The sequence below is a fragment of the Bufo bufo genome, chromosome 2, assembly GCF_905171765.1.
Source record: "Bufo bufo chromosome 2, aBufBuf1.1, whole genome shotgun sequence".
In the NCBI taxonomy this organism is placed as follows: Eukaryota; Metazoa; Chordata; class Amphibia; order Anura; family Bufonidae; genus Bufo; species Bufo bufo.
In genome coordinates this window covers 689,783,070-689,927,248 of record NC_053390.1, presented here as the reverse complement: position 1 = coordinate 689,927,248, position 144,179 = coordinate 689,783,070, and the positions used below count along the sequence as shown (strand labels likewise).

The following is a 144,179-nucleotide window of genomic DNA, read 5'->3' as shown; positions in this document are numbered from 1 at the left end:
GCCTGGATCTTCCGGGGATCCATACTTAAGCCCTCCGGGGAAATAATATAGCCGAGGAATTGGGTGGAAGTCTGTTCAAATTCGCACTTCTCCAGTTTAATATAGAGAGACTGTTCACAGAGTTTCTGTAGTACCCTGCGGACATGCCCACGATGTTGTTCAGGGTCTTCTGAGAAAATCAAAATATCGTCCAGATATGCTACCACAAATTGGTCAAGCATGTCCCTGAGGACGTCGTTGATAAAATGTTGGAAGGTAGCAGGGGCATTGCAGAGGCCGAAAGGCATGACCAGATACTCAAAGTGACCGTAGCGGGTTCGGAAGGCGGTTTTCCACTCGTCCCCCGGGCGAATTCGGACCAGGTTGTAGGCTCCTCGGAGATCGAGCTTAGTGAAGACTTTTGCCGCCTGAAGTCTCTCAAGGAGTTCAGAAATCAGGGGGAGAGGGTACCGGTTCTTCACAGTAACGTTGTTGAGCTTTCGATAATCTATGCAAGGGCGTAGAGAAGAGTCTTTTTTCTCCACGAAGAAGAAAGGGGCCCCTGCAGGAGATGTGGAAGGTCGGATAAAACCTTTTTTTAGATTTTCGTCTAAGTACTCCTTCAGGGCCTTTAGTTCCGGCTCGGAGAGGGAGTATATACTGCCGAAGGGTATTTAGGCTCCAGGTAGCAGCTCAATCGGGCAGTCATAAGGCCGATGCGGGGGCAGTTTGTCTGCATTTCTTTTGTCACAGACATCCTGGAACTCCCGATATTGAGGGGGTAAAAGCTCCTTGGTGGATAGTCCGAATATGGTAGGTTCTTCGGGTGGAGGAGGGACGGATTCACGTAAACAGTTCTGAGAACAAAAGTCTGAGCGGAACCGTATGCAGCGGGCGTCCCAGTCCACCGAGGGGTTGTGGATTTCCAACCAAGGGATGCCTAGGATCACCGGAAACTTAGGGGAGGTGATCAGGGAGAAGTGAATGGTTTCCTGATGATCGGGTTTGACGAAGAGTTGAAGATCAGCGGTCAGGTGCAGAACCGGCCCAGAAGAGAGCGGGGTCCCATTGACGGTTTCCAGATCGATGGGGGCTGCCCTGGTTACCAGTGGTATGTTGTTCTCATGGGCGAAGGTCAAGTCCATGAAATTTCCGCCGGCCCCCGAGTCAAGCATTGCGGAGCAGGGAAGCTGTCGTTCCCCAATGGTGATAAGGAAGGGAACAATGAAGTGGGACCCGGTACCTGTAGTGTCCATGGTTGAAAGGCCAAGGGTGAAATTGTGGCTTGTTGTAATTCCCGTAATTCAGTGACAGCAATGGTTCGGCGAGTCTTATTGGGGCACCTAATAGCGAAGTGCCCTGGCTCGCCACAGTAAAGGCAGAAGCCTGCAGCCAGTCGTCTCTCCTTTTCAGCAGCCGATTGAGTCTTGCGCAGTGTGTCGACCTGCATCGGTTCGGTGGAGGGTTGGTGAGCCGGCTGAGTCATTGGAGTGAAAGGGTAGGCGGGCCTGTTATCTAAGGACCAAAGTCTTTCTCTCCTTCTTTCCGCGAGTCTCCGATCAATTCGGATGCACAGTTGGACGAAGTCATCCAGATCGTCTGGGGCGTCTACCCTGGCGAGCTCATCCTTTATAAGTTCGGAGAGTCCGCGGCGAAATAGACTTTTCTGAGCAGCGGGGTTCCAGGTGGTGTCCGTGACCCAGCGGCGGAACTCGGAGGTATACTTGGCTACAGAGCGTCTTCCCTGCCGTAGACTGTGCAGCCTAGCCTCGGCAGTCGCGCAGCGGTTAGGGTCATCGAAGACTTGGCTCATGGCTGCGGTGAAGTTGTCTAGGTTATTTAATAAGGGACTGTGGGATTCCACATATGGGGATGCCCATGCCAGGGCCTCATCAGTTAGAAGGTTAATGATGAACAGGATCTTTTTTCTGTCCGAGGAAAAGGAGCCCGGTTGCATCTGAAAGTAGATACGGCACTGGTTGAGGAACCCCCAAAACTGCCTCCGATCGCCGTTAAACTTTGACGGGAGAGGCATGCGGGTGTCTGTGACCGCGCCGCGTACGTCCAGTAGTTGACGCTGCAAGTCGATAATTTCCCCTCTGTTGGCCCTGGATTGCGCCTTGAAGTTGAGCCATTTCCTTTTGGGCAGAGGCGCCAAACTCCTGCAGTTCGGAGACTTGTTTGCGCAGGGTGGCCATCGCGGACTCCATTTTTTGGCTGGTTATTCTGTTGCAATCCTACAGGCTCACCTGAGTCAGAGGACAGCTGGCTGGAGGTGGGAGCCCAGTGGCAAGGACCGCAGGCAGGTTGTGGTTGCAGGAAGTCAGGCAGAGGCGTAATCGGTTGGCAGGCGGTGGGTCAGGGCAGGCGGCAGTGAGCGTGGTCAGACAATCCGGATCGGGAACGGTGGTAGCAGTTCAGTTGGTAGGGACAAGCAGAAGAGTAGTCGGGGACAATTCCGAGGTCGGCAGCAGTCAAGTTGGTAGCAGTAGCAACAGAGGAACAGCGGTAGATGCAGCAGGATCAAGTCCAGAAGAACAATAACCAGCAGGGATCTGGTGCAAGAGGCTGGGCTTATAAAGAGGAAGTAGCAGGTGCAAGGAATCACAGAGATTAACAAGGCAAGGCTGGAACAAGGTAGATCAAAGAGTAGAAGTAAATGTCCAGAAGGGTTGGTAGTCTAGTGGCTAGAGCTACTGCCTGGGACATGGCTGGTCACTGGTTCGAATCCTGACACCTAGTTAATGTCCCCCTGTGACTTTGTGAAAAATTTCCACACTCCTAAATATGGCATTTTCCCCCCACCACTGTGTGATGCCTGCCTGCTAGGGTTGATCGATCATGCTCGGTCGAACAGCAGTTCGGCTTGAGCATCGCAATGCTCGGCAAATCGCAGTGTTCGGGCGAATACTGTGTATGCTCAAGCACAGTTGAACACAATGAAAACCAATGGGAGACCCGAGCATTAAACCAAGCAGGCAGTAGTGTTGATCGAGAACCAAAGTGCTCGGGCCGAACACATCGGGATGCTCAGGTGTTCTACCGAGCACAATGGAAGTCAATGGGAGAACCCAAGCATTAAACCAGGTACCCCCTGCTTTGAAGAGAAGAGGGTGTCTGGTTTACAGAAAAAGGTTAGAAATTGATGAAAACACCACCAAAATGGTTTGAAAACAGCATGGGATGGATGCATCTCGGACTCCCATTACCTATGACATACAATAGACAACCACACAAAGGCTATATGCCAAAAGCCAGGTATGTGCAAGCCAACAATCTATCAATGAGACAGATACATTCAGCATATCTTACAACGGCAGCCTTGAGCACTATGAGACATTCAAAACCAGCTGTCATCTGACTGAGAGCCAGTAAGTCTCAAAGTTGGTTGAAAACTGTTGGATCATTATCATTAGGGTGACAAAAAATTTTCTGATTGTCCTAACATAATATTCAATAACCTTTCTAAATAGTTTTGTCATGTAAACTTTTCATAATCGTGGGCATATGCAAATTAGCTGAATCTGCTTGTTTTTCAGCTGAAACACCATTTGCATGGAAAATTTGCAAAAAAAATTTGTGATTAGAATATTCGCGATCAACACCATTTATTGGATTTGTGGTCTTATGAAAAGACCATGAATCCAATAGATGGCGCTGTTCATGACTCATGAACAGCGCCATCTATTGCTTTCATAGTCTTATGACAAGATTATTAATCTCAGCGCCATCTATTGGATTCAGAGTCTTTTTTTTTCAATACATTTTTTTAGGTTTTGATATAATTTGCACATTTACATTCAAAGGTACATATTGGATCAAATTACAGGTCATATTCCTTTTTTACAGATATCTACAGTGAGAACAAAGATAGAACACATACAATAATCCTTTTCCTAAACATTTCCCCCCACCCCAAACCCTCCCCCCTTCTATACAGGTGATATGGTTTAAAGTTTTCTTTTTATTATAGGTATTCCTGGAGGTGTACAGTTTCTCATTTCGGAGTTCTTGTGGTTTTATTGTCATGTAGTCTCATGGTAGTGCGTCTTTATGTAAGGATTTATGATGCTTTAAATGTTATTGGTTTCATAATCTTATGACAAGACTATGAATCCAATAGATGGCGCTGTTCATGACTCATGAACAGCGCCATCTATTGGTTTCATAGTCTTATGACAAGACTATGAATCCAATAGATGGCACTTATCATGAGTAGTGTTGATCGTGAATATTGTAATCGTATATTTTTATTGCAAATTTTCCATGCAAATGGTTTTTCAGCTGAAAACAAGGCAGAGTCTGCTCATTTGCATATCTTTCCCATATGCCCATGTTTATACTAATTAGTTTACATGACAAAACTGTACAGAAAGGTTATTGAATACTATGTTAGGACAATCTGAAAACTTTTTGTCACCCTAATGAAAATAATCTAGGTGCACAGGTCCACCCAAGCCATCCAACAGATATGAAGCAACTTTGAGGCTTACTGGCTCTCAGTCAGATTAGAGCTGGTTTTGAATCTCTCATAGTGCATAAGGCTGCCATTGCAAGGTGTGCTGACTGTATATGTCTCATGGATAGATTGTTGGCTTGCACATATCTAGCTTTAGGCATATAGCCTTTGCTGTTGTCTATTGTATGTCATAGGTAATAGGAGTCCAAGATGCATCCAGATGTCCTCCCCATGCTGATTCCAAACCATTTTGGCGGTGTTTCCATTAATTTCTAACCTTTTTCTGTAAACCAGACACCCTCTTCTCTTCAAAGCAGGGGGTGCCTGGTTTAATGCTTGGGTACTCCCATTGACTTCCATTGTGCTCAGTAGAGCACCCGAGCATCCCGATGTGTTAGGTCCGAGCACTTTGGTTCTCGATCAACAGTACGGCCTGCCACTATTTTTTGAACCCATACACTGCTAGTGTGTTCCTCACAGATAGTCTCATTAGTAGCAGACAGTGTACCCCCACCGTGTTAGGCTAAAGATCTCCCACTGCTTCCACCCTACTGTCTCACAGGCACCCTTTCCACCTTGCTGTCTCACGGGCACGCTGCCACCCTCGCGCCCTGATAATGATGATGCCCACTCTTCACTAGGCTCCCATGTGCAAATGGCTTGATTATCATCTACAAATGCTTGTTCGTCACTTGTGTCACTCTCACCTGTCTCTTGTGCACGTCCCTGACCTCTCACAACATGTGCTCCTATCCGACTGTAATCATCGCTAGTTGAACGCCTACAGCGGACCTCTCCTCCAAGTCTGGGGTGGCCTGTAACTGCTGACCGTACTCACAAAGCTCATCATCACTGAAAAGCAGAGCAGAACCGGCAGTTACCATTACTTGGCTAATAGACAGAGCAGCAAAAGCAAAAGGGCACGTTCAGGACAGGTGAAGGCATAGAGGCATTTCCTGGGCCATGCCAACTAAGCGTGGTGTCAGAGGAACCCACCAATTCCTGGCTGTGTGTATCTCTTTTCAATTTAGATGATGTTGAAGAGCAAGTCAACATTCCAGTACAGCTGGACTATTGGTCAAAACATGACCTGCTGAATGACAATGGCAGCTGTAGCCTGTTGCTGTGGCTTTTACCACCCCCTTCTTCTGCTGATATTTGTGCCGGCTAAAGCAACATTTTTGCCACTGTCAGTTCCTTTGGAAGGCCCAGGCAACTGTCTGTTGGCCATAGTGTATAATAACTGTATCGCTAACAGAAGGGATTAGCTATGATAAATTTAGTTCCTTTGCATAGTTATGTACAGGGCGGTAAATTACACCTGCCCGAAATACAGACTAAACATAATGCTATACCTAACAGAAGGGATTAGCTATGATAAATTTTGTTCCACTGCACAGGCGATAAATTACACCTGCCCATTATACAGATTTAAGGTAACGCTACAGCTAACAGAATAGATTATCTATGATAAATTTCGCTCCACTGCACAGTTTTGTGCAGGGAAAAAAATTACACCTACCTGTAATACAGATGCAACATAATGCTACAGCTAAGAGAATGGATTAGCTATGAAACTCGGTGCACTGCACAGTGATGCACACAGCTGAGGCACAGTAACTGTATCACTAAAATAACAGATTAGCTCTGCATGTCAGAGCACTAGAACGTGATGCAAAATGACAGATAACTAGGCCTCGCAGTTAAGGAAAGGAGAAAGGTCATCACCTAGGAAACCCTAAACCTAGACCCAACTTCCAAGAAGGTACCTTCAACTTAATGTTTCTTGTGGACAGCCACACAGAATCACCCACTCTCAGGTCTAGACCACTCATATGTCTCTTGTCAGCCATACATTTATACTTGCCCATTTTTTTTCAAATTATTTTTCATTTTCCGCCAAATAGATGACAAAGAAGAGGAAAATCTTCACTCTTCAGGTTCTTCAGGTATACCAGAAGTCTCAGTACCAGAAAATGTGGCAAACTGAGGATGGAACCCATATGCCCCCAAAAACGGCGACTTATCAGTGGACTCTTTCCTACGGTTATTTATGGCAAACTCGGCCAAAGACAAAAATGAAGACCCTTCCTCCTGATTCTCCGAGACAAAACATCTCAAATAGGTTTCAAGATTTTGGTTAGTGCGCTCAGTCTGTCCGTTCGACTGAGGATGAAACGCCAAAGAGAAGGACAACTGTATCCCCAGGCGATAACAGAACGCCTTCCAGAATTTGGAAACAAACTGAGTCCCCCTATCAGACACCACATCAGAGGAAATACCATGTAGCTTCACAATGTTATCGACAAACAGTTGTGCAAGAGTTTTAGTATTAGGTAGACCTAATAATGCTATAAAGTGCAACATCTTGCTGAGGCGATCAACAACCACCAGAATCACAGTTTTTCCTGAGGAATTCGGCAAATCTGTGATAAAGTCACAGCAACAGATTCCAAATGCAAATAGCACACTTGAAATGAACTCTGGACCTTTTATCTGCTCATTGTATTTGGGATAATGAGGGAATAACACACACCTGGCCATGGAACAGCTGAGAGGCCAATTGTCCCATTACTTTTGGTCCCTTGACAAGTGGGAGGCACATATGCAAACTGTTGTAATTCCTACACCGTTCACCTGATTTGGATGTAAATACCCTCAAATTAAAGCTGACAGTCTGCAGTTAAAGCACATCTTGTTCGTTTCATTTCAAATCCATTGTGGTGGTGTATAGAGCCAAAAATGTTAGAATTGTGTCGATGTCCCAATATTTATGGACCTGACTGTATATGCCCCCCTCAAATTCAACTTCGAGAATACCTTGGCACCGACAATCTGATTGAACAAATCCGGGATCAAAGGAAGGGGATAAGGATCACAGACAGTAATGCAATTAAGCTCACAGAAGTCTAAACAAGGCCTAAGAGTTCCGTAATTTTTCTTAACAAAGAAGAACCCTGCAGCCACTGGGGATTTGGATGGTCTATCATGACCGTTGGCCAAACTCTCGATGATATATTCTCGCATGGCGGCTCTTTCAGGTTCGGAAAGATTATACAACCGAGACTTGGGCAACCTAGCTCCGGGAACAAGGTTGATGGGGCAATCATATATCCCAATGTGGAGGCAACTCCTGGTCTCCACTTTTAGAGAATACATCAGAAAAATCTGAAAAAAAAAGAAGGTAAAACTTTAGTGGCTACCACAGAAAGCGATGTGCTAAGACAATATGCAATAATAACTCCAATCAAGAATCTGTTTTGTTTGCCAATCGATGGTAGGATTATGTTTCTTAACCATGGTAACCCTAGCACCAAGGGAGCAGGCAGACCCTCCAGCACAAAACACAAAATGTATTCTTGATGAAAATCAACCACCTTTAAACGGATGTCCTGCACCATTTGTGATAAACATTTCTGTGTGAGTGGAGAGGGAAAAAATTGCAAACACCAGCAAATGACAAAAGTAAATTCTCAGATTTCCCACCCACACCACCAAGAGTGAGATGAGGATTAAACACATTTTTTTTTCTTTTTCACCCTTCCGCTGAACATAAGGACATAAGTTAACAAAATTTTCCCTTTTTCCACAGAAAAAGCAGAGCCTCATTTTAAGCCTAAAGTTCTTATCACCAGGTCCAGGGGTCGCTCCCCCTAGCTGCATTATAAACTCAAGTGTTTCCCTACCCAAAGAGTCGGAGGAGGCCGCAATCTTATATGATAGTACGTCCTGAGAGTGAGGAACCTTAGATCTCTCCCTCAGGTGTCTATCAATACGTACCGCAAGGGACATGGCCACTTCCAATGACTCAGGATATTTGTGAAACGCCAACGCATCCTTCAAGCTCTCAGATAACCCTTGACAGAATTGACTACGAAGAGCTGGATCATTCCACTCCGTATCCGTAGCCCATCTCCTAAATTCAGAGCAATAGGTCTCCATAGAACACTCTCCCTGCCGTAAGCCACGCAACTTAGTCTCGGCCAGGGTCATCATAGATAAGACCTAGAGCTCTGAAAATCTAATCTACCAACCAGAGGGACTGTGATCTGGCCGACAACGAAAAAGCCCAAGACTGAGCATCACCTTTAAGTAACAAAATGATTATACCTACTCTTTGACTCTAGTCCCCAGAAGAGTTAGGACATAGTTTAAAATATAATTTGCACGACTCCCTGAACCCAATAAAATTGTCACTTCCCCCGGAAAATCTATCTGGGAGAGCGACCTTAGGTTCAGGACAGGCCTGGTTCCCGCTGCCGGAATCAGCCGCCTGTGGTCTCTGGATCTGTGAGACAGTCATGCGGAGGTCAGCTACCTACAAAGACAGCCCCTGCAGTTGTTCGACCACTGCATAAATAGTATCTATCGCTGCACTGACACAAACAGAATAGCGTTTATTTGGCGGTTGATGATGTTACAAAGTATGGGGAGGGCAGGATAACCAGAATAAGAACAGAAGGAAAATGACAGAAAATGGGCATCACGGCTAGTGAAAGGAAAAAGGTCACCACCTAGGAAACCCTAAACCTAGCCCTGACTCCTGTCAGTATGAATAGACCCTAAAGGTGGGAATATTCATACACCAGAAACCTAGGCACTAGAAACCCTAAATGCCCTAGGAGTAGTGACAGGGTCTGAGACCACTGGTTCCTTCCCAGATGAATGAACCAGCATCTCCCTAAGGCCTAGGAAACAAAAAGCAAAAGGGACAACAAAATACAAAGGAACCCAGATGAGGACAACACACCAGTTCTTCCAACTCCAGGCAGATAATATCAACCGCATGGTAAGAAGTGTGAGTCCAGACTAAATAGAGGAGCAGTAATGATCACAAGCTACACCTGAAACAAGAGGTGTGGTCAAACCAACAACAACACTGCAAAGTGAAAACCGAAAGGCTGTCAGATAACCTCACGTGATGCAAGTCTCTCAGATCTTCTAACCTGTGTCACGGGAGGGATTGTGACAGATACACTCTCCCTGCACTCTCCCTGTAGTCTCCCTGCACTCTCCTTCTCCAAAAATTTCTTTTCAAACAATTTTCAGCAACACTGTCCCTAGCACATGAGCGCTTGTCATGTCTTTTCCTATGCTCTGCTCATAGGACAGTGGCAGCGACCGCATTAGATGAGGCTTTTATAGGGCTGTGACATCACTGGGGATGACTAACTGCATATTGGCTGGCTACACGGCATTATGGGTGATCTTGCATTACTGAGCTACTTACTTTCACATTCGAACATATGCATCTCAGCTGCCATTTTAGGAAAAACTGATTAGTTACCATGAAATGCAAAGAAATTCGGCTTTATTGCGAATGGAAATTTTCCTAAACTTCGGACTGAATTCCACTTAAAATTCTTCACTTCGCTCAACACTAATTATAATGACTACGTCTGTCCAGCTATGCTTAGCTCCTCACTATCCATTCCCTCCTCAGCCCTCTCCATTTTTGGAAAGGAAACCCCCCAAAAAAGTAGCAAAACAATCTGCACATGCGCCAAACTTTTTGTCCAGTTTGGTGGTGATCTGTAAAATCCGGCATTGCTGTGTCAGGTGAACTCCAGCCAGAACAGCCTGCCCAAAACATTTACCGAAGATGTGAATGTGGCCTATATACTGTTAACAACAGTTCAGACAAGATGGCTGCCCCCATAATCATGTTCAGGAAATAGAATAAAACAGATTAGAAAATAAGAATATGTGTCACTATGTGGTTTTAACTGGCAGAACAGGAGAGATCAATGACCAAGTTATTTTCTTATTTTACCTTTATCTGATTGTATGCGGTGTGGTAATTATTTTCCATTTATAAAGTAATTGTGTAACAGCTAAATGAGGCAGAAGGTATTTCTTGAAATACGGGTAATACAAGATGTTATACAAGGTTGGTTTCATCTGAATGTGTGGATTTGGTAGTAATTAAAACTATTATAATTAGGGATAAGCAAAGTGAGCTTCGGATCCTAGATCTGAAGTCGCTTCACTCAAAACTTCGGTTTCATGCTATACGAAGATCCGTCTCTGTACAACATTAAAAGGTATGGCCTCCAACAAGGCGAAGCGAGTTATTCCCAAAGTCTCATGAGACTTCGGTGAATAACTTTGGTATTTGATTTTTAAACTGGAAAAACATTTTTTTTTTTAACTTGGATCCTAAATTGGCTCCAACAGGTGCCTTGGAACCGAAGCTCAAGAAGCTGACTTCAGATCCAAGTTTTAAAATGGTTTTCCAGTTTAAAAATGAAATACTGAAGTTATTCAGCTAAGTCTCACAAGACTTTGGGAATAACTGACTCCGCCTCGTCGGAGGCCATACATTTTAATGCTCTACAGAGATGGATCTCCATACAGCATTAAACCGAAGTTTTGAACAAAGCAACTTCACATCTAGGATCCAGAGCTCACTTTGCTCATCCCTAATTATAATCAATAAGTTAGAAATAACAGGCATTTTAATTTAAAAAAAGTATTCCCCCCAAGAATTAGAAAAAGTCATAATATATTACATTATATTATATATATATATATATATATATATATATCTTACATACATAAAAATTAATTTCTGTCTGTTGTCTATCTGTTCTTTATGCACGGCCAAACGACTAGACCAATCTGCACCAAATTTTCAGGTGTCCGGGAAGGTTTTAGACCGGGCTCAGGTCTCTAGGATGTACCGTTCCTGAGATATTCCCCAAAAATGCAAATATGGCACCATCACATGACCTGCATTAGCCAATAGAAGCCCACAGGTCTTTTACTCATATCCCAACTGCCATATACACGGTCACATGGCCCTTATCAGCCAATAGAAGCTCGCAGGTCCTTCAGTCTCGACATACACACAGTTTTACACCATGTTTCCATAACAACCCAGCCGTTTTTCTTCACTGCTGTAGGTCACCTTTAACCTCTTAAGGACACAGGGCGTACAGGTATGCCCTGATGTCCGAGTCGGGGGGTGATCGGAACACAGTGCCTGCTGAAATTATTCAGCAGGCACTCTGTGACAATGCCGAGGGGGGGTCCTGTGACCCCCCGTATCGGCGATCGCAGCAAACCGCAGGTCAATTCAGACCTGCGGTTTGCTGCGTTTCCGGGTCATTCGGAAATCACCACTAATCACCATCCTTAGATCCTGAGAGGTGGCGGTGACATCACCTCTCAGGATCGCATCCTATTGGCTGGACGGGCGGGGGTTAACTTTCCCCAGCTCTGCTCTCCTCCTCCACACTGCTTCCATGGAGCCAGGAGAGAGGAGCCCGTCCGTCCACCTCTGAGCCCAGCACCCCCAGCATCCCCACGCGAGCCACCATAGTGCCATCTGGCACTCAAAAGTTCGCAGGGACAGGTTTAGGGAAAGGTTAGATTAGGCAGGGAGACTGAGGGATAGGTTTAAGGGGGGAAAAAAGTTTTTTTTTGGGCTTCACCCTGATCGGGTGTCTGGGGTCCACAGTACACTCAGTTGTGTGACCCTAGACCCCCCAGGGGTGCTGCAGCTTGCCCCCCTGCCCCCCCCCCCCACACACACTTGGGGCGCAAGTGCTTTTTATTTTTGTTTTTGTGCGTGCGCTGACTGTGGCCGGTACTCTTAGCGTCCGGCCACTGTTAGTGCATCGCCCACCCTACCGACTGCTGGTCAGCTTTGGACCGCTGATCAGCGAGTTTGAATAAAAATTTTTTTGTGGCTTTCATTATTTTTTTTTTTTGTTAGGTTTATAAGTGAACATGAGCACCCGTCCACCCACACACACGCACACTAAATAAAGTTTTACACACACACACACACAAACTCCCCTATGGCCCGCCAGACGTTCTCGGCCAAGGAGGCATACGCCCTGCTTGTCTCCGACTCCTAGAGCCCCAGTGAGGACGAGGATGACCCCACTTTCCTCTTGTCATCTGAGTCCTCCTCATAATCTAGTGATGATGAGCCCCCAAGGCGGAGGAGATGCCACCAGGCGGAGCCAGGGGGCCCCCATGCCAGGGACCCTGTGGCCCACACTAGTATGAGCCGCCTTGGGGCTCGTACTAGTTTTATGGCCCACTAGATAAGTCCACCTGCGCCCCCTACCGGTGAACTTGTCTGGTGTACCCCAGAGGATTTTAAGCCCGTGATTCCTGACTTTGTTGGCCAACCAGGAATCCAGATTCACACAGTGGGCTTCACTGAATATGACTTTTTTAGTTTTTTCTTTCATTGACCACTTTGCGAATCTGATGGTGGAGCAAACAAACTTGTTCGCTCAACACCCGGGCTCTTTTTTGGCTAGGTCCGGTGGCTGGACTCCGGTCAGTGCAGCCGAGATGAGGACGTTTTGGGGCCTCGTGCTGCACATGGGCCTAGTCAAAAAAAACTGTGTCAGGCAGTACTGGAGTGAGGACATCCTCTACCAGACCTCACTCTACTGTATGGCCATGACACGTTCCCGTTTTGAGGCCATTCGGAAATGCCTGCATTATGCAGACAATACAGCATGTCCCCCCCCCCCCGAGGTGATCCTGCCTATGACCGCCTGTACAAAACCAGACCGGTCATCGATCACTTCAGGGCCAAATTTTTGGAGGCCTATGTACCTAGAAGGGAGGTCGCGGTTGATGAGTCTCTCATTGCTTTCAAGGGGAGACTCATTTTCCCCCAGTATGTTCCCTCTAAGAGGGCGAGGTATAGTGTGAAGCTGTACAAACTTTGTGAGAGTACCTCAGGGTACACTTAGAAGTTTCGTGTGTACGAGGGGCGAGATTCCTGTATTGAACCCCCAGAATGTCCCCCCACTCTGGGTGTTAGTGGAAAACTTTTATACTAGTATCCCCTTGTTCCAGATCCGAGTCCGCTTGTGGGACCGTACGAAAAAATCAACGAGGCCTCCCTACCCACCCACTCCAGGTACCTATCCCCAGGGGTGAGACCCGTGCCCTTACCAGTGGAAACCTGTTGCTGGTTAGATATAAGGACAAGAGGGATGTCCTTGTACTGTCCACAATTCACGGTAATGGCATCACCCCTGCCCCTGTGCGAGGTACCACGGCAATGGTCCTCAAGCCTGATTGTATCGTGACTAAAATCAGCATATGGGAGGAGTTGATCTCTCTGATCAAGTCCTCAGCCATATAATGTCATGCGCAAAACCTGGGCATGGTACAAAAAAGTTGCAGTCTACGTGGTACAGATTGCCTTGTACAACTCTTTTGTGCTGTCCCGGAGCGCTGGCAACACAGGGAAATTCCTGCAGTTCTATGAGGCAGTCCTCAAGGTCCTGATCTTTTCTGACCGGGAAAAAACAGGCCGGAGTACCTCAGGAACTGGAGGCGCCCGGATCGTCCCTGGCCAACACTTTCCAGGTGTGGTCCCCCATACTGAAAAGAAGGGACTCTGCATTGACTGTTGCTTCAGGGAGTACCACACTTCCATGGAGTACTAAATTTATAATCTCCTTCCCCAATTTAAATTCTATTTGGCCACAGACAATCGCCCAGAAAAAGAACCAAAAAACTATGGCTCTCAGCCTTTGGAGACACTAAAACAAAAACAAAAAATTTCCTCCAAAAATGATATTATTTTGTAGAACTAAAATAAATAAAAAAGCATACATATTAGGTATCGCCGCATCCGTAAAAACCTGAACTCTAAAAATACCACATGACCTAACCCCTCAGATGAACACAGTCAAAAAAAAAAAAACGGTGTAAAAATTGGCTTTTTTATACCGTTTTTATTTAAAAAAAATTTGACTGTGTTCATCTGAGGGGTTAGCTCATGTGTTATTTTTATAGTGCAGATTCTTATGGACGCGGCAATACTTAATATGTCTACTTTTTTACATTTATTTAGGTTTTAAACTATGATATCCTTTTTTAAACAAAAAAAAAACATTTTATTTTCAATGGCTTTTTTTGTCACCTTACATCACAAAAAGTGTACTAGCAAGCGATCAAAAAGTCATATGCACCCCAAAATAGTGCCAATAAAACCGTCCTCTCATCCCGCAAAAAAGTATCCCCTACCTAAGACAATCGCCTAAAAAAAAAAAAATGACTCTCAGACTATGGAGATACTAAAATGTTTTTTTTTTTGTTTAAAAAAGTATATTATAGTGTAAAAGCTAAATACATTTAAAAAAGTTTACATATTAGGTATTGCCGCGTCTGTAAGAATCTGCTCTATAAAAATAACACATGATCTAACCCCTTTAAATAAACACAGTCAAAAAAATAAAATAAAAACAATGCCAAATATTTTTTTGACAAATTCTCAATTTTAATCCATTTTTCCCATTAACAAACCAAGGGTTAACAGTCAAACAAAACTCTATATTTTCTGCCCTGATTCTGTAGTTTACAGAAACACCCCATATGTGGTTGTAAAATGCTGTATGGCCAAACAGCAGGGCGCACAAGGAAAGGAGCACCATATGGTTTTTGGAAGGCAGATTTTGCTGGACTGGTTTTTTGACACGATGACCCATTTGAAACCCCCCTGATGCACCCCTAGAGTAGAAACTCCAAAAAAGTGACCCCCATCTAAGAAACTACACCCCATAAGGTATTCAAAGCTGATTTTACAAACTTTGTTAACCTTTAGGTGTTCCACAAGAGTTATTGGCAAATGGAGATGAAATTTCAGAATTTCAATTTTTTGTAACCTTGCCTCACAAAAATGTAATATAGAGCAACCAAAAATCATATGTACCCTAAAAATAGTCCCAACAAAACAGCCACCTTATCCCGTAGTTTCCAAAATGGGGTCACTTTTTTGGAGTTTCTACTCTAGGGGTGCATCAGGGGGGCTTCAAATGGGACATGGTGTAAATAAACCAGTCCAGCAAAATCTGCCTTCCAGAAACCATATGGTGTTCCTTTCCTTCTGTGCCCTGCCGTGTGCCCGTACAGTAGTTTACGACCACATATGGGGTGTTTCTATAAACTACAGAATCAGGGCAATAAATATTGAGTTTTGTTTGGCTGTTAACCCTTGCTTTGTTACTGGAAAAAATTGATTAAAATGGAAAATTTTCCAGAAAAATTGAAATTCTGAAATGTCATCTCCATTTGCCAATAACTCTTGTGTCACACCTAAAGGGATAACAAAGTTTGTAAAATCAGTTTTGAATACCTTGAGAGGAGTAGTTTCTAAAATGGGGTCATTTTTGGGTGGTTTCTATTATGTAATCCTCACAAAGGACTTCAGACCTGTACTGGTCCATAAAAAGTGGGTTTTGGAAAATTTCTGAAAAATTTAAAGATTTGCTTCTAAACTTCTAAGCCTTGTAATGTCCCAAAAAAATAAAATGGCATTTCCAAAATGATCGAAACATGAAGTAGACATATGGGGAATGTAAATTATTAACCATTTTTTGAGGTATTATTATGTATTATAGAAGTAGAGAAATTGAAACTTTTTGGTAAATAAAAATGATTTTTTTGACTCAATTTTACCAGTGTCATGAAGTACAATATGTGACGAAAAAACAATCTCAGAAAGGCCTGGATAACAAAAAGCGTTTTAAAGTTATTCACACATAAAGTGACACTGGTCAGATTTGCAAAAAATGGCCTGGTCCTTAAGGTGAAAATGAGCCCGGTCCTTCAGGGGTTAAAGGGGCAGGGCGCTGTGGATAACACTGTTAAGGGATCGAAGTGCTGTGGAGGTCACAGTTAAGGGGACGGTCCGCCATTGAGGTCAGTGTTAAGGGGTTGGGTGCTGTAGAAGCCACTGTTAAGGGGTAAGGGTGATGCATTTTTAAGGGAATGGAGTGCTATGGAGGTCACTGTAAAGGGGGCGGGTTATTGTGGAGATCACTATTAAGGAGACAGGGAACTATGGAGGTCACTAATAAAGTGGCGGCTGCTGTGGAGGTCACTGTTAAAGGGGCGAGCACTGTGAAGCTTACTGTTAAGGGGGCAGGGGACTGTGGAGGTCGCTATTAAAGGGGAAGCTGCTGTGGAGGTCACTGTTAAGGCAGCGGGGTACTGTGGAAGTCACTGTTAAAGGGGTGGGCACTGTGAAGGTCTCTGTTAAGGGGCAGGAGATGGTGGAGGTGTCACGACCGCTACCCCAGCAGCAGTCGTGTCGCACCAGACGGAGGGGAAGGGGGACCCTTATCTACGGATGGGAATAGTATGGCCACCCCTGACTAACCCTAAGCTGGCACCTGTCTGCCCTGATACCCTAGACAGGGTGTGAACCCGTGCGGCGAGCAGGATGCCTAAAACCCTCAGTCACCCTAACAAGCCTAGAGTGGGGAAAGGCCGATGGGAGCACTAGTCACCATCACTCATGTCTAGGAGAACAGCAGGGGAAGACAGCAACAAACAAACTATAGCAGAGATAGACTTATCCAGTCACGAGCAGAGAAGGCGATCCCAATCACGACAGTCCACGCCGGACAAGAGCTCCACAGCAACACCATCAAACGATCTCCTTCAAAGGTCAGAATAGAACTGGAAGTAAGGACTATATCTGGCAATGACTGCAAGTGAAACTGAAACTAATATAGTAGCTGGGAGTGGCAGACAGGACTCACCTGAGAAGGATGCCTACAAACTCCCAGTCAGGACAAAAAGGTTCACAAGGCAAAACCCGGATGACATACCCTGAACCATGGAGCAAACTCACAAGCTATCGCGAGTAGCAAGTCGCTGCGACCTTCTCCTCCCAGACCTGTCTGGATCAGTCACAGTCGTGACAGGAGGTCACTGTTAAGGTGATGGGGTACTGTGAAGGTAACTGTTAAAGGGGTGGTGCTGTGGAGGTCACTGGTAAGGGAGCAGAGCACTGTGGAGGTTACTGTTAAGGGGCAGAGTGCTGTGGAGGTCACCATTAAAGGGGTGGGGTGGTGTGAGGGGGTCTCTGCTAAGGGGATGGGCTGCTGTGGAGGTCACAGTTAAGAGGGTAGGGTGCTGTGGAGATCAGGGGCGTTGCTAGGGTCTCAAAAAATCCAGGGCCCAAGCCCCAATGCATATGGCCCCAGTCAACGCCACCTGCCCGCACTAGCACTAAAGACATTTTACTTGTTTTACTTGCTGCATAGACACCATCAAACATACAGGAGTATACAGCAGCACATATCTCTCACATCCAGAGCCTCCCAAGTGGCGTCTCTAATGATCTTCTCTGTCATCTTCTACATTAGGTCAGGACAACTCCTCTCAGCCAGCCTTCGTCTCTGCAGAGTGTGACACACAGACATCTTAGCTTCCTCACATTTCTATCATCACCCCCAACAACCTGGAGTCCCAACAGTGTTATTCTGCTGCTCGCTGTGCCCCCCAATACCCCCAAATACTACCCTGAAGAAAAATTACTGTCATACAAATAGTCCCCCCATAGTAATAGTGCTCCTCCAAGTCCCACCAATAGTAATTCCCTTCTAGAATTCCCTCATTAGTAATAATGCCCCCTACAGTGCCCCCAATTGTGATAATGCTCCCCAAGAGTGCCTCCATTAGTAGAAGAGCCCTCCAATAATAATAATGCCCTCACATAGCCCCCAGTAGAAATAAGGCCCCCCTATTGTTCCCCCAGTGGAAATAAAGCTCTCTACAGCCCAGATGTATAAACACTCCTATAGAGCCCCCTGTAGTAATCAGGACCCTAATAATGTCCTCTGTATTTATAATCCTCCTGCAGTGCCCCCTATAGTTATAATCCTCCCTGTAGTGCCCTCAGAAATTATAATGCCCCAGCGATTCCAACATACAGACCCAATAACATGATTTCCCTCCCTCCACCATACAGTCCCATGTAAATAACATCACACCATGTCTCCTGCCTTCTCCAACATCCAGTCCCATTTAAATAACATCAGCCTCATCCAACACACAGTCCCATGTAAGAAACATCACTCCTTCCCAAACCGCCTCCATCATACAGTTCCATGAAAGGCTACTAGTGTTGGGCACGTATATTCGAATCGCGAATATCGCAACTTTGAGAATTTGCGAAGATTTTGAATATAGTGATATAAATTCGTATTTACAAATATTCAAGATTTTTTTTTCATCTGAACCCATGATCCCTCCCTTCTTCTTGCTTGTGGGCCAATAAGAAGGCTGCAATGTCTTTGTCTGAGCTTAGCAACATCCCTAGTAACCAATAGGAAAGCTGCCTACCCCTTACTATATAAGAACCTCCCCAGCAGCCATTTTCTAAAGTTTATTGCAGTAATAAAAGAGACAGCAGTGTCATTGCTGTGCTCTGTGCTTTGTTGTATTACATTAGACAGTTAACTTATATAATTCAGATAGTTAGGGGGAGATAGTCAGTGTAGGTTAGATTGATCTATAGTGTAGCTGATAGGTTTTGCTGTCCATACATACATGCTACAGACATAGTGCTGTGATGTCACAAGTTGCACGTATTGCGAAAAAATATGTGCATCATTTATTGCCGGAAATTCGCAAGCGCAAATATATTGGAGCACTCCATCTGCATATAAAGCTATTCTAATGTTCTGCCGTGCCAACCATTTTCTCCAGTCGTTGGAAACTTATACCAGCTTGAAAAATGTAGCCTAAGGAACCGACGCCTGTATTTCACGTGCATAACGTGAATATTACATTGCCGATTTTTGCAATCAAGAATATAATCGCAAATTCTCGAATTCGCAAATATATGATGAATATTCTACAAAATATTCGTGAAATATTGCAAATTTGAATATTGCCCCTGCCGCTCATCACAAAAGACTACATGCACACAAATATAAAAATAAATAAATAAAATAGGCGTTTAGAAGCAGATGCACTGTCATAACCATTTTCTAACCCTTTGTGCATCTATTTTCTCGCCATCTGGCTGTTTAAAAATGGATTAATTTCATTGGCTTAACTCAACCCACCACAATGGCCCAAATTGTAAATAAAGCCCAAATATTGGCCCCCAGCATTAATAATGTCCCTCATAGTGGCCGCCAGCATTAATAATATGGCCCACAGCATTTTTTTTTACTGCAAAAAAAAAAAACCATACCTCATCCACTTTCATGCACGGGGACACTCGCTCCTCACTGGATGCAGCAGGACCTGATGTGATCAAGTGATGTCATCACGCTGGGAGCACAGATCCTTCTGCATCCAATGAGGAGTCTGTGTCCCTGTGCTTTGTATGAGGTGAGTATTTTAAAAATTATTTTAACTCGTGACATATCATTTATCCCCACTGTACCTGTTTTTTCAGCTGTTAAACGGGCACGCTCCTGTCTAGGCGGCTGTTAAAAATCGCCCCATTGATTTCACGGCCAAAAATAGGACATGTCCTATTTTTTGTTGGCCGCTATTTACTAGACCTTTAAAAAAAAATAAAAAAATGCCGTGTGAACAGCCACATAGACTGCAATTGGTTATAATTGGTTATATATGGACGCTACTTAAACTGCTGTCACATGACCTAAATAACATCACTCTCCTCCAAGATACAGTCCCATGTAAATAACATCACTCCCTGCCCTTCAGTCCCTCCAACATACAGTCCCATGTAAATAATATCACTCCCTTCCCTTCAGCCCCTCCAACATACAGTCCCTTGTAAATAACATCACTCTCTCAACCAAGCAGGGAGGTGGTGTGAGCGAGCAGAGCTACAACTCCCAGCATTCCTCTGGCTCTCACACTGTATCCATCCCTTCACTTACCTCTCCTCAATCACAGAAGCCATCACAGTCAGAGTCTTCTCCACTAGTTCTCCTCTTCACAGCTTAGTTCCGCCCCCTCCCACACTTATCACATGACGGTGACATCATCGAAGGTCCTTCTCCACCTCTGAGCTCTGCCTCTAGCACAGATCACCTGACTGTGATGTCATCACAGGTCCTTGCTTTTTTTTCATTAGTAGGCAGTACATTCGGGGCCTGGGACAAAACATCTGGGGCCCAGGCCCCGAATGTTTTAACCTAGGGCCCTGTTGAGGTCACTATTAACGAGTGAATGGCTGTGGGGGGGGGGGGGGGGGGGACAGTTAAGGGGGTGGCCCTCTGTTGAGGTTTTTGTTAAACGGGCAGGTGGGGTGCTGTGGAGGTCACTGTTGGGGGGATACTGTGGATATCTTTTAATAAGACACACAAACATTAAATGAAATCAGGGAAATATACCCACGTGAAGCCAGGTCATCCTGCTAGTTTATTATACAGGTGGAGCCAATGGTTCCACTCATAAAATGATCACAATGGTTTAGAAAGATCTATTTATATCACTGTTATCAAGTGAGAGCATTAGCTAATGTTTACAGGGTCAGGTCTGAAAACGCCTGTTTCATTACACAGAAAGGGAGGCAACCTCTAATTACTCACACACCACAATTATATGGAATGTACGGTCGTTCTTATATGTCACAAATGGAAGAATCAGCAATGATCTACACAAAGCATTTTACTGACTGTAAGGGAATGTGTCACCAAAAATATTTTCTGACAGGTGAAACCAGAAGACAACACGTAGCCTCTTTTACCAACTTGTTCTTATTTTATGATTGTAGATTTTTTTAATTCTATTTCCTGAACATGATTATGGGGGCAGCCATCTCGCTTAAGCTGTCCTTAACAGTATTTAGAGACAGGAGGGGACTTCATTGACTTCTATAGGAGAGTTTTCTGGGCATGCTCTGTGACCTGTGCAGAGGTCAGGGGGAAGTAGATAAGCTATGACATCACCTATTGTCAATGGTGGATCCTGTGTTAGCCATATAGGGGTAATATCTGTCATTCTAATCCTGCAAATAACTGAGGTAAAGTGACCTGTACAGACCAAGAAGTGGGGCCTTTTATTAGGCTTAGTGGCCAGTGTGAAAACTGCAAGATTTTATGTTTTTGTTTGTTTTTTAAATATATATATTTCAAAATTAAAAATAAGCACTAAAAATAATTTCAAAATATGGTTAACATAAATACATGATTTAAACAATAGGCCATTTACTGATGGCACATTCCTTTGAAACATGCTGAAAATTAGGGAATGTATCAACTTCATTTTTCACTAAGAAAACAAATGGTCACAGATATATTGTTTTCCTAATCTGCTTTTTATTTTCTTTTGTATTGCTGGATCAGTACCCCTAGAATACCATTCAAAATACCTCTACTGTTCAAAAAGGCAGAATATTACACAGCTATGCAACTCATCTTTTTGCAGTCTTCCAAAAGAGCCTTTAATGATACTCACTATATTTTAAAATTCCTTTAGCATATCAACAGTCTAAAAACCACATGGAGTCCATAAAACTGCCCAACCCAAGTTTTATCTGGTTTTCTGTTTCTTCGGGGCCTGGACTCCCACTCCACAGGAAGGCCTTCTATGTCATAATTAAAAATGACATCTGACAACAATTGTAAACAATCCATCATGGCAAGCTGTTGTGTTGCCCATAATGTTCAGGTTTTGGTCAGGTTTTTTAGATGTCGTTTTTGAAGCCAAAACCAGGTGTGGAGCACAAAAGGATCAATAACCTAAAGTATTCAAATTCTCTTTTGTCAATCCACACCTGGTTTTAGCTGCTTCAAAGCTGCATCATAAAACCTGGACAAAACCTGATCAATATCTGAATGTGAAATGTGGCAGAGTGCTCCCCGACGTACAGCTCGGTCTGCTATACCACCTAGCATGTAAAATCGAAATTATAAACTCAATGACAGGCCCTTTATAAAATCTTACAAAATATATTTTTATTTTGTGTACCTATGGATGTAGCACATATATTTTTTATTCTCTATTTCAGTGCATTGACAGCGAATATCACAAAATAAGAGAATTAGGTCATCGTACGAAGGGTGAATTAATTGGAGGGTGAATGAATAGAAACCTCCCACAATTTAATATATAAAATTCAGGCTCCAAGTGTAGCAATACCACACAATGACATCAGCGTTTGATGCATTGGAAATATATCATATAGCTGATTAATATATATCTGGTTGTGAAAATTATAATGTTTACAGTAGCATTTTATATGTTTGCATTAACTTAGGATATTAAACGCTATTATAATCAGAGTTCACAATGTCTGATAGTGATATAAAAATGGCAACACCAGAATATGGTATAGAAAGTAGCGAATGTGGGAATTCAAACTACGTATCACTTAGGCTACTTTCACACTTGCGGCAGGACGGATCCGACATGCTGTTCACCATGTCTGATCCGTCCTGCGGCTATTTAGCCGTGCCGCCGGACCGCCGCTCCGTCCCCATTGACTATAATGGGGACGGGGGCGGAGCTCCGGCGCAGCACGGCGGTGCACGGCGAAAGCCGCCGGACTAAAAAGCCTGACATGAAAGCCTGACAGTAATTTTAGTCCGGCGGCCTTTCGCTGTGCACTGCCATCCTGCGCCGGAGCTCCGCCCCCGTCCCCATTATAGTCAATGGGGACGGAGCGGCGGCACGGCGAAATAGCCGCAGGACGGATCCGACATGGTGAACAGCATGTCGGATCCGTCCTGCCGCAAGTGTGAAAGTACCCTAACCATGAATTGTGCAGTCTTAATTAAATACATAGATAAGCCAGTTGGCCCGATGTTTGAATCCCAAATACAGGGATTGATGCAATATCCAACATGATTATACACAATGTGCCGAGGGCTTTATGCACGATATATTGGCAGCACATTGTATAGTATGCTTTAACAATATGAGTTGAATTAAATTGCATGTACTAAAAAACGCAATGTCTGAACAGCAAGTACATAGTAATCACATGATCCGGTCCCATGTTTTGATAATAACACCGGTGAAGTGAAATCCGGTGCAGTTTTTGAGATCACCCCAATATAAGGAGCTATCCCATCCCTCTTTCTTAATACATTTTGCACCACTGAGGAAGAAACCGTCTTGGTTTTGAAACGCGTCTGATAATTGCTAAACCATAGCGATATTTCCATATTTGCGCTGAAGAAACCTAGGATAAAACCATCGTACTATTCCAACACTGCCGTCTGCGGCTACAGATTATATCCAGCATCTCCTTGTTCACAATCCGCATGCGCTAAAACTACGAAAGTGCCGGCACTAGCACGGGTCTGATCACAGACACCTGCGGACTAGAGACACTGTGTGTGTGAATATTGGAATCCAAAAGTTCCATATGCACGTATGTGTGTTGAAAACAGCTGACACATCGAGTTTGCGGTAAGACACTGATATCTTTTTCACACTCAAGCTGGATAGATCATATTTGTACTGTGATATAAATCTGAAAAGCTGTGTACAAAAATTGCGGACACTCACCGGTTAATTGGAGCCCGGCCTGCTGGTCACCCACCAGTCTAAAAAAATATACCCAAAGAATGGCTGGCTCTAAATATTTTGCAAGTATTTTAACTTAAAACATTTAATCACATTGAATCAAACAATGTATTATAAATCCCCCAGATTATATTCACAATACATTCATAAATCTATAGAACTGGTCCTTCTACAATGCGGAGCTCACGGCTAAAATATTAAAAATAAAAATAATGCGGTTGTACACTAGTATTTGGGCGTGTGTTTTGTGTTTCACCAATATTTCCTTTTATCAGATATCTTTATATTAGGTAGTTTATTCATCTAATATGGGCAGATAATATAATGTCCATGCCTCTTTATTGCAGTTTTATTAACATTCGTGCTGTTTGTAACTTTAGGCACTTATATACGTGTCAGAATTTGGCTCCTGAGCACAGTCACCCTGTTGGGTAATTAAAGCAATTCAGACTTGTAGGTTGTGGTTAAGGCCGTTTGTATACAATAATATCGAGTGTTACTCACGGCCACCTGCGATTCTTCTGCCGGCTTATGTTCCGTTCTCCTGGTGCCTCAGCGTAACTGTCCGCTGTGTTTGTCGCAGCCTGCTGCGAGTTATTCACTGCTGTCTTTCTGATTACACAGTGCTGGTCTCCGCTCTCCCTTCTGCCGACTGTATCTTTTTCCAGCGCATGCGTACTGAGCTTACCGGGACGCCGACTTTGATTGTTAATAATGTCCGATTACCGGGACGCCGACTTTGATTGTAAATAATGTCCGTGCTTGCTTTGTTTGTGGTGTGATCCCGTACGCACTGTCCATTCATAACCGCCACCAGACGCATTTCGGTACACGTATGTACCTTCCTCAGTGGTGCACAATTCCAAATGAAGATCAAAAAAAGCATGACTACTTGTCACAACCAGACAGCTGAGAAGCTCTGACAGAAACCTTTCAGAACTTCCTCCTTGAGTTTCTTTGTTTTGTTTTTCAGTTCATCATCTCGTTGGCCTCTCTCAGCTGTCATGTGTTTGGACTGATTGCATCCCTTTAAATTCCTCCCCATAATGCATTAGGTTGCGGCTTATACAACTTCCTGGAGTGTGTGTGCTTGCTGTTCCTAGTTCCCAGTCGTCTGCAAGATAAGTGCTGTATATGTATTTGTGATTTTCTGTCTGCTGGATCCAGGTGACCCTGACTCCCTCCGTGTCTGTGTAGGGAGCCGGTGGTCGTGTCCCCTCACTATTGTAGGGTCTTCAGGTGTTAGATAGTCGAGGTACGTGGATATGCGACCATTCACCTTTGGGGTGTTCGCATAGGCTGAGCAGTCAGGGAGAGTCTGCCAGGTCCATGCAGGGCTCTCCCTTTTGTTCCTTAGTTGTGGATCCAGTGAGTCATTGATTATATTGCATTGTCTTGTTTCCTGTACACCATCCGTGACATTATAAGCCGCCAAAACCGTCTCAAGCATGGATCCGGTTTCACTTTTGGCTGAACGCTTCCAGGGTCTTTCATTGGAGGTAGCTGATCTCCGTGAGACTTTTTCTCGGTTTCAAGTGACCGGTTCAGCTTGCGTTCATGGAGTTTGTTCTGAGCCTAAGATCTCGCTCCCGGATACGTTCTCCGGGGGTAGTGAGAATTTTGTGCGTTTTAGAGAGGCTTGCAAACTCCATTTTCGCCTTCTTCCCCATTCCTCTGGTGATGAGGAACGTAGGGTGGGGATCATTATATCGCTGCTCAGGGGTAACGCTCAGTCCTGGGCCTTTTCGCTGCCGGAGGGGGCATGGCCCCTCTGTTCAGTGGATGAATTCTTTTTAGCCCTGGGTCAGATATATGATGATCCGGATCGTATTGCTCTGGCTGAGTCTAGACTACGTCTGTTATGCCAGGGTAAACAATCCGCAGAGATATACTGCTCAGAATTTCGGAGATGGGCAGCTGATACTGGTTGGAATGATGCTGCACTCTGAAGTCAAATTTGCCATGGTCTTTCAGAGGGATTGAAAGATGCATTTTCCTTTCATGAGAGGCCTATCTCCTTGGACTCTGCTATGTCTCAGGCCGTTCGTATTGACAGGCGTCTTAGAGAGAGAGGAGAGATCTCTCCTTCCTGTCATACTCAGTCCCGGGACAGTGCAGCGGTCTCATTCTGTGCGCAGGGGTCTCAGTCGCTGTCAGCCCCTTCTGAGCAGGAGCCCATGCAGCTGGGGTTGATTGCCTCTGACAATAGAAGATTCAGCTCGCATGGGAGGGTTTGTTTTTGTTGTGGAGGTATAAATCATTTGGCAAATGTTTGTCCCTCTAGGAGATTCAGGCAGTTTTCTGGGAATAATAAAGAAACAAAAAGGAAAAAATCTTTTAAAAATGTTACTATTGGCAGGGTTGAGGCAGAAATTGAAGGTTTTCCGTTTGCTTGTAGTTCCCATTTTGTCCTGCCTGCTAGGGTGGCGCTAGAGAGCAAGAGCATTTTTTGTGAGATTTTTGTAGATAGTGGAGCAGCTGTCAATCTCATTGATAATCAATTTGCAATAACTCATGGTTTCCAGGTATGCACTTTGGGAAAGGATATTCCTGTTTTTGCTATTGATTCAGCTCCACTTTCTCAGAAATCATTAAAGGGCATAGTTCACAATATCCGTTTAATTGTGAGTGATGCTCATGTTGAGGATGTGTCATGTTTCGTCCTTAGCGGTTTGCCTACTCCTCTAGTGTTGGGGCTACCCTGGCTCACTAAACATAACCCCACCATTGATTGGCAAGCGAGGCAAATAAATGGTTGGAGTGACTTTTGCAGAGAGAATTGCCTCACGACATCTGTTTCTGAGGTTTCTACTAAGACTGTACCACCTTTTCTCTCTGAATTTTCGGATGTCTTCTCTGAGAGTGGAGTCCAGGATTTGCCCCAGCACAGGGAGTACGATTGCCCTATTAATCTCATCCCAGGTGCCAAGCTGCCTAAATCTCGTTTATACAATCTTTCCCAACCTGAGAGGGTCGCTATGCGTGCTTATATCTCTGAGAGCCTGAGAAAGGGACACATCCGACCCTCGAAGTCACCTGCTGCCGCTGTTTTTTTCTTTGTTAAGAAAAAAGATGGTTCTTTAAGACCTTGTCTGGATTTCAGGGAGCTGAACAGTATCACTATTAGTGACCCTTATCCGCTTCCTCTGATCCCGGACCTGTTTAACCAGGTTGTTGGGGCTAAAGTCTTTTCCAAATTAGATCTAAGAGGGGCATACAACCTGGTCAGGGTCAGAGAAGGAGACGAATGGAAGACGGCCTTTAATACCCCTGAGGGCCATTTTGAGAATTTGGTTATGCCTTTTGGTTTGATGAACGCCCCAGCCGTTTTTCAGCATTTCGTGAACAGCATTTTTTATCATTTAATGGGAAAATTTGTATTAGTGTATTTGGATGACATTTAGATTTTTTCTCCTGATTTCAAAACTCATAAGGAACACTTACGTCAGGTCTTGCTCATCCTGCGGGAGAATAAATTATACGCGAAACTGGAAAAATGAGTGTTTGCGGTTCCAGAAATTCAATTTCTGGGGTTTCTTCTCTCCGCTTCTGGTTTTCGCATGGACCCCGAGAAGGTCCGCGCTGTGCTTGAGTGGGAGCTTCCTGAGAATCAGAAGGCGCTGATGCGTTTTTTGGGCTTTGCCAATTATTACAGGAAGTTTATTTTGAATTATTCCTCTATTGTTAAACCACTCACTGATATGACCAGAAAGGGGGTAGATTTTTCTTCCTGGTCGGTAGAGGCGCGTAAGGCCTTTTCTAATATCAAGGAGAGCTTTGCTTCCGCTCCCATCCTGGTACAACCTGATGTTTCTTTACCCTTCATAGTTGAGGTTGATGCTTCTGAGGTGGGTGTGGGTGCGGTCTTGTCTCAGGGTTCCTCTCCTGCCAAATGGCGACCGTGTGCCTTTTTCTCGAAGAAACTCTCCTCCGCAGAGAGAAATTACGATGTGGGAGATAGGGAATTGTTGGCCATCAAGTTGGCTTTTGAGGAATGGCGCCATTGGCTAGAGGGAGCCAGACACCCTATTACCGTGTTTTCTGACCATAAAAATCTGGCCTACTTGGAGTCAGCCAAGCGTCTGAACCCGAGACAGGCCAGATGGTCTTTGTTCTTTTCAAGGTTTCATTTTGTTGTCACGTTCCGCCCTGGGATTAAGAATGTGAAGGCAAATGCCCTGTCACGTTGTTTTCCGGGAGGTGGGAATTTTGAAGACCCGGGTCCCATTTTGGCTGAAGGTGTGGTGGTCTCTGCTCTTTTTCCTGAATTGGAGGCGGAGGTGCAGGCAGCCCAGTCAGAGGCTCCTGATCTTTGTCCTCCTGGGAGGTTGTTTGTGCCTCTCACTTTAAGACACAAGATTTTTAAGTAACACCACGATACGGTCCTTGCTGGGCACCCGGGGGCAAGAGCCACACTGGATCTCATCGCTCGGAGATTCTGGTGGCCTGCGCTTCGTAAGTCGGTTGAGGGTTTTGTGGCAGCCTGCGAAACTTGCGCTCGTGCCAAAGTCCCTCATTCACGGCCATCAGGTCCTCTCCTTCCCTTACCCATTCCTTCCCGTCCTTGGACACATCTGTCCATGGACTTTATAACGGACCTGCCTCATTCCTCGGGGAAGACTGTGATTCTGGTGGTGGTGGACCGTTTTAGCAAAATGGTGCATTTCATCCCTTTTCCTGGTTTGCCCAATGCTAAGACGCTGGCGCAGGTATTTATTGATCACATTGTCAAATTGCATGGTATCCCTTCAGACATAGTCTCTGATAGGGGCACGCAGTTTGTTTCCAGATTCTGGAAGGCTTTCTGTTCTCGCTTGGGGGTTCGCTTGTCATTCTCTTCTGCTTTCCACCCACAGTCGAATGGCCAGACGGAGCGCGTCAATCAGAATCTGGAGACATATCTGCACTGTTTTGTGGCGGAGAATCAGGAGGATTGGTGTTCGTTTTTGTCCCTTGCTGAGTTTGCTTTAAATAACCGTCGTCAGGAGTCCTCTGATAAGTCACCATTTTTTGGTGCATATGGGTTTCATCCGCAGTTTGGGACTTTCTCGGGAGAGGGGTCTTCTGGTTTACCTGATGAGGACAGATTCTCCTCCTCTTTGTCATCTATTTGGCAAAAGATTCAGGATAATCTAAAGAGCATGAGTGGGAGATATAAGCGTGTGGCAGATAAAAGACGTGTGCCTGGTCCGGACCTGAATGTTGGTGATCTGGTGTGGTTGTCTACCAAGAATATCAAATTGAAGGTTCCCTCCTGGAAGTTGGGTCCCAGGTTTATTGGGCCTTACAAGATCCTGTCTGTCATCAATCCTGTTGCCTACCGTCTTGATCTTCCTCAGACTTGGAAGATCCATAATGTTTTTCATAAGTCCTTATTGAAACCTTATGTTCAACCCATTTTACCCTCGCCTTTGCCTCCTCCTCCGATTATGGTTGATGGGAATCTTGAATTTCAGGTCTCTAGGATTGTGGATTCTCGTCTTGTCCGCGGTTCTCTCCAGTACCTCGTTCATTGGGAGGGTTATGGTCCTGAGGAGAGGATGTGGGTCCCAGTGACGGACATTAAGGCCACTCGTCTCATCAGGGCTTTCCATAGGTCCCATCCTGAGAAGGTGGGCTCTGAGTGTCCGGAGTCCACTCGTAGAGGGAGGGGTACTGTCACAACCAGACAGCTGAGAAGCTCTGACAGAAACCTTTCAGAACTTCCTCCTTGAGTTTCTTTGTTTTGGTTTTCAGTTCATCATCTCGTTGGCCTCTCTCAGCTGTCATGTGTTTGGACTGATTGCATCCCTTTAAATTCCTCCCCATAATGCATTAGGTTGCGGCTTATACAACTTCCTGGAGTGTGTGTGCTTGCTGTTCCTAGTTCCCAGTCTTCTGCAAGATAAGTGCTGTATATGTATTTGTGATTTTCTGTCTGCTGGATCCAGGTGACCCTGACTCCCTCCGTGTCTGTGTAGGGAGCCGGTGGTCTTGTCCCCTCACTATTGTAGGGTCTTCAGGTGTTAGATAGTCGAGGTACGTGGATATGCGACCATTCACCTTTGGGGTGTTCGCATAGGCTGAGCAGTCAGGGAGAGTCTGCCAGGTCCATGCAGGGCTCTCCCTTTTGTTCCTTAGTTGTGGATCCAGTGAGTCATTGATTATATTGCATTGTCTTGTTTCCTGTACAGCATCCGTGACACTACTAAAGAGGGATGCACTGCAGGAGCTGAAGGACCAGTGATGACATCACAGTCAGGTGATCTGTGCTAGAGGCAGTACTCAGTGGTGAAGGACCTTTCAATGATGTCACTGTCATGTGATAAGTGTGGGAGGGGGCAGAGCTAAGCTGTAAAGAGGAGAACTAGTGGAGAAGACCCTGACTGTGATGGCTTCTGTGACTGAGGAGAGGTAAGTGAAGGGATGGATACAGTGTGAGAGCCAGAGGTATGCTGGGAGTTGTAGTTCTGCTCGCTCACACCACCTCCCTGCTTGGTTGAGAGAGTGATTGCACACCAATGCAGCAGGATAGCTTTGTATTCAACCTTTATTTACCAGTGGTATAATCTCAGTACAATCTCAAAACATTTATTGCTTTTTGCAACGTTTCGGGCCCATTCGGTGCCCTTTGTCAAGCTGGATGGCCGGTCTCAGTGTTTCCACGGCGTGTGGAAACACTGAGACCGGCCATCCAGCTTGACAAAGGGCACCGAATGGGCCCGAAACGTTGCAAAAAGCAATAAATGTTTTGAGATTGTACTGAGATTATACCACTGGTAAATAAAGGTTGAATACAAAGCTATCCTGCTGCATTGGTGTGCTGTCTCTGAAAACACGTATCTAAAAGCTACTATTTCACTCCGCGGGTGGAAGGAGGCTATCAGGAGACGTGCACCCACAAAAGCCATCCAACTAGACGTGTGCTGAGGTCTCACTACGGTTAAGATGGTTGAGAGAGTGATGTTATGTCATGCCTCCCCGGAAGGAGAGAAGGAGAGCGTGCACCCACTAGTCTGCCACCCACGCCCCTGTCCCTGCCTACTTGCACTTACCCATCCTAGGCGACGGAGCGCAACTGGGCGGGAGGGACAGAGAAAAGCAGAGACAGGCAACAGGCGGCGTGCGGCGACAGGAGAGGTCACGTCAAACTACGAGGGAGATGCAAAGACAATACCATTAACAAGCCGGAAGTCAAACCTGGAGGTCGCGTCAGAGTACAAGGGAGAAGCAGTAGCGTGGTCAAATAACTAGCCGTCGGTCAAATTCAAGAGCAATGGAACAGAGTATCATGAGCCTATATAAACAATATCACAGGCAACCTGTGGCCAGCAGGTTGCCTGCTATATACTGAAGGGCTAAGGTCATGTGACATGTCCCAGGACTGATAGCTGAGTGCCGAGTGTCCAGCTCGGCGCTCAGCCCACACAGGTATCCTGGCAACAGAGGACGCCGGCCGCACATAGAAGGAGCGTGTGGCCGGGTGCCTCCTGCAGCTGCCGGAGAGGAACAGGACGTCGGCGGCGCAAGGAGAAGGACGTGCATCGCCGGTGTCCTGTGACAGTACCCCCCCTCCACAGGGGGCCTCAGGACCGCGGGAGCGGTTTCTCCGGATGTTCGCGTGGAACTTTCTAACCAAAGAGGAGGCATGCATCTGATGCGCCGGCACCCAGGACCTCTCCTCAGTTCCAAAACCCCTCCAGTGTACTAAGTACTGCAAGGAGTTTCAAACCTTCCTGACATCAAGGACCTTAGATATAACAAACTCGTCATGGCCTTCTACTTCCACGGGAGAGGGAGGACCTTGTGAAGGAACCACAGGTGAAATGTACCTCTTTAACAGTGACTTATGAAACACATTGTGAAAGACACAGGATTGAGAATCTTGGTAATCTCATAAGGTCCTACAAAACGCGGCACAAACTTCCTGACAACCCCTTTCAGAGACAAATTTTTGGTGGATAACCACACCTTATCACCGACCACAAAGTCAACCCCCTTGGAGCGCTTCCTATTGGCTTGAACTTTTTGAGCCTCCTAGGTCTTGAAGCTATCGGCCTCCGGGTTGAGAGAGGACACAGAAACATTAGAGCTAAAACGAGGATGATAACCCAGGTTACAGAAAAAAGGGGACACTCCCGTGGAGTTATTTACCCAATTATTGATGGCGAACTCCGCCAATGGAAGATATTCCACCCAGCGATGCTGATTATCGACACATAACATCTGAGAAACTGTTTGACTGCCTGGTTTAACCTTTCCGTCTGCCCATTGGTCTGGGGATGGAAGGCTGACGAAAAGGATAATGAAATCTTACACCTTTGACAGAAAGCTCTCCAAAACTTGGATACAAACTGAGCACCCCTGTCAGAAACAACATTCTCAGGAACGCCATGCAGCCGTACAATGTGGTCAACAAATAAGGACGCTAGCGTCTTGCCATTGGGTAGTCTAGCCAGCAGGACGAAATGCACCATTTTACTAAAACGGTTGGCCACTACCCACACCACTGACTTCCCCTCAGAGACGGGCAAATCGTGATAAAGTCCATGGAGATATGAGACCATAGCCTGCAGGGAATGGGTAGAGATGGAAGGCCTAATATGTCCTTTTTCTAAACTCTCCTTTAAATATTCCTTCATGGCGTTGCGTTCGGGGCCAGAAAGGTTGTAAATACGCCCCTTGGGGAACTTAGACCCAGCCTCTAATTCGATGGTGCAGTCATAGGGACTATGAGGAGGGAGAGTCTCCAATTCGGATGAGGAGAAGACATCTCGGAACTCTTCTAAATAAGGAGGAATTAACATAAGGTCAGAAGAAACCCCTGCCTGGACAAGGGTTAGACAGGAGCTACAATTGGGACCCCACCTTTCTAACTCTCCCGTGGTCCAGTTAATGACCGGGTTGTGGAGCTGCAACCAGGACATCTCTAACACCATCTCCACAGGCAAATTCTCGAGAACGAAGTACGAACATCTTTCTGAATGACAGACCCCGACAGACAAGGTTAATTCGGGAGTGCAAAATTTGACTGTTCCTCCCAACAAGGGAATGAAATCAATGGCCACAATACGGATGGGAGTGGGCAGATTCAAAACCGGACAGCAAGTGGGAAGGTCAGAGCGGATTCCTGGGCCTGTGATTTTGTCACGCCGCCCCGGAAGGAGAGAAGGAGAGCGTGCACCCACTAGTCTGCCACCCACGCCCCTGTCCCTGCCTACTTGCACTTACCCGTCCTAGGCGACGGAGCGCAACTGGGCGGCGATCCCTAACTTGAGTAAGTGTGGGAGGGACAGAGACAGTCAACGGGCGGCGTGCGGCGACAGGAGCGTACAGCAGTCGAGAATGGTAAACAAACTAGCAAAGGTCACAATGAGAGGTCACGTCAAACTACGAGGGAGATGCAAAGACAATACCAATAACAAGCCGGAGGTCAAACCTGGAGGTCGCGTCAGAGTACAAGGGAGAAGCAGGAGCGTGGTCAAATAACTAGCCGTTGGTCAAATTCAAGAGCAATGGAACAGAGTATCAAGAGCCTATATAAACAATATCACAGGCAACCTGTGGCCAGCAGGTTGCCTGCTATATACTGAAGGGCTAAGGTAATGTGACATGGCCAGCGCCACATGACCTGTCCCAGGACTGATAGCTGAGTGTCGAGTGTCCAGCTCGGCGCTCAGCCCACACAGGTATCCTGGCAACAGAGGACGCCGGCCGCACATAGAAGGAGCGTGGGGTGTTATTTACATGGGACTGTATGTTAGAGGGGATGAAGGGAAAGGGAGTGATATTATTTACACAGGACTGTATGTTGGAGGGGCTGAAGGGCAGGGAGTGATGTTATTTACATGGGACTGTATCTTGGAGGAGAGTGATGTTATTTAGGTCATGTAACAGCAGTTTAAGTAGCGTCCATATATAACCAATTATAACCAATTGCAGTCTATGTGGCTGTTCACACAGCAGTTTTTTTTGTTTTGTTTTGTTTTTTTAAAGGCCTAGTAAATAGCAGCCAACAAAAAATAGGACATGTCCTATTTTTGGCAGTGAAATTAATGGGGCCATTTTTAGCAGCCGTCTAGACAGGAGTATGCCCGTTTAACAGCTGATAAAAACAGGAACAGTGGGGATAAATGATATTTCAGGAGTTAAAATAATTTTAAAAATGCTCACCTCATCCAAAGCACAGGGACACAGACTCCTCATTGAATACAGAAGGACCTGCTCTCCCAGCGTGATGACATCACATGATCACATCAGGTCCTGCTGCATCCAGTGAGGAGCAAGTGGTATGTTTAGTTTTTTTTTGCAGTAAAACAAAATGCTGTGGGCCATATTATTAATGCTGGCAGCCACTATGAGGGCCATTATTAATGCTGGGGGGCAATATTTGGGCATTATTTACAATTTGGGCCATTATGGGGGGTTGGGATAAGCCAATTAAATTCATCAATTTTTAAACAGCCAGGTGGAGAGAAAATGGACACACACAGGGTTAGAAAATGGTTATGAGAGAGCGTCTACTTCTAAACACCTATTTTTTTATTTATTTTTTTACATTCGTGTGCATGAGGCCTTACATGGAGCTGTATGATGGAGGCGGTTTGGGAGGGAGTGATGTTTCTTAAATGGGACTGTGTGTTGGATGAGGCTGAAGGGAGGGAATGATGTTTTGTACATGGGACTGTATGTTGGGGGGGCTGAAGACAGGGGATTGATGTTATTTACATGGGACTGTATGTTGGAGGAGGCAGGAGAGATGGCGTGATGTTATTTACATAGGACTATATGGTGGAGGGAGGGAAATTATGTTATTGGGTCTGTATGTTGGAATGGCTGGGACATTATAATTTCTGAGGGCACTACAGGGAGGATTATAACTATAGGGGGCACTGCAGGGGGGCATTATACATACAGAAGTTGTGGGTGGTTTGTGTGCTGGCACACGGTAGGGTACTTCTTTGGCGCACAAAAGACTACCTCATTCGCGGAACGTTTAGTTTGATAGCTGTTTATTGTGCAGTAGACAACGCGTTTCGGAGTTTATAACTCCTTTCTCAAGTCTTAGGGCGCCCTGCACAGCAAGCACGCACCAGAAGAAGCTCCCAGCCTTCTGGCCACTCTTGCTGCCGACGCCCCTAAGACTTGAGAAAGGAGTTATAAACTCCGAAACGCGTTGTCTACTGCACAATAAACAGCTATCAAACTAAACGTTCCGCGAATGAGGTCGTCTTTTGTGCGCCAAAAAAGTACCCTACCGTGTGCCAGCACACAAACCACCCACAACTTCCTCCACAGTCCCTAGGAGTTTTTGGCAACTCCATCCAAAGGGACCGAACGGGTACTGGCGGCACCGACCCTCTCCCCTCCCTCTCTGTGGACCTGCCCCTACGGACGTTGTGCGCACCCACGCACAACACCAAAAGGTGAGCACACTCCATCCATTTCTACAAACCGTATTATCGATACCCACCACCCTATGAGCGCCTCTCCCCATTTTTTGTCTCTCGCCACAACTACATTATACATACAGAGGACATTATCGGGGTCCTGATTACAACAGGAGGCTCTATAGGAGTGTTTATACATCGGGGCTTTATTACCACTGGGGGAACAATAGGGGGGCCTTATTTCTACTGGGAGCTGTGTGAGGGCATTATTAATACTGGAGGGCTCTTCTACTAATGGAGGCACTCTTGGGGAGGATTATCACGATTGGGGGCACTGTAGGGGGCATTATTACTAATAAGGGCATTCTAGAAGGGAATTACTATTAGTGCGACTTGGAGGAGCACTATTACTATGGGGGGACTATTTGTATGGCAGTAATTTTTCTTCACGGTAGTATTTGGGGGTATTGGAGAGACAGCGAGCAGCTGGATAACACTGTTGGGACTCCAGGTTGTTGGGGTGATGATAGAAATGTGAGGAAGCTAAGATGTCTGTGTGTCCCACTCTGCAGAGACGAGGGCTGGGTGAGAGAAGTTGTCCTGACCTAATGTACAAGATGATGACAGAGATCAGTAGAGACGCCACTTGGGAGGCTCTGGATGTGAGAGGTATGTGCTGCTGTATACTCCTGTATGTTTGATAGTGTCTATGCAGCAAGAACAAAAATGTTTTTAGTGCTAGTGCGGACAGGGGGCATTGACTGGGGCCATATGCATCGGGGCCCCTGGTTGACTCACTTGGGTACGAACGAATACAGCTTTTTCTTCAACTGTACCCACAAGTACAGGGTTGAGGTCTGGGTACGGTGGGGGCCAATCCAGCACCTCTGCTTCATTGTCATTGAACCATTTCTTTGCCAACCTCGACAAATGCTAAAGGCCGCTGTCCTGCTTGAACACTATTTTGTCCTTTTCATATGCATAGTACACAAATTTAATAAGTAACTTCGTACATATAGCTCAACATTGAGACCACCACTGTTCTTAATCAACTATCCAATGCCTTTGGCTATGAAACAACCCTATATGATCAAGCTTCCTCCTCCGAACTTGGCAGTTCCTTTAATTTCTCGATCTGTTAGCCCTCTCGTCTCATTGCTCCAAATCACCCGTTTCCAATCGTGTACTGTCAAATGTTTGTACTTTAATGCAAACTCAAGCGGATGCTTCTTATGATGATATTGAAGTCAAGGCTTCTTCACCCTTTTTTGGGCCACCATTCCAGACTTGTGTAATGTGCGTCACATGGTGCTTGCATGGACATCTGTGATCTCACTATTACGAAGCATATGAGCCACCTCCACTGCCGTGTTTGTCACCTTGTGATCAGCTGACTATGTTGATATTTTGCCTGAACATCCACCTCTTGGCTTTGGAATGGATGGACTTAATTTCGTAATCTTCCAACTGTCATGGCACTCACATTATGCAGTTTTGCAATTTTCTTGGCCGAGATACCGCTATCTATGAGCTGGATGATACTGTTTCTCTTTTCTTAGGAAATCTTCGTCATGGCTGCTCCTGGATTCAAACCAGTAACCTTTTACTTGGGAATCAACCTAATAACACACTGAGCTATTGGGAAATGTGAGAACAGGTTATAATGTGTAGTATACAAGAAGAAAAAGATTGTTTTACCACCAGGAGCAAAACAGTAACAATGCAGTTACATGACAAGAATCTGCATAACTAATTATATGCTGAATAGTTGCAAGTCCAATTTATGTATGAAATAGCCAAGATGATTGTCTATATAATGATGGTAGTCTCACGTTCAAAGCTGTAGTGGATGGCGTGAGATATGGAGCCTGAAAATCAAAAGTTCAAAACATTGTTACCTTTTGTTCGTCAGTGTAAGTTATAGTAAATCCAGCAGGCCGTGCTAAGCCCTTCCCCCTTCTGCAAAGCCCTGGCCGCTTAAAATCGCAAATTATGGTGCACATATGCCGTGTGCCATAATGTGCAACTTTTTTACGTATTGTGAAGTAGAGTCATTAGTAAATGCCCCTCAGTGTCGCATCTTAAGTAATGTCCATTTCTGGCAGGCAAAATCCCCATTCCATTAAAGGGGTTCTGCAGTTTGTTTTAACTGATGATCTATCCTCTGGAAAAATAAACGCCTGATTCATCTACCTCAACACTATGTCGCTGGGCCACACTGTGGTCTTCTCATGCATGCTGTCACTAGGCCACTCCGTGGCCTCCCTATGCTGCTGCCACATCACCACTCTGTGGTCTCCTCATGCTGCTGCCACCTCACCACTATGTCACTGGGCCACTCCGTGGTCTCCTCATGCTGCTGCTACCTCAACACTATGTCACTGGGCCACTCTGTGGTTACCTCATGCTGCTGCCACCTCCCCACTATGTCACTAGTCTACTTTGTGGTCTCCTCATGCAGTTGCCAACTCCCCACTATGTCATTGGGCCCTCTGTGGTCTCCTCAATCTGCTGCCAACTCAACACTCTGTGGTCTCCTCATGCTGTTGCCACCTCACCACTATGTCACTGGGCCACTTCTGTGGTCTCCTCATGCTGCTGCCACCTCACCACTCTGTGGTCTCCTCATGCTGCTACCACCTCACCACTATGTCACTGGGCCACTCTGTGGTCTCCTCATTCTGCTACCACCTCACCACTATGTCACTGGGCCACTCTGTGGTCTCCTCATGCTGCTGTCACCATACCACTCTGTTGTTAGGCCACTCTGTGGACTTCTCATGCTATTCCTACCCTCCACTACATGACTGGGCCCCTAGTTTGCCTTTTTGGCCTGGTTGACATCATCATTTATTTGACCCTTCTTCTGATTTGTGAGAAGTAAGGAAAAATAATACACACAACGGATCCGGTCTATGTAGCAGCTGTAAGGCCTGTATGGTCCCATCAGAATTGGCTTATGATTTGGTAGCCAAAAGCAGGAGTGGGTACAAAACACAGAAGACATGCAAATATCCCATTCATGTGTTATCTCTGTTTTGGATCCACTCCTGTTTTTTTTGGGCTTTAGCAATACTGATGGATTACTGACCAAATGCTGACCGAGTGAAGGCGGATGTAACAGTACAGCCTGGATCGCAGCGGCTCCCTGTGACTCCGCCCACTTACCTCCGGGCCTTAAATAGAAGACAGGTGCTAAGCAGGGTGTTCCACTAATGGAGTGCGCACCCTGCTAGCTCCATTGCATCTGAGGACTCTGTCCACATATCCAGACCTGGATCCCTAACAACATTGTGAAGGACTGCCTACCTTCTTGCCACTGGCTTCCCCACTGCTGGCTTCCTAGCCAGGACCAACTAACCGCAAGTATATGCCTGTTACCTGCTCTGATTAAGGTCCTGGAACTCAGAGTGGGGTGGTTCCTGCTGGTGTGAGGCGATATTCCCAAACCAACTCTGAACTCAGGACATGCTATACAAACTCTGAACCTACTGCATATTATATACTAAACTGAGGACATGCTATACTAACTCTGAACCTGCTGCATATTATATACTAAACTGAGGACATGCTATACTAACTCTGAACCTGCTGCATATTATATACTAAACTCAGGACATGCTATACTAACTCTTAACCTGCTGCATATTATATACTAAACTGAGGACATGCTATACTAACTCTGAACCTGCTGCATATTATATACTAAACTGAGGACATGCTCTACTAACTCTGAACCTGCTGCATATTATATACTATACTGAGGACATGCTATACTAACTCTGAACCTGCTGCATATTATATTCTAAACTGAGGACATGCTATACTAACTCTGAACCTGCTGCATATTATATACTGAACTGTGCACAAGCTTATACTAACTTGTGACTCCTGTACTACTGGGGGACCTTCCTTTCCAGCAGTAACTAATTAGATGGATAGCGGTAAATGATTTTGTTACCCCAAACTCTCCGCCCAAGACTGAGAGAGACGCCTGGGGTACATACTGAGTAACCGCGAATCCCACAGCCAAAAACAAGGGCGGTGGGATAATATTGGATGTCCATTGCTTCCACAGTTGAGATCCTAACTGATCAACTAGGTGCGTTACATATTAGTGGAACCCACATGGATCCAGCGGAGGTTGCAGGTCACCTCGTCACCCTCACTAAGAGGGTGGAGACCCTCAACGTGACTGTACAACATCTCCAGCTAGAAAACCAGGCACTACGGCAACTTGTCACTCAGGGGCCAGGACACCCCTGTGATGGACCAGAACCCAAGGTCAGCCCACCTGAGATATTTTCGGGTGACCGAAGGCAGTTCAGGGATTTCCTGAACGCGTGCAAACTAATGTTTGAGCTGCAGCCCCGGACTTACCCAACTGACAGAACAAAGGTACTTACCATGATCTCTTACCTCAGGGGGGAGCCCAGAGCATGGGCCAATACTTATTTAGAAAAGGAAGACCCAGTCCTGGATTCCTTCCCTCTGTTCCTTGAAAAAATGGCCCTTCTCTACGAGGACCATAGTAAACAGCTGACCGCTGAGACCGCTATACGCAGCCTTAAACAAGGGAGACGACCTGTAGAGGACTTTATTGCGGAATACACTCGCTGGGCCCGGGAGACTGAATGGAATGACCTCACCCTTAGGAATCAGTTCCGCCTAGGTCTTTCCGAGGCCCTGAAGGACGAATTAGCCCGAGGAGAATTACCACTTACACTTAATGCCTTGATGCAGAAGGCCTCCACCATTTACAGACGGCTGAGGGAACGCAGAGCCGAGAGAGTCTCAGGCTTCACACCCAACCCAAGACCGTCCAGCCAGGGTCCTGCTGTAGAGATGATGGAGATTGGGGCGATCCGAGGACCTCTGACCGAGAGAGAGAAAGCCAGGAGACGTAACCTCAGCCTCTGTTTATACTGTGCGTCTGCTGACCATACCGTTGATGGATGCCCCGCGATACGTAAGAAGTGCGAAGGTAAGAGCGGCACGTTTTGTACCTTAGGCAGTACAAAAAATAGTACTGGTGGTTACATATACACGTCTCTCACCTTACAGTGGGACCAAAACCGGATTATCGTTGAAGCCATGGTGGACACAGGAGCTTCAGGGAATTTTATCGACATGCATCTGGTTGAGCGAAATAAAATTCCCCACATGAGAAAAAAACGTTCCGATATCCGTGAGTTTCATTGACGGTACCACTTCTAGTCCTATCCACAGTCAGACTCAACCCCTCATGGTGACATGTGAAAATAACCACACAGAATTCTTATCCCTTGATATCATACACTCTCCATTGTTTCCCGTGATTCTTGGGTTGCCATGGTTGCAAATACACCAGCCAACCCTCCTATGGAAACAGGGGAGAGTTCAGTTTACGTCACCTTATTGTATGGAGACCTGCTTTCCTCTCAAATCTCTCATGCACGTGGGAGTGAACCAGGTTCCCAGCCAATACGCAGACTTTGCTGAGGTATTCAGCGCAAAGAAGGCGGAATCTCTTCCGCCCCATAGATCTTACGATTGCCCCATAGACTTGCTGCCGGGTAGTGAGATACCCACGGGTAGAATTTATCCATTGGCACAACCAGAACTTGTTCACCTCAAACAGTACCTAGAAGAGAATTTACGAAAAGGTTTTATTCAGCCTTCAACCTCCCCGGCAGCAGCAGGGATGTTCTTCGTGAGAAACAAAGACTCAAGCCTAAGGCCCATCATAGATTACAGAGCCTTGAACAAAGTAACAATCAAAAATCGGTACCCCTTGCCGCTAATATCCGAACTCATAGAAAGATTACAAACAGCAACAATCTAAACCAAGCTGGATTTGAGAGGCGCATACAACTTAATTAGGATCAGAAAAGGTGATGAATGGAAGACAGCCTTCCGCACTCGGTATGGACTCTTCGAGTATACAGTGATGCCCTTCGGGTTGTGCAACGCCCCTGCCACATTCCAAAATTTTATTAACGACATCTTTAGGGATCTACTGGACGTATGTGTAATTATCTATCTTGATGATATACTAGTGTATTCCGATAACTTACACGATCACAGGAAACATGTCCGTTGGGTTCTTGCACGGTTAAGTGTTCATCGCTTATACGTCAAACAGGAAAAATGTGTGTTCGAGACTACTTCTCTTCCCTTCCTCTGATACATAATTTCACCCAAGGGTATCCAGATGGATCACTCAAAAATCACTTGCATCCAAAATTGGCCGATCCCAGATTCCAGGAAAGCTCTTCAACGGTTCCTGGGGTTCTCAAACTTCTATAGGAAATTTATTAAAGATTTCTCCGCTACCACTAAACCACTAACCCGCTTAACTAGTGTCAACACGAAGTTCGTTTGGTCCAAGGACGCCCAATCAGCGTTTGAGTTATTAAAGAACAGGTTCACTACGGCACCGATACTGACTCTCCCAAATCCGAACCATCACTACGTGCTGGAAGTAGACGCATCCCAGGCAGCCATAGGAGCCGTTCTGTCCCAGCGAAGCTCTTTTTCAACTCTGTTACATCCTATCGGGTTCTACTCCCGGACGCTAAATACCGCCAAATTCAATTACACAAATAGGCGAAAAGGAACTCCTCGCCATAAAATGCTCCCTGGAAAATTGGAGGCATTTACCTGAAGGATCAATACACCCCATCACAATTTATACGGATCACCGTAATCTACAATACCTGAAAACCAATAAAACACAATCAGGCCGCCAAGTACGGTGGAGTTTTTTTTTCCGACAGGTTTAACTTCCAAATTACATACCGACCAGGCTCAAAAAATGGGAAGGCCGACGCCTTGTCACGACTGGCTGAAATTCGCACCTCAGACACGGCCCCCACATGGATCATTCCACCGAAGAAACTCGTCCTTGCCACCATAACGTTGGAAACCCAGCTCAAGGATGCTCTAATTAATGACCATGCTAATACCCCCCCTGGTCTTTCGCAGAACCAACAGGGTCTCTTTTACAAGGACAGCCAACTGTATATACCACCCTCCCTCACCAATCAGGTGATCAAACTTTGCCATGATTTACCCCTCGCGGGACATCCCGGCATTGCTAAAACCACAACCCTGATACGCAGGAACTTCTGGTGGCCAAAGATGACCAAACAAATTGAGGAATACGTTTCCACGTGCGAGACCTGTGCCTCATGTAAAACTGACAGGAACCGACCATATGGTCTCCTAATGAGTCTTCCCATCGCCAAAAGACCCTGGGAATGGGTTTCGATGGATTTCATAGTCGAACTTCCCCTTTCCAGAGGAAACAATACCATCATGGTGGTAGTGGATTTGCTGACTAAGATGGCACACTTCGTGCCCCTCAAGAAGTTACCCTCCTCCAAGGAAACGGCCGTGGTATTCCTGTCTAATATTATTAAGTTACATGGAATTCCTAGCCAGGTCATATCAGACAGGGGTTCGCAATTCGTATCCAAATTCTGGAGAGCACTTTGTTCCAGACTTCAAATCGACCACAGAATGTCTCCCGCCTATCAACCCCAAACTAATGGGCAGACTGAAAGGGTGAATCAGTGTCTGGAACAGTTTCTCAGATGTCACTGCTCATTTCTCCAGGATGACTGGGAGGGCCTACTTCCTCTCGCTGAATTCGCCTATAATAATTCTACGAATTCCTCCACATTACATACTCCATTCTTTGCTAATTACGGATTTCACCCTAGGTCTCTTCCTCAAACCAGCCTTCCCACAAACGTTCCAGCCACAGACGATTATCTGACCACTTTGCAAACTACCCTTAAGACGCTAAAAGACAACCTTCAACGGGCAAAGGAAAGACAGAAGTTTTACTACGACCGTCGTAGGAGAGAAAATCCTCCCTACCAGGTCGGAGACTCGGTTTGGTTATCAACAAGAAACCTTCGGTTGGGGGTACCTTCCAAGAAATTGGGAAGACAATTCCTGGGTCCTTTTCCGATAGATAGGTGTCACGAGGGTATCTAGAGCCACGTCTGACTCCGTTATACCCGGGGTCAGGAGGTCGCAGCGGGTGGCTGCGCGCTCTATATCTAAAGATCACGTTGTTTCTTAGTGATTGTTTTCTGTGTTTGCCTTGCTATCCTTTTTGTCTCAATCAGGGATCCGTAGCTTCTCCTCCTCAGCTGTTTCTTGTCTGCCACTCCCAACCTCCTTATATTCTCCCCTCACACTTCTCTAGTTGCCAGTTATAGAGCTTCCTGCCTGGACATCTATACTGACCCACTGGAGTTGTGAATCCTGGTTGTCGTTCCAGAGTGCTACCCTCCGGATCCCTGTTGGGCTTCTTGTTGTCTCCTGTTGTCGCCCACCTGGGATTATATGTTGAGTTTGTATTGTCTGTCCTTCCCTTGGTGTTTTCCTTTAGAGCTAGTGGTGCGGACTAGTGTTCCCACCGCCCTGTTCACTATCTAGGGCTCAGCTTAGGGAAAGCCAGGGCTTTAGGCACGTGATCGGCGTACGGGTGAGGAACCCGTCTAGGGACGTCAGGGCAGCCAGGTGCCAGCCGCTAGGTGAGTCAGGGGTCACCACCTTCCCTCTCACTTGGGCAGGGCCTTCCTTGTTCCCTCCCTCTGCGTCACGTATGTGATAGTCACGCCGACCGTGATAATAGGATTATTAACCCCAACACGGTGAGACTCACCCTTCCTCCTCGATTACAGGTACATCCCACATTCCACGTGTCACTACTGAAGCCGTTTAGACCTAGGCCGTTCCCATCAAATGATCCTCGACCCTTGCCGCCGATAGAGGTCCAAGGAGAAGAAGAATTTGAAGTTGAGCAGCTCATTGATTCCAGAAGAAGACGGGGGAAGATCCAGTATCTCGTTAGATGGAAGGGGTATGGTCCCCAGGATGACTCTTGGGAAGATGTGCAAAACGTTCATGCTCCCAGACTCCAAAGATTGTTCCATAGAAGATTTCCCAACCGACCCTCTCCTAGTGGGGTACCCCGGAGTGGTCCCTTAAGGGGGGGTACTGTAACAGTACAGCCTGGATCGCAGCGGCTCCCTGTGACTCCGCCCACTTACCTCCGGGCCTTAAATAGAAGACAGGTGCTAAGCAGGGTGTTCCACTAATGGAGTGCGCACCCTGCTAGCTCCATTGCATCTGAGGACTCTGTCCACATATCCAGACCTGGATCCCTAACAACATTGTGAAGGACTGCCTACCTTCTTGCCACTGGCTTCCCCACTGCTGGCTTCCTAGCCAGGACCAACTAACCGCAAGTATATGCCTGTTACCTGCTCTGATTAAGGTCCTGGAACTCAGAGTGGGGTGGTTCCTGCTGGTGTGAGGCGATATTCCCAAACCAACTCTGAACTCAGGACATGCTATACAAACTCTGAACCTACTGCATATTATATACTAAACTGAGGACATGCTATACTAACTCTGAACCTGCTGCATATTATATACTAAACTGAGGACATGCTATACTAACTCTGAACCTGCTGCATATTATATACTAAACTCAGGACATGCTATACAAACTCTGAACCTGCTGAATATTATATACTAAACTGAGGACATGCTATACTAACTCTGAACCTGCTGCATATTATATACTAAACTCAGGACATGCTCTACTAACTCTGAACCTGCTGCATATTATATACTATACTGAGGACATGCTATACTAACTCTGAACCTGCTGCATATTATATACTAAACTGAGGACATGCTATACTAACTCTGAACCTGCTGCATATTATATACTGAACTGTGCACAAGCTTATACTAACTTGTGACTCCTGTACTACTGGGGGACCTTCCTTTCCAACTAATTAGATGGATAGCGGTAAATGATTTTGTTACCCCAAACTCTCCGCCCAAGACTGAGAGAGACGCCTGGGGTACATACTGAGTAACCGCGAATCCCACAGCCAAAAACAAGGGCGGTGGGATAATAGTGGATGTCCATTGCTTCCGCAGTTGAGATCCTAACTGATCAACTAGGTGCGTTACAGCGGATGCTCAACAGACAGGATCAGTTTTTTGGGGGTTATTGTTCTGATAGATCAAAGGAAGGGCAAAATAATCAGTAACATCAACACAAACTTACTACTGACACCCTCTCAACTCTGTCAAGGGGGCTCTACTTGTATAAGCGTTTAATAGAACATGCTCTGTAGACATCTATGTGAAATCAGCTGATGACGGTGTAAAAGGAGTGCGCTCTTTTATGCTATAGTAGGATCTTGGGCCTCTGCACCGTTCTTTATACCTTGCACTAACAGGCTATGCAGGCTCTGTGCAGCCAGAAAATAGCTGTGTTTTAACGCGATTCGCCACAAATAAATGTGAATCTTTTTGGAAATTTTGGAGAACCGAACAAATGGAATTTTTGGGGAATTTGCTCATCTCTACCGGAAAGCAAGCGGCCTTAAAATGGGACAGGACTGGTTGTCTCCCCTTGCAGAGCTGCTTGGGGAAGTGAGGGGATGGGGTCTCACTACACCCTACACTCCAGCACTTGCATATTCTACACACTGGCATGCATTCCTGTCAGGCTTCTCAGGCATAATGACATATCATAGGCAGGATCACATTATTACCATCAATTGTAGAGTAGTGAGACCCCCGTCCCCTCACCCCCTGGGGAGCACTGGCAGGGGTAGCAACTAGTCTTCTTTACATTCTAAGAAAGGTGGCTGGCAGCCATTTTAAATAATATGACATGACAGCATGGAATTCTTCTTACAGATTTGTCAACTGGGTCCAGAAGCATCAACCATTGTCCACAATATGATAGAACTAAGACTGGGGAGTCACCTTCTATACTACACCTAAGCATTTGAACAATGCAGGGGGGATAGAAATGTGCACCAGGGAGAGGGCATGCCTCTCTGCAAGTGCTCACAGGTATGCGGCATTAGGAAGAGGTATAAGCACTGACAGATCTTTTCACCATTTTCTCACCTCTCAGTATTTCAAAGTACTAAAACGCGTTATCTGCATCCCTAAATAAAGAATTAAATGACCACAGAGTAGACTGTCTCTTTGGGCAGGTTCACATCACGTTTTAAGCCTCTATTTGATGTATACGTTACAAAAAAAGGATACAAAAACGCAGCACACCATGTTCTTGTATCCTGCACAGTCTGGTAAAAAAAAAACGTATACTTTTTTTTACAATGGTAAAAAAAAAAAAAAAAATGTATAATCTTTTTTTTTACAACTCTATGGTGAATGGATGCCACTGTATGGCATCAGTCTGAGGCATCCGTTTAACGTATACTTTTTTTGTATACGTTAAAAGGATGGGAAAAACGTCATGTGAATCCAGCCTTACCGATTCCTCTTCTGAGCAACGCAGACTTTCTTCTATTCCTTACTGTCTCCAGTCATCTATTGGCCCGTCTGGGACCCGACTGCCCCCGCAGCAAGCCTTTGGAACATAACCCCCTGCTCTGCTAAGTGTTGTGGCTTTGCACAACTTCACAACACCACAACTCCACACCACTACTAATTATTAAATGACATCTTTATTCTGTGCAAAATTACAATAATATGCAATACATGATAATAGTAATCAATAAAAAATTGGATCCCAATGTAACAGCAGGCGGCGGAACAATCGCAGCATAAGTAGCTAGGTCAAAGGCACATAATCAGTAAGAAAATAAAAAAAGTCCTATGCGTCCAAGTCTATGATAAATGTCACTCCCCCCTTGTAACTATATGTCTCCAACATACATACGATCAAAAAGAACCTCGCAATGACGGTGGGAGGTACTAAAATTAAAATACCCCCCACCGCTAATTTGATCCACAGGTAGACAAAAATCAATCCTGTGTAGATAGATCACGCATACACTAATCAGATGGCAGGCATGTTAGAGTACTGAATACATCACAAGAGGTACATGAGGCACAGGGGAGACAATTCAAAGTAAATACAGACCGCAAAGCTATCGAACCACCACCGCTTCCCCGACGCACGTTTCACCCTTCAGCTTCATACCCCCTGGAGGAACATCAAAAAAGCTAATTAACAACACATTTGAAAGACACCTGAAAATTGAAGTTCATTTTTTTTTCACAACAGATTATTCTGCCATTGGGCAGCCCCTTAGGGTCCATTCACACGTCCGTTTTTTCTTTCCTGATCTGTTCCGTTTTTTGCTGAACAGATCTGGACCAGATCTGGACACATTCATTTTCAATGGGTCCTGGAAAAAAACGGACAGCTCAATGTCTGATTTTTTTCAGGACCCATTGAAAATGAATGGGTCCAGATCTGGTCCAGATCTGTTCAGCAAAATACGGAACAGATCAGGAAAGAAAAAACGGACGTGTGAATGGACCCTTAACAGGGTTCTCCAGGCTGAAGATATTGTTGATCTATCCCAAGGATAGTACATCAAGATCTGTAACATGGAGAACCCCTTTTTAAAGGGGTTATCGGGTAATTAATATTGAGGACCTACCCTGTGCATAGGTTATCAATATCAGATGGGTGGGGGTCCAACACCCAGGACCCCTGCTTATCAGCTGTTAAAAGAGGCCGGCGCCCCGTGAGTGCCGCAACCTCTTCCTAGGCCATATGACATCACTGAACTTTGGTCAGATGACCGAGTTGCAGCCCAGCCTGATTGAAATGAATGGGGATGATCTGCAATACCAAGCACAGCCGCTATACAATGCACGGGTTTTGGTGAGTGCAGCCGGCTGCCTGAAACAGCTAATCAGTGGGGGTGTTGTGACTCAGACCCCTGCTGATGTGATAATGATGACCTATCCTCATTCCAGGATAACCCCCTTAAGGCTAATATCACAGGAGAATGTCCAGGAAATCTGCAGCTAAGCAGTCACATGGGACCCCTGCCTTAGGGTCTGTCTGGTCGTGGCTTATCTACCTTGAGAACAAAAGGATCATACACGTACATGTTAAATTACAACAGCCCAATCCTTCATTCCCCCAACACCTGCTGTCCAGAGAAAGTCGGGAGCCTGTCATACACCATAGATGATCGGCTGCTATTATGGGGGGACGTCAAAGAATCCGGGGTGCTCTGGTGGCTGTGTACAGTATTTTTGGAATTCAAGACAACCGTACAAGCTATTATCTGAATATTCCCACAACTACGGCTAGGGCTACATGTGTCTCGCAATATTCAGGTTACGAGATATTTTTGGTAATAACAGTCAATGGTGTTGCACTGCGACATGCCACATGCTGCGACTGCAATGCGAGAATAGCACAAAAATCCAACTTGGATGGATTACTTGCGACTGTTGTGTCGCAGTCGCAGCATGTTGCAGTGAGGCACCATTGACTGTCAGTACAAAAAATGTCACATGACTTTTCAGCGACAAGAAGTCGCATGACACAAGATGCCGTGTAGCCCTAGCTTTAAGGGGGCTCCTAATAATGGATGAATCTGCGAGAATGAACGTGTAGTGCAGCAATACCAGCTGGGCTGGCTCCATCGCTCCCTCCTTGTAGCAGTAATTGCTCTGAACCCAGGATAGCACAGGGCATACAGAGAAGGGGCGAGCAAGCAGTCTGACTCCAGAAATGACTGCTCTGAGCAATTTCTGGGACCGCTCGGTGGGAATTGTATTGGCTTTGTATCTGTTATAGCAGAGCTGGCTGATTCCTCTCCTGGCTGTCACCACTGAACTCATTATTGGAGAGATGAGGAACACAGGAAAGGATCAGATGAAATGGGAGCTGATTCACAGAGGGAGGAAGACAAAAACCAGCAGCTAAGGGGAAGTAAGAAGTCTGACAATATACCCTGTAAATGGATGGATGCAGCAGAGCTGAGTTTGTCAGAAGCAAAAGAGATATGACAGCTAAACGGATGAGACAGACAGAGACAGACAGACTTATAGATGATAGATAGATAGATAGATAGATTGATAATAGATAGACAGACAGACAGATAGATAGATAGATTGATAATAGACAGACAGACAGACAGATAGATAGATAGATAGATAGATAGATAGATAGATACATAGTGATAGATAGATAGATAGATATATAAATAGATAGATGGAATGGAGATGCGAAATAAACACCTCCCAGAAACTTACCGTATACAAATCACTGCAAAGGGACTACACCATGGCGCCCTACCTAGAGAGGATACCCAACCACAAACACAGACAGACCTTGAGCCTGTACAGACTGAGCGCCCACAGCATGGAGATGGAGATGGGGCGGCACAGGCAGACATACAAGCTGCGGGAGAGCAGACTGTGCCAGCACTGTGTGCAGGGGGCCCTGGAGGATGAGGCCCACTTCCTGCTCCACTGCAGCAAATACTCACCTCTGAGGGCTACTTACTTCCAGAGACTCTCCGCTCACATCCCGGATTTCACCTCCATAGATGAGCAGAGGAAAGTCCACATCCTACTGGGGGAAGAGGAGTCCACTGTGGAGATCGCTGCCCAATATGTCTCCACCTGTCACCAACTGAGAGGAAGATGAGACACCATGGACTATTATACCCCCATACTGCCCCTTTAATTCCCACATCAAACCCCCCTCCACAATACCTATTATTTATTTTGCTTTGGCAATGCTAAATGTTTTACTTGGACGTGCCAATAAAGCTTTATTGAATAGATAAATAGATAGATAGATAGATAGATAGATAGATAAAGAGAGAGATGATAGATAGATAGATAGATAGATAGATAAAGAGAGAGATTGATTGATCGATAGAGAATAGATAGATAGCTGATAGACAGATAGATAATTGATCAATAGATAGATAGATAGATAGAAATAGATAGATAGAAATAGATAATAGATGGATAGATAGATAGATATAAATAAATAGATAGATAGGAGACAGATAGATAATAGATAGATAATAGATAGATAATAGATGGATAGATATAAATAGATAGATAAAGATAGATAAATAATAGATAAAGACAGATAGATAAAAGATAGATATAAATAGATAGATAGATAGATAGATAGATAGATAGATAGATAGATAGATAGATAGATAATAGATAGGAGTCAGATAATAGATAGATGTAAAATACTTCGCTTCCTCTCCGGCCAGTAAAGAGTTACAGGGCAGGTGAGAGCAGTGTGCAGGCAGCCAGTTACCTATGCACCGCATTCAGCCCCCGTCCCTCCCACTTATAAAAGGACTGAAGGGGAGGGCGGCAGAGATAAGACAGAGCGGAGCCTTCACACTCACCCAGCCGGAGGAGGTGACAGCAGGACTGCAGGACACCAGCTATTCATTCCAGGGATCTGCAGACACCAGGCTCTAGACATCATGTATGCCAATGGAAAGGTGGCACTGGTCACTGGGGCTGCCCAGGGGATTGGCAGAGCTATGGTGGAGGAACTTTTGAACAAGGGAGCTGCGGTAAGTTGGTGACTGGGGGACTGGAGATGGAGGTAATGGCCCCGTACAGACATTAATACTACAGGGTAATACTCTGCAGGGTACTGGACTCCAGGGGCAGTAATGTAGGTTCAGAACTGTGGTGTTTTGCTGAGCGTTGTAGTTCCTCCAGAGGTATACTGGTGATCTGTACAGTATATACACTGAGACTACCGCACCAGGTAGATAGCCAGAGTCTGCAATTATTGCTGGGAGTTGTAGTGCTTACCGGGCAAAGACCTATTCATTGCTGGCACTTTATAGAGCTATATTTCCTCTCAATGCTTATTACCCACCAGGTGAGTAGTTATGGATTCCACTTCAGAGATCATCACTGAGACCTGTTCTTCTGTGGAAGGTGAAGATTTATAAGGTATATTCCCGGTCAGAGGTCATGACTTAGACGCGTTAAGGCTACTGTGCCTTCATCAACAGGTTGATGAAGGTACACTAGCTGAAACGCGTCCTGGTATGCTCCAGGAACTTGTGAAAATTAAATAAAAGCAGAAAATTGGAAAAGCAAGACAGGGTGGCTGGGATTTCCTTCTTATTGTGAATGTGGAGTTTGCTCCTTGCTGCAGCGTGGATCACTGACGGGTGCTGGCGGAATATTACTAAGAGGTCATGACTGAGACATGTAGTATCTCAGGTGAGTAGCTATAGATCTACTCTTAGAGATCATTACTGAGACTTCTAGTTCCAGAGGAAGATAACCTTTGAAGTACTGTGTATTCCCTGTCAGAGTTCATTACTGAGACTTGTAGCTCCTCAGATGAAGAGTTGTATAGTATGTATCTTCTCAGAGTTCATTACTGAGACTTGTAGCTCCTCAGATGAAGAGCTGTATAGTATGTATCTTCTCAGAGTTCATTACTGAGACTTGTAGTTCCTTAGATGAAGAGCTGAGACCTGTAGTCCTTTAGTGGATGAGAAGTAGTAGATAGTTGATAAAGTCCTCTCATTGTACATTGCTGAGACTTATAGTTCTTGAGTAGACCAGAAGCAGTAGATAATGTCCTCTCAGAATACATCAGCTGCTAGTCTATATTTTTTCTGAATTGTTGAGATGTTTAGCAGCTGGAGAACTGCACATTTAGCCTTGAGGGTTACAGCTGAAACTTTCAGTTCCTCACCAGATGTGATGAGACATAGCTTGTATTCCAAACATTCATTTCACATGTTATGTTTTTGTGATTTGGTGGGAACCTTCTACTGTAGATTCTGAGCAGGAACCAATTTATAGGAGCAGTTCAGGCAAAGCTGATATACTTGTGCTATACCTAGTACAATACCCGAAAAAAAGGTAAACTGCCCTCGACAAACATAATAAATACTATAAATTACTTCTCAGATGCATCCCTTTTACGTGTGATATAGTAAGCTTACATTTGCCAAAATAACTTACATAACTGGGAACACCATGATGGATTGAGGCCAGAACAGCAGTATTATGTTTTGAAAAGGAAGTTTTATTCAATTGTGAAAGTAGAACTGCCTTTATAAACATCAGCCCATCAGTCAGCCGGCTGGTACCTTACGTGTGAAATGTAGGTACTGTTCTCCCACATGACACTGTTCCATAAATCTCTGTTGATGCTTCAATTACACCTAAAGTTGCACTCTTCGCCAAATGTTTGGAAATGTATCTTCCTTGCATTTCTTGACACAGTTATGTTAGGGCACATTCCCATGCAGCAGTTGTGTTGCAGAAACTGAACATCAGCTCCATTCATCTGAATCGGGTTGTCTCTGCATCAAGCCCATGGGACATGGGCTCTTCCGCTCCATTCATTTCTGTGGAACTGCCGGAGATAGCCAAGTACAGAGATCAGCTATCTCCAGCACTCCTATAGAGAATTAATGGAGCTTCACTATACATACTTGACCAGCTGCTCTACCAGATTGGGGGAATGGGAATCTTGTTCTCTGGATCGATGGGGTCCCAGCGGGTGGACCTCTGCAATCAGTTAGTTATCCCCTATCCTGTGCAAACTCTGCACAACCTGAGGCTGAACTGTCTATGTTTCATTTGAACGTTCCCATGACTGTGTGTCCATCCAGTTCCACATTTTGACAATGTTACAGTAGTTGATTACATAACTGATGTTGACATTGTGCAGTCGTCAGGCATGGATTGCCCCAAGGATTAATGTGTACATACAATGAAATAATTCCTTTAAATAGATTCTCCATAAAAACACAGTGAGGACAGGATACCAATGTTTCTGTTTTCTGGGAAGCTCCTTATATCACTTCCAACTTCTGGCTGTAGTAGCTGTCAGGACCTGATAGAAGTTTTAGTTTTACAACAGCTGGAGTGAAACTAAATGGTAAGACCCTAACCCAGTATTGCTCCCAGGGATGTCTGGAGGCCACATAGACAACTGTCTACAATCTTCCCACCACATTACAATGCTTTTCCACACTGACTCAACTTGGAACATGTTGTAGGGTAAGCATCCTTCATGACAGATGCATTATACAGGTGACTGAGGAAAGCCCAGCAGGTAGAGGGCTTCTAGTCCGTTCTTGTGCTCAGTTCTTGTGATGGACCTCAAACTCCTTAAAACAGGAAACGGTAACTTGTGTCATACATAAAAGTATAGTAATATAGCTGAAACCAATAGGGCAGTAGATACTAGTACTATCTTATAGCAAGCAGCAGTGGCCAGGAGTGAACTGGGAGGGTCCAAATTGACAGAAGGCAGGGCAACACAAGCAGATGGGGCCAATACAATTTTGCAAGGTCAGCAATACCATAGTGCTGCACAGAATGCCATCCCACAGAACCAAATACCACAGTGTAGCACAAAATGCCTCCCCAGAAGCTTGTCCCTCTGTGGTGGCCATCAATAGCTGCCATGTTCTTTCCTCCTCTTCCTATGCTAATTGTCTCTAATTAAGACATGGAGCCAGGGGGCTTAGTAGGTGAGATAAAGCCACAGCACCAAACCAGCATCACCTTAAGCAGACTGCCTGAACTTCCTCTAATAATGACCTCTATAGTGCCCCCAGTCTTATGTACCCCGCTAGTGGCAGTGAGGAGGGATCTGGTGGCTCTATGGACATCGTTCCCTGAGAAAATTACATGTAAGGTCTATGGCCAGTCCACCCATGCCAGTGGCTGTTGCTGGATGATATCTTAAGATGCCCTTTTTATGGCAAACCATCTTAAGATGCCCTTTTTATGGTCAAATGAGATAGAAAAATGCTCTAAAAGTGTCTGGTAATATGGTGCAAAGCCGTAGTCCAGAATTTCGTGCAGAATTCTTGCACATTTTGATTAATGTCTTCAGGGGAGTGGAACGGGAAGTTGCAATATCTAATACTGTATGCACTGACTCAGTGCCAATATCGAAGTATATTCCCTAGGCTACATTTAATTTGTAGGCGTGTCTGGTGGGAGAAGAACACGGGCACAATTGGTAATTTGTGGTATATTAACTGTATCTACAGCAGTGTTGTCAGAAGATGACCAACAGCTACTATGGATCGATGGTCATATGCTCAATGGGGGTTACTGGTAACAAGTATATAATTCACCTGCAGCACCTCCACAGGAGGAATGAAGCATTGTGTGCAGTATTTGCAGACAAAATTCATGAGGTCTCTGTGTAATGTATGGATCTGCTAGTTCCTCCAGCTTTTTGCCCTTTGCTTTGGCTGATGGATGGAAATCCTGAATAGGAGATCATCCTCTATTAGTTCAAAGTTTCCTGATCAGGCATTTGGAACTTTTTTATATACTAGATTCACATTGTCAATGCTATTACTTTTACTTACTCATCTGAAAAGCTTTATTTGTTTTTTATTAGTAAAACTTTCAATACCTGTAAATGGCAGCAAAAACATATGTTGTGAGCAAATGTAAGAATATTGATAATGAATATTCAGCCTATGAATGGCACCCGTGGTCTGGATGACAATGTTTTAAAGATTTCAGCACAAGAATATATAGGGAAATAGGCTAGGATGGCGATTAACAGTGGTCCTTTCTCATCTCTGTGCTATGAAAATCACTGATATTTGGAGTTCAAATTGCCAGCTAAATCCTAGGACAACGTGTAACTTATTAAAAGATTTACATGTCTTGACCAGGTAATTATTTAATGATAGGTCTTCAGCAAGCAGGACACAAATAGAAGGTGCAAATAAATGCACTCTACAGACCTCCACAATTCTACATGTTTTAGCATAATTGTAGCCACTGTATTAAAAGGGCTATCTAACTTTTAGTAAATGATGGCCTATCCTCAGGATAGGGCATCATTAGCTGATTGGCAAGGGTCTGACACCCCACAACCCCACCAATCAGTTGTACAAGGTTGATGGAGATGAATAGTATTGGCACCGACCTCTGGTGATGGAGCTACACCTGAACAGTTGCTTGGTGGGGGTGCAGGTTCTCAAAGCCCTGCTGATTAGCAAGTGATGACCTATCCTAAGGATAGGCCATCACAAAGGCTAGACAATCCCATTAACACAGCAACAAAGACAATGGCAACATGTATTAACATGCAGAGTTGTGGAGGTCGGAGGAGTTCAGTTATTTCTACCTTCTACGTGTCCTGCTTGCCGAAGACATCATTAAACTATTACCTGGTAGAGTCAAACATTCTAAAAACTGTAAATCTTTTAATGATAAGTTACATGCTATCCTCCACCAATCAGCTATGGTCCATCCTGAAGATAAACCAACACTTAGTAAAGGCTGGAAAGCCCTATAAGTAATCTCGGGGATGTATCTATTCCACGTGGCTGCTTGTTTGTCATAGTGACGAACTGACCCCAATTACTCTGTATTTTTAGCTCTTTAATAAAATTGTACTTTAATGAAATGACAAGAATAGTGTATTAAAAATAGATGTTGATAGTATGTTGATGAGGAGCTGGTTGTCCTAGACAGTCATTTATCAAACTGGTGTAATGTAGAACTGGCTTAGCTGCCCATAGCAACCAATCAGATTCCACCTTTCACTTTGGACAGGTCCTTTGGAAAATGAAAGGTGGAATCCGATTGGCTGCTATGGGAAGCTAAGCCAGTTCTACTTTACACCAGTTTGATAAATGACCACATCAGTTCCTTAACCATATTCAGTCTTGGGAGGTTTGTAAAATTCTACACAAAACCCTGAATATCCCTTGCCTACTCATGCATGTCCTGGGCACAGAAATGTTGTGCTACTATATTGCATATTGACCTTGGCACTTGGGCAGCTAGCTACCCTTTCTACTGCGGAGGACATTGGTTATACAGCTGGTTTTCTAGAAAGCTATGTAATGACGTCAGCAGCTCTTCCTGTTACTGAGTGTACTTCATAGTGACCTCAGCAGCTCTGGATCTGTGTACTGTGTGATCTCAGCAAGCAAACTAAATATAACATCGCCTACTCCCCAGTGCACATTGTTCTACACTGAAAAATACCACCTATTCTGGTTTAAAGACTTTGCTAGGGGACACAAAAATTACTTAGATGTTAGTGATATGTGGGGAGAAGGCTCAAATATATGTTATTAGACATTCACCGCAGGTCCACCTAAGTAGTTCATGTAGGTTCTCTATCTCATAGGACCCAGATCTCCATAAAGGGAGTCTATCACCAGTAAATTCACCATTAGAATCCATTCGTAAGTGATTTGCGGTCCACAAATTGCCGATCTGCAAAACACAGGTACCTGCCGTGTGCATTCCACATTTCGCGGAACGCACGCGGTCAGCCCTATGATAGAAATGCCTATTCTTGTCTCTATCTTTTTTTTTGCGGGGGCTGTGAAACAGAACTACAGGTGCTGAAAGCACATGGCAAAATGATGAATGGGTCCGCACGCTTACTGCAAAATTGCGGTACAGATGCGGACCCAGAAATATAGTCATGTGAATGGACCCTTAATCAGGCACAATCCATGTAGGGCTAGCTCTTTTACTTAGCGATCCACTACTCAATTCTGCGGAGAAACCACTTTTAAGGGCTCATGCACACATATGTGTTTTGCCATTCACAAACTGAAAATCTGTAAAAAAAAAATACGGATCTAAGCCGACTGCATGCTGCCATTTTCTTTTTCACTTTTAAATCCATTTTAAATGGGGAAAAAAGCCTTTTTAATTGGAATTTTCTGCTGCATGGACGACCCCACTGTGAGAAGGTGGCAGCCCAGCTTAAGGCCCCCTTAGTGACCCCCATAAAAAGGCGTATTGGTGGTCACTAATCTTTCAATAGATTTGTACATAAGAAACTATCTGACCTTTGGCATGTGCACTTGTCAGCTGAAGGCATCTGTGTTGGTCCCATGTTCATATGTGCACGCATTGCTGAGAAAAAACAATGTTTTAATATATGAAAATTAGCCTCTAGGATCAACAGGGGCGTTGTCGTTACTCCAGTGGCTCAGCTCTCTCTGCACTTTGGTTGACAGGACCAGGCAGTGAAAATGTGGTAACACCTGTCACTGACAATTAAAGTGCAGTGGGAGAGTCAGTTGCAGAGAGAGCAGAGCCTCTAGGTGTAATGATAACGCCCCTGTTGCTCCTAGAGGCTCATTTGCATATATTAAAACATCATTTTTCTCAGTAATGCAGGAACATATGAACATGGGCCCAACACAGATGTCTTCAGCTGCCAAGTGTACATGTAACAGGTCAGCCAGTTTCATAGGTAGAAATCTGCTGATAGATACCCTTAAACCCCTTAGTGACTACCAATATGCCTAAGGGGCCTTAGTTTGGGTTTCATAGGTAGAAATCTGCTGACAAATGCCCTTTTATGTGTCACAGGCAAATATACAATCGGAGATCTTCATAAGAAACAAATTACATTACCCTACTGACCAGGTTGGTGGGGTAACGTTACTTGCTCAAAATCTTTACACATGTTGGTGAAATCTAAAATGGATGGATTTCTACGTATAAAAGTGAGCCTTTAGCACTCACCATGCCATGCCTTCAGAGAAATGTGTGCATCAATGAGATTGTCAAACACCTTACAGAGAGTCCCTGAAATAGGAGCTAAAAGAGCAAACATTATCTATATGGTAGTAAAACATGCTTCATTTTGTAATTGTGCATACATGTCATCTCCATGTTATCACATCTGGAAGCACGCTTGTACAGAATGCTAAGCCCTGGAGACAAGAATAAGCTGCGGGAAGGAATGTGGACTTATCTGATAGGAGGGAGTAGAGAATAACACAAGCAGGGAGACAACAAAGACACAACTGGCATAAACACTCAATGTAATGAGATCCAAACTTTTCCAGTGTTCTGTATCTTGTGTATGAAGGCATATGCGTCATAAGAGAAGAAGTTGAACTGCTTTAATTAGGATGTCAGGTTGTACCTGTTGTTCAGTACTAGGCAGACTTGTCTTCACGCCTTATGTATTTAAGTATTTAATACATTTATCAAGGACAGGTCAGGTGAGATGCGTGGCCATTTGCTCATCTGGCATTGGCAGGACAGGATGCAAGCACTAGAGTATGAATTACTATTACATCATTTTAGTCAAGAGCTGTGTTGGGTGAGTAATTATTTCACGTGTCCATACACAGCCAAATTACATACACCAATGCTTGTTGGTTCTATGTGGGAGGAAGTAGAAGTTTTGATAAATTCTTAAAGGGGTTGTCCGGGTTCAGAGCTTAACCCAGACATATGCCATCGTCACCCCTCAAGCCCCCCTGACATAAGCATCGGAGCATTTCATACTCCGATGCTTTCCTTTGCCCTGCACTGAATCACGCAGGGCAAAGGCTTTTTCTGGGGATCCGGTGATATACCGGGCTCTCCATGGGTAAAGCTTGGAGGAGGCTTCCGCCTAGCAGTGATCCCGGTGACATCACTGGCACTAATGGGCGTGCTTTGGCGCTGCCTAACCTATAAAACGGCCATCCATCACTGCCAGTGACATCACCGGTAACACTGCTTGCTAGGCGGAAGCCTCTGCCTAGCAGTTCAAAAATGTAACTAAAAAAGCCCTTGCCCTACAAAGCAGGGCAAGGGAGAGCATCAGAGCATGAAATGCTCAGATGCTCATATCAAGGGCCTGTCGGGGTGTAAATGGGGATATGTCTGGGTTCAGCTCTGAACCTGGACAACCCCTTTAATAATTAGAAATTGAAGTGTAACTGTCATATTAAAGCTGTAACTGAGCATTACTCAGGACAGTCCATCTTCAGTCTTCAGCATTTTACTGAGCACTGAAGATGTCTGTGTGTAACAAGTCAGATGGACAGTGATAGGCCACATGTCCAAAGCTAGGGACTGAGGTAGTGACAAGAGGCAGATGGGAGCTTCTGCATGTTACATACGGGCGTCTTCTCCTTAGCAACACTGTTAGATTTTTGCTAAGAAGAGTCTTTACACCCTGTTTTCTAATAGAAAGAAACATCTTTCCTTAATAAAGTATATAACAAAAATGTTTAACACTCCTGTCCCTACATAATATTAAAAATAAACCAAAGTGACACTTACACTTTAATTGTGACTATACTTTTCACATGTAGCTCAAGCCTTTGTATAATTCATTTACCAAAGCAGTTTACTGCACTTTAACATGGATGCCGTGTAGCAAACGTTCATCAGCAAGACACACAGGGGGTCATTTATTATCTTTTTAATGCTTTTTTGGCGTATTTATGTCACACATTTTTTCGTAAAAGTGTCAAAAAAGGGAGCGTGGAAGAGGGCAGGCCCTTCTCATTCATCATTTTACACTCCAGACTTTTATTTTTATTTTTTAAACACTGCAGCCACCTGTTTGCTGCAATTCAATATGGAAACATGAAACACACTACAAACATTGCAGGGTTTTTTGTGCCATTATTCCTGACTATTGGTGCGATTTTTTTTTGGTCCATAGTGTTTTTGTTTTTCTTTAAAATTCAGCATCCTATAGGAATGCCCTTTTCAGGCATTTTTCCATAAGCTTCTCTATAGAAAAAAGTAGCCTGAAGAAAACACATGTGAAAAATGATATGTATAGGAGATGAAGAGGTCAGCACTACCTGGTTGCATAGTCATCTGGGGCACGAGGACTGTATAAACAGATTGGTTTGCTCAACAATCCAAGCACATGTAGTCCACCACTTTGTAAGGAGAAAAGGTGCGGCAATCACCACTGTAAAACTTCAGTACTTTATTGATCCATTAAATCAATTTAATGGACATGTGAAAAAGTCACCAAAACAAAACTTGAGATTTATGGTATCTTTTACAAAGCAGAAAACAAGGTTAAAAAAAAAAGTATGGGAATTGTTCAGAGGGGGTAGCTTAACGCTCCTGTACCCTAATACAAAATCTTTAACAGAGCCCTTTTTATAACACATCATTTATGATTTGGTCTTTTCAATAGGCAAAAAGACCTTTTCATATTCTCGGGCTCAAGATGTGTCCGCAATGTCTGCACCTCAGATTTGTTCCATCTGAACAACTACAGCAATCATCTGATCATAACTGGTCCACTCATTTCCTCTCTAGCAGCCACAACAAGGAACAGCAGTCCTCTGAAAAAGGAGTGTCTAGATGGAACAACTCCCTCCATGGCTGTAACTATAGGGGGTGCAGAGTTTGCAGTTGCACCTGACTCTGGAGCCCGAATATGCAGTGAAGATCCTTCTGCCTCCTGAGAAGACCAGTACTATAAATGACGTGTTATAGGGAGAACCCCGTTACAGATTTTGTATTAGGGTCCAGGAGCTTTAAAGGGGTTTTCCGGGAGTTTTCTACTGAAGATCTATCCTCTGGATAAGTCATCAGTATCTGATTGGTGGGGGTCTGACAACCGGAACCCCGCCAGTCAGCTGTTTGAGAAGTCACCGGGGCTTCTGTGAGCCCTTCAGCTTTCCCTAGGCCAATGACAACATGTTCATTGGTTACATAGCCTAGATGCAGCTCAGCCCCATAGAAGTCAATGGAACTGAGCACGATACCAAGCACAGCTGCTATACGATGTAGGACGCTGTGCTTGCCTTCTCAGACAGCTGATCGGCGTGGGTTCCAGGTGTCTGACCCCCACCAATCAGATACTGATGACCTATCCAGAGGATAAGTCATCAGTATTAAAATCTTGGAAAACCTTCCAAAACCCATTTAAAAATGACCACAACATTGTAACATGCTTATGTCAAATCAACTAGAGCAGTAGTTGTAACTTATAGAGGGTGGTCCTGAGTTGGTGACTCCCCTCCATATGACCTAATAGTAACTTAACTCCATACATTTATTTTATTTCCCAATACTTACATAACTCCAACGTATTCTACATCACTGTATACTGTCCACATTTACATCAGTCCCCCTGTCCCGATAGCTGTCATACCACTTGCCATTACTCTCCAACTGCATCATTGGCGAACACTGTAAGAAAATGTAAGAAAAGTAATATTTGGGGCATGTAGGTGTATTCTACATTTAGCTAATTTTTTTTTCTGTTTTGTTGCTTTTCTTTTCACGTGTTGATCTGATTTTCTTCCATTATATATAACCAGTACAGTTTGGTAAAGAGTAAAGACCATATTTCATGTGCTCTATAAATAGAGTTGTGTTGAGGCTCAGGAATCCAACTTGTAGGAACAGTTATCTTCATTAGTTACAAGATTTATGTGGACCCATCTGTGCTGATAAATTCCAAGCATCAATATTTGTAAGCAGCTGCAGGTGTGGTGATGGAGACCTTCCAAGCATGAGCCTGTCTTCCTCTCCTCCAATTCCAAACAAATGTTCCTCTGCAGATGCACATATCATGAACAAACATCTTGTGCAACTTAACAAATACAAAAACAAATCAGGGAGCACGTATTTTCTATTAGTCACCAATGCAACGATGACATCATGGATATCAAGCCTTTAAAATATTTTACTGATGTGTTACATAGAAACATACAGTAGTATAATGAGGGCAGATAGAGACCGCATGGTCCAACAGGTCTGCCCTTATGTTATATCCTTTTTTCGCTTAGGATAGATGTATATTTAATGTGCCCCCTTTTCCTTCTTTCCCAGAGTTTTGCAAATAAAAAAGGAGATTTATCATTCAGTTTGTGCCAGAAAAGTAGCGTTAAAAACTCGCAAATGTGTGTTTGCAACTTTTTACATGCACCTTTTTAAAAAATAGTTGCCATTTTTTACGCTGCCCTTGCCACACTTCTAAAAGGCGATGTGGCAAGGGTGGGGAAGTAGCGTGACCAACTACTGCAAAAAAATTATCTTCATTTACACCAGTTTTCTGGTACAAATGAAGCCAGAAATGTACTGCAGCTCAGAGCTGCCATAGATTTCTGTTTAGGCGCACAGACTGCCGGAGGATGCACCTCATTTATGACAAGGCCTACTCCTCATCATAAATTAGACGCATCCTCTGGCAGCACAGTGGATATCAAGACCGGTGGAGAAAGTACCTGTCTTAATACAGTAAATCACCCCCTAATTCTTCTTCCACAAGTCTCTTCTGATAGGTTTCATGCTTAAAGAGGTTGTCCAGGATTTTACTATTACTGACCTTTCTTTAGGATAGGCCATCAATATCTGATCGTCAATGGTCCAACACCCATACTCCTGACGATCAGCTGTTTTTGAGTACCTCTGGTTGCAGAAGTCAACACCAAAACTACACAGCTCCCTCCGATGTGTAGTGTATGGAGCTGGCTGCTGCAGTGCTACTCACACTGAACTGAATGGGAGCAACGCTACAGTAATCAGCTCCGTCCACTACACGGCGGCACCAGAGCTACCCTGAAACTGCTGGTTGATGGAAGTGCTGCGACCTCCACCAATCAAATATTGATCGCCTATCCTGAGATAGGTCATCAGTAGTAAAGTCCTGGAAACCTCTTTAAGACCCTCCACCATTTTTAGCCCATTCTTGAACCAATTCTATGATTGGAGAAGTTTGAGGGCAATCATTTTCTACAATTTGTTGCTTCAGAGGACTTCTTGAGGAGTTGAGGACTTGAGAGGACTTCTTTAAATAGCCCCAGTAGCTGTGCACCCTTGCTCTTTCTGGTTCCTCTGCCAGCTCCTGCCTCTCCTTCTTGATTGATAAGACCAGGTTCCTGCATAGTCATCTTACCTGCTCCTATCAATCAAGAAGGAGGCATCGAAAGCAAGGGTGCAAAGAGTGGCTTGGGCCCACCCTCAGTGCACTTAACTGCTTACTTGCATATACTGTAGATTAAAAGTACTTTTACTCCAGAATGAAGTAACAGATCACTAAGTGGAAGGCATCATTACATGCAGCTGAGCTAGTGGTTACTGCATGTTCATATTATTTCAGTAAAATGTACTGTATATTGATAATGACTTGGCATGACACTGCTATATAAGCACTGTACAGTATATTATTAGCATACAGTGTACAGTAATACAGTATACAATATTATATAGTATTGGTATTGTACACATCTGTATGGAAATAATACTGTATTTACCTGGTTTATGGCACTATTTTGGGGCACTGTGCTGTATGGTGCTTATGATTAGTTATGTTGATATGCATTATGAAGGAAATGCTCTCAGAAAGTACTGCAAATGTCATCATCCAATGTAAGGCAGGCATGGACACCTAATAGCCAGAAAATGGAATTCATATATGTGTTTCTCTTGCCACTTTTAATAGTACTAATGACTTCATTATTTATGTTGGTAAAAAGGGTAATGACTTTCCAGAACTATAAAAGCACCCCAGCTACTAAATGTCAGTGCCTAGAATTTGTCAAAAAAAGTGGTGCAGGTTGGCACTATTTGTTGCAACTAAGGTTTCTACAATTCTTTACTGCCTCGCTCAAAGAGGGGGCAGGACTTTGCGGGTAAGGTGCAACTTTTTGCACCACAAAAAGTAAGCCAACCAATAGTTAATATGGAACTAGACAAAAGTGTCTGTTCCTGCACCAGTTTTATCATCCAGCCTGAGCAGTTGTGATATATCTGGTGCAGGTCTATTCAGCCTGTATAAGCTTACGTCATCTATAGAATTTGTAAATCTAGGCCAATGTGTTTGAAACTCCTAATGAAAGGATTGTACCTATTCATTTTTTTAGTAACTATATAGTATATGTTGTAGAATAATTCCCGTTTTCTTTTGTAGTTGGCAATGGTGGACCAAAATCGAATAGCTGGTGAGCAGTGTAAGGCCTTCCTTGATGAGAAGTTTGGAAGTAACAGGACGTTGTTCATCCAGTGTGATGTCACAGACCAAGAACAGCTGAGAGGTAAAGATGAGTGTGGGGAGGGGGTTGTAAAAGAAACCCATCTTAGCAGCTCGTAGTTCAGCGTTTCCATGAGGGCATCTCCATTGTTCATGTTGCCCCCAAGCTCCAATCATTTCTTTGGCCAGTCACTTTACCACTGCCTGGCCTTGTCAATCAAAGCAGCGAAGATGGGGCTGGCCAGAGAAAGGAGTGGAACTTGAATGCAACAAGAGCAATGGTGATGCCCTAGCTGTACCAACGGCCTAATTTACATATTAAGAAAAAGTACCATAACTCGAGAACGGAGCCTCGGATTAACAAAAGAAAAACAGCGTTTTACTCAGGTGAACTGCAGCTATGTGTCTATGAAAACAGTGTGATTGGGAGGTCGCTGGTAACAGACTTCTTTTAAAGCACTTTCTTACCTGAATCAAATCTATTTTCCAATTCGGACGAATGGGACCAAAACTAATTTTAGGAAAAATGTAATCTGGAGCAAACACACTGGGCACTCAGAAACCCACTGTACCAAGGAGATGAGCCTTATTCTTCTTTCCAAGAATTGGTGATGTCCATAAAATAGTGTAGCAATACAATACAAGATGGATATTCAGGCTACATACAACTGCACCAAATGAGTTGAATAAACAGAAAGTTTGGCTGTTTCATATAAATCATGATATATGATATACCCTCCTTATTACAGTATGTGTGTAGTATTCAGTACTTACAACCATGGGGGAATTTTTGTTAGGTCAGAAGACATAATTCGGCTCGGCTCACTTTTGACATCATAGGATGGTGTTGTATAGAGCAAAATGACTTATCTTACATGCAAAGGGAGCAACCATGTACAGGGAGTGCAGAATTATTAGGCAAGTTGTATTTTTGAGGATTAATTTTATTATTGAACAACAACCATGTTCTCAATGAACCCAAAAAACTCATTAATATCAAAGCTGAATATTTTTGGAAGTAGTTTTTAGTTTGTTTTTAGTTTTAGCTATTTTAGGGGGATATCTGTGTGTGCAGGTGACTATTACTGTGCATAATTATTAGGCAACTTAACAAAAAACAAATATATACCCATTTCAATTATTTATTTTTACCAGTGAAACCAATATAACATCTCAACATTCACAAATATACATTTCTGACATTCAAAAACAAAACAAAAACAAATCAGTGACCAATATAGCCACCTTTCTTTGCAAGGACACTCAAAAGCCTGCCATCCATGGATTCTGTCAGTGTTTTGATCTGTTCACCATCAACATTGCGTGCAGCAGCAACCACAGCCTCCCAGACACTGTTCAGAGAGGTGTACTGTTTTCCCTCCTTGTAAATCTCACATTTGATGATGGACCACAGGTTCTCAATGGGGTTCAGATCAGGTGAACAAGGAGGCCATGTCATTAGATTTTCTTCTTTTATACCCTTTCTTGCCAGCCACGCTGTGGAGTACTTGGACGCATGTGATGGAGCATTGTCCTGCATGAAAATCATGTTTTTCTTGAAGGATGCAGACTTTTTCCTGTACCACTGCTTGAAGAAGGTGTCTTCCAGAAACTGGCAGTAGGACTGGGAGTTGAGCTTGACTCCATCCTCAACCCGAAAAGGCCCCACAAGCTCATCTTTGATGATACCAGCCCAAACCAGTACTCCACCTCCACCTTGCTGGCGTCTGAGTCGGACTGGAGCTCTCTGCCCTTTACCAATCCAGCCACGGGCCCATCCATCTGGCCCATCAAGACTCACTCTCATTTCATCAGTCCATAAAACCTTAGAAAAATCAGTCTTGAGATATTTCTTGGCCCAGTCTTGATGTTTCAGCTTGTGTGTCTTGTTCAGTGGTGGTCATCTTTCAGCCTTTCTTACCTTGGCCATGTTTCTGAGTATTGCACACCTTGTGCTTTTGGGCACTTCAGTGATGTTGCAGCTCTGAAATATGGCCAAACTGGTGGCAAGTGGCATCTTGGCAGCTGCACGCTTGACTTTTCTCAGTTCATGGGCAGTTATTTTGCGCCTTGGTTTTTCCACACGCTTCTTGCGACCCTGTTGACTATTTTGAATGAAACGCTTGATTGTTCGATGATCACGCTTCAGAAGCTTTGCAATTTTAAGAGTGCTGCATCCCTCTGCAAGATATCTCACTATTTTTGACTTTTCTGAGCCTGTCAAGTCCTTCTTTTGACCCATTTTGCCAAAGGAAAATAATAATTATGCACACCTAATATAGGGTGTTGATGTCATTAGACCACACCCCTTCTCATTACAGAGATGCACATCACCTAATATGCTTAATTGGTAGTAGGCTTTCGAGCCTATACAGCTTGGAGTAAGACAACATGCATAAAGAGGATGATGTGGTCAAAATACTCATTTGCCTAATAATTCTGCACGCAGTGTAGACAGGCAGTGAACACTTAACATGGCTGGTCTCTGGCACATAGTGGAGTATACAGCTCCAGATGTTTTTTAGAGCTGAATACCTCACTATGATCTACCTCACTAGATTACATTTGAAACAGTTTGGAATAACATAGGCTGTTGGCAAGCAATCTCCCTGATGAATTCCAGCTAACCATGGAAAGAAATGTGTTAGTGGCACAGGCCCAACAAGAGACATTAGAGAGAAAGGTTCCTGCATAGGGCTACCCTTGTCAACGGTAGACTACAGTTTAGGGACCACCTTTCTAATGAAGATAGAATTCCCAACCATTAACAGTGATCTGAAACAACCAAATCAACAGAATCATAGTACCAGGGTCCCTATGGTTTTATACAGTTTTTGAAAGCTCACAGCAGAGAATTCTTTATTTACTACAGACTTAGATGCTTAGGATGTGATGTTAGGTGCTTAATAAAATCCAACATTCCGCCTAATCTTTTGTTCCCCAACATAAGCTGTTAGGGGGTAATTTGGGACACTACCATACATTTTAGACAGATGGTCTGTCCTGCTAAAATTGTTGGGTTCAGCAGAAATTCATCAAATGGCCACCTTAACACAGAGTACGAAAGCCTTTCCCTTGTGTCCTAACATAGTTGGGCATACAAAGTACATGGAAAAGACTGGGAGTAATATACTGTACACATGAGTGAAAAACAGAAAGATAGGAGGGTGGAAAGGATGACAAGAATTCAGAGCTCCACAATCTTGTAATGGCTGAAAGCAGGGCCAGTGCAAGGATTTTTGCCAACACAAGCAAAGCTACATTTTTGGCCCTGGTCCCATCTGCATCAGCTGACTTCTCCTCTGTGTGGTCCTGGTATCTTCGCTCTGCTTCAGACAATCATTGGTTTGAGGACCGTATTTTTTGCCCTATAAGACGCACCGGCACATAAGACGCAACTAGGTTTTTGTGGAGGATAATAAGAAAAAAATATTTTCCATTACACCTCAGGTCAGACCAGCAATCAGCCCCCCAATGTTAATCAGCCCACCATATCAGCCCCCCATGTCAGCCATCAGCCCCCCATGTCAGCCATCATTCCCCCATGTCACATTTCTCACCCCTCCATGTCACATTTCTACCCCTCCATTCATGTTGTCACATTTCTCCCCCCTCCATCCATGTTGTCACATTTATCCCCCCTCCATGTCACATTTCTACCCCTCCATTCATGTTGTCACATTTCTACCCCTCCATTCATGTTGTCACATTTCTACCCCCTCCATCCATGTTGTCACATTTCTCCCCCCTCCATCCATGTTGTCACATTTCTCCCCCCTCCATCCATGTTGTCACATTTCTCCCCCCTCCATCCATGTTGTCACATTTCTCCCCCCTCCATCCATGTTGTCACATTTCTCCCCCCTCCATCCATGTTGTCACATTTCTCCCCCCTCCATCCATGTTGTCACATTTCTCCCCCCTCCATCCATGTTGCCACATTTCTCCCCCCTCTATCCATGTTGTCACAATTATCCCCCTTCATCATGTCCATTCCCCCTCCCATGCCACATACATTTCTCCCTGCGGGCCGCACAGACAGACTACTCAGAGACATTTGGCCACACAGTTACTCACCACCAACAGCTCTGCCTCCAGTCTACAGACCTCCGCTCCACAGTCTACACCAGTTGCTGCAGCCTGCCGCCCACCGCAGCGCCACTCGGCAGTCACACCCCCCTGACCCCGTGACTGTCTGTGTTGCCGATGCCGTGCTGCTGCTGAGCCTGCGTGCCGCTCTGTTAAGAGATGAGGGCTGGGGAAGCACGGCACCCCTGCAGGCTAGGGCGGGCGGCCGGGCCCTGCGGGGCAAGTCCGCAAGTTATGTATTTAAAAAATATATATAATTCCGCCCTGGCGCCGCCTCCCCTTCTCTGCACCCTCAGGCGGCTGCTTGGTATGCCTTATTATAGAGCCGGCCCTGGCTGAAAGTGGTTACCGTTTCCTCGTCAATGGAGCAGCAGTTTGAAATTGAGGAGATGTTCTTCCTTTAGGGAGAACAGCTCTGTAACACAAACATCTGCCTTAACAAGTAAAATATAGGAACATTGTACATGTGCACAAGTGTATTTTGCTTTGTATGTTTTATTATTGTTAAAACTTTAATACAAACTACCTGATTTGTTTTTAAAAACTGAAAATTTTAGCTTTTAAAATGTCATAGTTTTACATGGTTTACGTGTTAAATTATAAATGGCATGGCCATAATGATGTATATGTAGCATAATCTATCAGATCTTCAAAGAAAGAGAGCATTTCTTATGTGCCACATTTGTGTTCTAGCTGCATTTCAAAGGACAGTGAAACATTTTGGAAGGTTGGACATCCTGGTGAACAATGCTGGAGTAAACAATGAAAAAGACTGGGAGAAGACTATTGAAGTTAACCTAGTAAGTTGTATACTATCTCTTGTGGGGGATTAGCTCTTCTCCGGGGGTGATTCACACAAATATCGTCGCCAGACACCAAGTTTCTGGTCCAAACATCACTTTATTTGGCTCCTCAGCAATCCAAACATAAATGATACAAAATAAACACCTGCCCGGCTGGGCTCTAACTAAACATATAATATCCTGACTCACCTAAAGTCACAGTTCACACCCTGTGAACACGTGCGGCTTTCTCAGCCAATGTCCCACAGCCTCCTGGCTGTACAGAGCACAGTACGCCCACTGTCTCCAGTCCAGTGTCTCAGCACTCATGGGGAATAGTGGTCTCTCAGCCCTCCTGGCTTAGACCACACAGAGCCTCCAGGCCTCTGTCCACAGGCAACACACTCCCCCCTTGCTGACACCCTGGGAGGTGCCTTATGCCAGGCTGATTACCTCCAGCTTCTATCACCTGTGGTGGAACAGGGGTGTGGACCGCACTAGCCACCCCTTCCTTGCCTCTAACCTGAGTGAGACCTGTCACTGTCTCACACTCTTGAATGAAACTTGAGTAAAACTGAGAAACCCATAAACTAGATGAAGCCCTTGGACCCTCAACTGTCCCCAAACACTCCCAAAACCCTGAAAAGATGTCCAGTGCAACCTTTATTTTTACTGTAAGGCTAAAATGCAAACAAGTTGTATGATAAACATATTTGATCTGCATTTGCATAATTCCATAGAAATAAAAATGTGCTTGGTCTTTAGAATGCTTCAGACACAATTGCCCATTTAGTAGAACATTCTAAATCCATACACTAAAAAATACTAGATTTTAGGAAGGGAAATCGGTGTACCTTGTTAGCCAGTAGACTGTCACAGTGTCCTTCACTGTGACACTTGTTGCCAGGCTGGCTGCATGCGCTCTTGCATGCTGACTGCTTACTGGCTGCTGGCCGCCACCCGTGTATGCTGGTGGCTTGGGTGCTGCGTGCAGGCTGCGGTCCCATAGTGTGTGAACCGTGTCCTGTGAATTTGTGTACTCCCTCTGTCTTGTATGTATCACAGTGTCGTTACTGTGATATTGTGTAGGCTGGCTGTGTGTGCACTTGTGTACTTGCTGCGGTTCACATTTCCATTTATGCTCGTGTAGGCTGGCTGCAGTGCTGTGTGCAGGGTGCATTCTACTGACCAGGGTGTTCATGTCATCTACCCTGACTTGTGTGGTCAACTTGATATTTCACCAGTGTCTTCATGTCTTTCCCTGTATGGGAGTTTGAACAATGTCACCAGGTCCTAGTCTGTCTGGGAGTTTCTACTGTTGTACTTTGTCTCAGTATTTGTTATGTCTGTCTGTGATCGCCATGCATCCAGTTACGCATGGGGTCTAGGCATGTGACTATGTCTTCATGTTTTGTAGGTTCATCTGTGACCGCCATGCACCCAGTTCTGCATGCGGTCCAGGTGTGTTTTTATGTTGTCTGCATGTACTGGTTTTCCTGTGTACGCCATGCTCCCTGTATCCGTATCCGCTTGGGGTCCTGGCTACGTCTGTATGTCTCTGAGTTTTTTCAGTAGCAAATTTTCAATAGGTCCAGTGCCTTGTAATTTAAAATAAAACGTTACGTTTATTTACATAAATAAAAAAGAAACTTCATGGTGTTTCTGAGTTTGTCCTGTCTGTCAGTGAGCGCCATGCTCCTTGTATCCAGCTCTGCATGGGTTCCTGACAATGTGGCTCGATTGTGTTCCTGTTACTTAGTCTGTGTCCTGCTTGTTTGCCTGTGTTCCTTGTTTTATGTTTTGCCTGACTGCTGGTGTCTTACAAGTGACTGGGACCATCCCAGGAGGTAGTGGTCCGATCGCTCCCCTGCAGTGAAGACCAGATCCCTGTATAGGGGTTAAAAGGTAAAAACCAGGGGGCACCGGAATAACACCCTTAGGGTTTGGCCCCAAGTCAAAATGGTCTCTTGGAACAATGGTTACTTCTACCACTGCTCCATCTGATCCATAACAGATTTCTCAGCTATGTAACCCACTGTCCTTAACTGCGGTTCCTTCCTAGCCTGTTTAGTCTGATTATATTTGTGTCTTGTCATTTGTTTAATAAAGCATTCCTTTTGGCCTACTCTGGATCTGTTTTTATGCTTTCTGTACGCTTGTGATATGTTCAGGAGTTTTCCTCACCCCGAAACATGACATAGATAGAGAAGATAAGAATTGAGAGTCTTCAGTCATTGATACCTCCTAATGGCTAACTGAAAGACGAGCAAAAAGATTATGAGACTTCTTAGGTCACTTAGGTCACATATTTAAAGTCACATACTCATGCACAAAACAGTGCTATCAGTAAGTGTGCAGCCAATCACAGGACGCAGAGGTGACCTGCTCCCCTTGCATCACATGACCAGTAAACAGAGAGCAAACTCAGAGGAAGGACGAGGTAAGTATGATCACCACTCTCTCAGGTCAGCCTCTCTAGGAGGTCTTTATTAGTCTTGGATAACCCCTTTAATTAACTTGCGAGAACAAGGGGGCACAATCAAATTTTTTTTGGGGTGGATCAGAAGCTATGTTAGAATATATAATTTTATGAAAGGGGGTCAGATGCTTGAAATAAACTTTCAGCAGATGTAATAAAAAAAATAACAGTAAGTGATTTTAAACATACCTTGGATAAATATATATATATAATATATAAAGCTGAGTGTATGTATATATGTTTGTATGTCGGCTAAAGGAATCCGCACCTTTGCATTTTTAATCACGAATTTTGGCACACAGGTACATCAGGTGTCCAGGAAGGTTTTAGACCGGGTCTCAGCTCTCTAGCACGTACCGTTCCTGAGATATTCCCAAAAAATGCACCATCACATGACCTACATTAGCCAATAGAAGCCTGCAGGTCTTTCTCGTCATATCCCAACTGCCATACACACGGTAACATGACCCTTATCAGCCAATAGAAGCTCGCAGGCCCTTAGTCTCCACATACATACAGTTTTACACCAGGTTTCCATAACAACCCAGACCTTTTTCTTCACTGCTTTAAAGGGGCAGGGCGTTGTGGATGACACTGTTAAGGTAGCGGAGTGCTGTGGAGGTCATAGTTAAGGGGGCAGGCTGCTGTGGTGGTCACAGTTAAGGGGACAGTCCGCTATTGGAGTCAGTGTTAAGGGGCATATTTCTCTAGAGGCCACTGTTAAGGGGGCAGGGTGTTGTGGAAATCACTGTTAAGGAGATGGGGTACTGTGGAGGTCATTAATAAAGGGGCGGCCGCTGTGGAGGTCACTGTAAAAGGGGAGTTCTGCTGTGGAGGTGACTGTTAAGGTGGCGGGATGCTGTCGAGGTCACTGTTAAAGGGGAGGTTTCTGTTAAGGGGGCAGGTAACGGTGGAGGTCACAGTTAAAGGGACGGTCCGCTATGGAGGTCAGTGTTAAGGGAACGGAGCTCTGTGGAGGTCACTGTTAAGGGGGCGGGATATTGTGGAAATCACCGTTAAGAGGATGGGGTACTGTGGAGGTCAAAAATAAAGGACCTGCAAGAGGGCACTGTTAAACGGGAGGGCGCTGTGGATGTTACTGTTAGGGGGCAGGCCGCTGTGGAGGTCACTGTTAAGGGAGGAGTGGACTGTGGAGGCCACTATTAAAGGAGAAGAAGGGTACTGTGAGGTCACTGTTAAGGCAGCAGGGTACTGTGAGGTCACTGTTAAGGGAGCGGGGTACTGTGGCAGTCACTGTTAAAGGGGAGTCGCTGTCGAGGTCTCTGTTAAGGGGGCCGGGAATGGTGGAGGTCACAGTTAAGGGGACTGTAACCTATGGTTAGTGTTAAGGGGTGGGTGCTGTAGAGGTCACTGTTAAGGGGGAGGGCCCCTGTGGAGGTCACTGTCAAGGGGGTGGGGTTCTGTGGAACTCACTGTTAAAGGTGCAGGCTGCTGTGAAGGTCAAAGTTAAGGGGGTGGGCTGCTGTAGAGGTCCCATTGTGGGGTGGGGGTCAGTGTTAAGGGGTGGGGGGATGTGGAGGTCACTGTTAAGGGGGCGGGGTACTGTAGAGGTCACTGTTATAGGGGATACTGTCAATATCTTTTAACGACACACACAAACATTAAATTAAATAGATTAAATATACCCGTGCGAAGTAATATTTATTACTGTGCTGCAGGACTGGCAATCACAATAAAATACAACAGGAAATAGTACATAGCTCTGTCAGCTTTGTGCTTGTTTTCATGCTTCCTGGGAGCAGCATCATTGTTGTCTGGAACAGTGTAATACGTTAAAGCATGTAAATTTTAGGGCCTTCAGCAACTGAGTTCACAGTACTTAATTATAGACAAACCCCTACCTGCCAGTAGCCTGCAGCCTCAAAGATAAGTTGTGTAAATTAGAGAAAAGTAAAGGTTTGAGGAAGTTCATATTCCTGCTCAGTATTATGTTTCAGAGTTTCCAGATTATCTTGAGTGTCGGATGCCAGACTAAAGGAATTTTTACTGTATTGACTGTAATGCATGTCAACACATTTAACATTATTTCACTATACTTTATGTTAAGGAAAAAAGAAACTAACTAATAAAGCATTTTTCATTAGAAATTGTACTGTGTATACAAAATATCAGTTTGTCCATATATTTGCTGTGTAAATGTGCCAATCCCGATTAATAAACAGAATACATTCCTGCATGGACAGGTTCCTCCCTTTACAGCAGTTAATATGAAATCATATTTGTAGCTTCCAGCAATCCCAGTGTAAAAAACTGACTGAGCTGAACCTCTAGAGCTCTGAATTATACAGGTAGATCTTCTACAATCAGAAGAGTAATCCCAACACAAAGAATTAAATTTCTAATTAATCATTTTTTCTAATATTTTTTTTTATAAATGTTTAAAGCGAATATATTTTTATATTAAAACATTAATGAAATAGGAGCAGGTGGGATCATTGGATAGAGGATAAATCCTCCTAGTTCTTCCTGAGTGAAGTAGAAGGTGATAAAGACTTTAAGTACCCCAATCTGAACAGAACACATTTGAGCAGAGATATCAATCTCACTGTGCTTAGAATGTGTCTTATTTAGGCTACTTTCACACTTGCGTTAGGTGCGGATCCGTCTGGTATCTGCACAGACGGATCCGCACCTATAATGCAAATGCTTCGATCCGTTCAGAACGGATCCGTTTGCATTTGTTCATGATAATGCAAACGGATCCGTTTTGACTTTACATTGAAAGTCAATGGGGGACGGATCCATTTGAAAATTGAGCCATACTGTGTCATCTTCAAACGGATCCGTCCCCATTGACTTAGGCTACTTTCACACTAGCGTTCGGGTGTCCGCTCGTGCGCTCCATTTGAAGGGGCTCACGAGCGGCCCCGAACGCATCCGTCTGGCCCCAATGCATTCTCAGTGGAGGTGGATCCACTGAGAATGCATCCGCCTGCCAGCGCTCAGCCTCCGCTCCGTTCGGGTGTCCGCCTGGCCGTGCGGAGGCGAGCGGATCCGTCCAGACTTACAATGTAAGTCAATGGGGACGGATCCGCTTGAAGATGACACCATATGGCTCAATCTTCAAGCGGATCCGTTCCCCATTGACTTACAATGTAAAGTCTGAACGGATCCACTCAGGCTACTTTCACACTTAGAAATTTTTCTAAGTTATAATGCAGACGGATCCGTTCTGAACGGATGCAAACGTCTGCATTATAGGAGCGGAGCCGTCTGATGAAACATCAGACGGATCCGCTCTGAACGCTAGTGTGAAAGTAGCCTTATTTGCACCAGAATATATGGTTGACTGTTGCTGAACCCAATAAATGAAGTGTATTTGCTGTAGTTTTCTTTCATTTACAATGTGCTAGACAGGGGGAAGGGGCACATATATTAAGACAGGCATTTTAGACGCCAGTCTTAAAGGGTTTCTATCATCACAAAATTCGTTATGTTGCTGGCTGACATTAGCGATGTGCTAATGTCAGCAGTACATAACTGTGTAACTTCTATCTACCTACATGCCACCGTTCGCCCAGAAAACGAACTTTTAAAATATGCAAATGAACCTCTAGGTGATATTGGGGCGTTGCTGCAGCACCTAGAGGCTCCGTCTCCTCACCGTTCGGCACGCCCATTTTGCTTTGATCGACATCTCTGCTCTGCGCTTTGAAAGTAAAATCCCGCGCGTGCGCTGTCCCTGCAGCGTACTCAAGTTAGGTGTAGAAATGTTCCTGGATGTTGTAGTGCAATAGACAATAACCTGAGACGGCTGACTCTCTGCAAGGGCAGGTGATGATAAGTAATGTTCGTGACGCCAGTGCCAATTAAACGGTGGCACGCCGTTTGCTGATAGCAGGAATAACTGAGGAACCACGTGATGTTAAAACAGTACTCAAACTTTAGTAGTCATCATGCATGGACATAGATGGAAGCGCAGTTCCTTTGCAGACAGTTGGTTGCAGTACATTTGATGCAGGCAATATATATAGCAAGGTGACATTCAGAGTGTTAGACACAGGATTTTCAGTACAGGCGGCTTGCACTCTATTCCTGACTGATCCTGGAACATAGAAACTCTTCTCCAAGGCCCAATGCCCTAGCTCTGGCGTATATCCTTGGTTTTATAATGATCAAGTACCTCCTCTGTTGTCTTTAGTACCTCTTGCTTTTCTGGACTTGCCTCTGTCTCTCCCAGCACTGACTCTAGAAACTTCTGAACTCACCCAGTGTCCTCAGGCTGATCAGCTGTGGTGTTCCTGCTTCTGCATATATATATTTAGGAGGGGAACCTTCTCCTTGGATCTGGAACCCGGTTACAGGGACTGCAATACCCTCTCCTGGTCTGCAGGCTTCAGGCCTGGACTTGACTCTGACATTGTCTAATCTCTGGTTAGACTAGACTATCAACCTTAGACTGCTAGACTCCAGACTCCCTTCCCTGACTGGGCCTTATATAGACTAGGGCTCCCTAGCTCCCTCTAGTGACTCAGAGCTGGAATGACACCCCTAGCAGGCCTGTACATGCACATTTCACAGCAACAGGGAAGTACATAGCATTACATTACATTACATTTTATAAAGACGACTTATACCAACTTCCCCATAGACAAGGGAGACGACAGCACACAAGTGACCCTTCTGTAGTGACGGGCATTACAGTCCCCGTACACTACATCCCATTTAGTATTAGGCGCAGTGAGTGAAGGATGCTCACCTGCTGCCGGCTTCCTCACTGCGCCTGCGTCGAATACGTCACAGAGCTCCCCGGAAGTGAAGACAGCCAGCAGCAGGTGAGCGTCCTTCACTCACTGCGCCTGCACCGAATACTAAGCGGGACGGCGCAGGCGTGGGATTTTACTTTCAAAGCGCAGAGCAGAGATGTCCTTAAAAGCAAAATAGGTGTGCCGAATGGTGAGGAGACGGAGCCTCTAGTTGCTGCAGCAATGCCCCAATAGCACCTAGAGGCTCATTAGCATATTTTAAAAGTTAGTTTTCTGGGCGAACAGCGGCATGTAGGCAGATAAAAGTTACACAGTTATGAATTTTGTGATGATAGAAACCCTTTAATAAGCCCCTATAGCTGGCGGTGGATCCGCCAGAGTTATGATGAGGCGCCGGCTCTACATAATATAGGCTAGTTGGTCGGCACTCCTAGTCGTCGAGGATGGTCCTCAGTGGTACGGTTAGTGTGACATAAAAAATGAGTTAAACCACGGCTCTTAAATGTAATAATGAACATTATTTATTCCATCCAATATTAATTTAATACGGAGCCATTGGCCAACGTTTCAGTCTATCACAGACCTTGTTCACGGCCATGAGTGTAGCTGCCGGGAGTTTGCGTTCGAGGATGGTGACGCATGTGCTTGAGTGCAATGCTCAAGTCTCCTCCCCGCACGTTTCTTGGCTGCTACACAGCCAAAAACCTGCAGGTAAGTACTGCCCTCACTGTAATTCTGTAGCCTGGCATTACAGTGATTGGCTGTCCGAAGTGCATCATTGGGTGCTATATAGCACCTGATGACGCGTGTTTGGCTCAGTCTTAGTCAGGGAGAGCTGTGCTGAGGAAGGGACAAATAGTGGAGGGAGTGATATAGGAATAATTTTATTAGAAAGCTTTTCAGAGACCCAAAAGTCCTGTGTGGCAGCAGCAATATATATTTTTAGCGCAACCTGTGCTAAATTGCTAAAACTTAACAGACCCAAAAGTCCTTTTAAGGACTATTGTTGTGTGTGGCAGGAGCAATATCTATTTTTAGCGCAAACTGCGCTAAATAGCTAAAACTTTACAGACCCAAAAGTCCTTTTGAGGACTGTTGTGTGTGGCAGCAATATCTATTTTAGCGACATTAGCTGCGCCACATCTCCTGTGTAAAGTGTTCCCATCCAAAAAATATTTGACATCCAGTGTCCTTTTCCCGTAGACGGTGTCCGCTTCTGACAGTGACAATGCCACATCTGCAGTGTAACGTGTGCGCTGAAATAATATATCTGTGACATGCAGTGTACTTTTTTCATAGACGCTGCGGACAGTGACATTACCGGTGGTACCTCTCCTGTATAACGTTTCCTCATCCCAAATACCTCTGACATTCCCTGTAATTTTTTATTAGCCGCTGGTGACAGCATTGACATTATCTGCGGGATTTCCACATCCCAAATACCTTTTTTAATTTGTTTGCGCATACACTTTCAAATACTACGCTACTGTACGTGTTACAGGCTTTTAAGCATATATAGCATTTAATATGAAGAAGGCGAGCAGTAAGGGACGGGGCAGTGGCCGTGATGCTAAAGGTGCATGCAGAGGCCGTGGCCCTGGGCGCGGTGAAACTGTGCCTGCTGCCAGAGCAAAAGAAAAACAATCATCCACGATACCTAGCTTCGTGTCCCAGTTTGCAGGGCGGCGCAGGACACCACTCTTAAAGTCAGACTAGTGCGACCAGGTGGTCGGTTGGATTGCAGCAGATAATACTTCCAGTCGCCTAAGCACCACCCTGTCTTCCACCAAGTCCAGTCTCAGTAGCCAAGAGTCTGCTCAACACAATTCCACCCTGATCCTCCTTCATCCCACCATGGAGCGTTTGGGCAAACAAGTGATCCCACACTCGGATATTCTGAGGAGCTCTTTTCAGCACCATCCCTTGATTTGGCCCTCTCACCAAGCACGCTTGAAGAGGGACAGATCTTGTGCCCTGTATACCAAACTCTTGAGCATCCACAGTACTGTTTAATGAGGTGGATGATGATGAGACACAGTTGCCAAAAAGTCAGCGGCAATTACTGTCTCAAGAGGTTGATGAAGAGGATGAGACACAGTTATCAATCACTGAGGTTGTTGTTAGGTCAACAAGTCACAAGAGGATGAGCAGAGTGAGGAAGTGGAAAAGGAGGTGGTGGATGATGAAGTCACTGACCCAACCTGGGAAAAAATATCCAGACACTGAAGTGGGAGACTTGCACTTATCAGACATTTGTGGCATATCCTAGCGATATGCCATATATGTCTCAGGTGGGGCAACCTCTTTAAAACACATTTGAAAGCATAAAATAGTCAACATTATCCAAATAAGAATGGCCCTTCTTTTTTGATCGGCCAAGTACACAAAAAGGTACAAAAAGTTGTAAATAAATAATAATATACACACACTGTAGATGAAGATACACAGTAAGTAGTTTCAAATACAGCTAATGAAAAACATAGGATAATTGCTGGAGTAAGATAAGGAACTTGAGTAGGCGGGAAGATATCTGTTCTTGCAAAATGGATCTGTGTGTAGCCGCAGAGGATGAAGTAGGCAATTTCTTGGAAGGGCGTGTGTATTTGTGGAGAAAATATAATAAAAACATGCTGATATTCAAATAAAAAAAAAGATGTTTAGGCCTGATGCTTACACTGAATATTTAGGCTAGTTTTGACCTAATTTCAGAGTGCTAAAAATGTATCTATATTAGTGTCTCTAAATTTGTCAATCAGTTGGAAATATGCTTTGTACGTGTATCTGTCTTGCCTAAAGAGGTCCTGTCACAATTCATGTACAGTATATGTCCGTGAGCTAAGACAGGATTCATTGCCAGCTTCCTGCTTCACCCAGTCATGAAATATCAGTTCATTTGTAACTATCTTAAAGGCAAGCTACTTGTCCTGCCTATACATCATCCATGAAGGGAACGTGTGATCTAGAGTGCCCTGTAGATTTTATAATTAGCAATTTGAACAACCGGATTACGGATTACAGAAAGTGCTGTCAACCATTGTGTGATCAAACTGTACAATAACAGCGATCGATACTCTGGCTGATCATGGTTTTTGTGAATTGCAGGATGGCGAGTTTGTTACATGGAAAGATAACCTTACCCAATTAGAAACTTTGATTTTGCCCATTTAGTTAAAACGTGATTTAAAGTGATTGTTTAAGACTACAAAAAAGGATCTGCCTTTCTTTCCCAGAAACATTGTTATGTCTGTTCAAAGATAGCGCCTGGTATTGCAGCTCATTTTTCATTGAAAGATTGAATGTGGATTACCTGCAAAACTAGCCCATTGACAGATACAACGCTGATTGTGGAAAGAAAAATGCAGACCATTTTTATAATCCTGAGAACCCTCTTTAAAAATCCATTGCCTTCCATTTCCTAACATACTGTACATGGAAACCTACGTTCTTAACCTTCAAAAAGATCATAACTCTACAGTAGTAGTCAGTATTACGGTCTATTCCGAATTATATCAAAACTTCCTCTCTGCACCTTTACATGTTCTCTACTTTATTCTAAGATAGCCTTTATTAATGTGACATTGAGACATTCAGGAAGTATCTTAGTATTGGTATTTAAAATCTGAACATTCAATGATGACAGCAAGAATATTTGCAAAAAGTTCAGAGCCTCCAGATAGCTCTTGTCAAGCTGTTTATTTTAATCTGCCATGTTTGCTTTATCTTTCTATTAGGTTAAGAAAAATTCTTCCTTTGACCTTTTCATTGTTTGATTTTTATTCTAACTTAAAAGGAAAGAGTAAATTTCTAGAATAAGGTGAATAAGGATGGATTTAGCTTTAATTCATCAATTGCAAATTTTGAAAAATGTGTACAATCTTAACACTGTTACTGCTATGGACAGAATTTAGCAATGTCCGGAAAAAGCATTATTGTGAAAAATGATAAAATCATGTTTATGGTGTATGCTAATAGTTTATGTCTGCCAAACTAGAGACTCTTTCAAAAGGAAGAGCGAACATCTGTAGACAAACTTTTGGGGTACAGAACAGGATACTGGTTGGCTGGATGAGATGCCTCAGGTTCAATTTGGAGGGAAGGGAGTGGGATACAGATTTTATTTAAAAACCAGCAGGTGTATGGAGACCTTTTTAAAGCAATTCTTCATGGGTTAAAAAGTATGAAAATTAGCTAAAGTCAACCAAAACTGTGTCTTTTCCAAAAGGTAGGGCAAACTATCCATCCAAACTATCCAACATCTGTTTTGGAGTTTTTGCATATCTAAAGTGCAGATAGGATACTGGTTGGTTGGATGAGATGCAATAGATGCAGGTCTGCAAGGGGTATTTATCCTCAATGAAGAGACCCAGTGGGTGTATGAAGACTTATTTTACAAGCAGTGCTACATGGGAAAAAGTAATCCAAGCCAAAGACTCCTCCAAAAAGAAGAAAAACCCATGTAGTAAGATACAATAACTTATAGACTCCTCAACATGGTCTGGTCACACTATCGATGGTTCTGACCTAAGATTTGTACACATTTTCATGTAACATCACTTGTTTTTTTAACTGTATCTACATTATGTAATCACGCTATTCAAGCGAATCAAAATCATGTAGGTTACAGGTAAATATCTGAAGAAAGTTCATATTTAGTACCAGAATTTGGCTTCAGCCACACAAACTATGAGGAATTCGATCCTTCAAATTCCTGATAGTAAAACACACAATATCAGTAGTGTGTGTGTGTGTGTGTGTGTGTGTGTGTGTGTGTGTGTGTATATATATATATATATATATATATATATATATATATATATATATATATATATAGTGATTTTGACAGCAGGTGTTGTAAACAGTTCATCTGCTGGGAGATTGAAATATAAAAAGGTTACCTTTAACCCAGCTAGAGAACATTCCCAATAGAATGATTGTTGATCTATGGGTTGTCATAGCTTTCTGGAATTGTTAAATCCCTGTATCAACAGTTTCCACATCTGTTCAGACATGTAAGGAATTACCAATCCTGGGCAAACTGGGACAGCCTCTGACAGACATGAATGATTTCTAATAACCATGCAGTGAGAAGAATACTTTTGAAGCAGTATACTCTACAAGTTAAAGGAAGCTTACATTTTCGTAAGACTGGGAGGTTGCTTTGTCATCACCATACAAAATACCAGATGCTGATTCAGAGCCCACTGAATAACTGTCAACAAAGGATAAACTCGTCAGCAAAATTACCATACATTACATTTTACCTGTTCATATGCAAAGGTAGAAAACTGCAGAGCTCACCTGTGTTCGCTTGATGGAATGCACGGAACAGGGCCCATGTATGTCATGAATCATGATTACGGACTGAGATTTTAATGTCCAAAACGCGTAGACTATTGGTGTCATGAATATGTTTTTACCGCTGAAGAAATAAAGAAATCGTTTTGTATGGGAAGCTGCATTTCTCCTCTTTTTTTCACATTACATTTTACCTGTCCATAAAGCGAACGTAGGGTGGAATAGGACATGCGAGTATGCTCATCTCATTTACCATTTTCTACGTCTGGTTTAGGTGTAGAAAAGGGTCTAAATGTAAGACAGCTGTATTTAAAATTATTGTATATTAACCTGTTGGGGACACATGACGTACCGGTACGTCATGATGTCCCGATACTTAAGGACACATGACGTACCGGTACGTCATGTGTATTTCCGATCACCGCCGTGCTGCAGGCGGTGATCGGAACTGGGTGCCTGCAGAAATCAATCAGCAGGCACCCTGGGACAACGCCGAGGGGGGTCCTGTGACCCTCCTGTATCGGCGATCGCTGCAAACCGCAGGTCAATTCAGACCTGCGGTTTCCAGCGCTGTCGGAAGTTTCTGAAACTTCAAAATTACCTAAACTTTCAGGTGCGGGCGGTGCTGGGTGGGCCGGCAGGCGTGCGATCATCCTGCCCCCCCCCCCCTCTCATTGGATGGCCGAGCGGTTAGCAAGTAGAGTGTCAGCACATTGCTGACACTCTGCTTAAAACGGCTGACATCTGTGCTGTGATGTCAGCCGTTTAACCCCTTCCATGCCGCGGTCCGTAGGGACCGCTGTATGGAAGAGGTTAACAGGGAGGGAGCTCCCTCCCTCTCCCATCGGGGGCTGCTGTGCCGTTTCAGCCCCCGATTCTTGACGGGATCACAGAGGGAGAGGGCACCCCTCCCTCCCCATCACCCGCTGCTCTGTTGTGGCAGCGAGTGATGGTTACCATGGCAACCGGACGCCTTCCCAGGCTTCCGGCTGTCCATGGTGCTGATCAGACTTCTGCTAAAAGCAGAAGTCTGATCAGACTAAGTAAAGTGAAAATACAGTACAGTACACTATATAGTGTACTGTGTTGTATTATACAGACATCAGACCCACTGGATGTTCAAGAACCAAGTGGGTCTGGGTAAAAAAAAATGTAAAAAACACATTTATCACTGATTTTAAAAAAATGCACTACACATATTAGGTATCGCCGCGTCCGTAATAACCTGCTCTATAAAAATATCACATGACCTAACCCCTCAGGTGAATACTGTAAAACAAAACGGTGTAAAAAAAGCAATTTTTTGTCACCTTACATCACAAAAAGTGTAATAGCAAGCGACAAAAAGTCATACGCAGCCCAAAATAGTGCCAATCAAACCGTCATCTCATCCCGGAAAAACCATACCCTACCCAAGATAATCGCCCTCAAAAACTGAAAAAACTATGGCTCTCGGACTATGGAGACACTAAAACATGATTTTTTTTCTTTCAAAAATGAATAATTGTGTAAAACTTACATAAATAAAAAAGTGGACATATTAGATATCGCCGCGTCCGTAATAACCTGCTCTATAAAAATACCACATGATCTAACCTGTCAGAGGAATGTTGTAAATAACAAAAAATAAAAACTGTTCCAAAACAGCTATTTCTTGTTACCTTGCCTCACAAAATGTGTAATATACAGCAACCAAAAATCATATGTACCCTAAAATAGTACCAACAAAACTGCCACCCAAAAATGGGGTCACTTTTTGGGAGTTTCTACTCTAGGGGTGCATCAGGGGGGCTTCAAATGGGACATGGTGTCAAAAAAACAGTCCAGCAAAATTTGCCTTTCAAAAACCGTATGGCATTCCTTTCCATCTGCGCCCTGCCGTGTGTCCGTACAGAAGTTTACGACCACATATGGGGTGTTTCTGTAAACTACAGAATCAGGGCCATAAATATAGAGTTTTGTTTGGCTGTTAACCCTTGCTTTGTAACTGGAAAAATTGATTCAAATGGAAAATCTTCCAAAAAAGTGAAATTTTGAAATGTTATCTCTATATTCCATTAATTTTTGTGGAACACCTAAAGGGTTAACACAGTTTGCAAAATCAGTTTTGAATACCTTGAGGCGTGTATATTCTAGAATTGGGTCATTTGGGCTGGTTTCTATTATGTAAGCCTCACAAAGTGACTTCAGATCTGAACTGGTCCTGAAAAAGTGGGTTTTAGATTTCACGATTTGCTTCTAAACTTCTAAGGCCCCTTTCACACGGGCGAGTATTCCGCGCGGATGCGATGCGTGAGGTGAACGCATTGCACCCGCACTGAATACCCACCCATTCATTTCTATAGGGCTGTTCACATGAGCGTTGATTTTCACGCATCACTTGTGCGTTGCGTGAAAATCGCAGCATGCTCTATATTCTGTGTTTTTCACGCAACAAAGGCCCCATAGAAGTGAATGGGGTTGCGTGAAAATCGCAAGCATCCGCAAGCAAGTGCGAATGCGGTGCGATTTTCACGCATGGTTGCTAGGTGACAGTCTATTCACTGTATTATTTTCCCTTATAACATGGTTATAAGGGAAAATAATAGCATTCTGAATACAGAATGCATAGTACAATAGCGCTGGAGGGGTTAAAAAAAATGAACTCACCTTCTCCTCTTGTTCGCGTAGTTCCCGGTCTCTTCTTTACTTCTTTAATGATGAACTACCGGCTAGGACCTGTGGTGACGTCAGATCACATGCTCCAATCACATGGTCCATCACCACGGTGATGGACCATGTGATTGGAGCATGTGATCTGACGTCAACAAAGGTCCTTTAGCCCACAGCTCATCATTAAAGAAGTAAAGAAGAGACCGGGAACTACGCGAACAAGAGCAGAAGGTGAGTTAATTTTTTTATTTATTTTTTAACCCTCAATTGATCACCTACTAAGCATTCTGTATTCAGAATGCTATTATTTTCCCTTATAACCATGTTATAAGGGAAAATAATAACATCTACAGAACACCTAACCCAAGCCCAAACATGCGTGATTTTTCTCACGCGAGTGCAAAATGCATTACAATGTTTTGCACTCGCGCGGAAAAATCGCGGGTGTTCCCACAACGCACCCGCACATTTTCCCGCAACGCCCGTGTGAAAGAGGCCTAAGCCTTGTAACGTCCACAAAAAATAAAATGGCATTCCCAAAATGATCCAAACATAAAGTAGACATATGGGGAATGTAAATTAATAACTATTTTTGGAGGTATTACTATGTATTATAGAAGTAGAGAAATTGAAACTTGGACATTTGATAATTTTTCCAAATTTTGGGTAAATTTTGAATTTTTTTATAAATAAAAATGAATTTTTTTACTCCATTTTACCAGTGTGATGAAGTACAATATGTGACGAAAAAACTATCTCGGAATGACACGGGTCAGATTTGCAAAAAATGGCCTGGTCCTTAAGTTTAAATATGGCCGTGTCCTTAAGGGGTTAATGACGATTAAGTATTTTATTGACTGGTTGGTGTACATTTTTCTATTGTATCGGAGTCTGTAGTTTTTGGGTTGGCAGCTGCACAGATTTTCTTGTTTTGTACGCCCAGTTTAGGGGTACAACAATTACACAAATATTCCATTTTCGTTTACAGTATTAGTGAAAAATAGTTCATTGCTTTTGTCCAGTTGCTGCAATTTTTACAAATAATTTCATTTGTCAAAATGTCTAAAAAATATCTGCTTATTAGATGAGTTTTTTTCTGTGATTACTATGGTTTTTAACAGAAATGCTCATGCAGTTTGTCACGGGGTGAACAAGGGATTGGGAACCCTAAATTCCACCTGTCCCTGCCTACTTGCACGAGCACCCTAAGTGGCAGACCATAACTGGTTATAGTCCTTGCTTATTTTCCTGCTGGGGCTTACCAGGGAAAAGCAGAGGGAAAAAACAAAGTGACAGGCAGGCACACAAATACTGAGAAAAACCCGGAACCAAAGTACTCAGAGCCAAACATACCGGATCAAAACCAAGAGAGAACAATGAATCCAAAACAGATCACTAAACAATACCAAAAGCCAAGGTCATTCACGAGCAGTCATATCCAGGTCCAAATACGTCAGGCAGAAGCAAGTCCAAGAACCAAGCCAGGGTCAAGCCAGGGGATGCAGAAAAACCAAATCAGAATCCAAGAATCTTAGTCAAAAGGAGCAGCCAAAGTCAGAAGTCAAGAGATAACAATCCACAATCCAAAGTGCTGGTGAGGTATATAGAACCATTTAGAGGCAATCTGTAACCAGCAGATTGCCTGTTTAAAGATCCCACACTTCTTGGTCAAACAATGCACTGCCTGGTCACGTGACGCGGTCAGCGTTACATCACCTATGATGTAAGAATATGATGCAGGATCAAACTGTCTCCCTGGCAACTGGACGCTGGCAGGTACGTGGAGAATCGCGTATGCTGTTGCTGGTAGTGACACAGTTGCTTACCTCATGTGCATCTTCCATGTGCTTTTTTTTTCAATTTGGTCTTTCCTGACCCATTTTTACCATGTAAACAAACTACCATGGTTTATTTCCATCCTGTATGTAATAATTCCTGTTGCTGTATTCAACGAAACCCATGATGCAATTCTCCTTCCTCTTTCTCAGCTCAAGCACGGCTCCTAACAACACCCCACTAGTTTATAGCTCCTCCCACCCAGCTAGTCAGATAGACACTCCCCTATCACTCACTGTCTCTGTATGGACAAAACATCACCGGAAGTATGAAGGGGGTGCATAGACATAGTCATGTGACCACAGCCGAGAACAGAAGATAGGAGCAATAAAAGTAAAATAAATAAATTACAAAATTATAGCTAGCTTCATAAATTCTTATGTTAAAGGATGTTGATGGAAACTGGAAAACCCCTTTTCAATTTATAAGCATTCTTTTTCATTTCAGCTATATGTGAACTTTATGTAACCTTTGGATGTTAGTTTTTAAATTATAACTTGGAGTTTCTTACTGATCTATTTTAGATGCAATAGAAGCATTTCTGATATTCCATGCTTTCTGTTTCAGATCTCAGTTATCAGAGGAACTTATATCGGCTTAGAACTTATGAACAAAAAGAATGGCGGTCAAGGAGGCGTTATAATAAACATATCATCTCTGGCAGGTAAGATATTGAATCTGTAACATCATAATGTCTAATTACGTATAGCCTTTGGTGAATTACTACTGTATTCATATCTGTGTATTTAAAAACAATTTAAAATAGGAATCCGAAGTGGGCTTTGGTACTGGCTGGTACCTCGGTCCACTTCGGATTTCTATTTTAAATTGTTTTTAAATAAGCACATATGAATACAGTAGTAATTCACCAAAGTGTTGTGCAACTTTGGCTGAGACCAAGTTTGGCTCCACTGGGCCAATACATTTTAGGGCTGTACAGAAACAGCATTAACATCGAAGTATTTGAACGAATCGACTTCAGATCTATGATCCGATGGTCAATTCGCTCAGGCCTAGTTGCCATCAAGAAATGCTGGGATATTGACTATCATGACTGGTCAAAAATAAAAATTCTAATTTTGGTCAGAATTACTGTAGGTAGCTTTCAGAGTTTTAATTTTCACATTGTAGCCAAAACACCAAGACCTCCCATGGCTTAACTCAACCAGACATACAGCACTGTGCAAATGTTTTAGGCAGCTATGGAAAAAGTGCTGCAAAGTTTTTTGGTGTACTCATGACTACTCTAGTGTTACTCTAGAAGTTACTCTTCTAAAACTATCCTCAGTTCAACTCTTATCAAGTTGCTACACTCATCGTTAAAGGTCATGTTACATAAAACTTTGGAGCAAAGTCAACACTACTAAACAGCAGATTTTCTTGGATTACAGTACTGTGTACAGATGTCACTGTTAAGTGTGAGTGTGTCCTGCAGATAATTTCACAAGGCATAATAAGAGTTTAATCTGCCATTAAACTATTCAGGTTGGGATACTATATATATAACCTGTGCAGCTTCCTACTGTACATTATATTGTATATAAGGGTTTGACAATTGCTTCTCCGGCAGTGCTATAGACCGCCCACTTGTGCCGGTGATGTCACCAGGCTGACTGCTAGGTGGAAGTCTCCGCTTAGCATAATGATGTGAAGCCCGGTACGTCACCGGCAGTAAACAAACAGAGGCTTCAACTGCGCAATGCGGCTTGACAAGGGGGAGCATCGGAGCAAGGAAATGCTCCACTCATCTATAGTAAAATAATAAAGAAGAGCTTATATCCGGCTTTAGCCCTGAATGCGGAGAACCGTTTTAAGGGCTTAAAGATTAGGGACAGTTGAGATGACAAATATGTAATAAGCAGTGGACTGAAGGGGATGAATACCTTTTCTTAGTGCTGTATCAAAAATGTAATGTTTTGGTAGGTCTGTTCATACTTCATAGCACTATCACTAACCAAATGCAGACGCTAGAGATTCTACAAATGTTACTTAACTTGCCTTTTTATTCTGGGCAGTCTTGTAAGAAGCTCATGACTCAAAGTAAACATAACTAATCGGCAAAAAATAATTACAGTGAAAATATCATTCACGTAGTACATCATGACGGTTGGCAGATCCGCACACTGACCATAGTTATCACTTATTATTAAAGGGATTCTGTCACCAGATTTAACCCTATTAAGCTAGCTGACATTAGCGATGTGCTAATGTCAGCTAAACCTAACTAGTCTATTCCTACTTTTATCTATGCCCCCGTTACGCCAGAAATCTAACTTTTATAATATGCTAATTAGCCTCTAGGAGCAGGGGGGGCATTGTTCCTGCTCCTAGAGGCTAATTAGCATATTATAAAAGTTAGATTTCTGGCGTAACGGGGGCATAGATAAAAGTAGGAATAGGCTAGTTAGGTTTAGCTGACATTAGCACATCGCTAATGTCAGCCAGCTCAATAGGGTTAAATCTGGTGACAGAAACCCTTTAAGGAAATGAAACTCCTCAACAGTGACTGTAGATGACCGACTAGCTGACATGATTCCATTACTCATTATTGACATTATACAGTCTATTTTTATCCAGAGCCCTTTTATCCAAATTCTACTGTAAGGGTGTTTTCTGGGTTAAGGATACTGACCCTGTCCTCAAGATAGTCCATCAATATCAGATTAGTGGGGGTCCAACTCTTGGCACCTCTGCTGTTCAGCTGCTTGAAGGGGCCGTAGTGCTCCTGTGAGTGTTTTAGGTCCCTTTCACACGGGCGAGAATTCCACCAATGAACGCATTGCACCCGCACTGAATCCGGACCCATTCACTTCAATGGGGTTGTGCACATGAGGGGTGATTTTCACGCATCATTTGTGCATTGCGTGAAAATCGCAGCAGGTTCTATATTCAGCGTTTTTCGCAAGAATCCGTAAGCAAGTGTGGATGCGGTGCAATTTTCATGCATGGTTGCTAGGAGATGATAGGGATGAGCAACCCTGGACCCCATTAAAGTAAATTCACTGTATTATTTTTCCTTATAACATGGTTATAAGGGAAAATAATAGCATTCTTAATACAGAATGCTTACTAAAATGTGGATTGAGGGGTTAAAAAATAAAAACAATTAACTCACCTCATCCACTTGATCGTGCAGCCGGCATCGTCTTCTTTCTTCTTCTTTGAGGACCTGTGATGACGTAATCGCACTCACACGTGGTGAGCGTGGTGACGTCCGTGCAGGGGTTCTGCTGAATGAAGATAGAAGGATCTACTATCTTCATTCAGCAGGACCTGCGCTGACGTCACAGCGCTCACCAGGTGCTGAGCACGATTACCTCATCAAAGGTCCTTTTGCAGGTCCTCAAAGAAGAAGAAAGAAGACGATGCCGGCTGCACGATCAAGTGGATGAGGTGAGTTAATTGTTTTTATTTTTTAACCCCTTAAGCCACATTTTAGTAAGCATTCTGTATTAAGAATGCTGTTATTTTCCCTTATAACCATGTTATAAGGGAAAATAATAAAATATACCGAACACCTAACCCAAACCTGAACTTCAGTGAAGAAGTCCGGGTTCGGGTCTGGGTACCACAGTCAGTTTTGTATCACGCGCGTGCAAAACGCATTGCACCCACGCGATAAAAACTGAACATCGGAATGCAATTGCAGTCAAAACTGACTGCAATTGCGTACCTACTTGCACGATTTTTCCTGATCGCAGACGCAACGAATCCGGACCTAATCCGGACACGCTCGTCTGCAAGGGGCCTTAGGGTCTCTTCATTGTTTTCATGGGGCTGTCCACCTGCATGCCATCTACTTAGTAGTGGTGGAACAGGATATTGCAGTTTTGTGGCATTCAAGTAAAGCTGAGATGCTGTGTCTTATTGCCAGACATGCTGCCTATGGTGAAAGAAAAAAGACCTTACTGTTCATAGCAACCTATAGTATCAGAGGAATCAGAGCCCATGTTCTATACTGAACTCTGTTTACCTGCTATGGACAGCTAGGCCACTTTTTATCTGACACAGCGTTGATATGTACATAAAGGTACATTCACACAGCTGTGTATACTTTGTGGTCCACAAACCGTGGATCTGCAAAATACAAATACTGTCCATGTGGCATTCACATTTTTTGTTGACTTCAAAGGGCCTGCAGTCCTCATTTTGCAGCAAAGTCTAGGAGCACATTCTGTCTTTTGCGGAATGAACATATTTATGTGGACAGCACTCGGACAGTATCTGTGTGTCCGTTCTGCAAAAAAAAAAGAACATGTTCTACACTTTGCCACAAAATGGACCATGGATCCATTGAAGTCAAAGGGTCCACTACAAAATGCGGACATTAAACGGAACACATCCGCATTTTGTGGACCACACAACGGATACGGTCGTGTGAATGCTCCGTAAAGCTTATGATGAGCTGTAAATAAGCATGGTGATCTTAAAGTAGCAAACAGGTCACACGCTTTCTGTGTGTCAGCTTCTTGTGTGGGATTAGATTTCAAAAGAATTAGTCATCTCCTGAATAATAGTCAAAAGCTTCCTATTTTGGTTGAGCTTGACCTTAGATACCTCTGTAGACAGCGCAGCAATACGGAAACATACTGTATAACGAGGCAGATTGCAGAGTGCCACTTGGTTATAGATTAAACAATTCTTCTAGAAACCCATTGATATTGTTCTTTATTATAAATCTAGCAGGCTACAACTACAACACAGCAATATGTGATTTGCTTGATGAACTGAAATGGCAGCATTTTTTCTGTATTGACTCAACATTACTGGTTTCGGCTACTGGTGATTTCATTTTCAGAATATATAAAAATGCAAGAAGAAATCCATAAAGTTTAAAACTAGAGCTATCCTTAGATTAGGTCAATAAGATCATAATGGTGGGGGTCCAACTCCCGGAACCCCCCCCCTGCTGGGGCCTCTTCCTTTCACAGTGACGTTGCGTTCATTGGTTACATGGCCTGTGTGCACCTCAGTCCATTTCAAGTGGATGGGCCTCGGTGGAAATACCAAGAGCAGCCACTATAAAATGTGCAGCACTGTGCTTTATAAGCTGCGAGGAGGCCTCTTCAAACAGCTGATTGATGGTGGTGTCGGGAGTTGGATCCCCTCCAATCAGATATTTTTTGGCCTATCCTGAGGAAAACCCTTTTAAAGGACGCCTAGCTGTTATTATACACTGTGCTGCATATTGAAAGTACAGCATTAGGACAAGGCAAGTACAGTATCTCCTAGTGACATGCCATATACCCCCTGGGATACATATACCACAGGTCCAGAAACAAAGACCGAGTCCATATGCATAGTGAAATGTTGAAGGATTTTTTATTGGTATTCACTGGGGACAAAGCTAGGTGTTCTTTATTTTACCAAGGGAAAGTATTTATTTTGGGGTCATGAGTGTATAGATCAGCAGCTCAATAATCAGCCTACCCTGCCATGGCACTATGACTACTTGGTGGTGGGGTACCCTCTTCCAAGAGTGAGTTTTCTACCAGAATAGCGCAGTGCCCCAGAACAGGATACTTGATATACAATGCTACTACAATGACTTGTTATGTACCCAGTATATCTTTTGAATGCATCAGTCAGGATTAGTGACCTGCAGGAAGTTAGGTGTGGGACTAGACCAAAGTTACAGAGAATCACCTTCTCTGAGGATTATCTACTGAAAGACCTCACATTTCTACAGTACTCCAGAAAAAGAGATAAAGGACAGGACCAAGAAGATCCAGAATCTGCATGGCCGAGCATCGGAGTTAGTCAGTAACGTATTTGTTATTTAAGGTTATAGACATTACTGCAGTGAAAGAGGGCAGTTGCTAAAATACTGTTCACACTTGGACACGGTCTGGCCAACTGTATGTTAAGCCCTACATACTTCAGTTGGAAATCCTTTGCGGTGGACCCGGTGGGCAATGCCCACACGATACGGCACTTCATCAATTGCCGTAGCGTAGGGGTCATTTACCTCCTCACTTGTGAGTGCGGAAAGCGATATGTGGGCAAAACCCGAAGGGAACTCCGCAAAATAATGAGCAAACATATAGGAGATATTCGCAACGGGAGGGACACCACAGTAGCTAGACATGTTCTCGCTGCACATGGAGGTCGTACATCAGTACACCTTGTTAACATTACGAGTCCAGGGAAAGTTTCTCTTTCTTTGAGGCTATTTTACCACTACGTCTGATCAAATTCTTGGATGCTTCTATCACCAATTGGACATCCGAGTGACAAGCCCTCCTTATGTGACCACCTCCTTCACCAACTATACGTTGTGAACAAGTGAGGCCTCAACCAAAAAACGGTAAGGCCATTCAGTTTTTTTAGCGTCCCTATAGTTCCGGTACCCCTCAATTGGGAATGGGACATAGGGACTCCACTACTTGTCCTCTATGTGCCTATATCACTGAGTACTTAGGCCTAGGGAGGACCGCATCTAGCCTGGTGTGTTGCCATTTTTGGTATCACACCAATTTAGAGCCTACACATATGTGTCTATTTTTGTTTGTAAGGGGTCTTTTATTCTCGGTCTATGGAGAATCTATATATATTAAAAGCAAAGTTTTAATTTGTTACTGCTCCCCTTCCTTTAGTATTGTTTCAATTTTGAGCAGTATCCAGGAGAACTGCACACGCAGTCATCTATCCTGGGAAGACAACCTATTATTTTTTCTCAGTTGGAAATTACAGCCACTATTGCAAAAATAATAGAGAGACTTTGGAGGGATAGAGGAAAGAGTACTATAATTTCCATCCGACTGTGTTTTGATACCATTGTGTATTACAACTCCCATCCTGCACTTTGGTAAAGAGAGACATTTATTTTCCACATCTGGCCTGGTTACTGACTTCTGCATCATATGCCATTGCACCCTATGCTTTGCATCCGCACCAAACCTATAACATCAAGAGCACTCTTGACTACCATCAGGCAGGAGCAGTTTCGGACTGGGGTACCTAGGGCCCACCAGTGTAACTGATTCTGGAAGCCCACCTTAGGGCTCCTGCACACAAACTTATTTTTTTTCCTTGTCCGTACCACGTTTATTTTTGTGTGGCCTGTATGTGAAACCATTTACTTAAATGGGGCCGCAAAAAAAGGAAATGACTTCATCTGTATTCCGTGTCTGTATGTCCGCATGGCCGTTACGCAAAATGATAGAACATGTCCTATTATTGTCGGCATTACAGAGAAGGATGGGACTGTTCTATTAGAGGCCAGCTGTTCTGTTCCACATAATGTGGAACGCACACACCCAGTATCCATGTTTCGCAGATCCGCAATTTGCAGACTGCAAAACATCCAACAATCGTGTTCATGAGCCCTTACAGTGATAACAGAAATATTAAAGATGAAGTATGATGGTAGATACCCACAGCAAAATGCACAAACATACATGTGGCAGAATTTAGGCTACTTTCACACTTGCAGTAGCAGGGTCCGGCAGGATGTACCGGCGGGGGAACAGCCTGCCACATCTGTGCTAATGCTAGCCCACCGTGACACCGGGAGTCCACTAAAGTTTTTGTCCGGCCGCCTCTCGGAATGTTTGCCCCCATTATAGTGAATGGGGCCGGAGCAGACCTCCGGCGGCACGGTGGGATAGCATAAGCACGGATTTGGCAGACTGTTCCCCCACTGGAATAGCCTGCCGGACCCTGCTACCGCAAGTGTGAAAGTAGCCTTACACATATATGGATATCCTGCTTTTAAGTCAGTCAGAAACATGCAGTTCCTATCACACAGAGGAAACATGCAATGCACGCACCAAGACATTTTTTGCCTAACCCTATTAAGTGTAGCACACTTAAAGGGGCTGCCTCACATCAACAAATGGCATTTATTACTAAAGTATTCTGATTCTCCATATTGGCTCTTTTCCATCACATTACACACAGCTCGTATCCATGGTTTTGACCTCTCTGCAATCCAGCAGTGATGGCCGTGCTTGCACACTATAGGTAAAGGTGTTGGCCTATGCGCACTTCCAGCCTTTCCCTATAGTGTATAAGCACGGCCACCACTGCTGGATTACAGGGTGGTCGTAACCACGTATACGTGCTGTGTATAATGTGATAGAAAGGAGGCAATATGGATAATAACAATATATTAGTAAGTGCCTTGTATTAACCGTCTCCACATGATAAATGACATTCACTGAAGTGAGACGACCCCTTTAACCCCTTTAAGCATAAACGTCTGGCATGAAATTGATTAAATCTTAACCTCCTCAGATCGCACATAATCTACAGTATATTTAAAAGGGTTGTCCTACCATAATGACCTATCGCCTGTCTACAGGATAGATGATAAATATCAGATTGCTGGGGGTCTGACTGCTGGAACACCCACTGATCATGAAAAAGGGGGTCCTGAGACATTCAATTACATTACAGCCAATCTATGTACAGTACACCAGGGTCTTAAAGGGGTTGTCTCACTTCAGTAAGTGGCATTTATCATGTAGAGAAAGTTATTATGAGCAACTTACTAATATACTGTTATTATCCATATTGCTTCCTTTGCTGGCTGGATTCATTTTGCCATCACATTATACACTGCTTGTTTCCATGGTTACAGACCACCCTGCAATCCAGCAGTGGTGGTCGTGCTTGCACACTATAGGCAAAAGTGTCAGCCTCTCTGGTGGCCGGGACCATGGGACCACACATAGGCTAGTGCTCCACTGATGGATTACAGGGTGGTCGTAACCATGGAAACGAGCAGTGTATAATGTGATGGAAAAATGAATATATTAGTAAGTGGCTTGTATTAACTTTCCCTACATGATAAATCCGACTTACTGAAGTGAGATAACCCCTTTAAGACCACGTTCCCTTGATCATGGTGGTCCCAGAAGTCAGACCCCCACCAATCAGACATTTATCACCTGTCGTGTCATAGCTGTTTCACCTTTTCACATTCCCTATCCTTAAAGGTTTTCTTTGGGTGTAAAAAAAAAATATTAATTAAATTTTTAATTTTAAATCTGGCCCAAACTATGTGTCAAACTAAAATAGAAATGCTCACCTTTTAAAGGGCCTGTGTCCACTTTTCTAGTTATCCTCTATGCACAGGATCGGGGTTAACTAAGTGATCCGTGGGGGTCTGAACACTGGAGCCCCCACTGATCCCCCTTCTTGACTGAGTGGCAGGTCGAGCATATGCCCTGCCTCTCCATACATTCTCTATGGGGTCGCAGTACAGCACTGGCTATTTCCAGTGGTCCGAAAGAGAATGAATGGAGCAGCAGGGCGTATGTGTGGCCTGTCACACCATAAAAAGGGGGAACAGGACCCGTTCCTGGGATCAGTGGGGGTTGCAGAAACGGACCCCACTATTCATATAGTTATGCCCTATGGTGTGGAGAGGATACCTTGAAAACCTGCACAATGCCTTTAAATCCTCCACCACCAGTATCTCTTTACATGGCAGCAGTGATGCCTGTAAATACGGAATATCATCACTACCACCATGTAAACCATACATGTCAATACTGGAGAATATGATGCACTGTGCAGAATTTTTCGGGCATAAGTCCAACCCCCTTTGCAGGTCACAACCTTTAACAAAGCCCAAGCAAAGGTGCTAGAGAAGCAACGTGAGCAAAGGGCACAAACGGAGGGTCATAACTGAAGTAGAGACATTAGGGTCACCTGAGGCAGTGTAATAGTGGGGATCCTGGAGCAGGGGTAACTGGAGAAGAGGCAATATTAGCGGTGCATTTAGAGTGGGTGCATCTGGAGCTGGGGCACTTATGGGGTTGCACCTAAAGCAGAGGCATTAGGGTCACCTGAGGCAGGATAATAGTGGGGATCCTGGAGCAGCTGCAGGGGTATTAGGGGGGCAACTGGAGAAGATTCAATATTAGGGGTGATTTTTTTGGAGTAGGGGCATTGGGGGGCATCTGGAGCTGTGGCACTTATGGGGGTGCACCTAAAGCAGAGGCATTGGGGGGACCTAAGGCAGAGTCCCCCCAATGCCACTCTCAACTCCGCAGAGAGCAGCACACATTCATAGATCTGTGTCTGCTATAAACAAATCCCCTATTTCCCCCTTACAGTCTCCTACAGCTCACTACTGTCACACACCTGAGAAAACAGCCCAGCACCGCAGAAGAGTCCTTCTCTCCAGCAACCACAGTTTCCTGACAGCAGGGAGGGCAGGAGGAGGCAGACACCTCCTCTCCTTCACAGTCAGCAGCCCCATAAGTCTAGAAGATACTGCAGGGCCTCCTCTACAATGTACAGCAGTAAAAGGCGGCATCACTGTGCGATACTGCCATCTAGTGGTTACAATAATTCTCTCCTAAGAAAGGAGAAATAATTGCTCCTCCATCTTATCTCGGGGGCAGGAGACTGGGGGCCTATCGAGGAATCCCCCGCCTCCACATTCGGCCAGTCTGAGCCTGGGCAGGGGCCCCAACATCAGGGTGTGCCTTGAGGGAAGAAAGGTTGTGCCTTCCTTTTACTGCCGTGGCCCTAGGGAGCATCATAAGGATTGCTACTGTGATTGACTGTTACAGATAAAGCCACTACCACTCCCATCCTCCGCTCTGCTCCTTGCAGCTTGCGGCAAAACTTTAGTTCTGTCTCTTACTGCTGATGCCAGTGGTTCCCTGGGCTTCTTGTGAGCATGTCCCTGGGCATCACATGTTATGTTAGATATCGTAAAGTACAATAAACCAGACCGTCTATCTTCCCTTACATATTTCTATATAATAACCTGCATGCATACAATTGCATGATTATGAGTGGCTATTGAAGTTAGAAAGACTTAAAGGGGCTCTCTAGGCTTTCTGTTTTGTTTTGATTTTACAAAACCCAACTTTAAATTTTTTTTTTTTTTTTTTAACAATACTCTAGTCTTCCAGTGCATTTACTATTATGCAGATGAACAGGAAGACTAGGGAACAAATCTGGTTGGAAGAGCCCTCAGCCTGTGTCAGTGCAGTGGAGACACCAGCATCACAGAAGGGTAAGTATGAACCAGACTATCTTTCTTCCGTGGGACAGAAGAAAGGTCAGGTTCTGCGAAAATCCCAGAGACGGAGATATAAAAATAGGAAACTGTGGTGGAGATTTATTAACCTGGCTAAAAGAAAAACTGCCTTTGTTGCCTAAAGCAACCAATCACAGCACAGCTTTCATTTTGTATTAGTTGCTCTGTGATAGCTTGCTGTGCCTGGTTTAACCAGTTTTCATCAAACAGCCCCATTACGCGTTTGCACCAAAAGAGGGCAAATGCCTGAGTGAAGCCTGACCCAGTGTTAGGTCGTAAATGGATACTTTCGAGGGGTTAACGTTATACTATTCAGCGATATTCATTTTCCAACTATATAACAGAATTTGCTTGCTAGATATAGGCTATATTACTATAATCCTTTATCTTCCCTTGAAAAGAAACTGTATTTTTGAGCATTGCAGATCAGTGTGTATTTAATGGCGTCGTCACCTGTTTATATTACTAGTTATACTGGTGTAGACTTGTAAAGATGAGGTGCATAAAATACGGAATAATCCTGCAGAACTGTAATGTGCCTGCAATGTATGTGAGCCTGTGAAAAGCCACAATCTTCAAGCCTTAAGCACACTACTTGTATCTTATCAGCTGGAAACAACATTTCCTACAGCAAACCCCCAGTGCAAGTTTAAAACGCAATAGCCTTTCCTTCCTCCCAAATAATATAGTCTGGAAAATTACATCTTCGCTCGTTGCTAGAGTGCAAATGAAAGTTGAATATGTATTTGTCGGTGCAATGAAATTTCGAATGCATTTGACTGGGTCTAGTAAATTGGCCTGTCATGTACATTATCTTAGATGGCTGTCTCAGTCTGCTGGTAAAATAAAGTGCCGTCTGCAGTCATTCAAGGTTATTTGGAATGATCAGGGTATGTCAGTAATCCCCTTGTATCACTGTGACCGAAAAGCAAGACTTGGTAGTATGTTATTGACTGAAATGATATTTATTATCTTTATCAAAGGACTTACCCCTGCCGCCTACCAGCCAGTGTACTCTGCTTCCAAGCATGGCGTAATTGGATTCACAAGATCAATAGCGGTGAGTATAATGCAGTATAGAAATGATTATTCATCACATTGTGTTTCTGTATTTATCTAGTCACTATTCTGCATGTGCATACACTGTGAGGTCGCCAGGCTATATTGCTTGCTCAATGTGGTTTTGTCTATATACAATACCCGCTTTACTATTTGTGTTTTGTCCTGCAAATTAGTTCTCCAAAAGGAAGAACACTGCCTCTCTAATGCCCTCTATAGGTATTTACCCTGTAAGTAAATGTCCAACCTGTTAACACTGAGGCATGACTGAACTGCGGCTTAACTTTTATCGGAGTCATTGCTCTTCGTCAGAGCAGGATGGGTAATGGTTGGCTGGATGAGATGCCTTTGATGGCTCTCTAGGATGGGCTTCCTTGCAGAGATCTAGCTGGCATAATGGGCCTTACCAGCAATGGGGCAACTATGCAAATAAGCTCTCCTCCAGAAGGAGGAACACTGTCTCTCTAATGCCCCCTATAGGTATTTACCCTGTAAGTAAATGTCCAACCTGTTAACACTGAGGCATGACTGAACTGCGGCTTAACTTTTATCGGAGTCATTGCTCTTCGTCAGAGCAGGATGGGTAATGGTTGGGCTGGATGAGATGCCTTTGATGGCTCTCTAGGATGGGCTTCCTTGCAGAGATCTAGCTGGCATAATGGGCTTTACTAGCAATGGGGCAACTATGCAAATTAGCCCTCCTCCAGAAGGAAGAAAACTGTCTCTCTAATGCCACCTGCAGGAAGCTACTCTGTAAATCAATGTCTGACCCATTAAAGTGCTGTAAAACATTACTAGGGGGATCAGTCAAAATAGAGACGGCCATCTGTAGACAGCTGTTTCAATTAAGGGGTTGTCTAGGCTTCTACTATTGATGGCCTATGGTCTTTGCAGTAGACAGCAGCAGCGGACAGGAAGAGAGAAGGGAGATGGCATGTTCACACTGCACGTGCCATCTCTTCTTACAGCTGATCGGCGGGGGTGCTGGGTGTCGGACCTCCGCTGATCTGATATTGATGACCTATCCTGAGTAGTAAAAGCCTGGACAACCCTTTAAGACTCCCTGCTCTATCTCCGCAAGAAGAATGAGAGTAAGAGAAGAGTAATCTGCTGCCAGATATCTCTGGCGGTGGCTTATCCTTCAGGAGAACATGTGATCCTTCTGTTCCCTGATGTCATCTGTGGGGGGGAGAGTCAGGAGCTCCCCATATATAATATATTGAATGATCTCACCGAAAGGGTCGGGTTTAGTCAACAATAGAAGTCTAATGTGTATATGTGTCAGAAATATGTGTAAGACTTATATTGTGTAATATTTTCTATAATTTGAAGTATTTTATTTGTGTGAATCAAATATAGAGAGACGGGTGTATGAATGTATATGGACATATCTGAATGGTATGCACACCATTAGTATGCATCAAGTTCTTTAGTCTTACTTTGATTCAAACATATAAAGGTCTTTGAGTATCCTGTATCTCTTACAGATGCTAAACGGGAAGTGTGGGGGGAGGGGTGTAAACATAGGTCACAGATGGGCAAATAATGGCAAACTGCCATACAGTGCCAAATAACTGGTTGCCCAAGAATTTGTTTTTACATACTGTATGAGGAGTATGAACAAAAGATTATTGGATAACAGAGATACTTGGACTCTTAGGGGTTCATTTATTAAGACCAGCATTTTAGACGCCGATCTCAATAACCCCTGTACGTGGCAGTGGAATCCGCCGAAGTTATGAAGAGGAGCCAGCCTCTACATTACTTCAGTGTATCCATCGTCGGTCTAAATGTAAGCCAGTAAGCCTAAAACAGGCATAGAAAACTATGAATGAGACGGGCCTGCCAGTCCATCCCCTTCCTCCCCCATGAGACACCAACTTTTTTAGACCTGGTACGAGCGGAGAAAAGTCGCAGGTTGCGGCACAACTAACTGCGCAACCATATGGGCAGCTGTATTCACTTTCTCCTCCATATTTCTTGATATTTCAAGACTCTTACAATTCAATACTGTAGCTATAACATGTATAACTCCTGCATCATGTGCAACTTCCAATATCAGGTATCTTTTCTATAACCATACTTGTGCAATCATTGTAATTTGTTGTGAAATTACATACAGCAAAACAGTGTCAAAAGGCCACATTCCATGGTTATCTATTTAGTCACTATGCCCGTGCATGGAGTATTTTAGAGCATCAAAAGATACATTTGGTGGCAAAGATAATGACAGCAGTCATGTTCAGGCCTATACTACACTTCCTGTACTTGATGTTGTGAGAAATTGTGAGACCGCAGAGAAGAAGCAGACCATTGATCACATTTGTTTTTGTTTGGTATAAGGGATCTCTCTGTTGTTCCCTGAGAATATCACAATGGAGAACAGGCTGACACCAGGGGTTTCAGAGAATCAGACCTATAGATACGTATAGAGACATGGGTAGAAGAAAATGGGTCAAACAGAACAAAAGTAGTTAAGAAAGTGGCAACAAGGTAAGCAATGCAGATGTAGCCCAACAGGCATGAGATGAAGGCAGGGCATAAGTCATCAACAGGAACACTACAATCCTCAGGTCAGGGACATCATTGGGTTTTGCACTGTGCACCCAAGATAAAACAGAATTGGCCACATTCAGAGCAGCACTGGAGCTGCTTAAAGGGGTTATCCCCCAAATAAAAAAAAAATATCTGGAATAATGCACACCAATATTTTACAGATGCAAACGACTCTGTTCTCCAGTGTAATTGTCCCCTTTTTTCTCTATTTTTTTTTTTTTCATATCTGGGTGACTTGTCTCTTCCATTTATGTGAATGGGCAGTAGCTCATCTAATGTGACAGTCAAGCACCAACCCAACCCAAGAGTGCATAGCTTTTCCTCCCCTGCATATCTAATAGTCCCTCACACAAAGTCCCAGCGACCACTTATGAATATAGCACTATACTATCCAGTCCACACCCCAATATTTTCCCCCACAGCTATATATTTCTATAAAATTAGAAGTAGGTCTGATTGAATGAAAGGTGTCTAGGCCACTTCACGATGAGATGACTACACTGACACTGAGGGAAGGAAAGGACCAGGGATGCTACAGAGCACGTTAGCACACCACTGAATGCAGAAGGGCGACCAGAATTTCAGTTACAGGAGAAACAGCATGGAAGTGCTACCAGAGTAAATCTGTAATGTACAATACATTGTACATAAGAAAAATGTACATTTTGAAATGACCTATCCATGCAATAACTATACTTTTCATGGGTCAACCCCCTTCCCGAATTTCTTTCTCTACTGTCTGAAAAGAGATATAACTGTATATTTCTATGGATTTAGAAGTAGGGGTGAATGAATGAAAGGGGTCTGCGCCTCTTCATCTTCTTCTTTATAAGATCACTACACTGAGAGGAGGAAAGGAGCAGGAAAACAAATGAACATGTTAGTAAACCACTGATTGCACGAGATGGTGGACCAGGATTTCAACCACAGCAGAAACAACGTGGAGGCGCTACATGAGCAGAAAATGTACTGTACATAAGAAAATGTATTTTTGAAATGCTCTATTCTTTCCATAGTAATACTCTTTTTGGGTAACCCCTTTTATAATTCAAGCAGAAAATGATCATCAGCATCTGCTTACTTCTAGCAAATGTTTATCCTTCCCACACAGTACAGAAACATTTTGGCTCCATGTTTTGAGCCTTTCAAGTGGTTTGAGAAGACTTCAAGATGGAGCTGAAAACTGCTGCATCACATGGACAAAATAAACATTCTCTGGAAGTGAATGCAGTTACACTTTTTCATCATGTTGAGGGAGTGGGACTGGGTGTACTGCTAGGCTCTGATCCCATTGCAGTATTCCAGATCATGCATTCTTACCAAAGGAATATGTGCCAGAAGCATCTCATTAAATGCTGTTAAAGGGCATCTGTCAGCAGATTTGTACCTATGACACTGGCTGACCTGTTACATGTGCGCTTGGCAGCTGAAGGCATCTGTGTTGGTCCCATGTTCATATGTGTCCGCATTACTGAGAAAAATGATGTTTTAATATATGCAAATGAGCCTCTAGGAGCAACATGAAGATTGCTGTTAAACCTAGAGGCTCAGCTCTCTCTGCGACTGCTGCACCCTCTCCTCTTTGATTGACAGGGCCAGGTGTGATGAAGTTTTCACTGCCTGACCCCTGTCAATGAAAGCAGAGAGGGTGCAGAAGTTGCAGAGAGAGCAGAGCCTCTAGGAGTAAGGTCAACACCCCTTTGCTTCTAGAGTATCATTTGCATATAATAAAACATAATTTTTCTCAGTAATGCAGACACATATGAAGATGTGACTGTAACGGAACGCCTAGCACCCCGACTTGGTACTTCCATTGATAGATGCTCCTAGTGCTTCCAGAGGACTCCAAGCACTCCACTTGACACCGTCAGCACTGTAGACCCCACGAACCGCCGAAGCTTGGTGGAGCTCTCGCCGTCTCCTACCCACCCTGGACCTACGACAAGGCTCCAGGCTCCAGTGGGTGAACCTCTCCTAAATGCAGAGAGCAGGAACCATGAACAAGCTCTTACAAGAGCTTATACTCAGGGGAGTATTGTGATATAGCAATCCCCAAGAGTGTAGTTATCCCATTCCCCAAACATGAGCCAAAACTTCATGAAAGTATAAAAACAGGAACTCTCTTTATTTAAACACACAAGCATTGATTTATACACATCTTCCAACAAGGTTACCACCCACAGGATTTTGTAAAAACAGCCAATCACATGCATTTACAGTATTCAAACATTCCCAGCAATTGTACACAAAATCCCCTTCCCTCTGTCTGTAACGCAATCAACAAAATACAATTACCAAACGTAATGGGCTAACTTAATCACTCACAGACAGAAAACACACATTTTTCCCCAAAACACAGAAAACACCTCAAAACCCCACACATCCCCATAATGTATACATCCATGGATAGCTCTGATCTGGGTGAACAACATATCCAAAAATCAACCAGATCCGAGCAGGGGTTCCCGAATTCCATGGAAGTCACATTTGGCCTCTGTCTTCTCCTTCAAAGTAAGTATGGGCCATAATCCTGGGGCAGGAGGCTGGCAAACAGCCCCCTCCAAAACACAGTGGCGAGGTTGGTTTCGCCACACATCTCCCCCTCCCAGGGAAGACTAACCAGATACCTGACCTCACGCCGGTCAGTACCTGAGTTAGTCTGGCAGTCCACCCACAACCCAATACTGGACCTGTTGAATTTTGGGGCCTGACTCTGTTCTGTATGTCCCCAGCTGTTGAGTGGGCATCTGCTACTCCCTGCTTCCTTGTGGTTCGCTAGCTTGGAGCTGTAGGTACTTTGTGGCCAGAGGCCAACTGCGCTCTGCCCAGATGCCAGCTCTTCCGCTGGGGTAGCCAGTGGGGAGTCAGCCTCTGGACAAGAGGATAGGGGAGGGCAGAGGCCGACTGCGCTCTGCCCAGATGCCAGCTCTTCCGCTGGGGTAGCCTGTGGGAAGTCCGGCTCTGGAGAAGAGGATAGGGGAGGGCAGAGGCCGACTGCGCTCTGCCCAGATGCCAGCTCTTCCGCTGGGATGGGGTCAGGGAATCCTGCCCCCAGGACCTTGTTGCGGATCAGCTGTGGAGAGGAGGGATCGTTTACCTCCTCCTCCTGGCATTCCTGCAGGGTTGGTGGCGGATCCGTACCGGCCGTTCATCATCCCGGTAGGCCTGGTGCAGAGACTGCGGTCCCATCTGCACCATCGGAGTTAGGGGTGCTGTCCCCCTGTGGTTGGGGAGAGAGACCGGTTGTCTCCACTCCCCATGATGCTGGTTGTTGCAGGGGTGAGGGACCGACCATCTCCTCCCCCGGGACTCCCAGTGACAGTTGGGGATCTGGGCCGCCTCCCCAGCCACCCTGTTGGGCCGGTGGAGTGACTACGGTCCCATCTCCACCTGCCGACTGGGGTTCCTCCCAGTACCAGTCTATAAAGTCCCCTACCTCCACAGTTGGTGAGGAAGTAGGGGATACCTCAGCTGTGACTTGCCAGGGGTAGGGCTGCAGGTCTGGGCCTGGTATCCAACTGTCTTGTATCTTGCACTGGGCTTGAATGGAGCGAAACAACTGTTGATAATCTTGCTACAGCTCCCACTCCCTTTGGACCAGAAAGGTCAGATCTGCCCTCACCCCACTAGTTGTAGGCCAATTGTGCAAGTCCCCCCTGTAGTCAGTAATGTCCCAAAATCTAGATTCTTCTGTGCTCCCAAAGTCAATGTCTTCAAAAGACTCCCACAATAAAGCAGGGCAATTATATTCCTCACCTTCGGGCTTGGCGTACTCCTCCATCCATGGAGACTGTCGTACTGTGTCCCACCATAGTGCTTGGTAAGCGTCATCCAGCCAGGTTTCCTGCCATACCAGTGTCTCAAGTTCTGACACCCACTCCGTCAATGGTTGCTCTCCCAGTAGAGGTAGTCGCAGCGCCAATCGCATTCGTAATCTCTGCTCCTCACTGGGAAGACTCTCACCCCTCCGACGCTGCACGTCCTCCAGGGCCTGGTGCCATACGCCTTTCCGCTCGGCATCCCTGTAATCCGGGTGATCTTCCTCATGGAATGCTGTGCAGGAACCAACGGTATCCATATTGCTGTAGCCAGGGGCGCTGTACGGATACTAACGTTGCCCTCAAATTTGTAAATCCACGAACGGTGTCTCCGAGCTGCTTCTCCTCACACTAGGACGCCATCCCACTGCTTACCACCAATGTAACGGAACGCCTAGCACCCCGACCTGGTACTTCCGTTGATAGTTGCTCCTAGTGCTTCCAGAGGACTCCAAGCACTCCACTTGACACCGTCAGCACTGCAGACCCCACAAACCGCCGAAGCTTGGTGGAGGTCTCGCCGTCTCCTACCCACCCTGGACCTACGACAAGGCTCCAGCCTCCAGTGGGTGAACCTCTCCTAAATGCAGAGAGCAGGAACCATGAACAAGCTCTTACAAGAGCTTATACTCAGGGGAGTATTGTAATATAGCAATCCCCAAGAGTGTAGTTATCCCATTCCCCAAACATGAGCCAAAACTTCATGAAGGTATAAAAACAGGAACTCTCTTTATTTGAACACACAAGCATTGATTTATACACATCTTCCAACAAGGTTACCACCCACAGGGTTTTGTAAAAACAGCCAATCACATGCATTTACAGTATTCAAACGTTTCCAGCAATTGTACACAAAATCCCCTTCCCTCTGTCTGTAACGCAATCAACAAAATACAATGATCATTGTCTGAGACGCAATCAACAAAATACAATTACCAAACGTAATGGGCTAACTTAATCATTAACAGACAGAAAACACACATTTTTCCCCAAAACACAGAAAACACCTCAAAACCCCACACATCCCCATAATGTATACATCCATGGATCTGGGTGAACAACATATCCAAAAATCACCCAGATCCGAGCAGGGGTTCCCGAATTCCATGGAAGTCACATTTGGCCGGCCGCAAGCATGGCTTTCCTGCCCAAAACAGTTCCACAGATTTAAGCTGTGCGGCCGGTCTGTCTTCTCCTTCAAAGTTAGTATGGGCCATAATCCTGGGGCAGGAGTCTGGCAAACAGCCCCCTCCAAAACACTGTGGAGAGGTTGGTTTCGCCACAGTGACCAACACAGATGGCTTCAGCTGCCAAGTGCACATGCTACAGGTCAACCAGTTTCATGGGTACAAATCTGATGACAGATGTCCTTTAAGGCCACCGAAGAGAGGGAGAGAGAGAGGGGGGGGGGGGGCTAGTCTTGGTTGTTCCCTTGGTTGTTCCCATCCTTTGTGCTACTAAATATCCAGAGCTTGGACAAGACTTTCCTCACCAGGGAACAAAATTGGGTCAGATGTCATGGAATGGTGTGGAGTGGTTAGCAAGAACTAAGTGCTTCAAACCTTTAAGACCAGCACCGTAATGGTGTGATTCATTCTTATCTCTGCAATGGGGCTCCTTCACTTTTAGGTAAGCAACTGACTCATCCGTTGTATTTACAGCATGTTTCTACTGCACAAGCAAAAAGCTTCTGAAGAACACAATCCTCAGATGGAATTGTAAGTGAGGGGTTTGCTGATTAGACACATTAGAGAAAAATGTTTCTCTGTGCAATAATTGTGCATGAAACATCTGTAAATAAAAACGTGACTTACAATATAACTTTTATAATGACCAAAGAGCAAATCATTAGGGCCTCTTCACGTGACCAATTTTGACAATCCACCTTCTTGCGCTGATTTATGAAGCAGGGTTTTTTTGTGGCATTTTTTGGACGCTTTTTTGCTGCTTTTTTTTTAATGAATGGGTGTTCTCCTAAATTTAAATTTGCATTCTCTGCTCATACATGCCAAAAAGCGCCCCAAAAAAGCGAGGACACATATAGCACATTTTTGGCCTCTTCCTTCTCCTTTCTAAGGGAGATTCAGCGTGGAATCCATGCCAAAATAAGGCAAGCAACTTTTTTCTGCTGTGAAAGGTGCTGTAAAAAGCCAGGGCTGCTTATCATTGAAAAGAATGAGAGGCTGCTTGGAGGTATTTTTTGGAGGCCCTGATTCTAAGGTGGAAAACTCACCAAAATTTGCACCAAAAAAACTCAGTGTAAACAGGCCTTTAAAATATACAGTATATGCTACTAGAAGAGTAGAGTGTTCTTTTGATGGGTCCTGGTTCCTCCACACCCACAAGAGAACTGTAGAGTTTACCATTCTGTTTTTTATATTTTTTCTTTAATAAATATTGTTTGTATTTGTTCTGATAAAATATATGACCCGTGTGTGCTCTATTAAAGCATGATGAACTGTTCATCTAAAAACGGTCATGATATGTTTGGTAACAGTGGGTCTAAGGCCCACCGGGGTGACACTGCAGATTTCAGGATGACACAATGTTTTTCAGATTCTTATTTTACTACATGATGAGATGAACCTTTGTTTGTCCAGTGTCACGGACTCGAAGAGCCTCTCCAGAAGGTAGCTAGTAATAATGAGCAAACAGACCCGACACCGAGAACAATTTGTTCCGTGTTTGATTGCTTTGTGCCAAATAAAATGGAACTTTCACAGTACAAGTAAATGATTACTGTGTTTAAAACCAGGGAAAGTTATTAGCTCTGGAAACAAGGTACAGCTCACAGCAAGGATCAGTTCCTTACAAATGAGTGTCTTGATGTTTATACACAGTCACATCCTGACAGAAAGCAATAGACGCCTCTCTGCTACGTAGAATGAATCCTGGTTATGAAAGCCATAGACAACCTGCTGGTGATTTTTACGATTTCCTGCACACCTTCAGATGAACTGAAATATGTTTAAATACCTGATAGTAATTGTTAATGTTCATGCTGAAAAATCTGTATACAATGCTTCGCTTTTCTGTTGCTTTGCTTCACCATAGGAGCAGAATAATGGCACTTTACCAGACAAAATAGTGCAGTGCTGTCTTGTCCGGCATTAGTTCATGAAATAACATCAACATTGAGTTCCAAGGAACATTATAAAGTGGATTTCTACCTAATAAAAAAAAAAAAAAAACCTCAATGACAATCGTTTTATCCTCTGAGGTAACAACTCCTTTAGGAACTGTAATGGTGCCCATACTGAATACTTTAACAGACTTTTGCAACAATTCTACAACAAATGATGACTCAGTGATTCCATTTTACGGCTGATTCACACAACTGTGATCAGATGATCCACCCGTGTGTTATGCCTCATACACACGGCCGTTGTTTTAGTCCGCCGTTTTGGCGGCTCGGATGCGGACTTATTCACTTCAATGGGGCCGCAAAAGATGCGGACAGCACTCCGTGTGCTGTCCGCTCCCGTTGCTCAGTTCCTTGGCCCCGCAAAAAATAATAATAACATGTCCTATTCTTGTCTGTATAGCCCGAATAGGTAGTTATATGTAAAGGCTGTCCGTGCTGTTCCGCAAATTGCAGAACGCGCACGGACTCCATCCGTGTTTTGCGGATCAGCGATTTGCGGACCGCAAAACACACCATAGTCGTGTGCATGCGGCCTTAACTGCATTTTCCTTACTGACCATAGCTCCACTGAACTAATAGAGATTTATGGTGCAGTTTCTTTCTGATCATGGGTCTAATGCACTGTACTCACATGATGATGCAGTCAGTTCAGGTCAGGGGAGCCACGGTGGTGTGAATCAGCCTTTTTCATGCATTTGAGGGGAAATATTCTAAAATGTATTTGTAGTATATAATAATGATTTAATTAGCTATATTAGTGGTTTCTGAATGTCTTCAGGTCAGGGAATACCAAAATAGCTACTTTGAAAACAACCATTCACCATACAGGTGACCAATCACCAGACATCAGTGGTGTTGTTCTCAGAAATGAAGTCACCCTTATTGGCCATGACTAAAAGTGTTGGCACATTTACCAATATATACAGGGCTACCATGGGCCTGACACTCTCTCTTAGTCTCTGGTCACATTTTCAAGCTAGGGCTTCCAACAACCACAGTACAGGAATACGCTAGAAGATGTCTGAAACCACTTTCAGTATATACTGGGTCCTTTTTGGGTATGGAGAACTATCTTCCTAGCAGAACCAAGCAAGGTAGCAGTCTGGTTCAGGATCAAGTCAGTGGAAACAGTACACAACCACTCGGTAGGGTTCTCAGGGTCTCTGTCTATGTTCACTTTATGGTCCACCCTTTAATAATATTGACTACCGTAAGTTTTAAAATAATGAGCTGTATCTTCTGGACACTGTTGTTGCTTGTAATCCCTGGTGTGGTATAGTTGTACCATACAAATGTGCACCGACATGCTGAAGAATATCTTGCTACCACTCTCAATCATACAATTCAAGCTGCTAAGAGGTTGCCTATTGTTCCATGGGAAGTAGATAGGATATCTCGAAAAATGGTTGCCCCAAGTTCTGATACTTGTGAATGATCTTGGCAGCTACTTTTATATCCTTTTTACTCCAGATCTAGTAGCAATTGAAGGTATCTGCTGTTTGTTTTCGACTATCCACAAAGAATCAGGTATCTGATGTTCTGTTAGCACAACATAGATTGCTTTCAGTATAACTTGCTTATAAATTGAGTAATTTCTATAGAAAAGTGTTACTTTAATGAGGTGATGTGCACCACTGCAGCTCTTCACTGTCCACAGGGCTAATGTGTCCCGAAGAACCAGTGGCGTAGCGTGGGTTGCCACCACATACCTCATCCATCCAGTGACATCTCCTGTGATGTAGACTTTTCTCAACATCTTCATTCGGAGATAAGACCGACATGACACCTTCTTTCAGCTGCGTCTCATCTCTGCAGAGTTTTATTATTATTAGTTATTATTATTATTATATATAATGGCCCCCTCTGTATAATACAGTTGCAAGAAAAAGTATGTGAACTCTTTGGAATGATATGGATTTTTGCACAAATTGGTCATAAAATGTGATCTGATCTTCATCTAAGTCACAACAATAGACAATCACAGTCTGCTTAAACTAATAACACACAAATAATTCAATTTTACCATGTTTTTATTGAGCACACCATGTAAACATTCACAGTGCAGGTGGAAAAAGTATGTGAACCCTTGGATTTAATAACTGGTTGAACCTCATTTGGCAGCAATAACTTCAACCAAACATTTCCTGTAGTTGCAGATCAGACGTGCACAACGGTCAGGAGTAATTCTTGACCATTCCTCTTTCAATATTCTTGGGATGTCTGGTGGGAATCACACATGCGAGTATGTAAGGGATGTAGTATGTAAGGGATACAGTACAGGGATACTGTAAGGTATTGTGGTCAGTTTAATATGCGTTTTTCAGGAGACAGGTTCCCTTTAAGTTCTCCTGCAAAATGTCTTGATAAACTTGGGAATTCATTTTTCCTTCGATGATAGCAATCCATCCAGACCCTGACGCAGCAAAGCAGCCCCAAACCATGATGCCCCCACCACCATACTTCACGGTTGGGATGAGGTTTTGATGTTGGTGTGCTGTGCCTCTTTTTATCCACACATAGTGTTGTGTGTTTCTTCCAAACAACTCAACTTTGGTTTCATCTGTCCACAGAATATTTTGCCAGTACTGCTGTGGAACATCCAGGTGCTCTTGTGCAAACTGTAATGCAGCAATGTTTTTTTTGGACAGCAGTGGCTTCCTCTGTGGTATCCTCCCATGAAATCCATTCTTGTTTAGTGTTTTACGTATCGTAGATTCGCTAACAGGGATGTTAGCATATGCCAGAGACATTTGTAAGTCTTTAGCTGACACTCTAGGATTTTTCTTCACCTCATTGAGCAGTCTGCGCTGTGCTCTTGCAGTCATCTTTACAGGAAAGGCCACTCCTAGGGAGAGTAGCAGCAGTGCTGAACTTTCTCCATTTATAGACAATTTGTCTTACCGTGGACAGAGGAACAGCAAGGCTTTTGGAGATACTTTTATAACCCTTTCCAGCTTTATGCAAGTCAACAATTCTTAATCGTAGGTCTTCTGAGAGCTCTTTTGTGTGAGGCATCATTCTCATCAGGCAATGCTTATTGTGAAAAGCAAACCCAGAACTGGTGTGTGTGTTTTTTATAAGGCAGGGCAGCTGTAACCAACACCTCCAATCTTATCTCATTGATTGGACTCCAGTTAGCTGACACCTCACTCCAATTAGCTCTTGGAGATGTCATTAGTTTAGGGGTTCACATACTTTTTCCACCTGCACTCAGAATGTTCACATTGTGTGATCAATAAAAACATGGTAACATTTAATTCTTCATGTGTTATTAGTTTAAACAGACTGTGATTGTCTATTGTTGTGACTTAGATGAAGATCAGATCAAATTTTATGACCAATTTGTGCAGAAATCCATATCATTCCAAAGGGTTCACATACTTTTTCTTGCAACTGTATATAATGGCCCCTCTGTAATATTAGGATATATAATGGGCCATTATATATCCTAATAATACAAAGGGGGCCATTATATATTATAATAAAACCGGGGATGGTCATTATACATAATAATAATAAAGAGGGGGACATTATATATTATAATTATACAGGGGGCCATTATATATTATGCAGGGGGCCATTATATATTATACAGAGGGGCCATTATTAATGGGCCCTCTTTATAATTATAATATATAATGGCCCCTCTGTATAATATATATAATGGCCCCCCTGTATAATTATAATATATAATGGCCCCCCTGTATAATTATTATATATAATGACCCCTCTGTAATATTAGGATATATAATGGCTCCTCTGTATAATTATTATGTATAATGACCCCCCCAGTAATATTATAATATATAATGGCCCCCTCCGTATTATTAGGATATATAATGGCCCCTCTGTATAATATATAATGGCCCCTCTGTATAAAATACATTGGCCCCTCTGTATAATATATATTTGCCCCTCTGTATAATATGTAATGGCCCCCATTCTTTCCCCCAACTCCATAGTGACCCCAGTATGGCCCCTAGTACTTACATAAAAAATATATATAAATACTCACCTCTCTTCATCGCCTCTTGTAGCCTTTGCTCAGGCGCCCCGAACAGGCGGGCAGGAACACATCACTGTGCCCTCCTGCGCCGTGTCATCAAATCATTTTGCGAGACCCGGCGCAGGAGGTCACGGTGATGTAATCGCGATCTCCTGTGTTATTCTACTGCTTCATAGGCCTGGCCTGAAGCTTACGAGGAGGAACGGAGGGGATGGGAGCCATAGGCTTCAATCACCCTCATTATACTGCCTGCTGCCTGGTGCTCCCTACAATTTGGCGCCCGGAGCAACGGCCCCCTGCGCCCCCCCCCCCCATGCTATGCCACTGAGAAGAACACTTGACCCCTGAGTCAGGTGTCGCTTAGAGACATGTCACTGCCCGTGACCATGGACAGGATGTCACACTTCTGGTCCACCAGGAACTGAAAGGAACAGAAACGGGAGCCTTATCATTGGAACAGAGAGACATGGCATAGAGGAATATATTCTTTTCTTTCATTTAAACACTCTCTGGGTCCTCCTTAAAATTTGTTTTGGGAGTCAGACAACCCTTTGCTTTGCCTGAAGTGTTCATCGCAATAGCATCTGTCATTTACAGTTACTCTTTAAGGGTACAGACTTTAAGAGGACAGACTGCTCAATCTTTCAACTCATATGGGCAGCATGGTGGCTCAGTGGTTAGCACTGGTGCCTTGCAGCGCTGGGGTCCTAGGTTTGAATCCGACCAAGGACAACATCTGCATGGAATTTGTAAGGTTTCTTCCCACACTCCAAAGACATACTGATAGGGACCTAAGATTGTGAGTCACATTGGGGACAGTTGGATGCTAATGTCTGTAAAGTGCTGCGGAATATAGTAGCGCTATATAAGTGCGTAAAGTAAATATGTTATAATAAATCCTCAAAACTGATCAGTTGCTTGAAAACTTTATGCACTCAGAGAATAAAACACTGATCTTATGACTAGAGATGAGCGAATCGATTCCCAAGAAGTGGAATTCGATCAGAATTTAAGGATAAATTCGAATCGCCTAGAAGCTGAATTTCCTCGCGCTTCTAAATCACCTCCTCCATTTGCTTGCGACTGGCCGGCCGCCGCCATCTTGCTTGAAGATCTCGGCCGAAATCCTGGGCGGCGCCAGATTACATCATCACACCGGCTGGCGTGATGACGTCATACGTCACCACGCCAGCCGGCGTGATGACATAATCTCGCGCCGCACAGGATTTTGGCTCAGATCTTCAAGTAAGATGGCGGCGGCCGGCCCGTCGCAAGCAAATGGAGGCGGTAAGTTAGATTTTTTTATTGTTAATTTTACACTCAGATGCCGCGATCATGTATGAATGCAGCATCTGAGGGGTACAATGACGGGGGCGGCGCTATCGCAGCTCCCTGTCATTGCACCCGCTACTTACAAAAAAATTCGCTTTTTGTGGAATTCTGAGAATTCGGTGAATCAGCCAGATCGAACTTTTAAGAAATTTGCTCTCTCTATGTATGACTATCTCTCTGGACTACATGCAAGTAAATATTCAGTGTCCAAATGATAAGGGACATGCGTCATCTACTCTGCCTGCACAGCCTTAGATTATCAAGTACATGTGACAAGTTTAGAAACACCCCATCTTGGAAAAGTATTGTGAGGAGATAAATATGTTCTCCTAGGATCTTCTCCCTTATAACACAAGTCACAGAATGGCAGTGGCCATTGACAACCAGCCTGACATTTGGTTTCATTATTTCATTCATGATAAATTGTTTAATGCTAGTGAGCCTGTGGTCAATAGACTTTGGTGCCCACAGTAGTAATAGACTTTTATTGACTTTATGTCTAAAAAATTTTAATTATTTTTCAGACTAGTATAGAAATTCCCTGAGATGTATGTCATTAGAACATAACAAGCCTCTTCTTTATAACTTAATGCTCATTAGCTCTGCAAGTGGAGGGGTGTATTCCCCCTATGATAGGCATCAACACAATTGTGGATTTTACTTGTATAAGGAAAAAAAACAACCTTCCAGAGAATTGTGATCCCTTTTACCATGATTGCATCATCACTTCACTTGATTTAACATGGCTGCTTTTGACCTTTTTATATAGAACTGCAAGCAGAACCCAAGCCTAATCTTAGGTCTAGGCTGTATGGCCATTAATCAATATCCAAGAACAGTAGAGAGGGCCATTTGTTAGTGTCAGTATACTGTATGAAGATATATTAACCTGAAATAACAGCTGAAATACAGTATGTTGTAATGTCACCATATTATAAAATACACTGTTGTAAACCAGCCCTGTCACCAGGTCCTATAAAATTATGTTTTAATAAGTGGAAGCAGGGTTTTCCTTAGGTTTTAGTCATTTGGAGTAGAGCTTTGTTTCTACCCAACTGAACATTGACTATTGCTAGCTTATGGAGGTTTTCGCTATTCAACAGGCATTTTATTTATCTATTTTTATCTACCATTTTATATTGAAGTATTCTTGCATAAGGAGCCATTCAGACAGAGCTTTCTGTCAGCTGAATTTGGTGTGGATTCTGCACCTACTGTTTTTTAATGGAAGGCTGCACTTTCGTTCACGTGGACGCAGTTTATTGTGATGAATGTATTAGGAAAGCACATGATACAACTGTTAGAAAACTCTATGTGAATAGCCTCTTATCTTGCCATGCATTTCATTGATGTTAGTCTAAGCATTTTCTTTTCCTAATCAGCACTATATGCTTTTGTAAATTATACTCCATGGTAGTATTTATAATGTCCACCACATAGTGCCCCATTATCTATAATGTCCTCCACATAGTGCCCCAGTATCTATAATGTCCTCCACATAGTGCCCCAGTATTTATAATGTCCCCCACATAGTGCTCCAGTATTTGTAATGTCCCTCACATAGTGCTCCAGTATTTATAATGTCCCCCTCATAATGCTCCAGTATTTATAATGTCCACCACATAGTGCCCCAGTATTTATAATGCCCCCCACATAGTGCCCAGTATTTATAATGTCCTCCACATAGTGCCCCAGTATCTATAATGTCCTCCACATAGTGCCCCAGTATTTATAATGTCCCCCACATAGTGCTCCAGTATTTGCAATGTCCCCCACATAGTGCTCCAGTATTTGTAATGTCCCCCACATAGTGCTCCAGTATTTATAATGTCCCCCACATAGTGCCCCAGTATCTATAATGTCTTCCACATAGTGCCCCAGTATCTATAATGTCCTCCACATAGTGCCCCAGTATTTATAATGTCCCCCACATAGTGCTCCAGTATTTGTAATGTCCCCCATATAGTGCTTCAGTATCTGTAATGTCCTCCACATAGTGCCCCAGTATCTATAATGTCCTCCACATAGTGCCCCAGTATTTCTAATGTCCCCCACATAGTGCTCCAGTATTTGTAATGTCCCCCACATAGTGCCCCAGTATTTGTAATGTCCACCACATAGTGCCCCAGTATTTGTAATGTCCACTACATAATGCCCCAGTATTTATAATTTCCCCCACATAGTGCCCCAGTATTTATAATGTCCCCCACATAGTGCTCCAGTATTTATAATGGCCGCAACATAGTGCCACGTTATTTATAATGTCTACTACACAGTGCCCTAGTATTTATAATGTCCCCCACATAGTGCCCCAGTATTTATAATTTCCCCCACATAGTGCCCCAGTATTTGTAATGTCCACTACATAATGCCCCAGTATTTATAATGTCCCCCACATAGTGCCCCAGTATTTATAATGTCCCCCACATAGTGCCCCAGTATTTGTAATGTCCACTACATAATGCGTGTCACGGCCAGTGGTATGTTTTGTGACACTTTCCTTCACTTGGTTGCCCGTGGCAACGTGTGGTGTTGTGTGCATGCTGTGGCAGTGTCTCAGCCCTATGGCTGATCCCCAGGACATGATTGTCACGCATGCCGTTGTCCGCGGCAACAGGTGAAGTGTGTTTATGTGTGTATTCCCCTTTAAGTGTTCGTCCTTCCCTGTGTGTCTGAACACTGGGTGTGTCTGTGTGGGTGTGACTACTTGGGCCTATATAGCCTCAGTTAAGACTTGATGTCTGAGGGGTACTCCAGCCTTGTAGTAAGCTGGAGGCACTCTCCTGGTCACATATAACATCTGCCAGTGAGGGCCACCCTTTGTGGTCATACTGTCACGGCTGAGGATGGGGAAAACCCTCAGCCGTGCGATGATCGATTGATGGGGGTTGCTGCTCGACCAGGAGGACAGATTTAGGGAGCAGGTCACCTCCTAATCGCATCCCTAATCTGACCCTGACTTCTAGCTGCATGAGCCAACCTTGATGGTAGGAGGGCTCATGCTCCGGAACCTTGTAGTCCCTTCTGACCCTCCGACGATCCCTGTACTAGGAGCTGGGTAGACAGCCCGTTCCTCCTGGACGCGGAGTAACAGGAGTCTAAAATGGCCAAGCTATAAAGAAAGGGGAACATAAACAGACATATGGCAATGGCACTCTCATCCCTCAAGGGACTACAAGTATTTTTTTTTTTATCACCCTGAAAGGCCCTTTTTTTTACTCAGTGTATCCTTTTTTAACGGCCGTTAGAAGGGTGCACTCCTGTCTAAATGGCCATTAAAAACGGGCCCATTAATTTCAGTGGGGTGCATCTAGCCATAAAAATGGCCAAAAAGAAGACATGTCCTATTTTTTGGCAGCTGCTAGATATTGGCCATGTGAATAGCCCCATAGACTTTAATCGGTGCTTAAAATGGCCATGTAATGGGCATTAAAAAAAGGGCTGTTTTTCACTGTGAATGAGTTCTTAGTTATTTAGACGCTATGATTGGAAAAATTTATTGATACGATGAATATAATTTTGCTAGGCAACAATATTGAAGCTATAAAAAGATATTATAGACTTTTTGAGACAGAATGGGTCCCTTGGTTGGACTTTATGAATATTTATGGATTACAGGAGGCAGTGAGATTATAAGCAATTGATGGGGGAGATTTAATAAGAGAGATTTATTTATTTACTTACCGTATTTTTCGCTTTATAAGACGCACTTCCCCCCCCCAAAAAGTGGGGGAAAAATGGCCGTGCGTCTTATAAAGCGGATACTTTGCTCGCCGCTATGCTGCACAGCGCGGCCAGCGAAGTATCAGTGTGGAGGGAGGAGGCGGGGACACTCATGGCGGGGCCCAGTGCAGTGACTCTACTCTAATACACCGGGCCCCGCAACTGTTAAATACATTCAATCTGATCTATATATAAATGTATACGCTCTGTTCGGTACTTACTGTAGTACCGTAAGTATAGCATTAAGACGGCGCAGACCGGCATCTCCCTCAGTCATGCGCCGCCTGCCGAAGCTCCCTCTGTCATGCGCCGCCTGCCTGTTCATTTATAAAGTGATATAAGCAGGCAGGCGGCGCATGAGGAGGGAGCTGGGGCAGGCGGCGCATGACCGAGGGAGCTGGGGCAGGCGGCGCATGACCGAGGGAGCTGGGGCAGGCGGCACATGAGGAGGGAGCTGCGGCAGGCGGCGCATGACCGAGGGAGCTGCCGGTCTGCGCCGTCTTAATGCTATACTTACGGTACTACAGTAAGTACCGAACAGAGCGTATACATTTAGATATAAATCGGATTGAATGTATTTAACAGTTGCGGGGCCCGGTGTATTAGAGTAGAGTCACTGCACCGGGCCCCGTCATGAGTGTTTCCGCCTCCTCCCTCCACACTAATGCATCTGATGGGGGATCTGTAGATGACACTTATGGGGATCTGTGGATGACATAAGTGTCCTCCACAGATCCCCCATCAGTGTCCTCCACAGATCCCCCATCAGTGTCCTCCACAGATCCCCCATCAGTGTCCTCCACAGATCCCCCATCAGTGTCCTCCACAGATCCCCCATCAGTGTCATCCACAGATCCCCCATCAGTGTCATCCACAGATCCCCCATCAGTGTAATCCACAGATCCCCCATCAGTGTCATCCACAGATCCCCCATCAGTGTCATCCACAGATCCCCCATCAGTGTCATCCACAGATCCCCCCATAACAGTGCGTCATCCACAGATCCCCCCATAACAGTGTGTCATCCACAGATCCCCCCATAACAGTGCGTCATCCACAGATCCCCCATAACAGTGCGTCATCCACAAATCCCCCCATAACAGTGCGTCATCCACAGATCCCCCCATAACAGTGCGTCATCCACAGATCCCCCATAACAGTGCGTCATCCACAGATCCCCCCCATAACAGTGCGTCATCCACAGATCCCCATAACAGTGCGTCATCCACAGACCACCATTAGTTCAAAACCTACCAAAAGCACACCTTTTGGTTCAAAATATTTTTTTCTTATTTTCCTCCTCAAAAACCTAGGTGCGTCTTATCATCAGGTGCGTCTTATAAAGTGAAAAATACGGTATATTTTTTCTTTTTATTCTCTATTTCTCTTTTTCTTGAAAGTGAAATAAATATTGTATTTTGCTATGAGTTTCCTGTTTGATGTTTTTTTTTTATAAAATAGTAATAAATAGAAACAAAAAAAGGTATTCGGTTTTCATAGCAGCTTCTACGTCTCCTACCCTTGTGTGGATTTACCCTAATTTAATGTATCTAATTTGTTTCTACAGGCTATGGCATCTATTGGAAACTATGGTGTGAGGGTGAATACAGTGTGCCCGGCATTTGTAGACACACCACTCCTAGAATCCATTGATAAAGAAGAGAATATGGGAGAATATTTCAAGTACAAGGATAACATAAAGGACATGATGAAATTGTTTGGCATACTTGAGTAAGTATTAATGTATTATATTAGTACATAGCATGTTTTTCCTAAGTCATTCCTTAGTTGGGGGCAAAAGAAGCAGAGGAGAGTCTTATACTGAGAAAGCTGAGCCTCTAAGTGTAACAGAAAAGCCCCGGTTGCTCCCAGAGGCTCATTTGCATATATTAAAACATCATAATTTTTCTCAGCAATGCGGGCACATATGTACATGGGTCCAACACAGATGCAACAGGTCAGTTAGTTTCATAGGTACAAATCTTCTGACCAATGCCCTTTAAATAACATTCTGAGATATATTTTATTCATTAAATAAATGGAGTATCACTAGCACTATAGTCACAGCAAATGCCACTACAAGTACATGTAGGTATGTGAGAAAGCCAAATGATGTCTATTATCAAATGATATGAATTACTCACATCCCCATGCAAAATCATCACCATTCTCATTAGAGAAAACACAGCTCTGAGCCTAAACCCTAAATTAAACAGCTCGGCTTTTCTCACTCAGAGGAGGAAGTCCCAGCATTACCCTATAAAGCAGACTCACACAAGCATGTTACACGGATTCAATAGCCTCAGTGGCGTTGCTAGGGTCTATCAAGATATTTTGCCCCTATGCCCCACACAGTAATAGTGCTCGCTTTAGGGTCCATACAGTAAGGCCTCCTGCACACGAACGTGTGCTTCCCGTTGCCGTATTGCGGACCACATTTGCGGATCCACAATACACGGGCACCGTATTTGCAGATCCACAATACACGGGCACTGTTTCATGTGCATTCCGCATCACGGATGCGGACCCATTCACTTCAATGGATCCGCAAATCTGGAGATGCGGAATAGTGCGGAACGGAACCCTACGGTGACCACCAGGAAGGAACAGAGAGACGCCGGCGGGCACGGATCCCTGAAAGAACTGACCAGGGGAACAAGTGAGGTTCCGGTGGATGTGTCAACCAAGAGCAGGGAGATGACGGCGGGAACAGATTGCTGGAGTTACACCTCTAAACGTGGTCTAGACAATCTTAAATCGGCAAAATTGAGGAGGGTTCAATTTTATATAAAATGATTTATAGTGGGACTCATTGCGCATCAGCAGAAGTTGCATAGCTCCGTACCTGATGTCAGAGAGTAGCCTGGGCACCCCCTTTAAAATATGAATATCTTGGGGGGGAAAAAAGTATATTGGAGTTGAAAATAAATAAAACGATTACAACGCTAATAGTGCCCAGTTGAATAATTCAATGTGTGAGTTATAAAGCAGTATATTACTGTATAATGATGACAGCGCTTCAGTGTACCAATACCTGGAGTACTAACCATGTTTCCCACCACAGAATATTGCGCTGTGTGAGATGTTTATTCGTAGTGTCCACATGCTTTGCTAGATGTTGCATTAATCATTGTTTATTGTATTCTTGGCAAGCTTCATGTCGCAATACTGAATATTGTTTAACATTATTTGCCACATAAAACAATTACCGCTTCCTCCCTTGGGCTTCATTTGTACTTGATTTGTAGTTGGTTCTAAACTTGGGAAGTTTGTGTTAGAAGTTAGAACCTGAAGAATTAGTACAGTTTTGCTTATTTTGTTTCGTATAAGTTTCCATGCTGGCTGAATGAGCAGACATATAATCTTTTATTTTTTTTCACATTCTTTCTGCCAAAATTCCCCTTTGCATCCAGTGTTTGCATGGTATACTTTATCTAACTTTATCTCATCCTTCCTTCAATTATGTGTGTTTTAAGAATACTATCTTTAAGTCTTGAGCCTTTGCCCTTGGGAGTATCCTGCACAAAATATACACACCCTGTGCAGTGTTTGCCTCCTGTACATACATAGATATCAGGCAGTTTTTTTGCAATTGAAGTTTTTTTGAAGTTCACAAAAATATTGGAATGAATAAAAACACCTCCACAAGAGCCCAGTCCCATTACAATCATATGAAAATGATGTATCTAATGCAAAATAGTATAATCTATTTCATATTATAGTAAAATTATAATAAGTCTTGCATGAAAATATAAAGTATCTGCACTGATTTTGAGGTAGCATCTGGACGGATGGAGATGCTGTGGACCTGACATCATGGACTTGAGTGCGCCACATCCACCACGTTTTATAGTACCAGAAAAGGGGATTAGACTTGAACAAATCTCTTCACACTTTGGAAAAAAAAATTGCAGCGGAAGCTGACTTGCAGTGCTGATTTTAAATCTGCAACAGGTTAATTTATAATGTGGATTTTCACCACAGATTTCACGCTTCGCAATGCGTAGAGTAAAATCTGCAATAAATCAACAGGGGAAATTCCCCTGAGGACACACACAGCAAATTCTGCCCCCATATGACCGTACGCATAAAGGAAGTATCCTCGGAAAATGATGTATTGTTTAAATCAAGTTTTTGTGTTACACCTTTTTTTTTTTTTACAAAAATACAGTAAAATACAGTATTTCAATGTTTCCTGCCCTTTGATAGCAGCCATATGGGCCATAGACACAATGGACTGAAGAAGACCTCATTGACTTCTATAAGAGATTTTTCTAGGCTTGCTCTGTGACCTGTGCAGAAGTCAGGAGTGATCTTGTCATTTGTGAAGCCACCTATTGTTACCTATGATGATAATGCAATGACTACTGAAAAGTTGCCTGCACAGAAACTGAAGTTTTGACATATTATTAGGGCTGGTGCCCAGTTCAAAGACTGCATGAATCAGAAGACAACTTTGTATAGCATTTTGATAGCACTGCTGCTAGTCTTCTGTTAGCAATCATTTGGGGTCACTTAGGTCAGACCCTTACTGATACAATCAGGGTTTGTACTAAGGCAACCCTAAAAAGTCTGATAATGCCTGTTGCCTCTCCTGACATATTTCGGAAACTACTTGCATTCCCTATAAAGCAACAATTGTGGATGATCCTTTCTTCTATTTCTATGTTGTGTCATTCTTCTATTATTTTTACTTAAACTTTATGAATTAGTTGCCAGAAGTCTACAATGGGTTGGGCTGGGTACTAGTCGTTGGGTGGGGTTGGGTAGGGGGTGACCTTGCACAGTATGATGCTATCTAATCAATGCTGCCAGTGTCAGTCTTTGCAGGGGCTCACCTCCAACTGGTAACACCCATCTAGACCTCCATTGAAAACTGATAGCAATTCATTCAGAACTTCTAGAAGGAATAATAAAGGAATGGCCCAACATAGAGCCATAAGAATAGATGCTCCAGAATTACCACACAGAGAATGATAAGTAGTTACTAAAAAGGTGACAGGTCCTCCTTAAGTGTCATTTACCTGTACAATGTCATCTCGTTATTTATCTACTCACTTTATTACTATTTCTTTTGTGACAGTCCATCACTAATCGCAGAAGGACTAGTCAGACTCATAGAAGATGAAACCGCAAATGGTGCAGTAATGAAAATCACAACATCCCGGGGAATTCATTTTGAAGAATTCAGTGCCCAGCAGCGGACCAAAGTGTGAATCTGCAATGAGAAGATTGTTCATTGTGAATTATAGCTTAAGTACATATTCCTTTTTTATATTAAAAACATGTATAGTAAAATAAGCACAAGAGCAACAGAATAATGACTTAACAATGAAAATGATGCAGCTAAATCCATTAAAGCATCACTGACATTTCCACAAACTTTGCATTAATCAATAGTACAGTGTGTACATGAGAATAACACTATTTCTGGCCATTATTTCACTTATATTTGTCATTTTTAGCAGTTTTGTGCTTAATGAATATCTGGTTTGCAGATATCAGACATGGTGGCAACTATCTCACAGTCACCCAGGAGCAGCTCCAGGATAATGGAGGACCTTACAGAACAGTACTGACCTGTATTTTTGTGAATGAAACACATGTGCTGAGCTATGAGCTTCCTATGTAGCAGTGCAGTCACTCTTTGTGTGTCTCCTCAGCTTATGGTCACTCCACTCTCCATAGACTTGCATTGACATGTATAATATGATCCTCCAGCAGAGATGATCCATCCTGGACAATTAGTGGGGTGGGGTGGGGTAGGGGGGGGGGGGGGTTCTGTTGACTGCTGATAACAGAAGAATTAGACATTTCTCACTGATAAAGCATATTAGAAAGTTTCCTGTGGTCTCTTTTTACTATTGATTTATGCAAAGTTGTGTAAAAAGTTAGTGGACATTTAAAGTAGATTACATTAAAGTAAATGTTCACCTTTAAACACCACCAGACCAGTTCTGTGTCATCTTTTTAACATATCTTTTTAGCGATCAGAACTTTTCAGATACACATCTCCAAATTTCCAGTGCTGATAAAGATGTAAAGATCTAAATCTGTCTGCATGCAGTCAACACTTAGGACCTTACTACACACTGGCCCCATTTACTATGATAATTATTCCACTTTTTTGGAATTGTCCGCTCCAAAATTCTGATGCACCTAAATTTAGACACATTTATTATTCAAGCATCCGATACAAACAATTTGCAATTAGCTGAATATGTGTGACACAATGCAAAGAATCACCAAAAAACAAAAGCACACATATAATATAATGACATTTAATTGGTAGAAATACATACAATACAAATTAGACATCAAATAAAATGTAGCAGCAAATACATGACGTGCCATGACAAGAGAAGACTCCCATACAGGAAACCTGGTTAGATATAATGACTCTGCTATAGATGTGAATATACAAACAGATTGGCGATAATATTTCATCCACAGACTACTCCCACAAAAGCATATTTCCCGGGTGCCCACGTCTAGTATAAATAAATCACATAAAGAGGGGGGGGGAAAGACAACACCTGGAAACATCCACTAATTGACCCAACCCCAAACACACATGGGCAATGCATTGATTATTCAGATGCACCAAAAAGAAAGATTTTTTTCCCCCCAAACCCTAGACATTTCCAGGTTTCAAAATAGAACGTAAGAGTGGTCAACTTTGGTCTAACTTTAGATACATTTAATAAGCTGAATTCAATGATTCTGGTGCATAAAAGTGATGCAGAGTAGACCAATTTAGAGTTGAGCTTTTGATGGAAAGAATTTTGCCACATTGAGGATGGAATGTGGGCACACAGAAATCATTTTTTGCATTGACACAGATTTTCAAGGCACGTTGGGACATTGACACATTTTTTGCATAAACTAAGCCAACTATAGGTGTATACACTAAACAGTCTAAAGATACACTAGTTTTATCAACCACATTTTCAGACTGTCACAGGATTAGTAAATGTCGGCCACTGTTTTATTAGTTTACTTTCACATCTACGTTTTGCCTTTCCTTTATTGAGATCCAGCACCGGATCTCAATACCCGAGGAAAGTGCATCCGTTTTGTCCCAATTCATTGTCAATGGAGCAAAACTGAACGGAACAGAGTGCACCAGAATGCATTCCGTTTGGTTGCGTTCCCAAACCGAACAGAAAACCGTTGCAATCCGGCATGGGATGCGGAGCAAGATGGATCCAACATGACACACAATGTAAGTCAATGGTGCCGGATCCGTTTTCTCGGACACAATAGAAAACGTATCCGGCACCCATTGACTTACAATGGTTTTAATGCCGGATCCGTCATGGCTATTTTAAAGATAATACAACCAGATCCATTCATAACTGATTCTGACGGTTGTATTATCTAGTCCATGCCGAATCCAGCAAAAATGCAGATGTGAAAGTGGCCTTATTGATTTCAATGTATAGCGGATGCAGTCAGCTCCAAAGCTCTTTGTGGAGATAACTGCAGGCCGACAGAATTTTTATATTTAACTCTTTGCCTATGCAGGGGATTCGTAGCACTGTATCAGAAAAACGCTTTCATTGCAATATTTCATTCTGAAATTAAGTGTGAACATTTACTTTACAAAAGATCATTATTTTGCTGTAACTCAGGTGAACTGTCCAGTTTATGTAAGGTCAAATGCATTGACAGATATGACATATCATGGCAGTTCGCTAATAGGGCCTATGAGTGCTCTACAGGATGTACATAATGATAAGTAGATAGAAGGCTCCTAAAATCAACACAAAAAACAATGGGGCTCACTTACTAAGGACTGTTCTATCAGCAGTATTAGCAAAAAGACCACCAAAGTAAAAATGTGGCCAATTTATTGAGGCACCCACCTATCTTGTGCTGTCTGAGCACCAGAAAGGGAAATCTACACTGATTAGGAGCTGGAGTAGATTTCAGGGATAAGTTACACCAGTTTTCTAAATGCTCCTGGCAGTAGTGGCCCTGCTCCTTCCACGAAGGTCCACTTTAAGATAAAAGTGGCAAGAGCAGTGGAGAAACGTGAAAAAGTCTAAATATTTTTTTTCCATATAATGTCACTTGGGCAAAAATTTGTGACTTTTGTCCAGCAGAAAACTGGCTTACTAGTTTTATAAATGAGCCCCAATGTCCATGGAAATGAAGTTTATTATTAAGCACAGACTGATGCAATAAGAAGGTGTATTTTACATAGTTTTTAATTAAATGTAGACTTATTGTATAGAGCAGAAGAGTAAATCTTGTACTATAAATCAACTATCTACAGCTTTTTCTGTTTGGACCAAAATGAAATCTTTGCCTTTAATTTAACTGTGCCGATCACTGAAGAAAATGAAAGTGTGACAAATATATTTGTGATGTATTGATATGACCTTTAAACTAATTCTGATGCTTTGTGTTTGAAGGGGTTTTCTTGTAGACTATTGTTGACCTATCCTCTCAGTAGGTCATCAGTATCTGATGGGTGGGGTTCTGACCCCTGACAACCCCGCCGATCAGTTGTTTGAAGAGGCCATGGGGCTCTATTGACAGCAGACCAAGCACAATGCCATACATTGTATAGAGACTGTGCTTGATATTGGGACTGAACTAGACATAGGCCATGTGACCGATGAACATGACATCACTGACCACAGCACTCACTGGAGCACCGGGACCTCTCAGGAAACAGCTGATTGGAGGGGGTGTCAGGAGTGATCAGATATTAATGACCTATCCTGAGGAAAGTCATCAATATTCTACTCCTGGACAATTCCTTTAATTCTTTTAGTATCCACTGATTTAAGAAGGACTATAGTGCAGCCTGTTCCCCAGCAATGTGCTAGCACTGTCACAGCAAAAGACCTGTTATACATTTTATGAATCAGTAATGCATCCAAAACTCTGTAGAGGATAATGGAAAAGATACGGGTGAAGATTGATCAGTAATGATGCAAGAAAAAAGAATTTCCCATATTAGCCAATAGAATTCCAGCTCTCTTCTTTTAGAGGCCCTTTGGGAAATGAAATCCGCAACTTTATTGATTATGTGCAGCTAAACCATTCCTTTAAAATATATAAACAATATGATAAACATATTGAAGCCATGCCCATGATGTCATGTGTGCAATACTACTCACAAATTAATATTAAAAAGGTTTTAGGTACATATAGACTTACCGTAGAAAAACAGTGAAAATAGGGCGTTAATACATAAGTGTCTGTAGAATAACCCCTCCGAACAAACATATTTTTCTGTTCAGAACTATAGTATATGACTTCGTACTTAAAAAAACCTTGACACATACTATAAGCCCTGGCACCTATAATGTAAGCCATGGCACTTATAGTATAGAATAAGCCATGGCAGTTATAATATAAGCCCTGGCACTCATAGTCAAAGCCCAGACACTTATAGTATAAACCCTGGCACTCAATATATAAGTAGTGTTGGACGCGAATATTTGAATAGCGAATATTAATCGCGAATATCGGCACTTCGAGAATTTGCGAATATTTAGAATATAGAGCTATATATTTGTTATTTCAAATATTCTAGATTTTTTTTCATCGGTAACCTCCTTTCTTGCTTGTGGGCCAATGAGAAGGCTGCAATGTCTTTGTCTGAGCTTAGCAACATCCCTAGCAACCAATAGGAAAGTTGCCTACCCCTTACTATATAAGAACCTCCCCAGTAGCCATTTTCTGTAGTTTTGTGCAGATCTAAGAGAGAGAGAGAGCAGTGTCATTACTGTGCTCTGTGCTTTCCACTTATTACATTAGATAGATAGTTAGATAGCTTATATATATAATACAGATAGTTAGGGGGAGATAGTCAGTGTAGGTTATATCCTGATATAGTGTAGCTGATAGGTTCTGCTGTCCGTACATACATGCAGACCTGCTAAAATGTGAAGCTTCACATATTGCGCCAAAATATTCACATCATTAGTGCCGATTTAGCGCAATCGCGAATATATTGGAGCACTCTAACTGCATATAAAGCCATTTTTAATGTTCTGCCGTGCCAACCATTTTCTCCAGTCTCAGGAAACTTTTAGCAGCTTGGAAAATGTAGCAAAAGTGACCCACGCCTGTATTTCGCGCGCATTAGGCGAATATTACATTGCCGATTAATCTCGAATTCACGAATATATGATGAATATTCGCCCAAATATTCGTGACATATCGCAAATTCGAAGATAGTCCCTGCCGCTCATCACTATATATAAGCCATGGCACTCATAGTCAAACCCGGATACTTACAGTATAAGCCCTGGCACTCATTGAATAAGCCCTGGCACTCAAAATATAAGCCCTATCACTCATGGTCAAACCCGGATACTTACAGTATAAGCCCTGGCACTCATTGTATAAGCCCTGGCATTCATAGTATAAGCCCTGGCACTTATAGTATAAACCTGGGCACTCATAGCATACGCCCTGGCACATATAGTATAAGCCTGCCCTGGCATCTCTTACTTTTCCAACCAGCAGATAAAGTCTTGATACATTCATTGATAAATATTGTAACAAATGTATATATTTAAGTTATACTCCTCTTGATTGTAAGAAACGTGCTGTGACAGTACATATGAAGTGTTTGTATCTCGTTTATAATGTTTGAATCTGTATGAAATATGTAAATTTGTCTTGTCCGTTATTATAATACATATTTTGTGTTGACAAAATATCTGGAATATGTGATAATGTTTTATCCTGAAAAATACAGTATGTGAAAATTGTCAAATAGTTGATTCAATCTATTAAATATCTATACCTCTTACAATGTTGTTGAAACTGACTGCTTACTGTATAATATTATAAAGATTCTGCAGATTTTACAAGTTGCTGATGTAGCCAATCACATGCCACAGAGGTCATGTAAGTAGTGAAAATGACCACAGAGGTCAGTGACCAACTGCAGTGGTTATGTGCTGGTACAGTGTGTCATCACTGTTGGCACGTAGAACAAGTAACGGGATGATGAGGTCTGCACACCCTGTATAGGGTTGGGTGCTCACAGAGGACGGTTGATCGTATCAAAGTAGAAAATTCGTGGCACACCAGAGTCAATTAATGCTTTTTAATTGGTAGACGTATTACATGATATCATATATATAGTATATAGTACATCCGGATTGGAACATATCAGTTAAAGTCGTATAGTTAGTCCCAAATGCGGGACTAACTATATGACTTTAGCTGATATGTTCCAATCCGGATGTACTATATACTATATATATGATATGATGTAATACGTCTACCAATTAAAAAGCATTAATTGACTCTGGTGTGCCACGAATTTTCTACTTTGGCATGTAGAACAAGACCTGTGGAAGACCACAGTGGTGGGATACAAGAGGTCACTATTGTGGTTTTTTAATTTATTAGTATTTTGCTGGCAATTTTTTTTACTTTTTTTTTTACTCTTGGATGAATCCACTAAAAAGTTTCTCAGAGATGGGAAGAAAATTGGCTAGACGAAATGGCATGAGATCACAATAGAACTTATGCTCACTGGATAAATGTGTTGCCGTGCTGGTGCTCACCGCCGCGGTTTGTTTGTCTTGTGGTCCAGATTACCGCCCTCAGCAGTTTATGACAGTCATATTGTCACTACAGTACGGTTAAAAAGACTGGTGTGGAGCACCAGAGTGGAGTGCTGGAGCAGCAACAGATTTGGTATGAGTATTGGTACTCTTGTTATTTTATGATATTTTCTTCATTTTCTCTAATTTCGGAAAACTACTTTAAAGAGGACCTTTCACTGGTCCCGATGTTACAATATTAGTACCTGGCTGTGTAGGGAATGATTAGTAGATTTCACGGGCCTTTACTTTCAGATGCGCTGCTCCGTTCCCCTGCTGTGACGAGCTCCACTGCGATTGGCCAGCTCACAGCCAGGGAGAAGGAGACGCCGCTTGAGAAACACGGCCGTCTCCTCCTCCCTGTACCGATGCTACTGATTAGCATACAGGGCAGCAAAAGTGAACGGGGGGCACAGCAGGTGAACGGAGAAGCTCATCCGAAGGAAAAAAAAAAAAAGCACCCTGACATCTACTAATCATTCCCTACACAGCTAGGTACTAACATTGTAACATCAGCACCAATGAAAGGTTCTCTTTAATGTTACGGTATTTAAAGGTATTGACTGGTTTAGACAGTGCCTTTTTAAATGTCTTAAAGGGAAGAGTTTGACAGAGGTGGTCCTTGTTTGAGACTTCTATCTATTAGCAATTGTAGAGTGTGCAAAAAGAGTGTCTCTTTAGGAGTGAACAACTCTATGAATTGCACCGATGCTCATTGATTTCAGTGGGTACCATGTAATACTTTTTTCTCTTGTGAAGATGCCACAGTGACTGCAAGGATCACCCGCCAATTATCACTGAGGTCGCCGTGATCAATCATCAGCTGTTCCTCATGGGACTCTTCTAAAAAAATAAAAATAATAATACAGTTCTGTTCATGCAATTGATCCAAGAAATGCACCACTTTAATTTTACAATTATTACTCAATAGTCAGCATCAATTCCTCATTCCACTCTGAGGGCCATTCTGCACCATGGCTCATTATGGGAGGGCAGCACAGCATGCAACACGACAATATATCACAGTCTACTCATCCGATCAAAATTGGTGGGTTTGGCCAATTCGTCTAATGTGTATGGCCACTTTTAAGGGGTTTTACAATTAAAGGGGTTCTCCGGTAATTAAGAAAATGAAAATACTTAAAGGGGTATTATCATCTTAATGATCACTGTTAAATCTGTTAATGATTTAACAGTGATCATTTTTCTAAATATATTTAATTAACTAATTCCCACCCCTTAGAAGAAAATGAACATATACTTACCTGACTGTTGTCTTCCGTCTCCCCTGGTTACGGCCACCGCTCTTCTCCAGAATCGCGGTGGCCACGCTTGCGCAGACGACTTCTTCTTTTCTCCAGGCCGGCCGTGCGCAGTCCCAAAAGCGCACACCGACGCTGCGCATGTGCTATGGTGATTTCTTCCTGGCCAGTATAGTATACTTGCCAGGAGCAAGTCACCAGGGCGCATGCGTGCGCGTTCAGTCCAGCGCGCAGCCCGGCCGGGAGAAGATTTCAATCAAGATGGAGCCCGCCCCCTGCCGAAACCAGGAAGTGGACAGCGCGTCAGGAGCAGGTAAGTATGAAACAGCGTGAAGGGAACCTGTCACCGGGATTTTGTGTATAGAGTTGAGTATATGGGTTGCTAGATGGCCGCTAGCACATCCGCAATACCCAGTCCCCATAGCTCTGTGTGCTTTTATTGTGTAAAAACACTGATTTTCTACATATGCAAATTAACCTGAGATGAGTTCTGTCCGTGACTCATCTCAGGGACAGGACTCATCTCAGGTTAATTTGCATATGTATCAAATCGGGTTTTTACACAATAAAAGCACACAGAGCTATGGGGACTAGGTATTGCGGATGTGCTAGCGGCCATCTAGCAACCCATGTCCTCAGCTCTATACACAAAATCCAGGTGACAGGTTCCCTTTAAATATTACTTTATTATAAATATATTCCCAAATGAATTTCATTAGTTATAATGGCTTGCTTTGTGTGGGGAGCAATCATTAGGGGAAACAAAATGGCAGCCACCCTATTAGTACACACAAAACCTGTCCTAATCACACAGCAGGACAGGTTACTTCAGGACACTGAGATGAAGAGCTGCCTCATCCTCCTCTGTGCTCTGCTTGTCAGGGATTATGATCCTGAACACAGCTGATAAGAACTTCAGCTGAATCTTTGTAGGAATGGAGTTCATGAGGAGACATGAAGTACAGAGAGAAGGTGAGGTGACGATAATGAGCAGCAGTACTTGTATGCAGTCTCCATTACCACAGCCCCACATTACCACAGTCTGTCCTGTCTATCATCTCTGTACTTCATGTCTCCTCATAAACTCCATTACTACAGATTCAGCTAAAGATCTTATCAGCTATATCATAATCCCTGACAAGAACAGCAGAAAGGTTGAGGAGGCAGCGCTTTACCTCAGTTTTGTGAAGTAACTTGTCCTGTTGTGTGATTAGGACAGGTTTTGAGTGTACTAATAGGATAGCGGCATTTTATTTCCCCTAATGATTGCTCCCTAGAAAAAATGAGCCAGTATAACTAATGAAAGGTATTTGGGAATATATTTATGATAAAGTAATATTTTTAAGTATTTTTATTTTCTTAATTCCCGGAAAACTCCTTTAAGGCACTTTATCTCCTATCCATAGGATAGGATATGAGTCTGATACGGTATATGAAGGATCTGCCAGGTAAGTACTTACCCGTTCTTTATTGCAGGTTGATCCAGAGGTTTGTCAGATTTCATCCTGCAAAGGGACAGCCCCATTAAATTATGTAGTTTTTCCATAATATAGAATGTCAAAGCTACCTGGTTTCCTTGTCATTACCTAAAGAAGTCTCAGGTTTTCTAAAATAAGATTTTTTTTTCTCCCTCTCCCTTCAGTTTGGGTCGGGTGATGGGGGGTGGGGGTATTGGTCAATATATATATATATATATATATATATATACGTATGAAATCGGACAGCACTCCAAGACTTGAAAAAACGTGATGTCTTTATTCACCCATTTGGAACAATAGCAATTGTTCCACATGGGTGAATAAAGACATCACGTTTTTTCAAGTCTTGGAGTGCTGTCCGATTTCATACGTATATTAAAGCTGAGAAGCTAATTCCCTTGGACCTTGCACCTGAGCCCTCACTGGTGCAGCCGAATTTCTTCATTTTCTCTCTCTCTCTCTCTCTCTATATATATATATATATATATATATATATATATATATATAAAGCATTTTTCTGTACTATGTGTACTTTATCTAATACAATTTATCATTTGAAAAAAAAGAGAGAACGTCAGAAAACAGGAGATGTGTACTTTTAACTATTTCCCTCCTGCTGTACGACTATATACGTCGGTGGTAGAGTTTTTAAAGATGTGACCTGCTCTAGACTGGAGCAGGTACTATAACCCTCCAGGTCCCTGCTGTTTCACACAGCAGACACCCAGGGCTAATGTCTGCAATCTATGTGTGTATGTATGTATGTATGTTCCGCGAAAACTCAAAAACGCAACCATCCATTTCAACGAAACTTGGTATACACATCCCTTGCTACCTGGAAAGAAATCTTGTGGGGGTCTCGGCTCTCTAGGACGTACTGTTCCCGAGATATTCCCCAAAAATGACCTGCATTAGCCAATACAAGCCTGCAAGTCTTTCTCTTCATATCCCAACTGCCATACACACAGTCACATGTCCCTTATCAGCCAATAGAAGTTCGCAGGTCCTACTCTAGGTTGCCATAACAACTGATCACAGGTTTTAGCAGTTTGCAGGTCCTGAAATATTTAGTATGACGTATGACTGCACAACTACACTGCTGCATGCATGGGGGGCAGGAGCTACTATTAAACGGACGGGCACTGTGGAGTTCACTGTTAAAGGGGCGGGCGCTGTGGAGTTCACTGTTAAAGGGGCGGGCGCTGTGGAGTTCACTGTTAAAGGGGCAGGCACTGTGGAGGTCCCTGTTAAAGGGGCGGTCACTGTGAAAGTCACTGTAAAGGGGCGGTCACTGTGAAGGTCACTGTAAAGGGGCGGTCACTGTGAAAAGTCACTGTTAAAAGGGCGGTCACTGTTAAAGGGGCGGCCACTGTGAAAGTCACTGTTAAAGGAGCGGTCACTGTTAGGGTCCATTCACACGTCTGCAATTTTGTTCCGCATTGCGGACCCATCCATTTCTATGCACTTCCGGGTCCGCATTTCGGTTCCCCAAAAAAAATAGAACATGTCCTATTCTTGTTCGCAATTGCGGACAAGAATAGGCATATTCTATTAGTGCCGGCAATGTGCGGTCCGCAAAATGCAGAACGCACATTGCCGCTGTCCGTGTTTTACAGATCCGTGGATCCGCAAAACACTTTACGAACGTGTGAATGGAGCCTTAAAGGGGCAGTCAATGTGAAAGTCACTGTTAAAGGGGCGATCAACGTTAAAGGGGTGGCCATTGTGAAAGTCACTGTTAAACGGGCGGTCACTGTTAAAAGGGGGTCACTGTGAAAGTCATTGTTAAAGGGGCGGTCACTGTTAAAGTCACTGTTAAAGGGGCGGCCACTGTTAAAGGGGCGGTCACTGTAAAAGTCACTGTTAAAGGGGCGGTCACTGTTAATGGGGCACCCACTGTGAAAGTCACTGTTAAAGGGGCGGTCACTGTTAATGGGGAGCCTACTGTGAAAGTCACTGTTAAAGGGGCAGTCACTGTTAAAGGCGCGGGCACTGTGAAAGTCACTGTTAAAGGGGCGGTCACTGTTAAAGGGGCGGTCACTGTCAAAGTTACTGTTAAAGGCGCGGCCACTGCGAAAGTCACTGTTAAAGGGGCGGTCACTGTTAATGGGACGGCCACTGTGAAAGTCACTGTTAAAGGGGTGGCCACTGTGAAAGTCTCTGTTAAAGGGGCGGTCACTGTGAAAGTCACTGTTAAAGGGGCGGTCACTGTTAAAGGGGCGGTCACTGTTAAAGGGGCAGTCACCGTTAAAGGGGCGGCCATTGTGAAAGTCACTGTTATCTAATATAAAATTGCAATAAATAAATAAATACCCGAGCAACGACGGGTCATCAGCTAGTAAGTAATAAAGCCAATCACAGATGTTTAATTCCTCTGATGACGTGGTCAAATGTGACCACGTTATCTGGGAGCTAAGAAACCCAGGAGTGCTTGCATTACTAAATAGAAATGACAAATTGATGATTGCATGTTGTTAGGTCCTTGGGAGTCTAAAAAAGTAAAAAAAAAAAGTTAAAAATAGTTTAAAGAAATATAACATTTATAATTACCCCCTTTTTCCCCAAAAATTTTAATAAAAAATAAACATCATAAACATTGCTGTGTCTGAAAATCCTCATACTATTAAGATCTAAAAATATTTATCCCATATGGCGATCGACTTAATGGAAAAAAAAATTCTAAAAGCCCGTTTTTCCATTTTTTGGGGTCATTTTACCTCCCCAAAAAAAAACACCCCCCATACACCCCCCAAATGGTATCAATGAAAAGTACAGATTGTGTCGCAAAAAAAAATTGCCCTCACAACGCTCCGCAGATAGTAAATATAAAGTTATGGAGTTCAGAATATGGCAAGTAAAAAACAATTCAAAGTCTTTTTTTTTTTTTTAAGTATTAAAACACAAGGAAAACTGTATAAATGTAGTATCATTGCAATCATACTAAGGCTACATTCACACTAGCAGCCGCCTTCTCCGGCAGGCTGTTCCGGTGGGTAAACAGCCTGCCGGATCTGTGCTGCCCCTAGTGCACGCGTGCCGCCGGAGGTCTGCCCATTGACTATAATAGGGGCGGGCCGGAGTTCCCGCGGCAGCATGGCAAACATGCCGAGAGGTGGCCGGAATAAAACTATGACATGTCGTATTTTTAAACCAGAAAATACGGCATATATACACCATATATCTATCTATCTATTATCTATCTAGCTAGCTATCTGTCTATATAACAATAGAATAAGGACCATGTTTGGTGTTCAGTGCAGACTGTGCTGGAGCTCATAATCAGAAAAGTACGTTTATGGTCATGTTGGTCATGTCACTTTTTATAGGTGTATGAAACAGATAAATGCTGTCAAGTGGATATTTAAATGTAGTCTGGCAATTTTTCTGAAATATATTTTTCCTGTGTCTGAATCTCACCGTCGTAAATGAAGAAAAACAAAGTTCATATATCAGCCTATGTTTAAGTTTTCATTTTTTCAGCAGATCATCTCAATAGACATAATAACAATGATATATTTTTTTTCCCAAGCTTAGAATTACTGTTCATGCCATTAAAGATGGGCCTTATTATGTGATATACATCAGATTTACTCCTCTGACTTGGTGGTTTGAAAACATGCGTGAGAACACAGAATGAAAACAATGTACTCCCCAGCCATTCACGAATAAGGAATGTGAATATTTTACTTAAAATCCATCTTATTCTTTTTTTCTACAAAAGTGAAGCTGGTATCTATCAACACGTAATTCTATGGTAATTGAGTTTTTGTCAACACATTTCATCAAGCCTTTGCTAATACGGTTTGCAGAGTTGCATGGCGAAGGGCTGCTGATGAGACAGAATAGCAGCTTTTTTAGCTACAGTGCAAGTAGAAACTAGTCAGGCATGTAAAATCTCATTTATGCTGCATTTGTAGAAATACAGTTTAATGTTAACTTTACATTGTAAATAATGGAGTTGCTTAAATGGCTATTTTAAAATGGAGTACAAATCTCTTTCTGTGTCCCAGGTTTTGCCATACTTAAAGGGATTATCCATTATTATATAGATTGGAGTGGGTTTTATTTTTAGCATCCCCACTAATCAGCCAGAGAGCAGCACACGTAGTGACACCTCGACAGTGTCTGGAGGACCCAGCATACTGTTGAGGCCACCCCAAACCTGGCCACTGCACTAGCTGAGAACACTGTGTTATTATGGATAATATACATGAACAAAAGCAAGAGAGAGACTGCCTCTGTTAACTGCATTCCTGTTAGAGCTATTAGTTTGCATGTGTTCCTATTCATACTACATATACACATGCTACTTGTGTAAAGAGACTTCACTAAGACATCTGTACCACAACTTCTTGCTGTAAAGTCTTCAGCTCTGTTATACTCCAGTGTTGCCTTTCCCCTAAATGGGTTATCTGAGACCATAAAAAGCTCCCCCATATTCCCGGGCCCCTCACAATGAATATACTTACCTGGCTCCCCGCTCCCTGCGCCACTCCTGGTCCCCGCACTGCCATGCGCGGATGAAAACATCCGGTGTCGGGGGGTGGGGGGCAATGGCAGGCAGGGACAGGAGCGGGGAGCCAGGTAAGTATATTCATTGTGAGGGGCCCGGGCATATGGAGGAGCTTTTTATAGTCTCAGATAACCCCTTTAATACACAGACTGAGGGGGGGGGAATTTATTTGTCATGTTTTTGTTATCAGTTTTAGGTCTGTCTTTGCTTTGTGAGAGTACAGTCATGGCCAAAAGTTTTGAGAATTACATAAATATTGGAAATTGGAAAAGTTGCTGCTTAAGTTTTTATAATAGCAATTTGCATATACTCCAGAATGTTATGAAGAGTGATCAGATGAATTGCATAGTCCTTCTTTGCCATGAAAATTAACTTAATCCCAAAAAAAAACTTTCCACTCCATTTCATTGCTGTCATCAAAGGACCTGCTGAGATCATTTCAGTAATTGTCTTGTTAACTCAGGTGAGAATGTTGACGAGCACAAGGCTGGAGATCATTATGTCAGGCTGATTGGGTTAAAATGGCAGACTTGACATGTTAAAAGGAGGGTGATGCTTGAAATCATTGTTCTTCCATTGTTAACCATGGTGACCTGCAAAGAAACGCGTGCAGCCATCATTGCGTTGCATAAAAATGACTTCACAGGCAAGGATATTGTGGCTACTAAGATTGCACCTCAATCAACAATTTATAGGATCATCAAGAACTTCAAGGAAAGAGGTTCAATTCTTGTTAAGAAGGCTTCAGGGCGTCCAAGAAAGTCCAGCAAGCGCCAGGATCGTCTCCTAAAGAGGATTCAGCTGTGGGATCGGATTGCCACCAGTGCAGAGCTTGCTCAGGAATGGCAGCAGGCAGGTGTGAGCGCATCTGCACGCACAGTGAGGCGAAGACTTTTGGAAGATGGCCTGGTGTCAAGAAGGGCAGCAAAGAAGCCACTTCTCTCCAAAAAAACATCAGAGACAGATTGATCTTCTGCAGAAAGTATGGTGAATGGACTGCTGAGGACTGGAGCAAAGTCATATTCTCCGATGAAGCCTCTTTCCGATTGTTTGGGGCATCTGGAAAAAGACTTGTCCAGAGAAGAAAAGGTGAGCGCTACCATCAGTCCTGTGTCATGCCAACAGTAAAGCATCCTGAGACCATTCATGTGTGGGGTTGCTTCTCATCCAAAGGAGTGGGCTCACTCACAATTTTGCCCAAAAACACAGCCATGAATAAAGAACAGTACCAAAACACTCTGCAACAGCAACTTCTTCCAACAATCCAACAACAGTTTGGTGAAGAACAATGCATTTTCCAGCACGATGGAGCACCATGCCATAAGGCAAAAGTGATAACTAAGTGGCTCGAGAACCAAAACATTGACATTTTGGGTCCATGGCCTGGAAACTCCCCAGATCTTAATCCCATAGAGAACTTGTGGTCAATCCTCAGGAGGTGGGTGAACAAACAAAAACCAACTAATTCTGACAAACTTTAAGAAGTGATTATGAAAGAATGGGTTGCTATCAGTCAGGAATTGGCCCAGAAGTTGATTGAGAGCATGCCCAGTCGAATTGCAGAGGTCCTGAAAAAGAAGGGCCAACACTGCAAATACTGACTCTTTGCATAAATGTCATGTAATTGTCGATAAAAGCCTTTGAAACGTATGAAGTGCGTGTAATTATATTTCACTACATCACAGAAACAACTGAAACAAAGATCTAAAAGCAGTTTAGCAGCAAACTTTGTGAAAACAAATATTTTTGTCATTCTCAAAACTTTTGGCCACGACTGTACACCAAATTTATAAAATTACTCACAGTAATAATATATTTGTTGCAAGTGTAACGTGATGTGATATATGCCTATGTCTGTAAAAGTACACCAGGGGATTGCCTGGTGTATAGATGCAATTTATGTGTGACTTTTTAAAATGTTGCACATCATAAATGATACTTAAAGGTATTCTTATCGAAAATCCTGACCTACTTTTCACTCCACATCTAATAGTGGCGAGGCTCGCCAAATGTCTCAAAATTTGACCAAACGTTGCAAAAATATGCATCAAATTTCTACGCAGGCATCACTTGCAACATTTTTACGACACAAAACTGGTGTGGTAGAATAGATACTGTAAATGTCCCCCTGAGTATTTATACCCTTGCCAGAAGAACCAGAAATTTCCAAAATATTGCTTAACTGGTGTGCCTGTGCTATGTGCATGCGTGCCATAAGATAATACATCTGGTAGGAGGCCTTGAAGCCCAATCTAAGTTAAAAGTGGTCAAAGCAACAAAGAGCAAACATTAACCCTTTCATACATTGTCTCAAAAGCACAACCTGTTAAAGGGGTTGTGCAGGCCATACATATTGATGACCTATGGTCAGGATAAATCATCAGTATCGGATCGACAGGGGTCTGACTCCTGCCACCCCCACTGATCAGCTGTTTAATAGAGGAGGCAGAGCATCATACGAGCGCTGCTCCTGTTCATCATACTGCCCATCGTCTTAGAAGTTTCGGCGGTGCAATGTAAGGACAAATACTTTCTCCATTCATTTGAGATGCCCCATAGTGTAATGAACAAGTAGCGCTTGCATTGAGCCCTGCTTTATCTTCAAACAACGGTGGGGGTGCTGGCTGTTGAAGCCCAGCCGATCAGATATTGATGACCTATCCTGATTATAGGTCATCAATATGTATGGCCTGCACAATCCCTTTAACACCTATGGATGTCCTAGAGGCGGTCCTCTACATAGGGACATGTAGTAAGCGAAGCAGAGTGTGAATAACCAAGAGAATCTCTCGTTCTAGCAGACCTAGACCTGTGTTAAATGACTGGTCATTCATTTAAATAGTCATGTAATACAACATTCCCCTTGGGCATCTTGTTACGTTTCTGCAGTCAGAACTGCAGTAATTGAGTGATCTGCAGTCTTAAAGGAATTTTCTTTATGAGATAACCCCTTTAAAGGAGCTATAGTATATCCAACTTAAAAAAAAAATGAAAACCAGATTCGCCCATGCTTCCAGTGTAGTTTTTTTTATTTCTTGCTCAGTTTCCTGGATTTTCATAGTTTTCCATGCACTGTTGCTCTTATGCACCACTGGGAAGTCCATTTCGGCTAGAATGGTAGCTACGTCTCCCACAATTCCCCTTTTCTGTGTTTCTCTTTTCAAAGTACCCCGCCCCCCCCCCCCCATCGATCCAGATCTAATCAAGTTCTCACTAGGGTGTTCAGGTAATATTATTATTTTCCATTAAAACATGGTTATAGCGGAAAATAATAGCATTCTTAAGACAGAATGCAAAAGAGTCTGACAATTTAGGGGTAAACAAAAAAACAAAAAACTCACCTTGTCTACTTGATCACGCTGCCGCAGTGTCTTTTATCTTCTTTCAGCAGGACCTGCGAAAGGACCTGCGATGAAGTCACCGTGCTCACCACGCGCTCACTGATCAAGGATCAGGTGAGTCTTTTTTTTTTTTTAACCCATAAATTGCTATATTCTTTTGCATTCTGTCTTAAGAATGCTATTACTTTCCGCTATAACCATGTTATAACGGAATATAATAAGGTGAAGTGCGGGTCCCCATTGACCTGAAGTTCAGCCGAACCCGAACTTCAGGTCATTTGATCAGTACAAACAAAGTAACTTTCTCATTTAACAAGGACCTGTCACCTCTGCTGTTACTTGAATATCCCATGGAGCATTCTGGAACAACTATTCTTATGACTCTATGTTTTATCTTTTATTATTCCTACTAGATGTTTATTAATGAATTACCAGCGGTCTGCAATACAGGAATACTGGGTGTTACCAGTTTAGGTGTCCCTGCACAGTCTCACATTATCCAATGAGTGCTGCCATTGTCAGACAGACAGGGACACATAACTATTCAGTATTGTAATTGTTTTTATTGCCAAGTGTCTTTTTTTCAGCATCTCTGCATTATATATCTTTGATCACATGCTATAAACATACTGTATATATAACTTCCTTTGCATAATTATACAAAAGTTTATATGTACTGTACATATGAATTGGTGACCGATACCAGTAGCTGTTGCTTACAAAGCAATGTGTACAGTCAGGGGCGTACATAGAAATCACCGGGCCCCATGGAAAGAATCTGAATTGCGCCCCCTTGTGAGTGACCTTTAGGGTACGTGCACATCTACTGCAGAGTTTCCAGCAGAAGCCTCCGTTGCAGATTCTGGCAAAAACAAAGGGCAAAACACCGCTACATGCCAGATCTCGAATGACCCCATGATTGTAAATGGGATCTGGCAGGTTCCAGCAGTGTTTGGAATATGCCGGATCTGGTAATTCTGGCACTCTGCTGGTATGCTGGAACAGAATACCAAAATCTTATTGCAAGTGATTACCTAGGCTTAGCCGATGAACTGTGCCCGCTGCTGCTGCTGCTACTTTTTATATAGTGTCATCCTTCTCCCATGTACTGTGCCTGCCAGGGACATTTTACAAAGTGCAGACACAGAAAACTAAAGGTTTTAATCCAGTCACAACTGATGTTTCTCTGACTGCTGTAGAACAGTGGCGTACTAAGGGGGGGAGCGTGGGGGGTGGCCCGCCCCGGGTACCAGACCTTTTCTCTCAGGGGGGTGCCAGAAGCAATGAGCGCATCATTCAATAATGGAAGCGCTCATTGCTGGGAGCTGGGTCCTGTCACTCACCGCTCAGCTCCCAGCGCTCCTCCCCTCCTTCAGGCCGGCGCGCACAGAATGGTGAAGCAGGAAGACTTCTCCCTGGTCCACCATTCAGCCTGCAGGCACGGATCGCGCTGCCGACATGTGTGGGCGGAGCTTGCAGCCTGGTAATCTGTATAAGCTCCGCCCACACAGTGCTGCAGAGCTAGCTGAGCCTGCAGGGAAGAGAGGACTGAGCTTCAGGAACTGGACAAGGTGAGTAGTTACTGTGTTTTTTGTTTTTTTTTATACAGAGGGGGCACAGAGGACTTTATTACTATGGAGGGGGCACAGAGAGCATTACTACTATGGAGGGGGCACAGAGCCAGAGGTCATTACTACAATTAAGGGTGCACAGTGGGGATTATTACTGTGAAGGGGGAACAATGGGGATTTCTACTATGGAGGGGGAACAGAGTGCATTACTAGTCTAGCATAGTGGGTATTAATACTATTAAGGGGGCACAATGAGAATTATTACTGTGAAGGGGCACAATGGGCATTATTACTATGAAGAGGGCACAATGGGCATTATTACTATGAAGGGGGCACAGTGGGCATTATTACTGTGAAGGGCGCACAGTGGGTATTATTACTGTGAAGGGGGCACAGAGCGCATTACTAGCACAGTGGGCATTACTACTATTAAGGGGGCACAATGGGCATTATAACTATAAAGGAGGCACAATGGGGATTATTACTGTGAAGGGGCACAATGGGGATTATTACTGTGAAGGGGGCACAATGGGGATTATTACTGTGAAGGAGCACAATGGGGATTATTACTGTGAAGGGGCACAATGGGGATTATTACTGTGAAGGGGGCACAATGAGGGCATTACAACTGTGAAAGGGCACAATGTAGACATAACTACTATGAGGGGGCACACATCTGTACAAAACTACTGTGAAGGTTGTACAATGAGGACAATACTACTGTGTGTGGGGGTACAATTTTTTTTAAAGTATTCGGGGGTTGCCAAAGTATTGGGGGGGGGCAAAATGGAATATCAATAAAGAGGGGTTAAAATGGATATATATGCAGGTGGCAAAATGGAATATATACATTGGGGCCAAATGGATATATATACAGGGGGCAAAATGGAATACATATGGAGGGGGCAAAATGGATATATATAAAGGGGCCCTGTATATGTATCCATTTTGCCCGCTCTGTATATATTCCATTCGTCATCTGTGTATATATAAAAAAAATTGCCCCCTCTGTATATATTTCATTTATTTCTTTTCTTGTGTTTTGCCATATATTTCATGATTATACCCCCGGGCCGGGCTCCTGTGAAAGATTTGCTGCCAGTGCCAATGTGCCAAACTGCCAGGTGCCCCCCCCCCCCATGAGTTATGAAGCCAGCGGTGTGTGGACATTTACACATAAAAAAAAAACAACACTTACCTACTCTGAGATTGCTGCTCTGCTTCCGCCGTCTTGTTCTCGCACAATCCCGTCTACCGGCGTGCGTCGCACAATCCCGTCCGACCGGCCATTTACCATTAAAAATTTTACAATCACTTGTGGCGGGGCTGCGGGCTCCCCCCGCTGGTCCCGGTCGCAGTCATACCCTCTGCGATCGCGATCGTTACGCCCCTGGTTATATGGGTTATCCCAGGACATCACTAACCTCTCCTCCAGGTACCACACAGAAGCTCCACCCCCTCACATCTCCACAGGTTTTTCACCAGTCCTATGCACTGGTTACATGATGATGACATCATCAAAGGTCATTCAGACTTCTGCTGCTCTGCAATTCCTTGGCTTCCTGCACTAGTCACATGGTTGATGACATCACCAAAGGTCCTTCTCCACTTCTTACATTCTCTTTTTGCAAGTAGCTATACAACTGTAATTAGTGGGTGGGGCCTATCCTTCACTGCGGGCCCCCTTCCCCCAGGGTCCCATAGCAGCTGCGTGGTCTGCCTCTATTGGAGGTATGCCACTGTGTACAGTTAAGTGGTCCCTTTGCAATGTCTATCTGACAAGTGAGTAATTAGTCAGCAGTGTTAGACTGATGTAGACATGGTATTTCTGTTAGCCTTATATTCCTTTTTATTGGAGCATATAACCAGTGGCTATGAATTTTGCCTTTATATGTATAACCCTGTTATTCCAGCAACAGAAAAATAATATCATTTTTATAAACTTCTGATTTGATTTAAGGTAACCTTGACAACCTTCAGTTGTTATTGAATGTCTGGAATGTCTTAAAATGTTAAGACTTGGATAAGTCAATAGCAGTTTTAATGCTCCGCTGAAAAAAATTGACACAAAAGGGCAGGTAGCCCAGAAGACTATTAATCCACATGCCGGTGTTGTGGAAATTTTATTAGGATGTGTATTTAATATATTGTGTATTGTCACCATGTCTCTCAGTGTCAGGGTAAACCATTGGAGTGGATATCTTCCCGTGTATGTCCTGTCACAGCTGCTGGGCGCAGAGGTCTCCGTCGGCGAATGGTCCATGTGCTAAGCACTGGGCTGTGGGCCGGGGGAGACTGATGTGTTCAGCAGAGCAGTGTTTTGTTGGCTGATGTATGGACGCCGGCTAGGGCCCCCGCGCAAGACGCGGATTTATTGGCTTGGCGTGGATGCTTGTTAAGAGAACAATATATGAAAGGAACGTGCGTTTGTTGTCTCTAGTGCGCCTGATCAGCCGCTGGAGATAATGACGTTGTCCTGTAAATAAACATGCATGAGGATCATAGTAACTTTATCTAGCATTGATCACTGAGCAAGGATGGATAAAGTTCGCTCCAGTGGTTATTGTATACATGTGTTTGTGAGCTGGCTATGTTCTCATCTTCCTATGTCATCACTTCCTGTATGTCATCACTTCCTGCATCCTTGTTATGGACCAGCCCCTTTTACACCTTTTGTGAGTAAATAAAAAAAACAGACTGGGCAGGGGGAAGGAGGAGTTGCTCAGGAGAATTCAAGCAAGATGGTAACACCTGTGTCTGCCTCTGACTGCAGCTGAGGGAAAGGGGGTTTGCATTTCCTTACACAAAGTTTGATGCGAGCAGATTACAACTATTAATATTTCTACAACACCGGAATCCTAGCACTCTGCTCACTTTAATGCACAATTGTGCTGAAGGCTTTAAAACATCTACCAAAGTATTAAACTGTATAAATTTCCTCTGCATAATATTAAGTCACTATTACAAGTTAGCGACATATAGTAGCAGTTGAAGCTGCAAGGGGAATTACAAGAAGCATTAACTTGTCCTTTAAGTCTCATGTATGTTTGTGGATATGCATATAGTAAGCTCCAAAATGTTAATGGAACACATCTGTCAACACTAGCCGTGAGCCCCATGTCTCAATGCTATAAGATAGTAACACACACAGTAAAAAACATACAACAAGCAGGATGTTACAGCTGTATTGCTCAAGACTTGCCTCAAGCACTAGAAGAAAACAACCCATAAACTTGCAGAAAGAGGCATATTAAACCACAGACTAAAAAACAAGCATGAGTTATATTCCATCGTCTTCATTTCTACTATTTGTCTTCTTGTTTATTCATATTTGATACATACATAAGTTGTTACAAGAACAAGATCTCCAACCTCGTAACCCCCAAGGGACATGATAACATTTCTTCAAAGAGAGAGTTGTGTCATATTCCATGTCGGAGACACACCTGGTATCTTCTGTGTGCCCCTCACTCTGAAAAATAGAAATATCTGTAAAACAACCTTGTAAAATATGTGCTGTCTACCGAAGTTCCAAAGAAGATTTATTTTGATATGTGGTTTTGGTGGAATTTTATTGAATGTGCCAAGTCTACATACACTTGCCAAGTCTACATGGTCTTGCCATAGACATGTTTTATCGACTATCCATACTAAATCAAACCAGATTTACTAAATGATCAAAATGTACTTACTGCCAAATGATGGACTTCATTCATGTCAGATTAGAATTTTTCTGTAGCATCCAAAATGTTGTTTCCAGGAAAATATGTTCCAAAGAGTCTTCAGTTCAAATTATTATTAAAAGTGCAACTAAGGCTGGGTTTATACCAAGCAATATTGACTCCAATCAAATTAGTTTACCATTTTCGTGTATAAACATTTTTCTACAATAGAATCAGGAAAAAATCTTCCGATCTTAACAAATAAAATCCTTGCGCCTCCCCATTAAATTTCATATAGCTGCTCTACATGTCACCATTAGAGATGTCGCGAACATAAAATTTTCCGTTCGCGGACGGCGAACGCAAATTTTCGCAAATGTTCGCGAACGGGCGAACCGGGCGAACCGCCATTGACTTCAATGGGCAGGCGAATTTTAAAACCCACAGGGACTCTTTCTGGCCACAAAAGTGATGGAAAAGTTGTTTCAAGGGGACTAACACCTGGACTGTGGCATGCCGGAGGGGGATCCATGGCAAAACTCCCATGGAAAATTACGTAGTTGACGCAGAGTCAGGTTTTAATCCATAAAGGGCATAAATCACCTAACATTCCTAAATTGTTTGGAATAACGTGCTTTAAAACATCAGGTATGATGTTGTATCGATCAGGTAGTGTAAGGGTTACGCCCGCTTCA

At 43.6% G+C, this 144,179-nt stretch overlaps 1 protein-coding gene and 1 long non-coding RNA gene across 2 annotated transcripts; one reads left to right on the top strand and one right to left on the bottom strand.

Annotated features, from left to right (window-relative positions):
• The first annotated feature begins 50,201 nt into the window (after positions 1-50,201).
• Positions 50,202-121,502, top strand: HPGD (15-hydroxyprostaglandin dehydrogenase). The gene is made up of 7 exons (XM_040418682.1): positions 50,202-50,411; positions 63,509-63,632; positions 68,351-68,457; positions 85,996-86,092; positions 97,417-97,493; positions 117,640-117,803; positions 121,156-121,502. Exons 1-7 carry the CDS (start codon positions 50,319-50,321, stop codon positions 121,286-121,288), a joined length of 795 nt encoding a protein of 264 aa, XP_040274616.1. The 5' UTR covers positions 50,202-50,318; the 3' UTR covers positions 121,289-121,502.
• Positions 121,503-122,068: 566 nt separating this feature from the next.
• Positions 122,069-123,374, bottom strand: LOC120990122. The gene is made up of 2 exons (XR_005776374.1): positions 122,617-123,374; positions 122,069-122,529 (listed from the first exon to the last, which is right to left on the bottom strand). It is a non-coding gene; the product is annotated as an uncharacterized LOC120990122 (long non-coding RNA).
• Between the last annotated feature and the right edge of the window lie 20,805 nt (positions 123,375-144,179).

What these genes read in the sequence shown, in the direction of transcription:
- HPGD (XM_040418682.1), top strand. Translation starts at nt 50,319, where the DNA reads ATGTATGCCAATGGAAAGGTGGCACTGGTCACTGGGGCTGCCCAGGGG. An exon ending in AGACCAAGAACAGCTGAGAG is followed by an intron (nt 63,633 to 68,350) that starts GTAAAGATGAGT and finishes TTTGTGTTCTAG; the next exon opens with CTGCATTTCAAAGGACAGTG. An exon ending in GATTCACAAGATCAATAGCG is followed by an intron (nt 97,494 to 117,639) that starts GTGAGTATAATG and finishes TTGTTTCTACAG; the next exon opens with GCTATGGCATCTATTGGAAA.